At 42.4% G+C, this 143,613-nt stretch overlaps 4 protein-coding genes across 7 annotated transcripts; all 4 read left to right on the forward strand.

The window, feature by feature from the left end:
- The first annotated feature begins 7,655 nt into the window (after window positions 1–7,655).
- On the forward strand, window positions 7,656–54,880 carry RHBDL2 (rhomboid like 2). 3 transcript variants are annotated; one of them, XM_087446243.1, is made up of 9 exons: window positions 7,697–7,760; window positions 10,688–10,792; window positions 25,661–25,924; window positions 28,607–28,755; window positions 31,770–31,882; window positions 47,611–47,711; window positions 49,651–49,711; window positions 53,463–53,524; window positions 54,325–54,880. In XM_087446243.1, the coding sequence occupies exons 3-9, from the start codon at window positions 25,682–25,684 to the stop codon at window positions 54,502–54,504; spliced, it is 909 nt and encodes a 302-aa protein (XP_087302369.1). In that variant the 5' UTR covers window positions 7,697–7,760; window positions 10,688–10,792; window positions 25,661–25,681; the 3' UTR covers window positions 54,505–54,880. The 3 variants fall into 3 exon arrangements, with proteins under 3 accessions (XP_004426047.1, XP_087302369.1, XP_087302368.1); XM_087446242.1 differs by lacking the exon at window positions 7,697–7,760 and adding an exon at window positions 9,563–9,745; XM_004425990.3 differs by lacking the exon at window positions 10,688–10,792 and having other exon boundaries at window positions 7,656–7,760.
- Window positions 54,881–59,967: 5,087 nt separating this feature from the next.
- Window positions 59,968–61,532, forward strand: GJA9 (gap junction protein alpha 9). The gene has a single exon (XM_014784171.2). The coding sequence runs from the start codon at window positions 59,968–59,970 to the stop codon at window positions 61,513–61,515; it is 1,548 nt and encodes a 515-aa protein (XP_014639657.1). The 3' UTR covers window positions 61,516–61,532.
- A 1,128-nt stretch (window positions 61,533–62,660) lies between these two features.
- On the forward strand, window positions 62,661–69,479 carry MYCBP (MYC binding protein). Of its 2 annotated transcripts, none has more exons than XM_004425987.3 (5): window positions 62,661–62,744; window positions 62,940–63,012; window positions 66,562–66,610; window positions 66,856–66,985; window positions 68,254–69,479. In XM_004425987.3, exons 1-5 carry the CDS (start codon window positions 62,661–62,663, stop codon window positions 68,296–68,298), a joined length of 381 nt encoding a protein of 126 aa, XP_004426044.2. In that variant the 3' UTR covers window positions 68,299–69,479. The 2 variants fall into 2 exon arrangements, with proteins under 2 accessions (XP_004426044.2, XP_087302371.1); XM_087446245.1 differs by lacking the exon at window positions 68,254–69,479 and adding an exon at window positions 67,899–68,247.
- A 3,400-nt stretch (window positions 69,480–72,879) lies between these two features.
- RRAGC (Ras related GTP binding C) lies at window positions 72,880–87,695 on the forward strand. The gene is made up of 7 exons (XM_004425985.2): window positions 72,880–73,184; window positions 74,906–75,109; window positions 76,106–76,305; window positions 78,865–78,979; window positions 80,218–80,360; window positions 82,105–82,253; window positions 86,157–87,695. The coding sequence occupies exons 1-7, from the start codon at window positions 72,948–72,950 to the stop codon at window positions 86,306–86,308; spliced, it is 1,200 nt and encodes a 399-aa protein (XP_004426042.1). The 5' UTR covers window positions 72,880–72,947; the 3' UTR covers window positions 86,309–87,695.
- Window positions 87,696–143,613: the final 55,918 nt, after the last annotated feature.

The following is a 143,613-nucleotide window of genomic DNA, read 5'->3' on the forward strand; positions in this document are numbered from 1 at the left end:
TGTTTTGATGTCATATATCAGCGACTAAACGAACTCGGCATGGTTAAATAATAATATGTTTATGTTCCATCTGCTCAGTGACCCCTGGTCAGGCAATTTGATCGAGGACTCCACAGCAACAGGCTCTATCGCTGAGAGCTGCAAGATGAGATTTCCCTTCCCTTTTTTTAATAAAGCATTTCCCACAGAAATTGCAAACACTGGTCTGAGAATAGTCTTTACAGACAAATAAGAAATGCTGTCAATCTGATACACTAAAGTGAATAGTGGGGGGAAAATGTAAATAGCAGTGACAATAAGTCTAGGCAAATAACAAGGGATCCTATAAATCCTGGAGAATTTCCCTTGTTTAATTTCACTAGAGAAATTCATGAACCCTTGAAAGGCCAGAAAACCAACATCAGGGTAAATTGAAGGATTAGTATATGGCGAGTACTGCCTGGCTGAGGTCACAGTATTGAAGCTTACCATGCCACCAGTTACAGAGATTGCTTAAGGTTTTAATTTAGAATTGCTGACCTTTTGTAAGTTTCCCATAACCTTTTTTGTGATAAAATATACATAACATAAAATTTAGCATTTTAACCATTTTTAAGTGGAGTCTCATTGCTTTTTAAGTCTTCTTTGTTTTTGGTGTTTTAAAGTTTCACTGTTACGACTTTCTTTTTTTTTTTAATTTTTTGTTTATTGCGGTAACATTGGTTTATAACATTGTATAAATTTCAGGTGTACATCATTATACTTCTATTTCTGCATAGATTACATCATGTTCACCACCCAAATACTAATTACAACCCATCACCACACACATGTGCCGAATTATCCCTTTTGCCCTCCTCCCTCCCCCCTTCCCCTCGGGTAACCACCAATTCAATCTCTGTCTCTATGTGTTTGTTTATTGTTGTTATTATCTACTACTTAATGAAGGAAATCATACGGTATTTGACCTTCTCCCTCTGACTTATTTCACTTTGCATAATACCCTCAATGTCCATCCATGTTGCCACAAATGGCTGGATTTCATCGTTTCTTATGGCTGAGTAGTATTCCATTGTGTATATATACCACAACTTCTTTATCCATTCATCCCTTGATGGGCACTTAGGTTGCTTCCAAGTCTTGGCTATTGTGAATAACGCTGCAACAAACACATGGGTGCATGTATCTTTATGCATTCGTGTTTTCAAGTTCTTTGGATAAATACCCAGCAGTGGAATAGCTGGATCATATGGTAGTTCTATCCTTGATTTTTTGAGGAATCTCCATACTGTTTTCCATAGCAGCTGCACCAGTTTGCACTCCCACCAGCAGTGTATGAGAGTTCCCTTCTCTCCACATCCTCTCCAACCTACGTTGTTTCCTGTCTTGTTAATTATAGCCATTCTGATGGGCGTGAGGTGATATCTCATTGTAGTTTTGATTTGCATTTCCCTGATAGTTAACGATTTTGAACATCTTTTCATGTGTCTGTTGGCCATCTGTAGATCTTCTTTGGAAAAATGTCTGTTCAGGTCTTTTGCCCATTTTTTAATTGGATTGGTAGTTTTTTTGTTGTTGAGATGCATGAGTTCTTATATATTTTGGAGATTAAGCCCTTATCAGATGTATGGTTTGCAAATATCTTCTCCCAATTGTTAGGTTGTCTTTTCGTTTTGTTGATGGTTTCTTTTGCTGTGCAGAAGCTTTTTAGTTTGATGTAGTCCCATTTGTTTATTTTTTCTATTGTTTCTCTTGCCCGGTCAGACGTGGTGCTTGAAAATATGTTGCTAAGACCAATGTCGAAGAGCGTACTGCCTATGTTTTCTTCTAGAAGTTTCACAGTTTCAGGTCTTACATTCACGTCTTTAATCCATGGAGTTAATTTTTGTGTATGGTGTAAGGTAAGGGTCTACTTTCATTTTTTTGCCTGTGGCTATCCAGTTTTCCCAACACCATTTGTTGAAGAGTGTTATGACTTTCTTTTATTTATCCTACTTGTGTTCATTTGGATTCTTGATTATGAGTTGATGTCATTTATCAGTTCTGGAATACTCTTAGAATGATTATTTTGAATATTGTCTCTCTCCCATTCTCTCTGTTATCTTCTTCTGGAACTCTGATTAAATGTACATTGGACCTTCTTACTGTCCCCTCTTTGTCTTTAAACTTCTGTTTTATATTTTCCATCTCTTTGTTTCTGTATTGTATTCTATGGAACTTCTTCACACCTAGCTTCTAATACACTGATTCTTTCTTTAGTTTTCAATCTGTGCTTTAACCCATACAATGGATTTCTAATATCAGTTATTACATTTTTTTCTTTCTATAAATTTTATTGGATTCTTTTTCAAATCTGCTTGTTTAGTTTTGATAATGTTTTTTCTTGGTTGTACTTTTAATTCTCCCTTTATTTCAACATTTAAACATAATAAAATTGTATTTTATAGCTGGTCATAGCAATATCTCTGCTCTTTATGGGTATGATTCTGTAGTTTGTGTCCTTGTGTGGTTAGACTTTTTAAAACAATTGTGAGTCATGTTGAAACTTTGTGGCAAATCTTTGAGGCCTGGGTTTAATGGTATTCTTCAAGAGGGAGTTTGGGTTTGCTTTTTTCAGGTGCCTGTAGATCCTATCAACCCAGACACACTTTAAATTTTCATCCTGGAGTTTTTTGGTCCACACAGACAAGGTGAGTATGTCTCTGGGTAAATACATAGGAATGAGGTATGGGGTAGAGAATTCTCAGGAGTGACAGTTTTTTGTTTGTTTATTTTTTACTTTACTCTGATCCAAGACTCAGCCAGGCTTCCATCCCCACTGTCCCCCTAGTTTGGCAGTTTTCTTTTTTTTTTTCAAGTTTACCCACTGCCCCCTGAGAACATTAGTGGTTTGAGGGTTGGGGAGGCTCAGCTTGTCCTCTGATTTTACTTTCTGCTCTCTTCAGGCTCAGGCTCTCTCTCTTCCATGGCCCATGAAAACATAGACGCTAGGTCACTAGGAATGTGTATATGCTCCCGGGGCAAATAAGGCTCTCACAATTGCTTACTCCTGTTTTCTCCTAGGAATTCCTTACATGCCAGCCAAGGTCAATCGTGCATTAAAAAAGATTTTCTTTACGTTTCATCTAGTTTTTTTCAGTTCTGCTGTACTGGGTTTTCTATGAATGGTTAGTATGTTTTTTTTCACAAGGATAGTCTCTTTTAAAAAAACTCATGTTTCTTTCAGACATATAATGCTAAAACCCAGAAGGAAAGCTAATTTATTGGGATACTAACATTTGCAGTTCATCTAACACAGTTAGGCGAGAACTCAGCATTTGGGAAACATGCTCCAGGAAATCTGAAGAATATAATGAGTGACTTCATGCAGACTCATTCATATGCTTCCTATTGAGTGGCCTGACAGCCTGGGGCCTTGGAGCTGTCCAGGTGGTTACTCTGCACCGCTCCAGTGACTCCACTGTAGTTTTACCACCCACTATGATTCAGGATTCAGATAAGGAGTTTGGTGGCCAGAAGCCACAGAGACATATCCTGACACCTGCTGGTGGCTGAGGGAGCCTTCATCTGCTAAAGGTGGGAAACTTTATGCTTCCCAGTTCGAAAGTTCCACAAACATTTATTGTTTCACACTTTGGGTCAGATTTTGGGCACAATGGCATGGATACAAAGATGAAACAGAGAAGGTTACCACTCTTGAAGAACTCAGAATCTCAGGGCATGCCCTTTAGCAGGGAAAGAGAAAGATACATACACAGAGAATTTAAATACATTGTGGTAGGTGTTATGATGTGTGTGAGATAATAGAAAATGTGCATTGGTCTCTGCCCCTAGTTCCTGGCACAGAGCTCCTAAAACCCTGTAATTTCCTACATGATAACTGCACTAGGAGCATCTTTTGTTCTAATGAGGCAAGTCTGGGCAGGCTCCTGGATGGGGGCTGGTCACTAGAAAGACGAAGCCATGATTAGAAGCTTGGAATTTTCAGCCTTGCCCCCCTACCCCCACTTCTCTAAAGAGGGGAGAGGGGCTGGAAATGGAGTTAATTGACCACGCCTGTATGAAGAAGCCTCCATAAAATCCCAATAGTATGGGGTTTGGAGAGCTTCCAGGTTGAACACATCCACGTACTGGGAGGGTGACAGACCCCAACTCCAGGGGGACAGAAGCTCCTGCTTGGGACACTTCCAGACCTGGCCCTATGTAATTTCTTCATCTGTCTGTTCATCTGTATCCTTTATCATATCCTTTAATAAATTGGGAAACATGTTTTCCTGAGTTCTGTTAGCTGCTCTAGAAAATTAATTGAACCAGAAGAGGGGGACGTGGGAACCTCCAATTTGTAGCCAAGTGAGACAGAAGTTGTGGGTAATCTAAGGACCTACTACTTGCAACTGGCATCTGAAATGGGGGGCAGTCTTGTGGGACTGAGCCCTTACCTGTGGGATCTGACACTATCTCCAGGTAGATAGTGTCAGAATTGAGTTGAATTGTAGAACACCCAGTTGGTGTCACAGAGAATTGCTTGGTGGGAGAAAACCTCCACACATTTGGTAACAGGAATTGTGAGAAGTGAAGTGTTCCCTGTGAGTAGGAAAAGAGACAAAGGAGGGAAAGTCTGGGTATTTTTCTTGCACAATGTGGTAAGCTCAGAGTGGCATGGAGAAGACTGGTTTAACTGCCTCTCTACAAAAGGGACTCTCTGTGGATCCCAGATTTACTTCTTTTAGTTTCAGCTACAATCAGAGACAGAGTAGAGTCTTCCTGCTCCCACTGCAAATTTTTAGGAAAAGGAAATGAATCAGTCCAGCCTGAGTCAATGTCCTCCTTCTGTGGTCCAATCACTGCGACAGCCACAGTCCCAAGGGATGGTATGGGTAGGAGTGGTTCTCAGAGGGATGGGGTTGTGGTGAGCTGGAAAGATACCAGGCCTTTGTCTTTCTGTGGCACCCACACCCGAATCAATCTGGCCACCCTCCTTCTATGTTCTTTACCTGAGCAGCTAAGAGCCCCCTACCAGTAAGAGGGAAAGAAAAGCCACACAAACATTTGTAGAAATTTCAGATGGAAATCTAAATAGGAAAAGGTCCTCTAGGCCTCATGGTGGTGGCTGGGTGAGGAGGAATGGTGCTAGGTGGGGCAGCATTGCAAAGAAGACTGGTTCATTGGTCCCAAACCAGATCTTGATGAATTCGTCAGAGTCCAGGGTCAGGCTCTGAATTTTGTAAGCTTAAAAACATGAGCTTGTCAATATCTCAGAACTGATGTGATTTGTAGGTACTGATTCACATTAATGAGGTTCACAAGCAACTAATGTACAAATCTAAACGAGAATTTATTAATTTACAAAAAATATTTAAGGGAATATCAGCTCTCCCCAGATGTGCTTTGCAAATACCTTTTTGAACCTCATCTCAATGCCATGCCCTATGCTGGGTGCTGAGGACACAGAGATAAACAAGATACAGGCTTTGTTCTCTAAGAGCTCCCTAACTTATGTGTATGTTGGGTGTGGACAGAGCCTTCGCTCTCTGAAATTATACAGATTAAGAAGTCAAGTCATAATTAGGAAGCAGCTTGTTGAGGATGAAATAAGTAGAAGGGAGGTTGGCTGGAGGGTTGGAATGGTCAGTGGCATCTCTGACGGCTTGGGTCCAGCTTTATTCAATGGGGAGAACTAGATACTGGAGTTGACCCGGCACAGCCACCGTCCTCTGTGCAGTTCTATGATCAAACACTGCCAAGGTTTGCCTCATATGCTCTCTGCACTTCCAAGGCAGTCCATAGCCCTTTTAAGCAGTACCTTCTTTCAGTAGACAGTTCTCATCTTTTGGGAAAACTCAGTCTCCAGCCTTGGGAGTTGGACGGGGTTGGTGGCATTCACCATGGGTCTCATCCATTTTGCATTGAACTTACTGTCATGACATTCAGGACAGGACTTGCTTTTCTTGGTTTCTCACTTCCTGAGGGCCCCTCTCCCTTGCCTCCTTGTTAATCTGTGCCATTCTGGTTGGGTTCTCGACACCCCTCTGTGAGCCTCTACATTACTTTGGTCGTTTTTCTCTCCTCCCAGCTGTTTTTTCAAACATTTGACAATTTCCTTCAACCTTCCACTCAACCTCTATCCCTCTAACTCCCAGCAGATGACCTTGCCACCTGATTTAGCTGAAAACTAGGAGTGCGGTGCAACTCCCTCGTACGTAGGTATGAGATCCTGACAAAATGCCTCAGCTGCCCATCTCTAGTGCTCAAGGCATCTCCCAGCGCCCCCCCCGCCACTTCAGCCTACTTGCTCTGTCCCCTCCAGTTCTCATCTACTTTTATGGCATCTGAGTCTTGCTTCCCTGCTCAATCCCTATGGTGGACAGTAAGCTTGGTGTTATGGACTGAATTTTGTCCCTCCCAATTCATATTTTGAAGTCCTACTCCCCAGGGAGATGGCATTTGGATATGATGTCTTTGGGAGGTAATTAGCTCATGAGGGTGGAGCCTCTTCCCTTACTCATTGGGTCCCATCAGTGCTACCCCCTTAACTTCTCTTGAATCTGTCCCTCCTCTCTGCCCTCCTGCCCATGCCCTACTTTAGACCACGTTATCCATTGCTTTTTTAATCTTGCAGCAGCTTGACTGGTCTTCTTGCCTCAATTTTGTCTCCTTGAAACCATTCTTTACACAGCAGGCCCCAGTGATCTATTTAAGATGCAATCTGAAATTCTGTCTCCCTTGTTAAAAACCTTTCTGTGACCCCCCCCCCCCAGTACCTCTAGGATAAAGTTCAAGTCCTCTAGCAAGACACAAAACGCCCTTCCTGACCTGACACTCTTTGCTCACAATTCTGAATTCCAGTGGTATTGCCAGAGTCTTTCCCTTTGCCTGGCCTCTTCAGTCTGCTCCTGCTACTCTTCCTGCTTACGATTTTGGAGAACTCCCATTCATCTTTCAAAACCCACCGGTATGTCACCTCCTCTAAGGCTTTTCCAGAACCCTGCCACACAGCGTGAATCCTCCCCGGTCCCTGCTGCCTGAATCTTGGGCCTGCACCTACTGTAATACTTCATTCTTCTCTGTCTTTGTAGTAGAGCATGACGGCAGGGACCATGCTAATCCACCTCCTCATCTTCAGGACCCAGCACGAGGCGGGTTATTCTCAAAATGCATTGAATGAATAATGAGCAACTGGGAAACCTATTTCAACAGCGGCCGAGGTACAACCAGTTTGGGGAAGAGAACCAAAGAGGGAGGGTGGGGGGCCTGTGACTAAACCCCTGCTGAGGGACATCAAGTCACCTCACTTGGTGCTCAGTCCCAGGCCCAGCTTCCCATCAGAGCAAAACCAAATGCAGAGTGATAGAGACCACTCTGCTGAGGTCTTTCCCCAGAGAGCTTGAATGGAAGGCAGGAGACCCAGGCATCTAGCAGGACGGTAGGAGTTGGAGGAGGAATGGAGTTCAGTGACACAGCCACAGCGAAAGAGCACAGAGGCGGGCACAGGCTCCCTGGCTCAGACCCAGGCAGGCGGAGGGGGAGGACTCATTCATCCAGGGCCAACCCAGGAGTGAGACTACTGCTGGCGGCCCGGCCCAGGCCCTGTCTCGAGGCTGGGAGGGGATTTCCTCAGGCTCCCTCCCCTTGGGCTCGGCGGGTGGGAACCTGTCCAGACAATCTTAGTTCGGGGAGGGACCAAGGAGCGCCTGGCAGGGCGGGAGCTGCAGGGCCCCAGAGGCAGCCCCTTGGCCCAGGACGCCTGGAACACGGGGACGCCCCTGCCTCGGCCTCCCGAGGTAAACTGCAGGAGCTGGGAGCGGGTGGAGGGCGTCCCTCCGGGAGAGGAGAGGAGAGGGCGGAAGCGCCGGGGGATAAAAACGTCCCCGAGGCCCAGGGCTGGTGTGGGAAGGAGGCGGACCGTGGCAACTTCCCTCCCAGAGGAGCCTTCTGGAGTGGCAGCTTGGGATTCTGCAACTTTCATTTTAAAAGTTGGCAGCACGTTGGGCCAGGATTCCGGGGGCTGTCTCTGGCTTCTCCCCCAGGGACATGGTGGGGGACCGGATAATGCCATTTCCCTTCCCTGCCCTGGTCGATCACTGGCCTTCTCTCCATCACATTCTCCCAGCAACTTCCCCATCACTTCTGCTCCCCTATTTTTTCTGGCTCCGACTGAGCCAGTCCCCAGCCCTCTTGTGTTGCCCGAGCTCAGCCCCTGCGCTGGGCACTGGATACAACCGCCTGGGGAGGCAGTCTCTCCCTTCTTCCTGCCAGGCGCCTCCCCCACGGTTATTTGTTTCCTTCTTCCTGGTATGGGTATCTGAGAGATTTCATTCATTCATTCCTTTGTTAGTATTCATTTGTTTGTTCGTCAGTGTTTGAGCATGTACCTGGATTCTCTGGGAGGAGGACACACATAATTTCTGCTCTTCCTGGGAATAAGAAAACTGAAATTTATTTCACAAACGTTTAAAGATCAGCTATAAGCCGGTGGGCAGTGTGGCATAGTGGAAAGTTACTTTGGAGTCACAGAGAGACTTGGATTCATATCCCACCTCTTCTGTTCACTTTCTGAGCCTCAGTTTCCTCATCTGTAAAATGGTATCGTTATGAAGAGGACATGAGAGAACACATGTCAAGCACCGAATCGGGTGCCAGATACACAGTGGGGCCTCAATAAACATTTGTGCTCTTCCCTTCTTCTCTGGCCCCCTTCCTGCCCAGCCCCTCCCTAACTGCCACCTCTGCCTCTCTCTAGGCTTATAAAATTATAGAAGATAACACCTGACCTTGAGAGCAATTAGGCAGACTTGTAAACACAGAACTGGGCAGTGAAAGGGGAGGTGGTGGAGGCAGAGGGAGGCTGAGAAGGGGTGGGGCTGGGGCTGAATAGGGAAGGCCCTGCTGCTGGTTTGACATAAGAGGGGGCTGGGACCTTGGCTTCGAGGGAGATGATGTCCCCACCTGGCTCTCTTGCTGTGTTTCTGAGTTTGCACACTCACACCGAGCAAATGATGGGAGCTACCAATTCTTAAAACCAACTGTGCTTGGCCTCAGGCTAAGGGCTTTTAAATGCATTATCTCATAGGATCATAACCCCGTTATGATATTATTATTATTCCCATTTTACAGATGAGGAAATGAAGATACAAACAGGCTAAGGGATTTGCCTAAGGTCACCTGGCTAATAAGTAATGGGTCCAGAATTCAAATCCAAGTTAGACCTTAGACTCCATGCTCTTTGTTCAACTCCTTGCTGTCTTTCAAGTTTCTCCATATCAGATAGAACAAAAGGGCATCATTATTCCCCCAACTTTTTAGATACCGCTTCTCACTTCCTGTGCATCTTCTGCTCTGGGCTGCTTCATCCAACTGGGGAGGAGCACATGCCTTCCCTGATTCATTGATTCAATCACTTATTCATACATCCTTCACTTGATCAAGTGCTCTGTTGGTCCCAAGAGGGCAGGGACCATGTCTGTTGGTTCACAGTTGTATAACCAGCACCTAGTGTGTTCCTGGTATAGGAATATTCGATGAATCTTTTGTGAGTAAATGAGTCCAACAAACATTTATTGCTGCATTTCGTGAGCTCCATAATAGGGATTCAAAGATAAATAAAACATCCTCAGAGTTCTCATAGCCACGTGGAGGAGACGGTGATAATACAAAGACAATGGTACCCTAGACAGGAGCAGATGTTGCTGAAGGAACCAAGAGGAACATTTAATTCTACCGTGTCTGCTTTGTTCTCCACTGTACCCAGTGCCTGGCACAATGGCAGGTATGTAAGTAGATGCTCAACAAGGCCTTGTAGAGGATGTATTTAGGTCAGAGTCTTGAAGGATGTGTTAGGACTTCCCCAGGAGAACAAATTGGGGAGGGAAGATATTCTAGCAGAGGGAGATGCTCATGAAAAGGCCTAGTGGAGGGTGGGAGCTGGAATTGCCAGGGGCTCAATATGGCTGGAGTGTATGGTGTATATGGAGGAATGGCAAGAAATGAGAGTGAATACATAGGCAGGGCTCAGGTCATGAGGCCCTTGTGTGCCTTGTTAAGGAACCTAGATTTTACTCCAAGGGCATTGGGTAACTACTGAAGGGATTTAGCAAAGGGAGGCCATGATTTGATTTTTATTTCAGAAGTGTGGCTGATGCATGGGGGTCAAGGAGATGACATCATGTACTCTAGGCCTGACTGGTCCCTACCTGTTTGAGGGAATGAGCCTTCCTTTGTAGGACTTGGATTAGGACTTCCTTTTAGGGCTTCACGATCTTCACGAAGGGCCTCCTGAGCTGTCTGGTGTCCTGATCTACTGGTGCTCTGCCCTCAGCTGTATGCTGGGTTACAGCGAATCTATTCTTCCTTATAAAAGTACTGAAATTTACGGATCATTTACATTTGTAGAATCTGAAGCAAGTTCAGGATATACTGTTTCCTAACTTGCAACCCTTTGTGCTTTCTTATGTAAAAGGGAAAGAGATGGAATTGTAGATAGGGCACCAGGAATTACACCTAGCGAGCTCTGATTTTGCCCAGGGAGTGTGTCGAATATGCCAGTAGCCCTGGAACTAGGGGTACATGGATGTGGAGAGCTTTAGGGAATCAGTTTCCAGATCCTCAAATTCCACAGGTACTCTTTTTAAAAGCAAGCTGCTTGCCTGGATTCTTTTAAAGTCTCCTTTTCAACTCTGTTTTCATTGTTTCTGTTCCCTGGCTTTACTAGATCCACCCTGAATCTTTCTATGGTGCGTTGCTTGGGGATATAAAAACCAAAAGGACGGTTGGCGACTGCTTTGTTCCTGAGAGAGAGCAAGCACAGAGAAATTAGGTAAAATAAACTGAAGGGGCGGTGACTTATGACACTCTTAGTATTTATTTTTTAAAAAAATACCTGTTTAATGCTAATTATGTGCCAGATACTGTTCTAAGGGCTTTACAGATAATAAACTCATTTAATATTCATATCAGATCTATAAAGTAGATACTTATTATCTTCCTTTTACAGATGAGGTTCCCATGGCACCCAGAGGTTTAGTAAGTTGTCCAAGGTCACAGAGCTATTAAGTGGTGAAATCAGGATTTGAACTCCAGCACCATTCCTCTAGAATTTGTGTTCTTAACCATTATGGTACTCTACCTTAAACCCAAAGGCCTTAGCTCTTTAGCTCTGTATTGTCAAATTAGAATTGGGACCTGAGCTGGTTGTCATGGGGATGCAAATGAACTCATTTATAGAAATTTTTAAAACTGAAGGTGGATTTTCTTACAGACAGAAAATGATTCTGGTTTGGCTGATTGGTGTGACAGTGAGGACTGGCTTTGACAATTGCATTATATGGTAGACATTTTCCATAAACTGAATAAGTGAAATCTGTAGCTCCAAGGTTTGGGTGAAAATATACCTAAAGCATGTCTTGAATAAAGCCTATGCCAGAAAATTCTGTCTTGGAACCTATTTTAACTTGTGAAAAATAATTTTAGTTATTAACTTAAAAATGTGTCAAGGGGTCATAGTGTTACCGGCACTGGTCATATCGGTGCGGTAGGGTCCCAGGTTCTTGGTCCACAGACCCAAAAGAATTTGAGAGCGGACACACAGCAGAAGTTTTAACAGAGGAAGATTTATTAGCAAAGTGAAACTACACCCCCAAGGGGAGGGGCGGGCAGGCTCGAGGGAGCATCAATATCAAAGTTGTGGTGGTCAGTGGTTTTGGAATATTGGTCGGGGGGTGGGTGAGGGTCTTGCAACGTGTGCCAATCAGGGCATTGTCTCCACCTTCACGTCGGGAGGGGGAGATTTTTTCCTTACACAGGCATCTCTGGAACTGTCATGGCGGTGATCCCCCATGGGGGGGTCAAAACCACAATGCAAATGAGGGTATAATGAGGCTTGGGTCTACTCTCGGTCAGGGTTGGGGAAAGTCCTACACCTCAGAGAAGTCGTTGCCCAGCAATGAGGATGCTGCACCTGGTGGAGTGACCTTGCTCTCAGCTCATATCTAGCCTCCTGCCTTTCTCAATAGCTTTTTCAAAATTTTTATGGAGATTCATGAGCAAAAAATATGAAGACTTCTGGTGTGTGGCACACATAAACATCACGGGCCATGTGCACCATGGTGGGGACAAGGATCCTGATCAGGTGAGGTGAAAGGACTTGTCCATACGTCAGCAGGGGCAGAACTGGAGCAAAACCAGGGTTTTCTGACGGCTGTAATTTCAGTGATCTCTCTATTACTCCATACTTCCTCCTTCCTTCTTCATTTACTTGATGGTTTATTCAGCAGACACTTACTGAGCACCTACACATGGAGTAAAAAAGAAATATTTCCTACTTTTCTGAGGCTTATATTCTAGTAGAAAGAGATAGACAACAAATAAACAAAGCCAATATTTTTAGATAGCGATAAGTGCTGGGAGCAAATAAATAGGAGAATGCGATAGTGTATATGGGGTGTGAGGAGGGGTGGGCTGCCAGTTCAGATAGGTCAGGAAAGACTTCCTAGTGAGGTGCTCTTTGTTATGAAGGAGCTAGCCTTGTGTGTATGTGTTGGAGTATGTGCGTGTGGGAGGAGTGGAGGAGAAAGGGTTAGGTAGAGGGAACAGCAAGTGCAAAGACCCTGAGGCAGGAGGGAGCTTGGTGTGTTCCTGGGACAGAAAGAAGGCCCTGTGGTTGCAGCACAGAGATGGAGGAGAGTGGTAGGAGCTGAATTCCACAAAGAAGGCAGGAGCTAGGTCATGCAGGACCTTATCAGCCATGGTAAGGATCCTGTATTATCTCGAAGACAACGGGAAACCGTTGAAGGATTTTAAGCAGAGAGTTGATATACTCTGATTTATGGTTGTGTTTTGTTTTGTTTTGGAGGGGGGGCAGGAGTGGAAACAGAGATGGAGACTAATTGGGAGGCTATTTCAGGTGTGGCATCTGCAATCTACTCTATGGAGGGGTAAGAAAATGAACCATGTTAATGAGAAGGCAGAATGGTATGGGATGTCATTCTATCTTCTAGTTCTTTTTTTTTTTTTTTGTGAGGAAGATCAGCCCTGAGCTAACATCCATGCCAATCCTCCTGTTTTTTTGCTCAGGAAGACCGGCCCTGAGCTAACATCTATTGCCAATTCTCCTCCTTTTTGTCCCCCTTTTTCTCCCCAAAGCCCCAGTAGATAGTTGTATGTCATAGCTGCACATCCTTCTAGTTGCTGTAGGTGGGATGCCGCCTCAGCATGGCCAGACAAGTGGTGTGTTGGTGTGCGCATGGGATCTGAACCTGGGCCGCCAGCAGCGGAGCGCACGCACTTAACTGCTCAGCCACGGGGGCCAGCCCCTATCTTCTAGTTCTGATGGGGTATGTTGGTAGCTATTGCTATATACAACAACAATTGCTGTATAACAAATCACCCCAAAGCTTAGTAGCTTAAAAACAACAACCATTTATTTTGTCATGATTCTGTGGGTCTGGACTTGGGGCAGAATTCAGCCGAGCAGTTCCTCTGCTCCATGTGATATCAGCTAGGGTCAATCACTCGCCTATATTCAGTTGGTGGATGAGCTGGTCTGGAAGGTCGAAAAAGGCTTCACTCATAGGTCTGGAATCTTGATGCTCTTCTATGTGGCCTCTCTCCATGTGGGTAGCTCAGCCTTCCTCATAGCATGGTAGCCTCAGGGTAGTCAACCTTCTTATGGTGTCAGGCTTCAAAGAGGGAGCATTCCAAGAGGAACAAAAGTAGGGGCTGCAGATTTCTTAAGGCCTGGCCTTGGAAAGTACCCAATCCTACTTCTGCCATGTATTATTGGTCAAAATCAGTCACAGGGCTGGCCCAGATTCAAGGAGAGGGGAAACAAACCTTACCTCTTAGTGGGAGGAATAGCAAATAATAGGTTTTGCTTTTAATCTACCATACTACGTTTCTGGGAACTGAATAACCATAACCAACTCTGATGATGCTGACCCACTTTTTAATCTAAATCACAGTATACTGTGTTGGAACAATTTATAGGTCTTTATTCCCCATTGAATAGGGAGGGCCTGGAGACAGGAGGTAGTTGGTTTTTTGTTTTTCCCTTGTGTTTCCAGAGCCTAACATATGCAAGGCATTCAGGGAATGCTTTTCCAATGAATGCACATGTCATGTAAGAATTTATTGGTTATCAAACTATAGTGTTCATAAGAATCCCTTGGGGAGCTGTTAAAAAGGCATGCAGATTCCTGGGCAAGACTCGAGCCCAGACCCTCTGAATCTAGATCTCTAGGACAGGAGTTCTTAATCTTAGTTGCACTTTAAAAATACCAGAGCCCAGGCCCAGGGGCTCTGAGTTTATTGATTTGGGGTGAGCTCAGACATCAATACTTTTTTACAATCTCCTCAGACAGTTCTGATGTGTAGCCAAGGTTTAGAACCACTGCCCTAGAATTAGAACCAGCCATCTTCACCTAACTTCCCCCAGATAATTCTGATTTAGGTGGCCTATGATAGGGTAACCAACTGTCCTCTGTTTGCCCAGGACTGTCCTGATTTTAGAATCCCAAGTCCCACATCCCAAGAAATCCCTAGATCCATGCAAACCGGCATAGTTGGTCATTATCAATGGACCACTATTTAAGAATATTGTCAATGAGGCAATGAAAGCCTTTTTGAAAAATATCTACAAATATCTAATGAAAGCAATGATTCTGCCTCCTTTCTTAAGGGACTGCAGGAGTATCATAATGCTATCAGATAAAGCCGACTCCTTGCATTAAGGAGAGTCAGGGTTTCCTTCAGCCCTGTGCTCTGGTGTGCTCGGTCTATTAACCTAGTTAATAGTGTGTCCGTCTTTGGGAATTCTTCCAGACTGTATTCCTCAGTGTACATGAAGCAGTTTTGAAAGCCTGACCATAGTCAATAAGGATGATATGTTGAGGATAGTAAGAGATACAGAATGAAGTTCTTGTGTCTCTACTCCAGTATTATTATTACTGTTATTCATATTATAATAGGGTATAAAGCTATATGTAATATCTTAACAAGCTCTGTGGGGAAGCAGTGTGGCATAGTAGAGAGGCCCAAGATCTAGCCTCAGAAAAATGGGTTTGTGCCCCAGCTTTGCAGTGACTAGGTATGTAATCATGGGTGCCTCTTTTTGCCTTAGTTGTTCATCTGTAAAATGGGAATAATAACGATGACTTCTTCACAGGGCAGCTAGGAGGATCCATTGAAATTGTATAGGTGAAAGTGGTTCTGTAGACTGGGAAGGGGAGGTATCATGATTATCTTTGAATGGGAAAGACACAAGAAATTATTCTGATGAGAGGCCTTGCACACGACCAAGGCCCTAGATCCCCCACCCTGAACCACAGCCACAGTTGTGGGATTCCAGGGAAGGAGGTTTTAACACAGAGTGGGCATGCAGAGACCTCAGGAGGCAGCCTGTCCTTACCTTAGTTGCCCTCACAATTGAGGGCAAGTGTGCTTTGCTTCAGGAAGAAGGGAAACTTGGAAAAGGGGGTTTGTGAAGGCATTTTTTGTTTTTAAATCTTGTGCCTATTTGTTCCATGTGTATCCTCAGAGATGTAGCAAAAAGAAAACAACCACAACCACAAACCCATAATATCGAAAAGCAGTTCTTAATTTCTGTAGCTAAAAAAGCACTCTTTCAGGCTATAACCACAGAGAGATTGCTGCAGGCCTCTGGAACTGGGTGTAATGATGGTTTGCAGTGTGATGAAGGAGGCTGTTAATCTCTGTGGCCCAGAAGCCCAACCTGTGGTCTTTCCAATTACCCAGGTTGCCTAGCAATACCACCAAAAGCCTCCCCACCAGGCCCAGCTGGGCAGTAATTGGGTACACCCAGCACAGCCTGCTGCCCAGCCTCCTGGTTTCCCCTGCCACATCAAGGCTGAACTCAGCCTCTGCAAAGGCCCGCCTGGTACGGATGAATGGGTGGGGCCAGCTGTATAAAAAAACAATTCAGATATTTAAAATCTACTCACTTGAATGCAGCTAGGAAAGCAGCACAAGCTAATGATCAAAAGTCTCTTCTGCCAAAGAGGAGTTGTCCTAAGGTTGGTGGCCTTGGCAGTGCTCTCCTGGGTGAGGTGCGGAAGGGAAGGTGAGCCTGACCTAGTCCTTTGGGTTCTCAGAGAGGCAAATTCTTTTCCTTTCCTAGATGCCTGTCTCCATCTTGACACCCTGTGGCAGCAATAGGAGTGGTGGGGATTCCCAGCCCCATTCTCAGGGCTGGTGACCTGCCAATTCTTCTACAGCTATCATTTGGGAACTCCCAGGGTCTAGTCTGGGTCTGTTTGGGGAGCTGGAGGAAGAAGAGGGAGATTAGGGTAGAGGGAAGGATGGGATGAAAATAATCAAAATAAAGATGTACACTTCTTTAGCACTTGACCTAGAAATCACAGGGCAGAGGAAAATGTGGAGTCTTGTGGAGTCAGGCACCCTGGGCTCCTTTCTCAGCCCTCCCCTCACTGGCTGCACAACCTTGATCAAGTTACTCTGGAAGCCTGAGTTTCCTTATCCATAAAATGGGGATGTTATCCTGCCTTATAAGGTTGTTGTGAAAATTAATGAAAAGAATGTTCATAAAGTGTTTAGCATAGAACCTGGCACACAGTACGTGCTCACTATCATGACAACTTTTATTATTTCATTTGATTCATATAATAATTCTGTAAGATACTGAGGGGAGAGATGGGGCTCTATTTTACAGCTGAGGAAACTGAAGCCCAGTGAAATTAAGTGTGGATGCTGGGAGTAGAACTCGGGTCTTCACAGTGCCAAACACAAGGAATGGTGTTCCTCAAAGATAGGTGACAAGCCCTTTTGTAGTCATTATGGCATGTGGGCTCTGCAGGTCTCCTCTGACAGCTCAGTGATGGCAGAATGATAATGGGAGAGGTGTGCAGAGGAAAAGGGTGGTGGGAGGTGCTTTTCAACACAAAATGATACAAGACTCTTAGTTAATGTGGAGTGGATAGAATTCCGCCCTTCCTCCTTCCTGACAGTATTCTTTCAAATAAACTTTTTATTTTGGAATAGATTTACAGAAAAGTTGCAGAGAGTTTGTTTGTCCTTTACTTAGATACAAGTATCTTCTGAACACCTGCTGTGTGGCAGGAGCTTTCTGGGCACAAGGAATACAGCAGTAAAACTATCTTTGCCTTCCGTTAGAAGATCACAGAGTATGTGAGATGGAGTAGACCTCAGAGATCCTTAGTTTGTGGCTCTCAAGGGTGCTGCTGCCTCCACTTCACTGATATACTTGTCAGAAATCTACTAAGTCTGTTAAATTAGTTTCTTCAGTAGTGGAGCCCAGGAATCTGTATGAAAACAAATGTTGAAAAAACAAATGGCCTCAGGGGATTCTAAGGCAGAGCTGGTTTGGAGAACTAGTGGTCTAGTGCAGACTGTTCACTGTGCAGGTGAGAGAACGGTGGCTTGAACTGGGAAGGGACTTGCTGCAGGTCACATAGCCAAGAAGTGGCAGACTCTGGACCAGAAAACAGATCTCTTGCTTCTGTGCTCTCCTTACACAATGTCTCCCAAACACATAACGAGAAAGGAGTTTTCTTTGCAACAGGAAGACCCCAGATAGAGTTTAGAAGAGTTTCTTGGCTATTCAGATATATTAGTTAAGTTCTTGGTTGCAAGAGAGTGAAATTGATTCTGGCTGATTACACCAGTAAATGAATTTTATTGAAAGCACATTGGGTAGTAAAAGAAAAACTATTTTTCTGCTCCTACTCACATTTCTGACACCAAATGTGTGGGTTTTCCACACCAAGCAATTCTGACACTAACTACCCCACAGGTTAAAGACTAAGTCTCACAAGACTGCTCCCTACTTCAGAAGCAAATTGCAAATCTGGGCTTCCAGTACTTCTGACTGACCAGCTATAAATTGGGGGTTTCTCAACCACCTCCTTGGGTTCAATAATTTGCTAGAACAGCTCACAGAACTCAGGAGACAGCTTTACTTACTATTACCAGTTTATTATAAAGGATACAACTCAGGAACAGCCAAATGAAAAAGATGCACAGGGCGAGGTCTGTGGGAAGGCATGTGGAGCTTCCGTGCCCTCTCTGGGTGCATCACTCTCCCAGCATCTTGATGGGCTCACCAACCTGCAGGCTCTCCAAACCCCTTTGTTTAGTGTTTTTATGAAGGCTCCATTCCATAGGCATGATTGATTAAATTATTGGCCATTGGTGATTAAACTCAATCTCTAGCCATTGACCTCTTCTCAGAGGTGGGGGCTGAAAGTTCCAACCCTCTAATCACATGGTTGTTTCTGCTGGCAGCTAGCCCCCATCCTCCCAGAGTCACTTCATTAGCATAAACTCTGGTATGGTGAAAGGGGCTTATTATAAACAACAAAAGATGCTTCTCTCACCCCTATCATTCAAGAAATTCCAAGGGTCTTAGGAGCTCGGAACTGAGGACAAAGACTGAAAATGTATTTCTTAGCATATCACAATATCACAGGTAGGTTACAAAATCACTAGAAGGCTGCAGAAACAAAGGGAGACCAGGCACCTAGAACTACACCAAAATCACATCACAGAGCCAGGGAGGAGAAGACAGCCCCATTGCTGCTGTTGCATGCTCATTGCTGCAGCCTGTGTCAAAGATACAGCTGGCACTGGATGCCAGATGCCACACTGACCCCAATGGCAAGGCTGGATACCAGATACTGCTGCTGCTGTTACTGCACAAAATTGGGGTTCTCTTGCCCGATGTGCATCAATGGCCAATTAATTACAGCATCAACCTTTGGGAAAAGAGATGAGCTTTATTCTACGAGATTGACCTGCAGGGAGACAGCAGGTGTTTGCCCTCAGATTTGTCTCCCTGATTCAGGATTTGGGGCAAAATTTAAGAGGTTAGGGAGAACAGGCTGGCATGCAGAAATGCTGGCGGGACAGGTTTTGATTGGTGGGCTTCAAGCATTTATGGTAAGGTTTTAAACATATATGATAGGGTTATAAACATTTATGATGAAGTGGGGAAGGAATTTTAATACTGGATCTTTGTGAATGAGGGATCTCTTCCTTCTGATAAGAGTGCAACTTTCAAGTTCCAGTCGTGTCCCAATCTTTTGGTTCTAGATCTTTGGTTCTGCTGTCATTTCAGGTCAAGATTTCTTCTTCTGTGCATGCCCTGGCTATGCGACTTGGCACATTTTCTGAAAAAGAATTCTTAATCACTCTGTTGATAAGAGATGGGGTCAGTTGAACTGGTCCTGGAGGGCCCTCGGTTACACTACCGCTTTACAGTGCACCGTTTGTAAAGAATTTTCCCCATCCCCAGCTCCAGCCTCAAAAATCCTAAGCAGGGCCAGCCCGGTGGCTTAGCGTTAAGCGCAGGCGCTCCGCTACTGGTGGCCCGGGTTTGGATCCCGGGCGCGCACCGACGCACCACTTCTCTGGCCATGCTGAGGCCGCATCCCACATACAGCAACTAGAAGGATGTACAACTATGACATACAACTATCCACTGGGGCTTTGGGGAAGGAAAAAAAAAGGAGGAGGATTGGCAATAGATGTTACCTCAGAGCCGGTCTTCCTCAGCAAAAAGACGAGGATTAGCATGGATGTTAGCTCAGGGCTGATCTCCCTCACAAAAAAAAAAAAAAAAAAAAAAAAATCCTAAGCAAATGCAGCTGATTGGTTAAGTCTAGTTCACATACCTGAGCCCTAGCTGCTGCTTAGGGACCTGGAAAAGTGAGGATTGGGCATTTTTAGCCTCTGTAGTGGGAAGTGGTCCCTGCCACCCACCAACATTCATGAGATGAGAAATTCCCCAAGAAAACTGACAAATGACCACTATATAAGTGTTAGCAAAAGAACACTGTGGAAGTCCTTGACATTTGCAGATTCAACACTTACAGTTTTTGTATTTCATTAGCTACCCTCAAAGGCCCATTGTGAATGAATGTGAGTTGAATGACTGGCTTTGCCTATGCCAGTCATTTACTGGTTAGTGAGCCAGGCCTGCCCATCCACCTTGACATCTCATGTGACTTTACTATTTGCTGCTAGTTAAAGCCTTTGTGTAACCTGCACGCAGTGACTAAAACCTTTGTTTCTTGTTGGAGGAGTAGAAAAGACTCGAAAAAATAATTCCCTTGATAATGCCAGTGATAGAAATGAAAAGAAAGTGAAGAGGTCTGAGAAAGTGACCTTTTTTTCGCCACCAATAGAAATTTTGGATAAATTGGCATGGAATGTCAAGTTCAGTGGTGTCTAGGATCTCCAGTATCAAGAGATCCACATGTGTATGTCATAGATACAAGGAAAAGTGCCTTGGGACGTTGTTTTAATGAGTGCTTCAGCCAGTGCAGAAACTGCTCTTCAAGATAGAGATTGAACTTCACTAAAAGATGAAAAGAGGCACTACCAACCCAGTTTTCTTTTTCTTTTCTTCTTTGGGACCTTGGGTGCAAGTGTTGAACATGGTTAATACTCCTCACACAAATTTTACAAATAACTTTACTCTGCATTTATAGAATCACTTAGGGTCTGAAATGGAATCTCTTAAAATTTTCTGGCTATAATTTACAACGTAATTTTAGGAGACACTATGTGGTATATAGTGAATTAGGGCACCAGAAAGGTCTTTGGAAAAATCCCTTGCCAATGTCAAGGGTCTCCTGTGTAAATCTCCTTATGGAAATCTCTTTTTCTACAAAATTTTTTAAAAGGCAAATGACTGTTCTGGGTAAATGAGCACAGCTCTGCCCTTTCCAATCCTTGGCCAACACACTGGCTCCGTGATTCATAACATGAGCGATGCTTACACCAGATAAGGTCAGGAAGTAGGCAAGTTCTTTCTACTTTTCCTCTTAAGAATCCTTGCCAACCATGAAGGGAAGGACTTTGGTACTTGGTATGCAGGCGGACATCCCCATTTTTAACCAGAAGGCTATGAGTCTCTTCTACTTCTCCAATATTCTTTTTAACAATCTACTCCAGTTCTCTACTGGTAGGATGAGAACATTTCACAGCTGTGCCACTTAGTTTTGATCCGTGTGTGTGTGCGGGCACGTGCGTGATTTCAAGAGTTGGCAGCCACTTGCTGCAGATAAGAGGTAGGAGGTGAGGCATAACATCAAAGCCAACATTAAAGAAAGCTCAAGAAACCTGCATGATCTTTGCTTAGTGAGTAAGAAAGCAGTCAGTGCAGTAAAGAATTCCACTCAATGAGTAATACTGTGATGAGAGTGACCAAGTAAATAATTTGTTAGCCATGGACGCTTTTATATCTCTATGAGGCTATAATGTGTTGTAATCATTGCCAACTTGTTTTGAGACTCCTGTTCCATTCACTTGGGCCTCCAAAAATTCTGGTAATCTACAGTGTGCTTCCAGGGACTCTATCCCAGCTTTAACCTACAGAACCCGTGGAGTATACAGGCCACACCCATGCCAGGGCAAAATTAATGACAACATGATCTTAGATTAGAATTGCTTTGTGAGGCCCTAGGCAGGGAAACCTTCGACGCAGGAGCAGAGGTGCTGGTGAGCAGTTTTCAGCACAGTGTAAGGAAGAACTACCTAAGAATTAGAACTGTTGGAAAATGCAACGACCCTGTTGAAGTACATTTACATGCTTTGTAATTTTTCACCACAGTGAATCGTTCTGCACTGAACGTCTTTGAAATATAGCTTTGTGTACTTGCCCAAATGCATTTAAAGGATAGATTTCTAGGAGTAGGATGGTTCTGTGGAAAAGTATATGCTCTTCATATTTTACAGATGCTGCCCAATTGCCTTCCAAGGAGGCTGCATCAATTTACACCTCATAAACTGCGCCCATTTCCACGCAGCCTCATGAGTATGGATCAGTCTTTTTCATTGTTGCCAATCTGATCAGCAATCCCTTCCATCTATCCATCCATCCACATACCCACCCATCCTTCCATAGCCAACAATAACTAACAACTATAGAGTGTTTACTCCATGCCAGATACTATCCTAAATGCTTTACATGCATTATCTCAGGTAATCTTCCCAGCAATGCTATGAGGTAAGTGCTGTTATTATTCCCACTTTAAAATGGAGTCTAAGGGTTTCCCAATAAGTTAAACATAAGGTTACCATATGACCCAGCAATTCTGCTCCTGGGTATGTACCCCAAAAGAATTGAAAACAGGTGTTCAAACAAAACTTGTACAGGGATGTTCACAGTAGCTCTATTCACAGTAGTCAAAAGGAGGAAATAATCCAAATGTCCTTCAACAGATAAATAGATAAACACAATGTGGTATATCTATCTATACAACATAGTATTATTCAGCCATAAAACAAAGAATGAAGTATTGACACATGCTACAACACGGATGAACCTTGAAGACTTTTACTAAGTGAAAGAAGCCAGACCCAAAGGCCTGGATATTTGAAATATCCAGAATAGGTAAGTCCACAGAGACAGAAAGCAGATTAGTGGTTGCCAGGGGCTGGAGGGGGTGGGAGGATGGTGAATGACTGCTTAATGGGTATGGGGTTTTTCTTTGGGGTGATGAAAAAGTTCTGAAACTAAATAGTGGCGTTGGTTGCACAATATTGTAAACGCCACTGAATTGTTCACTTTAAAATGATTAAAATGGTAAATTTTGTTATGTGTATTTTACCGCAATTTTTTTTTTTTGAGGAAGCTTCGCCCTGCGCTAACATCTGTTGCCAAACTTCCTCTTTTTCTTTTTTCTCCCCAAAGCCCCAGTACATAGTTGTGTATCACAGTTGAATTGTAGCTCTTCTATGTGGGACGCCGCCTCAGCCTGGCTTGATGAGCAGTGAGTAGGTCTGTGCCCAGGATCCGAACCAGTGAACCTCCAGCAGCCAAAGCAGAATGCGCGACTTAACTGCTACACCACCGGGCTGGCCCCTTACCACAATTTTTTAAAAATGTAATTTGAAGCTCAGAGAATTGAAGTGTCTTATCTAAGGTTACTCACAGTTGAGGTGTGTTTTAATCTCAGTTATACGGCTCCATGGTTCATGCTTTAAAAAAAAATTTCAGTGAAAAACTTTACTTTGGATCATTTAGGAAATTTAGATACATTAGGCCAAGCTGAAAATATCAGTAGCGTTAGATACCACTTATTAAGCACATACTGGTGACAAACACTATATTCTATTTAGTCTTCACAATGACCTTGAAAGTTTAGTATTATTGCTTAGTTTTTGTGTGTGTGTGTGGTAAAATATATGTAACAAAATTTACCATTTTTACCATTTTTAAGTGTATAGTTCAGTGGCGTTAACTACATTTACATTGTTGTACATCACCACTCTCCATCTCCGGAACTTTTTTATCTTCCCAAACTAAAATTCTGTACCCATTAAACATTCTGTCCCCATTCCCATCTCCTGCCTGCCCCTGGCGACCACCATTCTAGGCTCATGGTACGAGGCCCAGGGCTATTGACTGGGGCTGCAAAGCAGAATAAGACGTGGCCGTTCTCCAGGTCTGTCTAGCATCAAAGCCTGTGTTCCTGTCCTCTAGTGACCTTTACACTATGCCCTTCTTCATCCAGTTAGAGAAGTCCAGTTGTAGGATGAGACCGTCGAGAGTGTCGTTGAAGCATGCGGAAAGGATGCCTGTGGCTGGGGAGTGGGAGAAGGAAGTCAGTGAATGCAATATGGTTGAGATGAAGGGATTGAGATGGGGACGAAGGGATTTCAGCAGGGAGGCCTGTTAGGAAGGTTGAAGACGAGGAGAAGTGGGAACATACTGCTTCTCTTCTCTTTACTTTCACGGATTGTTCTAGGAGTACATGAGATTTTGTGACGGGATGTGCTTTGAAATGCCAAGGTTGCTCTGCGTACATTGTTAGGACTCTTGCATCACTACTGAAGTGGATTTGTTTGAAGGATGTAACTCACGAGAGCAGTTTCACTGGGGGATGCAGATGACAAGATGGTTAGTGGATAGAAACCCCTCCTTTAAGACATTGGGCCACAAAGGGCAGGGGAGAAATAGTACAGTGGTTGAGACTTTAGGGTCAAGCAACGGTCTCATAAATATGACTTTCTCTGATTTTAAAATTAAAATAGTAATACTTAAAAAAAATCAAATATAAACACAAGTGGATTTCTCGTGAAACTAATAAAGTGTAAGCTTCAAGCCTCTTACTCACACAGGCTCCTTCCAAGGCCATGTATCTACTTATGTAATTTTTTATTTTGTAATTTTAATTTTATATTTTTTTCCAGAGAAAACCCCCCAAATTGTTTAAGCTTCAGGCTCCACAAAATATGGACCCACTCCCACATAGAGGGCAAAAATCTAGTGAAATCCCACCATGCGGATATAATCATGGGAATTTTAATTCTCCAGATTTCTTCCTGTGTGTGTTAGTACATTACTTTTTACAAAAGTTTGATTGTACTATTTTGCAACATTATTTTTTTCTCTTAATATATTCAAGCCACCCCCCCACCTTTTTTTTTGACCATGGAAACATTCGATTGAGTGCTTTAAGTAGTTTAACCAGGAGTAAAAAAATAACAGAACCAAACCAAAAGGAGAAGGACAGTACAGATAGCACCATGGCACAGGGAGAGAAAAGAGTATTTAAATCAGGCCTCACTGTGATAGATGTGCTGCCCCCATATCCTATGCACCTGCTTGGTATCTGTAATTACTATATAATTATTTGTGTAATTTTTATTAACCTCTGTCTCCTGCATTACATTGTAAACATTTTAGGATAGGGATGGTAGCGTGATACATAGTAGGTATCCAATAGGTATGTATTGAATAAACGCTTGAATGATTGAATGTTGAGGATTGAGTTCAAGGGAATACTGGGTCAGGAAATTAGTAGGAACTCAGCCAAGAGTTTCGGGTGTCAGAGAGTTGTTGGGAAGATGTGTTTTAACAAGGGTGTTGACGCTGTACCTAGAGAACCAGTAAGGAATGGCTTTCTTATCTCAAGTGTGCTACAGAAAGGGCAGTGGTGGTATTTTAGAAAGGATTCTGATAGTTTAGAAAGAGAAGATGTAGGTTTGAATCTTAAGAAAGTTATGTGGTTTTTTGGGAGGTGGGTGGGTGGGAAGCTCAGTCTTTTATCTGTAAATGGGGCCACAAATCCCTACCTCCTGGGGTTGTTAGAGTCCGGTTAGTCAATAGCTGTGACAGTCCCTAGCATAGTGCCTGGTATACAGTAGACGCTCAATAAATGATTTTTGATTCCAAATCAGAAATCAGAGACCTGGGAGTAGAAGCAAGATGAAACCAAGAAGGGAAAGGAGACTGCTCACTTAAACTAGAAAAACTGAGTTCAGTTATGCAGTGTGCATAGTTTGGGTTCTGAGATGCATCACCTCATGGCAAAGTCATCTCTTACACTAACGGTTGACTTGAAAGTTGGTGGCAGAGGGGAAGGAAGGGGTATATGAGATAGTGTTGCCATTCTAAGGCTCCAGTCCTTCCCCTTGGGTGGTGGCAGTAGAGGAAAGCAGAAGTGACCCCTGGGAACCCTCTCCCTCATTTGAGGAGTCCCTCGTACTTTGTCACAGTTACACACTGGTGATGAATATATGGATATTATGAGTATTTGGGCACCAGATCTTCAGTTCCCTTCTATTAATGCACAGTAAAGACCTTGGAAAACCAATGGCTGAACCAGAGAGCCTAGGAAAGAGCCATGGCCTGAAGACTATAGGGTCATCTGTTTTTCCCTGACATTCATGTATCTTTCAGGTGGAGACAGGACCCAGGACAATGGCTGCTGCTCATGACTTGGAAATGGAGGTTATGAATCTAAATATGGATAGAGCCATGAAAGAAGAGCTGGAGGAAGAGAAGATGAGAGAGGATGAGGGAGGTAAAGAGTCCTTCAAAAATAAAAAAGTCCACAGGATTGTCTCAAAATGGATGCTTCCTGAAGAGGTCCGAAGAACATACCTGGAGAGAGCTAACTGCCTCCCACCCCCGGTGTTCATCATCTCCATCAGCATTGCCGAGGTAAGTATGTTGGGTGGTGGGCACTAGTGCACGTACCACTGGGGATTTGCAAACAAACTGGGGGTTTAGATCAGATCTAGATAAGAGACTAGAAAACATATAAGAAGAGAGCTCACTGGTTGCAAGTAGGGCACACACAAAACTTAGCCTCACCCTCTCTGGAGCTCTCTTCCCAGGTTTTTCCTATGTTCCCAGTCACTTTCAGCCACAAGTTGAGTTTTATTTTTCAACCAAAACTCCGGCCCAGCAATGACTACAATTTCAGTGGCTTCATTTCATTTTAGTTGGTGGGGGATTTAGAAACCAATAATCTTGGAGTTTCAAATTCGTTTGATCTCGTGAACCAACTTGGATTGATTGATAAGGTCTGTCTGGAGGCATATGTTTAGAAGAGTTATAGCCTGCCTCCAAATTTCAGGAGGAAAAAAATGGGACCCTCTAACAATGTCTACTGTGGGCAGCATGCAGTGTGTTTTCAGACTCTCATCTAGTCAGCCCTCTTGTTTTCCAGAAAAGAATGCAAGGCCTAGAGAGGTGGAATAACTGGCCCAAAGTCACATACTTAGTGATTGGGCCAGGACTGGGCTTCTCCTGAGCCTCATCATACCTAGCTTTTCCCCCCACACCATGATGTCTCATAAAAGAATTGGCAGAGGATGGCTACCTGTGGGTTGTGACTTCAGGGACATTAGGAAGTCCCTAATGTAATCCTCTTAATTCCCACTGATGCCTCACCTTCCTTATCAGGGACTGTATTAGTCACGGTTCTTTAGAGAAACAGAGCCAGTAGGATGTGCCCCCCCACCCCCCCCCCACATACACACTCATACAATACACACACACACGCATTATCTATCTATCTATCTATCTATCTATCTATCTATCTATCTATCTATCTATCTATCTACACATGCATATTTATTGAGAGAGAGAGAGAGATTGATTTATTTTAAGGAATTGTCTCATGTGATTGTGGAGGCTTGGCAAGTTCAAAATCTATAGGGTAGGCCAGTAGACTGGAGACCTAGGGGGTAAGAGTTGCAGCTGCAGTCCGAAGGCAGTCTGCTGGTAGAATTCCCTTTTCCTCTGAGGAATTTCCTTTTCCTTTGTTCTATTAAGGCCTTCAACTGATTGGATGAGGCCCATCCACATTATAGAGGGTAATCTGCTTTACTCAAAGTCTACTGAGTTAAATGTTAAACTCATCTAAAAAATACCTTCACAGAAACATCTAGAACAATGTTTGACCAAATATCTGAGAACCACAGTCTAGCCAAGTTGACACATAAAATTAACTATCACAGGGATCTAGCCTCTTATGGCTCAAAGATGAGGCTAATGTGTAAACACTCCTGGGAGAAGCTTTTGTCAAGGCTGTTTTGGTTGGAGGGACGTAGCTCTGAATTTTTTTCAAGGGGTTTTATTGTGAGACAACCTGCTAGGAAGCCATCAGGATTCTTTCTGCTTCTCAGCACCCTACCCCATGTAGAGGATACCCCATGTTATCCTCCCAGCCTGTGGATTGGCTGGCCTGCCCATGGTCAGTCAGCGGTGTGTGGTGGAGCAGGGGATTGGAGAAGAATGGGATGAGGTCACATGATACAAACATGACTGCCAGAGTCGGTGCTGTGGAGAGGGCAGTTTTCCATAGAAGGGTCTTGGAGCAGGTGCTGAGATATCTGCCTCTCACAGAAAGATCAGTTTTTTTATTAAAAATTTTCTTAAATAAAATTTTTATTTTGGAATAATTTTAGCTTTATAAAAAAGTTGCAAAGATAGTATAGAGATTTCCTCTATACCCTTTACCCAATTTCTCCCATTGTTAATATCTTACATTTCCGTAGTATGTTTGTCAAAACTAAGAAACTAACAATGGTATATTATGTACTACGAACTAAAATCCAGACTTTATTTGGATTTTACCAGTTTTTACATTAATGTCCTCTTTCTGTCCATCTTGTACCCTCCACCCCAGGGTATCACACTGCATTTAGTTGTCATATCTCCCCAGTCTCCTCTGATCTGTGTCAGTTTCTCAGTCTTTGTTTTTCATGACTTTGGTAGTCTTGAGGAGTACTGGCCAGGTATCCTGCAGAATATCCCAGAGTCTGGGTTTGTCTGATGTTTTTCTCATGATTAGACTGGAGTTATGGGTTTTGGGGAAGAGCACCACAGAGGTGACGGGCCCTTCTCATCACATCACATCAGGGAATAAGGGACATCCTCATGACATCCCTGGTAACATGAACTTGCATCACTTGGTTAAGGTCGTGTTTGCCAGGTTTCTCCACTGCCAAGTTACTATTTTTCTCTTTTCCTATTCTAGTCTTTGGAAGCCAGCAGTGACTTAATTTTATATTAACTTGTAAATGAAAGACCAAATGGTGGGGGTAGGAAGACGAGGGCAGTGGGTATTTAAGTGGGGAAAGGAAGTTGAGAAGAGTCTTCTTTACAATTTGGTCTAGGGCTGCTCCTAACCACTGGAGGAAGTAGGATATGAGCATAGTTACATGGTCAGATATACGGCAGGGAAATGTAATTCCTGCCATCTTCTGAGCACATGCTAGGGAGTGGCTCACTTGAGAGCTAAGCATTTGAAACAAAGTTAGTGCCCGTGAGCTTTAATAGGGCCACTCTCTGCAGAAGGTGTGCTTAACATTCATGTCTGCCCCTCCCTGTCAGCTGGCAGTGTTTATTTACTATGCTGTGTGGAAGCCTCAGAAGCAGTGGATCACGTTGGACACAGGCATCTTGGAGAGTCCCTTTATCTACAGTCCTGAGAAGAGGGAGGAAGCCTGGAGGTTTATCTCATACATGCTGGTACATGCCGGGTAAGGAATGACCATTAAGTCACTGATGTCAGAGGTGACTATAAGTATTGTAACCCTTAACATTCGTTTGGTGCTTTATCATTGATAAGGTACTTTCACGTCCATCATCTTGTTTGATCCTCACAGCAACCCTAGGAGGCAGGTATTACTCCTGCCATTTTATGTCTGAGGCTTAGGGGATGTGGTCACTTTGCTCCGTGTCACACAGCTACGTTGTGGATCTAGGACCTCAACCCATTAGTGCTAACTCTATCTAGTGTACCTTATATTGCATTGTAACTGCCTAACATCAGTATTTATGTAGGAATCTTAATGAGAAGAGACCAAATCATTACCAAACCAAAAGTGTGTTCCCTAAGTTGTTCGATGTTGTTAAACGTTCCCTTGAGGATATGAATCATCAGTCCTCCCTCCCCACCTCTGCCACACACTTAAAAAAATTAAATCATGGGCATTTTGATGAGTGTTTGATACTGTTGTCCATCTGGAATAATACGAGCAATAGGCGGTGCAGTGCCTGCCTTTTAGTTTGCTTATAATTTCTTAAATGCTAATAGCCTTTTATGACCTCGCTCGGAATCCATGATTCACCATGCCCACTGCAGACCGTGAGTAGCTTGCTGCTGGTCCCACGTCTCTGGTGGACTCCTGGGGTTTCAGATGAGACCAGTTTTGTCTATGCGACCTACCCAGCCCTGGACCTTGAAGGACGACTCTGGCTGGTGGCTAAATAGGCATCATGGCAGGACACAGGGCCCAGAGGCTTGACAAGACAGGGACAAAATTGCTAATTGCCCAGTTTCTGTGGATATTTCCACAGTTTGGTTTTCCATTTAACAAGTATGCTCAGAGCAAATGTGGCTCCTGCACTCAAAGACTTCAAAATTACAAGGGGGAATAGTCAGTTAAATAGTAATGCAAGGCAGTAAACTATTATAGTACACAGTAGTTATTTAATCTCTTTGTGCCTCAGTTTCCACACCTGTAAAATGGGGTAATAGTACCTGCCTACTAAGGTTGCTGTGATTAAATGATATAATGTTTATAATATAATTTTTACAGTGCCTGACATATAGTAAGACACTCAAAAAGAATTTGCAAGGCTGTGTAAGACATGTGACATATGGGGTTGTATAAATTAGGATTGCTTTTGGATGCAAGTAACAAGAAATCTAGGGGCTAAAACAGATGGAGGTTAATTTTTTCCCATAAAAGAAGCCCAAAGCCCAAAGATAGGTGGTTGGTTCATCAGTTGAATGAAGCCAGGACTCTTGGTCCTGTGCTGACATCTCTGCTTTTCCCTTGGCCCTTCTGTCATGGTTGCAAGTTGGCTGCTGTAGCTCTGCATTCAAAGCGGGGAGGGGAAGAGGCAGTACCAGGTAGTGGTGACATCCATCCCTCTTGTCAGGACAGAGCTCTCTTAAAAGTCTCCTAGCAGCGCTGCTCTTGCTTGCTTCTCATTGGCCAGAGCTGTGTGACATGGCTACCCCAGGCTAAGAGAGGCTGGGGAGTCAACGTCAGCTCTTCCAGCCTCGCTGGAGGGGGTAGACAGGGCATGAGGAAGTGGACGTTGGATTACCTACAGTAACATAAACAGAAAGAGGGAAAGATGAGAATGGGGATGGCTTCACAGATGACATGGATTCAAGCTGGACCTTGAAGGGTGGATAACATTTGGATAAAAAAATTAGTATTTCTATTTCAGGTATATGACAGGGTCTCATCTTTATGCCACTTCTACTTTTGCTGTTGAGCAGCAGAAAGAGTGCTTGGGGTGATTCTTTAGGGTTTCTGTGCTATTGGTCACTTTGTCTTCAAGCTGTTCCGAGGACAGGATGTGATGGAGTTCTTTGACCTGCTTGTTCAGATTCACAAAGTACACGCTTCCAAATCCCCTTTACGTCTGCCATCTCCATAAGACTAGTATAATTGTCCTTGATAGACTATTCTGTGCTGAATTACATGTTACTTCTCATATGTCTTTGAAGATGGCTTGGACAGTGATAGTTGTGGCTGGGTGCACACGTGGCCATAAAGGTAAGTAACCTGTTCTGCAGGGTATGCCCAGAGAACCTCTTCGATGACCTGATGCATATTTGTTAAGTAAACTATAATGCAAAAACACAATCTCTAAAACTAAAACAAAAGCTGCTGCACTTTGTGGAGGATCCAACATCTATTTTGTTTTTTAACTTTTTGGTTTAACCTGAAACTTAAGAAAAAAAAAAAAAAAGCATTATGCTACATAGCAAATAAACTAAGAATTACTTTAATGTGGGAATTTGCCAAATTACATTCAGAGATTCTCCAGAGATGCTTCTGGGGTTTGACAAGCAAAATAATATGAATTTCATTTAAAAATATTTTGACCTATTTAAAAACTATAATAAAAAACGCCTGCACTCAAATATGTTATATGCCAAATCATAATACATGCGGGATACCAACTTTAGCTCATGTTACTAGGTAAACTTTCTTTTTTTCATTCTGGTAAACTGTTTGTTTTAAATTTTTAATGTCAAACTGGGAATGATTTTTCTCCTGCCATCTCTGTTTTATTAAAGAAGATCCTGAGATTGCAAGACAAGTTGTTAACAAGACCTATTGAAATTTAAACTCAATAGAAGTGAATTAGGGTTGTCTCAACACTGTGCAACTGAAACAAAATCAGATGCTGAGGCTGACATAAGATGGCAATTGTCATCTAAACCTAATTTCAATTTTCTATTCCTTAAACCAGCCTCATTGCTGTGTCTTTGATATTATCTGTAACTGTTATAAAACAGAACTTATAAAATAAATGTATACTTCTAAAATGTCCTTTTATCTGTTTTGCATATGGAAGCTCCACGTAAGATTTTATTTTTAAAAAAGTCATCCAAAGAAAATTAGAAGATGGAATTCAAGTTAAGCAAGTCCTTCACTAGAAACAACCCATCAACGCCTGTTAATCTCCCAAGGAAATAAGTGCCTGGGTTAGTCGTAATATTTGACAACTGTGTTTGTCTCTGCAGAGTTCAGCACATCTTGGGGAATCTCATTATGCAGCTCATTTTGGGGATTCCTTTGGAAATGGTCCACAAAGGCCTCCGAGTGGGGCTGGTGTACCTGGCAGGAGTGATTGCAGGTTAGTGTTCTGAGGGTAACACAGAATCAACACCTCTGGACCCTTAGGAGGTGATACACAAAGCAGAGGTAACAAACATTGATAATGGGCTTCTTATTTAAGTCAAGATTTATTCTACTCCTAATATGTGCTAGGGAATCTGGTAAGCATTAGAGATAAGATATTAGAGATAGGATAAGCATATAGAGATAAGTCATTGTGCCCATCCTCAGGTGTCTCACAGTCAGACAGGGTTTTGCACAATTGGAAACTGCGAGTAATTTGGTGCCCAGGTGCATATATCGAGTAAAGGCCTAAAGGCAGATCATGAAGGCCCTTATGTGTCAGACTAATAATTTGGGGAAGTAACATGATCAAATTTGCATTTAAGAAAGATAACTTCAAAAGAATGTAGAGAAAAGTGAAAGGGGCCCAAAGATTGAGAAAGGACTAGCAGCACATATATCTAGGTGTGCATAACATGATACATTATGGTGTGGGCAGAAAATATTAGAACTCCCATCCATCCATTTATTTATTTATTGGAAACATTTTTTAAAAATTAAAATTTTTAGTTTGAGATAATTATAGATTTATACTGCAGCTGTAATAAATAAATCCCTAGAGGTCCCATGTACCCTTTAACCAGTTACCCCCAATGGTAACAGCTTGCAAAACTATAGTACAGTACTACAACTGGGATATCCACATTGATATAGTCAAGGTACAAAACATTTGTAGCACCACAAGCTATCCTCTCTTCCCTCCCACCCCTACACCCTCCTTTACCCTTGGCAACCACTAATCTATTTTTTATTTGTATAGTTTTCTCACTTCAAGAATGTTATATAAATTGAATAATACATTACAGTCATGCACCGCAAAATGACGTTTCGATCAATGACGGACTGCATATAGGAAGTTGGTCCCATAAGAGTACCATATAGTCTAGGTGCGTAGTAGGCTATATCATCTGGGTTTGTGTAACTACACTATATAACGTTCGTACAATGATGAAATCGCCTAACGATGCATTTCTCAGAACATATCCCCATCGTTATGTGGTGCATGACTGTATATAGCCTTTTGGGATTGGCTTTCTTCACTCAGCATAATTCTCTGGAGATTCATCTAGGTTGTTGCATGTATCAATAGTTCACTCATTTTTATTGCTGAGAAGCATCCCATGGTATGGATGTACATTTGTTTAACCTTTTGTTTATTGGAGGATATTGGAATTGTTTCCAGCTTTTGGCTATTACAAATAAAGCTGCTATAAACATTTGTATACAGGTTTTTGTGAACATAAGTACAGAGATTTGTGAACATAGTTTTCATTTCTCTAGGATAAATGCTCAAGAGCACAGTTGCTGGGTTGTATGGTAGTTGCATATTTAGTTTTTTTCTGCTTGAGGAAGATTAGCCCTGAGCTAACATCTGTGCCAACCTTCCTCTATTTTGTATGTGGGATGCCTCCACAGCATGGCTGATGAGTGGAGTGAGTCTGTGCCCGGAATATGAACCCTTGAACCCCAGCTGCCGAAGCAGAGCATGCAGAACTTTAACCACTTGGCCATGGGGCTGGCCCCTATTAAGTTTTTTAAGAACCTGCCAAAATGTTTTCCAGGATGGCTGTTCCATTTTACATTCCTCTAGGCATTGTATAAGTGATTCAGTTTCTCCATGTCTTCACCAGCATTTGGTGTTGTCACTATTTTTTATTTTAGCTGTGCTCCTAAGTGTGTAGTGATATCTCATCATGGTCTTAACTTGCAGTTCTCTAATGACTAATGATGAACATCTTTTCATGTGCTTATGTGCCATCTGTATATTTTCTTTAGTGAAATGTCTGTTCATGTCTTTTGCTCATTTTCTAATTAGATTTTTTGTTTTTACTGTTGAATTTTGAGAGTTCTTTATATAGTCTAGATCCTAGTTCTTTATTGAATATGTAGTTTACACATATTTTCTCTCAGTCTGTAGCTTGTCTCATTGTCTTAACAGGGTCTTTCATAGAGCAATAGTTTTTATTTATTTTTTTGTGAGGAAGATTGGCCCTGAGCTAACATCTGCCAATCCTCCTCTTTTTTTTGCTGAGGACGACTGGCCCTGGGCTAACATCCATGCCCATCTTCCTCTACTTTATATGGGATGCCGCCACAGCATAGCTTGACAAGTGGTGTGTTGGTGGGTGCCCAGGATCTGAACTGGCGAACCCCGGGCCGCTGCAGCGGAGCATGTGCACTTAACCGCTTGTGCCACTGGGCCGGCCCCAATAGTTTTTAATTTTGATGAAGTCCAATTTATCAATTTTTCCTTATATGAATTGTGCTTTTGGTGTCATGTCTAAGAACTCTTTACTGAGCCCTAGGTCTTGAATATTTTCTCCCATATTGTCTTCTAAAGTTATAGTTTTATACTTTACATTTAAATATGTGATCCATTTTGAGTTGGTTAATTTTTGTATAAGCTGTGAGGTTTAGATTGAGGTTCTTTTTGTTTATTTGTCTGTGGATATCCAATCACTCCAGAATAACCTGTTGAAAGACTGTTCTTCCTTCATTGAACTGCTTTTGCAACTTTGACAAAAATCAGTTGGCTGTAGTTGTGTGGGACTATTTCTGGGTTCTCCTTTTTGTCCCATTGATCAATGTATCTATCCCTTCACCAATACCACATAGTCAATACTGCTGTAGCTATATAATAACTCTCGAGGTCAGTTAGAGTGATTCCTCTTTTTTTGCTCATTTTTAAGATTAGTTTATGCATTTTTCTTTCACAAAATGATTGGTGTCTAATTTGCTGGCTTTTTTTGTGATATCAAAAGGCTTTCAGTAGTAAGCTATCTAACAGATGTTGAAAAAACAAATACAAAATATGTTGCTTTCAGGACATAATAGCATTTTTCTCTCACGGAGTAAGAATGTAACTGCTTTTCCAAAAATTCTCATGCAATGAAAAGGGCATTTTGAAAACTGGTCATTGGAAATTATTCCATCATTATGCGATTTTGCTGCTTTGAAAATGATGCAACAACTCTTATAAGTTCACACTTAAAAAGTGGGGAAACAATTTCCTAATCTGTTTTAAAATTTCTCAGTGAAGAGTTTTAGTGGGTTTTAAACTTATTTATTGTAACACTTTCTGACTAGTTTGCAAGAACAAATGACTGACATTAGGGAAGGCGGTACATAGTAGCCAAATTACAACAAAATTTTTGCATAATTGGAGTTAAGCTCAGCCAGAGATGCAATTCTTCCATTTTAAACTACACATCAGTTTTTTTTTTTTTGTGAGGAAGATCGGCCCTGAGCTAACATCTGCCAACCCTCCTCTTTTTGCTGAGGGAGACTGGCCCTGGGCTAACATCCGTGCCCATCTTCCTCCACTTTATATGGGACGCTGCCACAGCATGGCTTGCCAAGCAGTGTGTCGGTGTGTGCCTGGGATCTGAACCGGCGAACCCCGGGCTGCCGCAGCGGAGCGCGCACTTAACCGCTCACCACTGGGCCGGCCCCAAACTACACATCACTTTTTAATTTTATATTTTGGCTATGACAGGGATTAAGAGAAAATTTCTATAGAAAAATAACTGAGCTTAGAAGTATATCTGCATTTCTGTGCCATGATATTTAACTAAGATTTTAAAAAATAATGGAGCTTATTTAATAACACTGCTCATTGAAAGAATTTTTTAAATTAAAGACATTGTTTTTTCAGAGCAGTTTTAGGTTCACAGCAAAATTGAGAGGAAGGTACAGAGATTTCCCATACACTCCTGTCCCTAAACAAGCTTAACCTCCTCCATTATTAACATCCCCCACCAGAGAGGTGCATTTGTTACAATTGATGAACCTACAGTGATACACCCAAGTTCATAAAAACTAGGGTTCACTCTTGGTGTTGTACATTCTATGGTTTTGGACAAATGTATAATGACATGTATCCATCATACTATCATACAGAGTATTTTCACTGCCCTAAAAATCTTCTGTGCTCTGCCTATTCATCCCTCTCCCTGACCCCTAATCCCTGGCAACCACTGATCTTTTTACTGTCTCCATAGTTTTGCCTTTTCCAGAATGTCATATAGTTGGAATCATATAGTATGTAGCCTTTTCAGATTGGCTTCTTTCACGTAGTAATATGTATTTCTTTCCTCCATGTCTTTTCATGGCTTGAAAAGATTTTTTTATACTACTAATAAAGTAAAAATGACTTTAAAATATTGTGTAATCAATATGTCTCATCCTTTAAAAATTCTATTTTTGTGTTTTTTTAAAAACATACTAGTGTCATAGTACATATGTCATTTATAAGTAAGTAAATGTACCTCTATTACAGCGGATGGTTGTATTAGTTTCCTAGGGCTGCCATAAGAAAGTACCGCAAAGTGGGTGGCTTAAAACAACAGAATTGCATTGTCTCACAATTTTGGAGGCTTGAAGTCTGAAATCAAGGTGTCAACAGGGCCAAGCTCCCTCCTCTGATACCTGAGGGGGAGAATCCTTCCTTGCTTCTGGTGGTGGCCATCAATCCTTGGCATTCCTTGGCTTGTAGCTGTGGCACTTCAATCTCTGCCTCCATTGTCACATGGCATTCTCCCTTTGTGTGTCCCTGTCTCCTCTTTTGATAAGGACACAGCCATATTGGTTTAGGGTCCCACTCTACTCCAATATGACCTCATCTTAACTAATCACATCTGCAACAATGCTATTTCCAAATTAGGTCATCTTTGGAGGAGCTGAGGATTAGGACTTCAACGTATCTTTTTGGGGGACACAATCCGACCCACTGCAGTGCTCAAATTTTTTTTACCAGTCAAAACTTTGCCAGCCTCCTCGAGCAGTGGGGATGGAGAGCAGGAAGCAGTCATGAGATAGAATGGGCAAGGCTTAGTGACATAGCACCCCATCCTACCTCCCTCCTGCATCTGTGGATCCTGTTTTTCCACTTTCTACGTCTGTTCCTGCACACACCTGTTTTTCCTGCCCTTGAAAGCCTTTTGTGATGGTCAGGCCCTTCCTGGCTTCAGCATCTACACCCCTGTTTCCCCCACAGCTTGATTTCAACCTGTGGACTCAACCCTGCCCCAGTTTCAGAGGAGAGAACGTGAATAACCTGTTCATATCCTTTGCCTGTTTTTGCAATAGCTTCTCGGCGGGTATCTATATGGATTCCTGTCTATCCTTCACACTGCTGCCTGGGTCACCTTCCTCAAACACAGGTCAGATCATACTGTACCCTTCCTAAAACATGACAATGGCCCAAAGAAAGTTGGAACATGCAAGATTGCCTTTCCTCACCCTCCACTGCTTGGCCCACTGCCTTTCTTTCTTTCTTTCTTTTTTTTTTTAGGAAGAATAAACTTTACTAATATTCAAAAAAGAAATTATACATGAAGAGGTTAGGGGGAGATTTGATGTAACATGTTTTTTTTCTTTAATCTCTTTTTTGAGCTATGACTGACATACAAAAATCTGAACATATTTAATGTATACAACTTGATGAGTTTGGAGATTGATTTACACCCGTGAAACCCTCACCACAATCTGTGCCATAAATATATCCATCACCTCCAAAAGTTTCCTCCCACCTACTGCCTTTCTTGCTCAGCTTTTTTTCAAGATTCCTTCATATGTAATATAATTCTAGTTTCTCTACCCTTGCTCTGGGCAAAGCGTGGTCCACAGACCATCAGCATTGGTATCTCCTGGGAGCTTGTTAAAATGCAGGATGTTGGGTCCCACCCCAGACCTGCTAATCAGAATCTGGGTGAACAAGTCCACAGGTGATTTGGATGCACATTCAAGACTGAGAAGCGCTGGTCTGCACTCGCACCCAGGGTCCCCCAATCTGACTGATCATCAGTATCACCTGGAGAGCTTGTTACAGCTGAAGGGATCCAGATCCCACCCACAGCTACTGAATCAGAATCTCGGGGATATGGCCCTGGGATCTGTGTCTTTTTTTCTTCTGTTTAGTGAGGTATATGTCAACATACAATAAATTGCACACATTTAAAGGGTACAATTTGATAAGTGTTGATACTGTATATAGCTATGAAACGATCACCACAATCAAGATAATGAACTTATCCATCACTCCCCCAAAAGTTTCCTTGTGACTCTTCAGAATCTCATCCTCCTGCTTCCCCCTGCCCCTCCCCCACCTTACCCTGGCAACCACTGATCATTATAGATGAATTTGTATTTTCTAGAATTTTCTATAAATGGAATCATAGAGTATGTACTCTTTTTTGGTCTGGCTTCTGTCACTCAGCATAATTATTATTTTTAAGAAGTCAGAGATTTAATTTGTTTTTAATTAGCAAGTCCATATTCCTTCCACTATACCATACAGGCTCTTGGGAAAACAATATTTGTAGCATAATACATAATCTTCCAAATGGCCAGAGGTGTGCAAACAGGAGCATTGTTTTCGAGTTTTTTTTTTTTTTGCTGACTTTATGATAAGATGGTCTTCTTTCTTCAGATCTTTTTTTCATTTATTTTATTGAGGTTGTATTGGTCTATGACATTGTGTAATTTCAGGTGTACATTATTATATATCAGTTTCTGTATAGACTGCATTGTGTTCACCACCAATAGACTAGTTTTTATCCGTTACCATACATATGTGCCCCTTTACCCCTTTCGCCCACCTCCCACCCCCTTCCCCTCTGGTAACCACTAATCTGTTCTGTTTATCCATGTGTTTGTTTATCTTCTACATATGAGTGAAATCATATGGTGTTTGTCTTTCTCTGTCCGGCTTATTTTGCTTAGCATATTACCCTCAAGGTCCACCCATGTTGTTGCAAATGGGACGACTTTGTCTTTTTTATGGCTGAGTGGTATTCCATTAGATAGATATACCATATCTTCCTTCTCCATTCACCTGTTGATGGGCACTTGGGTTGCTTCCACGTCTTGGCTATTGTGAGTAATGCTGTGATGAACATAGGGATGCATACATCTCTGAATTGTTGATTTCATGTTCTTTGGATAAATACCCGGTATTGAGATAGCTGGATCGTATGGTATTTCTATTTTTAATTTTTTGAGAAATCTCCATACTGTTTTCCATAGTGCCTGCACCAGTTTTCATTCCCACCAGCAGTGTATGAGGGTTCCCTTTTCTCCACATCCTCTGTAACACTTGTTATTTCTTGTCTTGTTAATTATAGCCATTCTGACGGGTGTAAGGTGATATCTCATTGTAGTTTTGATTTGCATTTCCCTTATAATTAGTGATATTGAACATCTTTTCATGTCCCTTGGAAGATATCTTCTTTGGAAAAACGTCTGTTCATATCCTCCGCCCATTTTTTGATCTGGTTGTTCATTTTTTTGTTGTTGAGTTGTTATGAGTTCTTTATATTTTGGAAATTAATCCCTTGCCAGATGTATGATTTACAAATATTTTCTCCCAGTTGGTCGGTTGTCTTTTCATTTTGTTCATGGTTTCCTTTGCCTTGCACAAGCTTTTTAGTCTGATGTAGTCCCATTTGTTTATTTTTTCTTTTGTTTCCCTTGCCTGAGTAGACATGGTATTCGAAAAGATACTGCTAAGACTGATGTCAAAGAGCGTACTGCCTGTTTTCTTCTAGGAATTTTATGGTTTCAGGTCTTACTTTCAAGTCTTTAATCCATTTTGAGTTAATTTTTGTGTATGGTGTAAGATAATGGTCTACTTTCATTCTTTTGTACGTGGCTGTCCAGTTTTCCTGACACCGTTTATTGAAGAGTCTTTCCTCTCTCCATTGTGTATTCTTGGCTCCGTAGTTGAAGATTAGCTGGCCACAGATGTGCGGTTTTATTTCTGGGCTCTCAATTCTGTTCCATTTATCTGTGTGTCTGTTTCCTGCCAGTGCCATGCTGTTTTGATTACTATAGCTTTGTAGTATATTTTGAAGTCAAGGATTGTGATACCTCCGGCTTTGTTCTATTTTCTCAGGGTTGCTTTGGCTATTCAGGGTCTTTTGTTGTTCTGTATAAATTTTAGGATGTTTTGTTCTATTTCTGTGATGATTGTCATTGGGATTCTGATTTGGATTGCATTGAATCTGTAGATTGTTTTAGGCAATAAGGACATTTTAACTATGTTTATTCTTCCAATCCATGAGCATGGAATATCTTTCCACTTCTTTCTGTCTTCTTTGATTTCTTTCAATAATGTCTTGTAGTTTTCAGTGCATAGGTCATTCACCTCCTTGGTTAAATTTATTCCTAGATATTCTATTCTTTTTGTTGCAATTGTAAATGGGATTGTATTCTTGAGTTCTCTTTCTGTTAGTTTGTTATTAGTGTATAGAAATGCAACTGACGTTTGTATGTTGATTTTGTACCTGGCAACTTTGCTATTGTTGTTTATTATTGCTAATAGTTTTCTGGTAGATGCTTTAGGGTTTTCTATAAATAGAATCATGTCATCCACAAACAGTGCGAGTTTTACTTCTTCCTTCCCAATTTGGATCCTTTTTATTTCTTTTCCTTGCCTGATTCCTCTGGCCAAAACTTCCAGTACTATGTTGAATAAGAGTGGTGAGAGTGGGCACCCTTGTCTTGTTCCTATTCTCAGAGGAATGGCTTTCAGTTTTTCACCATTAAGGATGATGTTGTCTGTGGGTTTGTCATATACGGCCTTTATTATGTTCCTTCTCTACCCATATTATTGAGAGTTTTTATCATAAATGGATGTTGGATCTTGTCAATTGCTTTCTCTGCATCTATTGAGATGATAATGTGATTTTTATTCCTTTTTTTTTTTTTTTTTTTTGCTGAGGAAGATTCACCCTGAGCTAACATCTGTTGCCAATCTTCCTCTTTTTGCTTGAGGAAGATTTGCCCTGAGCTAACATCTGTGCCAGTCTTCCTCTATTTTGTATGTGGGTTGCCGCCACAGCATGGCCACTGGTGAGTGGTATAGGTCCACACCTGGGAATTGAACCTGGGCCGCCGAAGTGGAGCATGCTGAACTTTTCCATTAGCCCACAGGGCTGGCCCCCCTACATTATTTTTTATCTGATTGTGTTCTTCATATCCAGAATTTCTGTTTGGTTTTTTTTTTCTTTTGAGCTTCAATCTCTTTAGTGAAGTATTCCTTCTGTTCATTAATTTTGTTCCTGAGCTCATTGAACTGTGTTTCTGAGTTTTCTTCTCATTGAGTTTCTTTATGATAGCTATTTTGAATTCTGTGTCAGTTAGATTGTAGTTTGCTGTGACTTCAGGTTTGGTTTCTGGAGAGTTGTCATTTTCCTCCTCTTCTGCAGCGTTACTGTAGTTCTTCACAGTGTTTGATAAATTAATCCTCTGCCAGCACATTTGCGATAGAAATCACCTTTTCTTATTTGGGTACAGCTTTGGTTACTTTGGTTCTGGTCACCTGGGTCTCGTGTTCCTCTCCTGGCTCTCCACAGGCTTGGATGCTGCTGTCCTGTGCACCACCTGTGCTGCTGTTCCCGGGTAGTCTTAGGGTTCTGGTTGCCCTGCTGCCAGAGGTGCTGGGTTCATGGGTCTCACTGTCACTGGCGGGGGCTTGGGGACTTGTATACAGCCCCTGCTGCTGGTGGAGCTGGTGTCAGAGTTGCCACCACCAGGGGCTGGGTCACCAGTTCTGCTGTGGTTCTTGTTCCTTCTACCTGCCACCATCTCGGGGGAGCAGGGGCAGGGTTTTCTTTTCCCGCCTTGTCTGCTTGTAGTTGTGCCCATCAGCTGCCCTGCATTCTGGGGGCCAGCCACAGCTGCTCAGCCAGATACCTTCAGGCAGGCTGGGCCGCTCTGCTCAGCAGGCAGGCTGTGCTTGCGTGGGTGGGGCGGCTGCGCTCTGTGGCAGGTTGCGCTTGCATGGGCAGGGCTGCTGCTCTGGTGGGGCGCCTCAGCACAAGCTGAGCCACTGCCATTTGGCAGGGAATGTTTGTACAGGCGGGGCTGCCACTGCACAGTGGGCACTCCTGCTGGCTGGGCCACCGCTGCTCTGCAAGCGTTTGTGCATGGACCGGGATGCCCCCACCTCTGCTCACAGTCACGCTGGCCACTGTGTTAGGATCCGTATCAGGATTGCTACTGCCAGGAAGCGAGAGGGGGCCGCTCCCGTAGTTCCACTGCTTCCCAGGGGTCTAGTCCTCCCACCTTCAGATGTATAGCTGCATGGATGTCCCAGGCATCCTGTTGTGCCATGTAGGGAATCCTCTGTTGGTTAATGGATGTCCATTTAGTTGTAACTTAGAGGGGAGAGACAAAAGGAATAACTTACTCCACCATGATGCTGACATCACCCTCTCAGCCTAATTGTTTTGAGATTTATCCATGTTGTTGTGTGTATTGATAGTTGATTCCTTTTTATTGCTGAGTAGTATTTCATTGTGGGGATATGCCACAATTTGTTTATCCATTCTCCTGTTGATGGACATTTGGGTTGTTTCCAGTTTGGGATATATATGAAGCTACCATGAACATTTGTGTACAAGTCTTTGTGTGGACAAATGTTTTCAGTTCTCTTGAGTAAATACCTAGGAATGGAATGGCTGGATCCTATCATAAGGCATGTTTAAGAAATGACCAAATTTTTAAAATAGCTTTACTGAGGTATAATTCATATATTACACAATTCACTCATTTAAAGTGCATAATTCAATGTTATTTACTTAATTCACAGGGTTATGCACCCATCATCACAATCTAGTTTTAGAACATTTTTGTCCCCCAAAGAAACCCTGTACCCATTAGCAGTCACTCCCCACTCCTCACCCCACACCCTCACTTCTCCAGCCTTCTGCAACCACTAATCTACTTCTTGTCTCTTTAGATTTGCCATTCTGGACATTTCATGTTAATGGAATCATACAATATGTGGTCTTTTGTGACTGGCTATTTTCACTTAGCATAACGTTTTCATCATTCATCCATGTTGTAGCATGTATTAATGCTTCATTCCTTCTTATTACTGGACAATATTCCACTGTATGGATATACCACATTTTCTTTATCCATTTATCAATTAGGGACATTTGGGTTGTTTTCACTTTTTGGCTATTATGAATAATACTGCTATGAACACTTGTGTACAAGTTTTTGTGTGGCTCTCTTGGGTACATACTTATGAGTGGAATTGTTAGGGTAATATGGTACAAAGAGGTGCCATTTTACATCTCCACCAGAAGTTCCAGTTCCTCCACATCCTCAGCAATACTTGGTATCATCAGTCTTTCTAAGTTTAGCCAATCTATTGGGTCTATAATGGTATCTCATTGGGTTTTAATTTGCATTTCCTAATGATTAATGATGGTGAACATCTTTTCATGTGCTCATTTGCAATCTATATATCTTCTTTGGTAAACTACCTTTAAATCTTTTGCCCATTTAAAAATTGGATTATATTCCTTATTATACATAATAATATATATTCTGATTACAAGTCCTTTATCAGATATATTACTTGCAAATATTTTCTCCTAGTCTCTTGCTTGTTTTTTCATTTTCTTAACAGTATCTTTTGAAGAGCAGAAGTTTGATTAAGTGTAATTTATCAGTTTTTAAATTTTAGAATTGTGCTTTTAGTGTTATATCTAAGAAATTTTGACTAGCCCAAGGTCACAAAGATTTTCTCTTATTTTTTTTCCAGAAGTTTTATAATTTTAGGCTTTACAAATAGGTCTATGGTCCATTTTTATACATTGTACAAGGTATGGATTGAAGTGGCACTTTTTTGCATGTGGATGTCTAATTGTTCCAGTATCATTTGTTGACAGGACAATCCTTTCTTCACTGAATTGCCTTTGCATCTTGTTGAACTCAGTTGTCCATATTTATCTGTGTGTCTATTTCTGGACTTCCTATATGTTCCACTCATATATTTGTATATCTTTACACCACTACCACTCTGTCTTGATTACTGTAGTTTCTAATAAGTCTTTTTTTTTTTTTTTTAAAGATTTTATTTATTTTATTTTTTCCCCCCCAAAGCCCCAGTGGATAGTTGTATGTCGTAGCTGCACATCCTTCTAGTTGCTGTATGCGGGACTCGGCCTCAGGATGAACGGAGAAGTGGTGCCTCGATGCGCACCCGGGATCCGAACCCGGGCCACCAGCATTGCAGCGCGTGCACTTAACCACCAAGCCACAGGGCCGGCCCTCTAATAAGTCTTGAAATCAGGAAGTGCTAGTGCTCCAACTTTGCTTTTTTTCAACGTTGTTTTGGCTATTTTAGGTCCTTTGCATTTCTATATGAATTTTAGCATCAGCTTGTCAATTTCTACAAAAAAAGTCTAATAGGATTTTCATTTGGATTGCATTGAATCTGTAGGTCAATTTGGGGAGTAATGACATTTTAATAATATTGAGTCTTCCAATCCATGAACAAGGTGTATACTTCCATTTATTTAGATCTTTCAAAATTCCTCTCAGCATCTTTTTTAGTTTTCAGTGTTCAGGTCTTGCACATTTTTGGGGGATCATATTTATCTCTGTATTTCATATTTTTGAAGTACTGTATATGGTACTGTTTTCAAAATTTCTATTTCTCATTCTTCATTGCTATTACATAGAAATATAGTTGATTTTTTTGTATATTGATCTTGTATCCTCCAACTTTGATAAATTCACTCATTATTTCTAGTAGTTAGTTTAATAGTTAGTTTAACTGTTAGTTTAAATAGTCAATTATCTTCTAAAGAGATTTAAATAATAAGATAAAAATCTGGTATATTTGCCCATGTTCTTACTATTTCCAGTGTTCTTCCTTCCTTAGTCTCTCTCCATATTTCCATCGGATATCTTTTGCCTTCTGCCTGAGGATTTCCTTTAACATTTCTTGTATGCTCATCAATTCTTTCATCTTTTGTTTGTCTGAAAAAAAACGTTATTTTGCCTTCATTTCTGAAATATATGTTTACTAGGTGTTGAATTCTAGCCTGACAGTATTTTTCTTTCAATACTTTAAAGGTGTTGCTCTACTGTTTTCTTATTTGCATTGTTTCTAATGAGAAATCTGTTAACATTCTTATCATTGTTCCTCAGTATGAAACATCTGTTTTTGACTCTGGCTGCTTTTAAGTTTTTCACTGGTTTTGAGCAATTTGATTTTTTTGTGCGTTTGTGTAGTTTTCTTCATGCTTCTTGTGCTTGGGGTTTGTTGAGATTCTTGGATCTGTGGGTTTATAGTTTTCATAAAACTTTGGAAAAAATTTGGCCATAATTTCTTCAAATATGTTTTCTGCATCTGTCTCCTCTTCTCTCCTTTTGGGACTCCAATTACATATTTATTAGGCTGCTTGAAATTAACCCACAGTTCATTGATGCTGTATTTACTTTTAAAAATATTCTTCTCTGTGTGTTTCATTTTGGATAGTTTTATTACCATGTCTTCATGTTCACTCATCTTTTCTATTGCAATGTCTAATCTGTAATTAAACTCAACCAGTTTATTTTTTCATCTTAGACATTGTAGTTTTCACCTTTAGAAGTTTGACTTGAGTCTGTTTTATATCTTATACAGCTCCACTTAACTTTTGAACATATAGAATACAGTTGTAATAATTATTTATTGCCCTTTTCTGCTAAATCTTACACTTGTGTCCGTTTTGGTAGGTTTTAATTCTTTCATTTTTCTCTTCATTATGGGTCATATTTTCCTGCTTCTTTTCATGTCTGACAATTTTTGTTTGGATGCTCGACTTTTTACCATTGGATGGTTGATATTGTATTCCTGTAAATATTCCTCAGATTTGTTGTGGAACTCAGTTACTTGGAAGGAGTTTGATCCTTTCTCGTAAGATTTCTAGGTGAAACTGTGTTTTTGAGTCACGTTTAGTGCTAATTATTCCCCACTACTTGTGCAGGCCCCTTCTGTGTCCTTTATCCAATGCCCTGTGAATTATAAAGTTTTCTAATTTGGCAAGTTACTTAGTCTGTCTGGTGCTGTGTGAACAATAGGTACTCTTCCCTCTGTTCCTTTCTGGTGGTTCTTTCCTTGGCTCAGGTAATTTCCTCTCATGCTACTCTCTGGAGTTCTCTCTCTGTGCAGCTCTATCCTCTCTGGTGCTCTGTCTTGCAAACTCGAGCTTCCTAGGTCTATCTGGACTGTAAACTCTATCTCAGCAAATTAAAGTTTACTGAAATCTTCCTGAGTTCCTCCTTCATGCACTGTAGCCTGTAATCTCTCTAAGGCAGTAAGCTGGACAATCAGACAACTCATCTAATTTATTTCTTGTCTCTCAGGGTTCACTCTTTTGTTATCTGACGCCCAGTATCTTAAAGACCATTGTTTCACCTATTTTGTCCAGTGCTTTAGCTGTTTCAGGAGGGAGAGAAAATTTTTATCCTTGTTACTCCTTCATGGCCAGAAGCGGACATTTGTATCGGTATTTTAAAAATAAATTTCTCATATGATTGTCTTAAACCCCAGCCCTAGTCTGTAGGTTAACATTTGAGAACCATTGCTGTAACCCTGTTGGACTACTTCTCACTGATCTTCAGTCATCCATATACCTTCATTTCTATGTCTTTGCTTTTCTACTTCCCTAAGTCCTAAATACCTTCTTCCCCTTTGTTTTCCCTAAATCTTAAAGATTCTTCAGAGTTTAATCAAAATGCTATTTCCCCCTTCTCAGAGTAGCAGAGCCTCAATCTCTCTGCTGAAAAAGTCATTCCTTCCTAAGTGCTTTCATAGCAAATTTATTATTTTTTTTATCACAGCAGTTGTTATATTCTCCATTTTATGATAATTGTTTGCTCATCCATTTGTAAGATTCCTAAGGTCAGATACTTTGTCTTTCTTGCACAAAGTAGGTATTATATTGTATCCTAAGGAATGAAGGAGGGCCTTGAAAGCAAGAGACTAAGTAATAGAACTAAGCAGTACAGAGAGAACATTTTAGAGTTTGCATAAGGTAGTTTTAAAGCCTTGTTTTAGTTCATGCAACCTAAGATTGGGTTAGCAAATAGGTTTCATCTTGCTTGGTGAATCTGATTGAAGGGTATGTTGAGAAGGATTGTGAAGCAACATCTTGACTCCATGAGAAAGCTAGTCTTTAAATAAATAAAATGTTGGAATGTCTCAGGTATTTTGATAGTTTTGGCTAAACATATGGGATATTTTGAAACAACAGCTAACAAGTACAGTTATGTGCCACATAATGACATTTCAGTCAATGATTGGCTGCATATATGACAGTGGTCTCGTAAGATTGGTATCATATTGCCTAGGTATGTAGTAGGCTATACCACCTAGGTATAAGTATTTGTGTAAGTACACTCTATGATGTTCACACAATGACAAAATTGCCTAACAATGCATTTCTCAGAATATATCCCCATCATTGAGTGACACACGACTGTATATCAAACATGTCAGGTAGTGTTCTAAGCATGATACACATATCAACTCATTTACTTCCCCTGACAACCCATTGAGGTAAGTTCTATTAATACCCGATTTCGTAGGTAGGGACTATAATGCACAGAGAGGTTAGGAAACTTGCTCAAGTCACTCAGCTGGTAATTCTGGCTCCAGAGTCTGTGCTCTTGTCACTATTATACTCTCTTCATATTGAACATTTAATGTTTCAGAAAAACTGAGTTATTTAGTCCACATAGCTGTACTTTTATAGTATGGAAGGGATAAAGTGAGCTTGTTGCTTGTTAATAGGATAATGGTCCAAACTTCCCCAACTTTTACCTTAGATTAGAAAGATTTATCTTCCATGATTGTTATAGTCATGTCTGATCCTTTGTGTTTTCTTTCTTTAGGATCTCTTGCCAGCTCCATCTTTGACCCACTCAGATCACTTGTGGGGGCTTCAGGAGGAGTCTATGCTCTGATGGGAGGCTATTTTATGAATGTTCTAGTGGTAAGAACTTTGGAAATGGAATCTATGGACCTTTTTTTTTTTAAACAATAACTGGTATTTGGTTCAAGGGATCTTCATTTATCAATATTCACTGAGAACTCACTCGCACCAGAGTTTTCCTTTCATATTTTATCTTCATTTTCTTTCCTTATCTCAAAAGTAATGAATACTAAATAAAACTTTAAATTAAAAAATAGAAAGTCAAAATCCCCAATATAGTATCTGTTAACAGTTTGATATACATCCTTTCAGACCTTTTTCTATATGTATTCAAAATCCTATCAATATGAATACTACAAAAATGGAACCACCCTTATAGATATTGTTCTGCATCTTAACATAGAATATCCTGACCACCTACATGTCAGTACACAGAAACCCACCTCAATCTTTTCAAGTGCTCCATAGCACCCTCTATATAGCTGTACCATGACTTATTTAATCCTTCCTTGAAAAAAATTTGGAGTGATTCCAGCTTTTCACAATTACAAATAATGCTGTAAGGAATGTTCTTTTGCATTTTTGTCATTTTTTTTGGTAGGATAAATTTCTGGAAGTGGATTTACTGGATGAAGGCTTTAAATTTTCATAGATAAATGCCAAATTGCCTCCAAAGTTAGCATACCATTTTACACTCCCATGATATAGTATGCGAGAATGCCAACCACTTTTTAAAACAGGCTAAAATCCTGACTAATTCTTAACCCTTTACCCATGTAGGTATACTTTAAAATTACTCTAGAAGGAGAAATATGAAGCAATTATAAAACTCCAAAAATAGAAGTCATTTAGAAAAATGTTTTTCAAACTCTGGATTGCAACCCATTAGTGGTTGTGAACTCAGTTTAAGAGATTGTGACCAAACATTAAACAAAAAGAAAAAAAATGAAAAAAATCTCAGTATGCATCACGTGTAAGAAGGGTAAGTACTATTTGATTTATGTGTGTGCTAGATTGTTATATAAATTATTTCTTACTGTAGGTTATGGTCACAACAGTTTGAAAATAATTGATTTAGAATAAACTTGGCTATTTCAGCATCTTTACTCCTTGAGAAGAGAGTTAATAACTTGAAAGGTAAGGGAGAAGTAACTCAATAAATTAAAGTGGAAATGTCTTTCTGACTCAGCAATTCTCTAGTAACACGGGAGGGTACTGCACGACGGACTAAGATTCTTTTTTTTTTTGGTGGGGAAGATTGGCCCTGAGCTAACATCTGTTGCCAATCTTTCTCTTTTGCTTGAGGAAGATTGTCTCTGAGCTAAAATCTGTGCCCATCTTCCTCCATTTTGTATATGGGATGCCACCACAGCATGGCTTGATAAGCTGTGTGTAGGTCTGCACCCGGGATCTGAACCTGTGAACCCCGGGCCACTGAAGTGGAGTGCACGAAATTAACCACTATGCCACCAGGCTGGCCCCTGGACTGAGATTTTTCAAAGCTAAAATCAAATTGGTTTTTTTTTGGCCAATACTTAAAAATTTTTTGAAATTATCTCAAAAAAATTAAGGTAATACTCAAATTTTATTTAAGTCTTTGCTAACTTCTACTCTTTGGAAGAGGATAAAGAGGTATCAAATGAATATTAACCAAAAAACTTGGAAATATTTCATCAGACTTATTTTGACAGCATCTATCTATGTATCTATGACACGTTGTATTGATTTTATTACTTATATTTAGATTATTTCCTGCTGATAAAATTATGTCTAGTTTATATCATGGAATTAAATATCATGTTTCATTTTGTTCCCCCAAGTGCACCAGCATTGTACTTCCCAAACACATTTGAAAACTGGGCTGTTACACCAACGCTTTGTTTTGCAAATATTTGACACTTGCACTTTTTTAAATGAAAAAGCAGATGAAGAGGGAGGACAGCTGAGGTTTCATTTGCCAATAGACAGCTTATATTATTATTATTTGTCTCTTTGCAAGAATTTTCGAGAAATGATTCCTGCCTTTGGAATTGTCAGACTACTGATCATCATCCTTATAAGTAAGTTTGTTTTGTCAACACTTCACACCTTCAATTTTATTGGTTCCACCTTCAGAAGACCTTCTCGTGTTTCCCAAACACCAACATGTAGGATGATTGCTAGTCTAGAGTCAAAAGACTTGTTGGCTCTATGGTCCTAAGCAGAAAGGTGTAAGTGGAGGAGTTTTCACTGACCCTTGTGGGTAATTCTTAGAGGGGCCTCAGTAACGTGTTTTTGCTTTGTGCTTCTTTCCGGAGAAGGAGAAGTCAAGAGAGTACAGTTCTAGGCACTGCTTCCACATCAGCCACAATAGCTTCATTTATGTTTCATAGAACTGGATTTTTCTCATTCATATGAGAAAGCTTGAAAGCTTGAAAACCACTGATAGAACCTATTTTCTTCCTCAATTTCTGACTTTTCAGATAAAAAAAAACTGATCTAGTATATGAGCATGGAGTGTGGCTGAGGATTGAAGATGGGAGCGGAGGTGAAGGAATTGAGAGGTCAGGGAACTGGGGGGATGACTAATGTGACTTTTGACATCGCCAGGAATTATGGTAGAGAATTCCTTGCTGAAGGAGTTGAGGAAGGCTGTTCAATTTGGAGAGGAGGTGGAATTTTAGCTGAGTCGGAAGGTCAGGGTAGATTTTGGATGGTGGCAGATCATACAGAGTAGAAAAAAACAGGAGCAAAGGCAGGGCTAGTAACCTGTGTTTCTAGACCTGTTCCAGCTGAAGCTGTGTCCACTCGGAGGGTGTCGGGAGAAGGACAGATGCTGGGGTCAGACTGTGGGGTCAGAATTGAGGACCAGGACAGAGGTTCCACTTGATAAAGCCTAAGATTTTGGCTGTCTACATGACAAGAAAAAATGATTGTGCTAATTGGTGTCAAGGGTTCAGTTATCCACACTGGTGGGAACAGGGATAACCACATGAGGACAGGGCCTAAATCTAGTTTATGAACAGATGAACTGTAAAAACAATTATTTCATCCTGAGAGAGAATAAGTGACTTGTTTCTAGTTTATACCAAACTGTATACAATGTTTTTCTCCATAGGAAATCCAAAAAGTGAGGGGAAGTTAGTGCAGAAAGGGGAGCAAGCGTCTGGGGTTAGTTAGGAGAGTTGCTGTGGGAGCAGAGCGGCCACCTGCGTTGTTACGAGTCACAGCCAGAACCAAGAGACAAGTCCTTAGACCAAAAAATGTTGTTACCCCAGTGACCTGGTCTTCAGTCAATCTGCTTCTTTTAGGTCATTATGAATGACTTTTGTAAAATAAGCCTCAGACCCTTGATGAGGAAATGGTTTTAATACTCTTCAATGTTGGAGTAAAAACCCTTTCCTCATGCCCAGGGAATCTCCAAAGATAGTTATGTAACATGATGTCATTCTTGAGGTAAGTAATGCAGTCACTGAGTGGTTAGATCCTACAAACATCTTACGGAGCAGGCGCGATATGCTAGCGTTAACCTTCCCCACTTCCTGGCATGCGTCATTTCTGAAAGTTCTTTGGCCTGTGTTTACCTACTATTGAAAATGAGAAAAGTTACACGCCAGATTAACAAAATACATTTGTATTTTAAATACACTTCCTTAGGAAAACGTATAGTTTTTTTTTTAATGGTAAATTTTATTCTTAAGTGTGAAGGACGATTGGCCTTCAGGACCTTCCTTCATTAAGCATTATTTGTTGGATGTGTTTTCTAATGAAGCAACTGAGCGTCCCTTTGGAAAAAGTTAGGGAAATTTCACATTTTCATCCCTCAAAAACATCCGTATAAAGGCAACCCTCTTAAAATGAGTGTCAAATTTTTAGTGAGGACAATGATTTGGTTTATTGGAATAAGGGCTTCTTTTCAGGTGGGAAGACATGTCTCAGTTTAGAGACTGTAGCAACTTAGAAGCAAACTCTCCTAGGACGCAGAAAGAGCCAGGCACAGATAAGTCAGGAGGAGGCAAGAGAAGAGAGAAATGGAATGGAGAAATTGACATGCTAAGGGTTACAGGGACTTTTTGAGAGGTGGCCTCCTACTGTGGAAGGCTAGACTGGAGTAACTGTTTCCAGGAAGTCAGCCTGTTCTCCTGCAGTGGTTTTCTTATACTTTCCTAGTCCTATCTTTGTGTGTTATTTACACTGGATTGGGAAATGCAAATGATGATTGAAAATACGATACAGCCACATTTATCCAGCATTTTGTGTAATAGTCATTTACAATTAAATTAATATTGAGTGTTTCCTCGACCTCAATTCCTGTCCAGTGGTTTCAACATCAATACAGTATTGAAAGGGAAACTAGCCAGAACACATGGTCCTGATGCTATTTTCCCTAAGGCAAGGACTAGGTCTTTCCATCTCCTAGGACACAGGGGCTCACTAAGTAGAGCACAGGGAATTGGGGCATGGGTGTGGAATGTGACAGCTACACGAGATGTTTCCGGGTGGAGTTCCTCTAGGCTAAGAAACCCCTGAAGCTCCTTTTGCATCACGGATCTGACTTATTTGAAAAATGTCTGAGTTCTGGCTCTCTCTGTTCCATTGGAGAATGTGGACTCATTTCCTTTCTTGGTCCATCTTCAGTAGTCCTGATGGAAATTCAAGGCAATTAGTGTGGTGGGTGTGAGTGGAGCCTCTGCAGCCAGACTGCTTAAGGTTCAAATCCTGCCCCTGCCTCTAAGCTGTGTGTCTTGGTATCTTTATGTATAAAATGCCACCATCCTTCTTCACTTGGATTGTGCAATAATAGTAATCTAGCTGGTATTCCTGCTCCTGTCCTCGCTCCCTTATAGTCTATTTCCTTTCATTTCCTAAAAATGATATTTTAAAAACAGATGTTAGATCATGTCACTCCTGTGCTCAGAAGTTTTCAAAGGCCTCCTATCACTCAGAGTAAGTCAAAGTCCTTACAGTGGCCCATAAAGCCCCTACATGTTCTGTCCGCTACTTATCACCTATCACTTTATCCCCAACTTTAGTCCAGAATCACCTGGAGGTGTTCTTAAACACAGACTGCTGAGCACCACCTTCAGAGTTTCTGGTTCAATAGGTCTGGGGTGGGGCTGAGAATTTTAATTTCTAAGTTCCCAGGTGCTGCTGCTGCTAGGGCTGTTGCAGCGGAACCACACTTTGAAAACCACCTAGCCACTCGGAAAGCCAGATCAACTGCGCTGGTATTCCTCAAACATACCAGGCAAATTCCTGCCTCAGGGACTTTGCACTTGCTCTTTCCTCTGCCTGGAAGACTCTTACTTCACATGTCAGCATGGCTTGCACCCTTAGCTCTGTCAAACGTCATATTCTCAGTGAGACCCTCCCTGGCTCTCCTATTAATAATCACACCCTCCTCACAGCATTTCCAATCCTCCTTCTTCTCTTTGTATTTTCTCCATAGCACTCAGCACCATCTGACATACTGTGTTTTACTCATTCTTCTGTTTGCCTCCCCCCACTAGACTGTCAGCCCCAGGAGGCAGGGCTGTCTGATGTGTTCACTGCAGTATTTCTACTGCCTAGAGTCGTGCCATGCACATAGAAGACAATCAATAAATACTTGTTGGATGAATAAATCTGTAAAATGGGATAATGATAGTACCTATTTCATAGGGTCTTTGTGAGGATTAATGAGTCAATACATGTAAGGCTCTTAGAGCAGCATCTGGCACAGAGTAAATCTCAATAAATCTGAGCTGCTACCATTATTAGAGGGGAGCCAAAACCATTTAGTGCACTGTTGGCAGAGATCCTGGCGCTTCATCAGGTTGTTTTTCCTTCTAGTTGGGTCGGACATGGGATTTGCTCTCTACAGAAGGTTCTTTGTCCCTGCGAATGGGTCACCGGTGAGTTCAGTTTATTATTTTCTTAATGGAAAATTTGTTTACCTATCATATCCATAGCTAAAAAGAGTCATCAAATGGCGGCAACAATTCTGTCATTTAGGGCAGCCAAATTTCCATTTGGAAGAAAATTCCTGAGGAAATTGGACTTTTGGATTGTCCTTTTCATTTAACTCTTTCATAGCCCTGATCACTGGCTCCACTTCTCTGCACCTGCCATACTGGTGGCTATTCCAAAACAGGAGAGAAGAGATTTCACTGTCCACTGAGAGTAAAAACCAGATTGGAAAACAGCAATGAAAATTTGGGTCCAGATGAACTCACAATATCAAGAAAACTGACAAACATTTCCAGTTTTGTTGGAATTAGTCTTTGAATTTGGTAGTTTCTGTTTGAGTGTGTGTATTACCTGTGTTTGAATTCTGACATTCCATTTATGTGGGGTCAGACTGGGCTCCTACAGTAATCCCTCACAGCAGCTCAACTCTTATTCTCTTGGTTGGCACTATATAGAACCATCCTAAATGCAATGATGATTAAGAAGAATGAGAAACAATGGGTTTGTCTTGTGTACTCAGAGAGTGGATGAAATGACATTTTTTAGCTTTGCATGTTTTAGAACATCTCCTTCTCTCTGTGCACATGGAATTTTGTGTCTCTTTTGCCTCACCTCCTTGCTCTTCAGACTTTTAAGACTCTTGTTTGTCTGTGACGGTATTTGTTTTTTAGTAAGAGAGATGCAACTGACACATGCAATCAGCATTTTCTTCACTTATTTCCATTTTTCCCCCTTTTCTCCCAAGGTGTCTTTTGCAGCTCACATTGCAGGTGGATTCGCTGGAATGTCCATAGGTTACACTGTGTTTAGCTGCTTTGATAAGGCGCTGCTGAAAGATCCAAGGTTTTGGATAGCAATTGCAGCTTATTTAGCTTGTGTCTTGTTTGCCGTGTTTTTCAACGTTTTCCTATCCCCAGCAAACTGACCTGCCTGTAATATAAACTAATTAATAAAAAGAGCCATCTGGGAAAAAACTGGAGAACTCTATGAAGAAACAGAGAAGTCCCAGCAACTGCCAACATTTTTATAAAGAGAGGGAACCACCACTGAAGTCATCAGCTGCAGAGCCTGCTTACAAAAGGAGTTATGGTTTAAGGAAAGGGCTTCTGAATGCAAAAGGAGGAAAGAAGAGGAGAGAGAACGGAAGGGAAGTAAAAACCAAGATTGGCTTTTTCCCAGGCATATGGTGTGTATGTATCCTGTAAAAGAGACTTGCTCTCCTTGGAGGACATATTGTAGAGATTGCTTGATAGAATCCACAAATACTGTGCTATGCTGATAATAAAAACTTTTCATATCTGTGTCAGACTATTGATAATCATTTTCTATCACTGTCTGAGTCGATAGATCACTGTTTGAGGTGCTTTATATACATTATTGCCAATCTTTTTTAACAGCCTAGAAAGGTGGCTATTACTCTGTATCTTAGAGAGGAGGACATGGAAATTGTAAAAAATCAAATAACTTGTCTAAGAGGGGGCAGGATTTAAAGGTTGGTGATGACTTGAAAGCCCACACTCTCCTCCCCTACTGGTCTAACAATGCAGTGTTCCCTAAAAACTGAAAATTAAGAGTGTCATGAGAGTATAGGAATAAACGTTTTTGTGTGTGCACCACGAATGGCAAATACCTTATAGAAAAAGACTGAGAATTCTCTGGACTGCTAGTTTAAGATTCTAATAGTGTGTCTAGGAACCTGGAACTAGCTTTCTGGTGCCCATTAGGTACCTGGACTCTGGATTCTCATCTATAAGATTCTCATCCTTCACATGGCTAGTGGCTGTCCTAGTAGGATTTACTTACAAAAGGTAAAATATATCTGAAACTGAGAAGCCTCTGTCCTTTTCCTGTATAGAACCAGATTGTTGGCCATTTTTTCCAAAATAGTAGTTTTAGATCATTTGAACACAGGAAATATAATTTTTTATTTTTTCATCATCAACATGTTTTATTTATAAACATCCATCTAAACATGTTGCTGTATTTGGAAAGGAGCATACACACTTACTGACAGTGAGAAAAGTTGTATTTTAGCATTTTGAGAAAAACTGATCTGGGATCTGTTAAAAATTTTTTTTTTAATTTGAGAATGAAAATATGAGTATGTTCTTGGTTAAGCAAAGATCTGAACAAGAAATTAAAAGATAAAAGCCCCCTTTACTTTCCCACTCAAACCTCTTTTTCTGGTGATGACTGCTGTCAGCAGCTGGGTGTGTATTCTTGAAGACCTTTCTCTATCCAGGATGAGCAGAAAGCAAAATGGATTTTAGCTGATGGCTGACTCACTTACTGCATTGAACTGCACTGAATCTGCTCTACACCCTCAAAGGGATAAATGCGGAGAACAAATTGAAGGAGGCTGTGGTATAACTTCTAAGCATGATTTGCCTCTCAGATTTACCTAAAAAGGTTTGGGTTAATCTGTTTTAGCTGATTAAATATACATATAAAATGTAGGTTTTAACAAGATAAATGAGATTATACTACATGTATTGTTCTGTAACTTGCTTTTTAATGACTTAGAGATCTTTCTCTGTTAGTTCTCTGAGTTGCTGAGTGATAAGATGTACTATAGTTCATTTAACCATTCCTCTATTGGAAGCTTAAGTTGTTGCTAATTTTGTACTGTTACCAACAGTGCTATGTGAACATCCTAGCATGTGTGCTGTGTCTTTGAGTATGTTTGCCGAGCGAATATTTCAAGCATCCAGAAGCAGAAATGCTATGTTAATTTTGATTTAAACTGCCATTTATTTATTTATTTATTTAGTGTGTGTGTGTGAGGAAGATCAGCCCTGAGCTAACATCCATGCCAATCTTCCTCTTTTTGCTGAGGAAGACCGGCCCTGGGCTAACATCCGTGCCCATCTTCCTCCACTTTATATGGGATGCCGCCATAGCATGGCCTGACAAGTGGTGTGTCGGTGCGCGCCCGGGACCCGAACCCGGGCCACCAGCAGCAGAGTGCGCGCACTTAACCGCTACGAGACAGGGCCGGCCCAAAACTGCCTTTTAAATAGCCGTACCCATTTATATTCTTACCGACAGTAAATGAAGAGTAACAGTTTCCTCACACTTTTGCCAAAGCAGGTATTAGAAATCTTTGAAAAATTTGCATTTTGATAGTTAAAAAATAATACTTCATTTTAATTTGTATTTCTCTGACTACTCATGAGGCTTAGTGCTTTTTAAGTTTAAGAATTTATGTATAGTTTATATATTACACATAATATGTAATTTATATAATACATAATATACAAATATGAACATATATATACATTTTTTTCCCAGATGAAATGCTTGCATTTAATCTGAAAAGTAGCTATTAGTTGGCAAAGAAGCCCAGGGAAGAAATATTCATCTGCCATGGACAATCCACCCATGATCACTAGCTCTGAAAAGAGACCTTTAATGACCTAAAGTGCAAGGTAATTGTTAATAACAGAAAACTAGATAGAGAAATAGGATTCATCTAATTATAAAATTGGACATGACCCATTGATTATTAAGACCGATGACTAAGAAGTTATTATCTAGTTAGGAAGACTTTTTGGTACTAGAAACATTGTTCACATTACCAAAAACAGTGATATCTTATGGGGTGCCGCAGGGGGCAAAATTACCATTAAAAAAAAACAAAACACAAACATCTGGTGTTTTAAATTTGACATCTCTGAATTATAGAGGGACCATTTATTCAGCTTAATTTGGGGCTCATAACTTAAACTGTGCTGTTCTTAGAAATACTGGAAATATTCTTTATCTGTGCTATCCAATAAAGTAGCCACTAGGCACATGTAACTCTTTAAACTTTAATTAAAATTAAATAAAATGAAAAATTCAGTTCCTCTGTTACTCAAGCTGCATGACAAGTGCTCAATAACTATATGTGGTGCGTGGCTACCTTACTGGACGGCGCGGATAGACTCTACTTCAACAGCGTTGCGGAAAGTGCTATTGGGCAGCGCTGTTTCAGAAGCAAGAATGAGCAGAAAGAAATGGATTTTAGCTGATGGCTGACTCATTCGCCGCATTGAACTGAACTAAATCTGCTCTACACCTGCAAAGGGATGAATTCAGGGAACAAGCTGAAGATGGCCATGGAGTAACTTCTCCTAAGCATGATTTGCTTCAGATTTACCTAAACTAAGAAAGGTTTGTGTTAATCTCTTTTAGCTAACTAAAAAAGGAGTCATCTGAAATGTTTTTTATCTTTTGCTTTAGAATTCTATATAGTACTGCATCTTTGTATACTAGTATTCATGTCGTTTGCTATGAAAGCTTTAGAGTCTAAGATTTGTAGCTAAAGCATACTGCTCCTTTCAGGAAATACTATGCTCTCGCCTTTTAAGGAAAAAAAAAACTTTTATTTTTGTGATTACAAAAGTTAAGTGCTCATGGTAACAAAAATTAAAATACATATAATTATAAAAAAAATTAAGTCAGTTGTAATCACACTACCCAGAGATAACCATAGCTAATATTTTGACGAATATCCTTCTAGGCTTTTTTCTATGCATCTTTACATATAAACACATTTACAATAATGGGGCCATACTATTCTATTTTAGAACCTGAATGTCACTGAAATAATACATCAAATATCTTTTTATATTAGTATATCAATTCTACAGGTTGCATAGTACCACACTGTGGTTGTACTGTAATTTATTATGTACAATACAGCCTTTCTTGTATTGATAATTATTTTGGATGTTTTCAAATTATTATTATTATAAACAACATGAATAATATCTTTGTTTACACTTTAAAGTCCTTTGAATTGTTGAGTCAACGAGTATACTATTATTAACATAATGAAGTCAAATAGAAATTTTCTCTATCTCAGGAATACAACTAAATTTTAGAAGGCTGATGCTTTTGTAAGTTTTTTTTTAACTATATAAAGCTTTAAAAAGGGAACTTAAGACTCCAGAACCAGTTATTTAAAAAGTCAAAACTATCACTATTTTACATGCCTAGTTTAAATAATTAAACTTTTAAGAGAAAGCAGATGATTTTTTAATGTTTTTTCATGCAAATTTCAAGTATGCTAAAGGGGAAAAATAACAATCTAGTAAAACAATTAAGAGCTGACCTTAGAGCCACGTTGACTGAGGTTGAATGCCAGTTCTAGGTGTGTGACTTTGGGTAATTTAAGGTGTGTGACTTTGGGTAATTTAAGGTGTGTCTCAGTTTCTTTATCTGTAAAACGGGGAAACAACATACCTACCTCATAGGATCTTTATGATGAACATATCTTGTAGCTATAGTATCCTAGTATGTTTGATAGTGTAACATTTCCCTTTCTATAAGGGGTATAGGACATACATTTATATTTTATTCACATGAAAGTAGATAAAAACATTCACTCTTTTTTTCTTTCCTTTGGGATATATTTACTCTTAGGTATCCTAGGATATCTTAATATGGAACCTACTGGTTGATAATCCAAGCATCTAAATTATAACTTGCCCCAGTGCTCCCTCCACAAAAGCAAGCTACATGTCTTAAATAGGTCAAATACTGTTACAATGAAAATTTCTATGATATCACCACCACCACAATGATCCATTTATTTCAAGTAATATCTAATAACAATCGGGTAGTACAAAATAGTTGAGAATTTTTGGAGTTCATTTTAAGATGATAAAGATTTACAAAATTTTTCATAGCAAAGTATAATAAGAAGTTTATGTGGATATAAATTTATATTTATATCCACAAATACATTAATGAAATGGCTTCTAAAAATGCCCAAAAACTGCCAGAAAGAAACCAGAATTTAGACGTTTAAATGTGGATTAAAGAACTAATCTAAATTCCTATAGCAAGAGCCAGATCTGTTTCTTCTGGTTTCATTAAATGCTGTTATCTTACCAAATTATCAAATGAAACACATTCATTTTCCTTCGTGCATAAATGAGATTTTAAAATCATTGACTTTGGTTGTAACTTTTATATAATCTTAATAAATAGGTTTGTAAGATTAAGTCAGTAGTTTTAGGAACCTCTCCAAAAGTTCTCAGTTTAAAAAAATAAAACAACAACAGCTAAGTAAGAAAACTCCTTATAGGGAATCCTACAGTTCTATTCTTCACAGAGAATATATACACCCCACCCCAGGTAATCATTTTTTTTTTTCATTGCATTATGAGGTCTAAACGTAAGTGATTTTAAATTCCTGACATCTTAAATATATTCTTGGTAACAGATTATCACAGCTCTCCAGGGGAAAAGGAAAACAACCAACACACTGAAAGAGTGATGCTTTGTTCATATTTTGGCCATAGGCTTGCTTCAAGAAATAGCACGCCCTTCAGAATGGAAGAATTTACCTGCGTCCTATTTGATGGGGTTCAGACCTAAGATGGCTGACTAAATAAACATGGGGGACTGGAATTTCCTTGGAGGCATTCTGGAGGAAGTTCACATCCACTCTACCATGATTGGAAAGATCTGGCTCACCATCCTGTTCGTATTTCGAATGCTTGTTCTGGGTGTAGCAGCTGAAGATGTCTGGAATGATGAGCAATCTGGCTTCGTCTGTAATACAGAACAACCCGGCTGCAGAAATGTATGCTATGACCAGGCCTTTCCTATCTCCCTCATTAGATACTGGGTTTTGCAGGTGCTGTTTGTGTCTTCACCATCCTTGGTCTACGTGGGCCATGCTTTGTACCGACTGAGAGTTCTGGAGAAAGAGAGACAGAGGAAGAAAGCTCAATTGAGAGGAGAACTGGAGGGGATCGAGTGTGAAATGCCTGGGGACCGGAGGAGACTGGAGCAAGAACTTTGTCAGCTGGAGCAAAGGAAACTAAACAAAGCTCCGCTTAGAGGAACGTTGCTTTGCACTTATGTGATACACATTTTCACTCGCTCTGTGGTTGAAGTCGGATTCATGATTGGACAGTATCTTTTATATGGATTTCATTTAGAGCCTCTGTTTAAATGCCATGGCCACCCATGTCCAAATATAATTGATTGTTTTGTCTCAAGACCCACAGAGAAGACAATATTCCTATTATTTATGCAATCCATAGCCACCGTTTCACTTTTCTTAAATGTTCTGGAAATTTTCCACCTAGGTTTTAAAAAGATTAAAAGAGGGCTTTTGGGACAATATAAATTGAAGGATGAGCATAACAAATTCTATGTGAACAAGTCAAAACAAAATCTTGCCAAATATCAAAATACATCTGCAAATTCACTGAAGAAACTCTCTTCTGCATCTGATTGTAATCTGCTAGTGGAAAAGCAAATGCACATAGCAGTGCACCCTAGTTTAAATGCATCTGCATTTCAAGCGGATCCTGACAATCACAGTGGAAATGATGAGAAATGCATTTTGGATGAACAGGAAACTGTATTTTCTAAAGATATGTGCACATTTAGTACTACCTGTAGTCATCTTCAACACATCGGCTCAAGTAATAAAGAAGACACTCATAAAATATTTGGAAAAGAAGTTAATGGTAACCAGTTAAGGGAAAAAAAAGAAATTGACGGCAAAGACAGCAAAAGAAACCACTACTCTAAAGGTCACTGTTCTATTCCAGGTGTTGCTATAGATCTGGACAACCACGTGGGGCAGTCATCCCAAACAGCTTTCTCTCCGCCACCTAACTGCACCTGGAAACCCAGGTGGCTTCGTGCTACATGGGGTCCCTCTACAGAAGATGAAAAACAGGTGTCACCTCCTAAAGGTAACCTCAGGGGCCAGTTCAGAGAGAGCACAATCAGAACCATTCCTCCTTCACAGGGTGACTTCCAACCACCTGACATTCCAGACACTCCTGATTCTTTGGGAGAGTTGTCCTTTGAATCCAAGTCCGTCAGAACCTGCAATAATCCTACTGCTTGTCCTCCAAATCATTTAGCGTTGCTGACAAACAACCTCAGTGGTAGGAGGGCTCCCACAGACCTTCAGATCTGAACAGCTGTTGGCTTTTAGTCTACATATTTATTACCATAGAAGTAGCCTAGTAGTGGTGGAGCATAGACAAAACAAATAATGGCAGCTCTAAAGACCAGCTGTTTACAGACAACTGCAAACTCATTTCAAAAACGGAAAACGGCTCTAACTCTGAATTGTGAAGGGGTAGTTTTAAATTAAAAGACATAGAGTTACCAAATCAGGATTACTTTTTCAGAGGCTCCCTTCAGAATTCCTGAAAACTGATTTTGGGAAAATCACATGTTCGGAATTGAGGCTAAATGGTTTGGAACTAGTTTTTTCCTTGAAAGGAGCACAGCATTAGGAAGATTGTTCTTGATCTATATATAATTCCCTCTTTTAGGTACTAATCTTTTATTTCTGGACACTGATTAAATTTTGTTTGCCCAGGGACTTAGTTTCCTTATAGATTGCAACCTGATGTGTCTTGAATATAGTCATAATGTTGCTGTCTAGTAAATAAAATCTAAGATTGGTGACTTTCTTTCACCTCTTTATAGCATCGTGATCCAGTGCCCAGATCGGAGTCTTGGCTCTACTACTCACTAGTTATCTAACCTTGCCACTTTACTAACAGTACCTACCTTTCAGGGAGGGTCTGAGGATTAAAATAAGAAACATATGTGTTTAACACAGTGCCTGGCAAACAGTAAGCGCTCATAGTGCTATCATTACCACGGTGCCACTCACCCTCCCGAGCCCACATCGAGTCGGCCAAATCGCCCTGCGTCGGTTGTGGGCACCTTTTCAGGGTGAGAGCCAAGAAGACCACGGCTTCCGAGGTTCCCATTGAGACGGGTCCGCCCACTACTACTGTCCGGAGATCCTCCCCGCCTGCAATAGTCCTCATGCTCCTGGGCTCCATGCCCATCTTTGACCCCGCCTGGACTCTTGTCCCGAGTTACCCAAACCTCGCCTCTCGCTAAGCAACCGAGCCGCCGCCGGGACCGGAAAAGGAAGGAGAGGTGCTGCTCCGGTAGCTAGAGGGGCGGGCGTACGCAGCCTCCCTCGGCTCAGCCCACCATGGGGCATTCAGAGCGTCCTGGTCGCCATGAAAACAGGCCACACCCCTGCCACCCCCTCCCAAGGTTCCCAAGTGCGCAGGCGCGCGCGCCTTTCCGCGCATGAGCAGTGCTGCTCAGAGCCCGCCAGCCACGGTCCCGGGCGCCAGCTACGCCGCTGCCGCTGTCACTATGGCCCATTACAAAGTGAGGGGGGCGCGGCGTGGCTGGGGGCGTGCGGGCGGTAGCCAGCCGCTGGTCGGCTCTGGGTGGGCGTGGGGGCGCGCGCGCAGCTTTTGGGGGCCCGAGGTAGCGAGGCGGAGGCGGGGTTGCCGGACTCCCAGCGCCTTCTTCCTGCTCCGGCCCCCGAGCTTCGGCCGCTGACCCGCCGTGTCTCCTCAGGCCGCCGACTCGAAGCGCGAGCAGTTCCGGAGGTATTTGGAGAAGTCGGGGGTGCTGGACACGCTGACCAACGGTGAGCATGGGCTAGGAGAGGGCTCCTCTTGCCCTCGTCGTGCTCCTCGGCGCTGCGCCCTACAGGGCGGTGGCGTGGGGAAGGAGGGGCAACAGGTAGGACCCGTCCGGGGTCCAGCAAGGTGGGCCTCGGGGTTCAGCGGGGCCCGGCGCACGCCTGGCGGCCGGACGCCGCCTGGGTGGGGTAGCCTCGCTCACGCTACCAATCTCCCGGCCAGGAGTGAAACTCTTGCAGCTGTTGCAAAGTCTCTAACTTCCGTTGCTTTGCCTCGAGCAGCCGCAGTGAACGTGTTTGCTAAAGACCTGGAGATCCCAATTCCTTCCTCCTCACAATTTTCGAAGTCCTCAAAATCCTGTAAAGAAACAGTTTCTCTGGAACAAAGGGCAAGTGGGAAAATTACCAGATTCGAAAGTGGGCCATGAAGTAGCTAAGTAAGCCTAATCCCCAAAGTAGGCGATTCATAGTCAATTTGGCTGTGGCTGTTCAACTCCCGTTTCCTAGTCTGTATCAATTCCTGTTTTGTGCAGACTTCAAAATTAAAGTGGAATTACAGTTTAAAGAGTTTAAGGGCACATCAACATGGTTATATTGTTTTCACTTTTTAAAATGGAAGCTTACTGTTACACTGTATCTCTTCCTCCACGGTTCAAGATCTAAGTAGATGAGTAAGGTTCTTGAAACAGGAGGGTTCCAAGAGACGGTTGGGGTACTGCTTATTTCATTAGCTCAGCAGTAATTTGAATGCCTGCTATGTATCACTCATTGGCTGAGACTTTCAATGGTGCAGAACAGAAGAGCTGGCAGGGATGATGATCTGGGACCATATGAGAATAGTAAGTGTCTGGGAAATAATTTGGTTAACTGCTCTTTCGCCAGAAGCAAAGGTTAGGAGAACATTCTGGGAGAGGAATAACTCTGAGTCTTGGCAGAAAGCAGGGCTTTCACTTCCTAAGCATCAGCTGGTAATTTTGAATTGCTACCTACCTTGGGTTCAGGTACTAGTTTCCCTATCTCTTTGCAAATTTTACCAAACATTAAGGGACTACTCTATGAAAGCCTCGTGCTCTGTTGTCTCTGGAAGTGTCACTGATGCTTGGAATTGCATCAATCCACTCCCTTCAAAAAACTTCACAAGTTCATTTATTTAGCCATTTTATTCAGGTCTCTGTTCTAGGCACTGGGGATACAGCAGTGGAAAAAAAAGGCCAAGCTCTGAATGAATTTTTTTATATCCTAGTTGGAGAGACAAATAAATAAACTCATAGTGTCAGCTGGTGGTGTTATGAATAAAAGCATAGCAAAGTAAGGGGATAAAGAGAGATGGGGTGGGATGTGTGTCCCATTTTATATAGGGCAGTGGGGGAAGGCCTCTCTTAAGTAACATCTAAGCAGAGACCTGAATGAAATAGTATGTGATGTCAAGAGTTCCTGGATGTTTAAGGAGGCCAGAGTGGCTAGATGGAGTGAGTGAAAGATAGAAATGGTAAAGGGCAGAGAAGTGACCATTGTGGGAGGTAACTGAAGATGTACAGCCTTGTGGTCATACACGGATTTTTCTTTATGAGAGACTGGAAACCACGGGTGGCTTCTTTTACCTTGCTCACATCCACTGGTATGTAATCCCTGAATCTCCCTAGATTTCCAGTCTCCTAAATAACATCAGATAACATAGTGTCTATTGATAAAATTTAAAATTTGATTTTCAGCTTCAAACATAAGTACTTTACACAGATTTAATTTATAATTTTTATCCAGCTTATTTCCAAGAGGATTTGAAACTACTTCTAACATTGAAACAGTAAAAGACAGGATGGATAAAGATAAGTCACTGAAAGAAGAGGCATTTTAGTTATTTTGAGCACTATATTAACCTGTAAAAATTGTGGCTATTAAGGCAAAAAGGGGAATACTGGGTATAGAGTTCTTATCTGATTAAAAGAAAGTATATTTTATCTATAGAAAAGCACAGGAAACTTGACATTTACATTATGTTCTGTAATTATCAACCTTGTAAGTACCACTGACAGAAATTTAGAAGCTGAAAGAAATGAGGTGGGGGAAGAAGAGGAAGAAAGGGTAAGAGTATTCATGTCTTATAAAATTAGTATTCAGTAGAGATCAGTAGAAATTAATCAAAGAAAAAACAGGTTTGAGTATATAATTTAAAGAAAAAAGTAGAAAGCAAAGGAATTAAAGAGTACTGTAACATATTAAAAGGAGAGAGGGGAGGAGACGAGAGGGTAGTGGTGATGCAGATATACCAGTTTCTCAAAAAATAGTGCTGGCAGTGTATTTAGAGAGATGAAGAGTATCAAAACTCAATGTAAGATGTTAAAAGTACTTGCCCGTTTGAGTTTTTCATACTGTCTGTATTTTGATGAGTTATTAAAATTCTAAAAAATAAAAGGGAAGCATGTAAGTTGGTTTACAACAAGAGTTCTTAACTTGGGGTCTAGATATGCACAATTTTTGGTGTGTAGTTAACATTTTTTGGCTTTTATCAGATTTTTCAAAGGGTTCCATGTACAAAAAAATTAACCTCTGTTTTAGAGAGATTTTTATCTGAGTAGTAAATTCCAGGAGGATTTGTTCAGTAGAAGATGAGCAAGGTAGTGCTGACATGAGCTACTGGATATGAAGCTACTGAACATAAAGTATATATTTTAATGCTGATTTGAGCATGTGAATTACTGATAAGGTTTTTGGTTGGTGGTTATTGAGCATGTTGTGTAACTTCATTCTTGAAGAACATTTTGAATTCAAAGCTTCTTCCAGTAATTACCATAGCCCTCTTGATTCTCTCCAAAATTTTTCTTCAATTTATCAACCTTGTTTTTACCCTTCTATCACTCTAGTGCAGGTCAGTATCTTTTTCAACTGGATTACCACATCAGCCTCTTAACTGCTCTTCCTGCCTTTATCCTTGTCCCACTCATCCATCTTCCACACAGCAGTCAGGTGATCCTGTCACTCTCCTGCTTAAAACTGTTTAATTACATGCCTGTTGTTCTTAGGATCCAAGTCCACTGAATTTGCAGGATCCTCCATAGTCTGCCCCTGACCACCTTTCCAGCTTCCTTTCCTGCCACATTGTTCACAACTAGCCATACCTGAATTTTCAATTCCTCAATATGTTGTTTTCGTGTCCCCAGGCCTTCCTATTTTATCTGAAATCCTCATCACCTAGGTCTCAGGTCTTATTTCCCTTCCTTTAGGAAGCCTTCCCTGGTGCCCTAGGCCAAGTTAGGTGTTCTTCCAATGTGCCCTAGGCTGAGTTAGGTGTTCTTCCAATGTGCTTCCATAACTCATTATCCTGTGTGGCTGCTTGATAGACTCTCTTTTGGTCTAGGTCCTTACTTATGTTTTGCATTAGACACTAAATTCACGGAAAGCAGGGACCTTGTCTGTCTTGTTCACTGTGGTATGGACAGTCCTATCAACGTTCTTGGTGTATAACAGGCACTTAATATTTACTGGGTTATGGAATATAATTTCAGCCATTCAAATTTAAGACTTTAACTGTTGCTTTTTCTGCTTTTTAATTTGCAGTATTGGTAGCCTTATATGAAGAACCAGAGAAACCTAATAGTGCTTTGGAGTATCCTTTTCATCTTTCAAGTCAGAAAAAGGCCTTATTTTTGGAACTCTTATTTTTTCATATAGTAATAACCTTTAAAATACTTGTGATTATTGAAAAAGTTACTTTCCTTTGAGTTACTGGATGATGATCTCTGGGTAAATACTGGCATTGGGTGGGGCGACTCTGATCAGAGATATTGACGCTACTCTGGGCTATTTCACTAGTTTCATTCAGCTCAAGTAAATTCTTAACTTTGATATTAGTTTTTTAAAGCATCACTTAGGAGCTGCTACCCCAGAAAATCCAGAAATAGAGCTGCTTCGCCTAGAATTGGCAGAAATGAAAGAGAAATATGAAGCTATTTTAGAAGAAAATAAAAAACTGAAAACAAAGGTAAATTTTTTAAAAGAATTCATGTTCAAAATAACTTCACTTTAATGATCACATAATCAAAATCTCACTAAAATGGATAGCAGGGGAGGGAGGAGGCTGAATATCCATTTCAAATAATTGCAAGGCTGAACTGATGCCCTGTCTGCAAAATGACAGACAAACTAAATAGAACAAGCAAAGTGTGGTCAAGAAGAGGTTCTTGGGAACCTGCATCGACAAAAAGATGAAAATACTGGTTAATGCTGCTTATAAGTAGATGGAGATTTCAGAGTTGTAAGCAGTTGATTTAAGGTCAGTACAGGGCCATTGCTTTGAGTATGGCACCTCTTAGAGCTGTGCAGTGCACAATCTGCACAGTCATCTGTGGTGGCCCTGTAACGTGTTAACGTACCTCTGGAAGTTTGCGCTTAATTTTGTCTAGTGCTGAAGTTTTTTCTTTGTTTAAACTTCTGTGGGAATTTTCATAAACTTCAAATTAGTCAACTCTAAGTCTGAAGTTTTACCACAATGCATTTTACATTCCTCTAGGCATTTCTCATAATGTGTTTCATCTTCTCAACAACTTTGCGAGATAAGTGAAACAGGTACACAGACGAGTTTATAGACTAAAGCACAGTTTAAAGACTAAAGTGCGACAGGTTTATAGACAGTTTATTGACTAAAGCACAGTCAAGTCTCATTAGCTTCTCAAGTCCGACAGCTAACTGGAACAACTAAAATCATAGCCTAGTGTTCTCGCAGGGAGCCACAACTTAACATAAAAGAAAATGCAGTATCTCAAGTTATCCGAGATTCTACAACGTGCAAATGCCAGTTAACTCTTTGGCACCTTTTAAGTCAAAGATCAGCTGCTCTTCGTTGACTGGCTAGATTAATGTATGTCACATAATTCTTTTTTTTTTCTACTTTTTAGAAGAAAGTCCAGTAAACTCTTGGTGGAGCAGAAGAAAGTACCTTATTATAAGCCACAACAACTTTAGGAAGATACAGATTATTGCATATCAAGTATTTGAGCAGTGCATTCATGAATTGGAATTAAATTTTAGTTTTCCAGTAATTTTAAAGGTGTATATGAAAAGAGCTTTCATTAGGTTTGATTGTATTAAATCTTAAATCATTGAATGGTTTCAAAAGGATAGGATATTAATATAAACTTACTGATTCAATAATTAAATTGAAAATAATAGTTAACTCGTTTTGTTACTGTTAAGTTTTTTTACCCAATTTAGAACAAGATTCACCTAAACTCCTCTGTCTTTGCCCTATAGCTTGCTCAGTATGAACCACCTCAGGAGGAGAAGCGTGCTGAATAGGATTCTTCTCAGTTGAAAAGACACTGAAAAATGGTTTTGTATGACTTGAATAGTTTGTATAGTATATAATCTTTTCTGAACAGATGCTACAGAACTCTTTTAATATGTTAAAAATCACCTATCACACTTTAACTGTTATAAACACATATACTTAGAATCACCAATAAAAACTCAAATAACTTTCTTTGGGTCTTAAAAGCAGGAGAATCCAAAGTGAATCCTGAAAAAATCTAAACACAGCCATCTAATTCATTACCTTAAAAGACATTCTGTTTATTAGTCTGACTAGGAATGATGGTACTGGTTGTATTTTAGCCAAGGAAGTTTAGCAGGGAGCTATTCCTTGGTTTAGTTCAGGATATGAGCACAGGTACAGTCATTCTTTAAAATGAAGATGACACTGTTGTTTATATTCTCTGTAGGCAGCTGGAGAGATCTGTGTGACATAAGATGCTTTTGCACGGGTTCCCATGAATCTTCTGCTCTTGTTTATATAATGCAGAACAAATAACCCTTCTTTGCCACCACTTTGCCTTAGATAACCGTGTGTGTGCCAGTTTGAACTCTTGACACCACGTTTCCTTCTATGCAATCGTGCCCTGATAATGTTGCCTTGCTTTGCTCTGTGCTTCAGTGGGTCCTAGCTGCACACTGGCCTGTGTTTTCCATTTGCTGTAATAGCAGTCACCCTGATTGTAATTTATATAACTTTAAACAGGATCGCACTGTTCCCTTGCCTTACTTATTTGCTTAGTTGAGTACAGAACAGAGGCAATATGAAATTCTGGGTTCATGCACAAGCTGGGATGAGAAGGGGGAATGAGCCATATACTGTGGAAAATTATAGTTTGCGGGTATAATTATATAGTGCTTTTTTTCCCTCAAAGTATTTTTATAGCCTTGAATTCATTTTATCTTCATTATCCCTGTGAAGTAGGTAGGGCAAGTATGAGGGGAGGCTGGGTGCTGAATTTTTAGGCCAAAGACTGATATTAATACAAATTATTTACTAACTGTAGAACCTTGGGCACATCAGTTAACTGCTCTGAGATTCACTTTCCTCATCTGTTACATGAGAAGAATAATATCTGTGCTGCCTACCTCACAGGGTTGTTGTGAGGGTCAAATGGAATGTATGTGAAAGATGTGTAAATGGTAAAGCACTATATTCTTGTTTGTTAGTCCTTTTTCCTTTTTTTTGGAAGACCTACAGACAGATGTTTTGTTTTACTGATCACTTATTTTCCTTATTGATTGACTCATGTTATTAAGTAGTAGTCCTAGTTCATGTATGCTATCCCTATTGTTAGAGAACCTGTCTTTATTTTTTGGCCAAAACACACAGAGAAAACAAAATGATCCGATGAAAGCTGGTTTAACTAGCAAAAGCCTCAGCACCTGCTGGAAACTGTTACCAAGCCAATTATAACGGTATTTTAATCAGTCCTGTTGGCAGGAATGTGGCAGTGGTCTGTGCCTCTTCTAGTCACAAGTTTGTTTTTGGAGGGGGGCCAGATACTGTTGGAAGAACATTCACTTGAATCAGTTTATCTTTTAGCAATTTGAGTTCCTCGTACATGGATAGCAGTCGGCTGACTGCTGGGTGTTATAAAGATGAATGACTTAAAGTTAGTTATAAGACGTATATAAGCAATTACAGTGTGGGATAGGATGTGCTAAGAACCATAAGAATAATAAACATGATCCCATGGGGGTGGAAGAGAGGGAGACCTGGCTTCTTTAAGCAGTTGGTATGACAGTCCCTTTGTGGATACAGACAAGTAGAAATTTTTTTCTGGCAGCAAACCCTCATTTGCTTTTTTCCCATGGGACTAGTATTAATATTAATGTAAGTCATGTGTCTGTCTCTTGTACCATCCTTTTGGACAGAAGGGCAAGCTGTGGGTTGGATAATCACACTTTTTGGTGGAGCTGACCTGCTTAAACTGCTGTACCAGTAAGGGCTACTGAAGAATTCAGGGTCGGGGGCCTGCCCGGTGGTGTAGCAGTTAAGTGCATGCGCTCTGCTGCGGCAGTCTGGGGTTTGGATCCTGGGTGCGCACCGACGCGCTGTTTGTCAAGCCATGCTGTGGCAGCATCCCAGATAAAGTGGAGGAAGATGGGCATGGACGTTAGCCCTGGGCCAGTCTTCCTCAGCAAAAAGAAGAGGATTGGCTAACATGTTAGCTCAGGGCTAATCTTCCTCACAAAAACAAAACAAAAAAAAAAGAATTCAGGGTCAGCCTGGCCTCTGGAGGTCCTCTTCAACATTGCTATCAATGATTTGGATGATGATAGTATACAAGATACTCAATGCAGTAGAAAAAGGATCCCATTCATTCAGTTCCTGCTATGCTTCAAATGTAGATTTCATATCTTGCCTATCTCACAAGGTTGTTGTAAGGATCAAATTAATGGATGTAAAAGTACCTTGCATATTGTAAAGGACTACATATGGGTCCGATGATAGTAATGCCAAATCTGTAAGTGCCACAAAGTTGGAAGGGCTGGTTGGTAGACTATATTGAAACAGGCTTGAAAATGATTAGCAGCTTGGAGTACCCAAACTTCTGGGCCTAAACTGAAAAGTTGAAATATCAAGTCTTACATTTAGGTTAAAAAAATGCAGTTATACAAGTCTAGGCACTAGGATTGCTGACAAAATACTACTTCCAGTGATTATCAGTGTGAACCACTTATACTCTATAGATATTTAAAAAAAAATTGTATTCTGGAAAGCATTAATAGAAATATTGTCCAGGTGCTAAACAGTCATCCTGAAGGCTGTATTGGTCATTATTCTGTTGTGGGTGCCAGACATTTGATGAATGTTGACAAGCTCAAATGCATATAAAGGAGAGCTGACCAGTAGGAAAAGGGCATTTGAAAATACAAGGTAATTAAAATAAAATTAAAAATTCAGTTCTTCAGTCACACTAGCAACATTTCAAGTGCTCAACCCACATTTGCTACTATATTGAACAGTACAGGTGTAGAACATTTCTGTCATGACAGAAAGTTCTATCGGACATCACCATAGACCGAATGGTTGAAGGAACTGATTATGATTAATGTGGAAGAGAGAAGACTTATGGGTAATGAAGACTGCAATCTAATATTTGAAGGGCTGTCAGGAAAAAGATGAAGACCACTCCTGTGTTGTTCCATTATAAGCTCCAGTGAGTGTGATTTTTGGTCTGAATAGGAGACTTGTACACAAAGTTTTACCACAGTGGAATTGGCTGCCTTTTGAGATAGTGAACTCTCTTCTCTTAGAACTATTAAAGTGTATGCTGCCTATCAGAGACGCTGTAAAGTGCATTTACACTTTAGGTGAAAGGTTGGACTAGACCTCTAAGGATGTCTTACCTTTAACGTCTAGATTCCAACATAACCAAGCCCCACACCTGCATGATCATGCTTTCCCTTCATAATCAAGAAGTTACTTTCCTTGGAAGACCAGTACCACCACTCCCGCTTTAAGAGGATCCTCTTTTGTCAAATTTCCAGTTCTAAAGCCTGACTATCAAAGGTGAAAATTCCTCTAGCTTTCTGAAAGGTATTTGGTGACAAGCGTTTGCTTTGGTTTGTTTTCATTATTCATTCCTTTGGTCCCTGATCTGAAGGAGGTCACAGAAGCAGCAATGTTCTACGGGGGAGAGGGGACGATGGAATTACTGGAGAAGCAGACTTTTGCCTGGTGGGAAGGAGGGGAAATTGAGTCATGTTGAAGTGGCAGCAGTATCCACTGTCAGCGATCTGCTGAAGGAAGAGGCTAAGGTGTTCTGGTCTGGTTGCATTTGCCTTCCTATCAGGGCCCAGCTACCCTGCTAAAACGAACTGTATCACTCACACCCAGGACTCTGCGTTGGTTGAGGCTTTGCCCTCACTCTGGCTGGCTCCTCCTCCAGACCTTGGCATAGCCCAACCATATCCATCCATCTAGACCTGCTCAGACGCCAGCTCCTTAGAGACTTTCTCATTCCCCCAACTCCCGAGCATTTTTCTATATACCTTTGACCTTCCCACTTAGTATCTTGTACTGAAGCTACTTACGCAGAGGTTCGATCTCTATTAATCTTCGAGCAACTTGAGGGCAGGCAGGGTCCGAGTTGGTTCCAGTTTTGTTCCAGTTTTGTGCCTCTTGTGCCCCCAGGACATCGCGGGCATCAATAAATATTGGTTGGACGACTACAATTGTAGTAGAACAATTCTCCCACATGGCCGGAGAGCATCTCCCATTGCGATGGCCTCTGCCGCTCCAAAGAAGACAGGGGACCGGTGAAGAGCGAGGCGCGTGGCTGAGTAGGACCGAGGTGCGGGCTGGGGCTGAGAGCAGAAGGCTCCGCCGGGCCGGGCCACCCTCCTCGTGACTCCTCCTCCCCCCTCCACGGCTCGGAGTCAGGTGATTCTGGGCACGTGACGGGCACCACCTACCCTGCTGCTTCCGAGTGGCAGCTCGGGCGGCCAATGAGCGGCCGGGCCTCGGCGCGGAGCCTATGAGAGCCGGGCTCCGGGGGGCGGGCCCACGGCGGTGGCGGCTGCCGGGGGGGGGCGGCGGCGGCGGCGGCGGACTGGGGAGGCGGCGGCCTGGCTTGGCCTGGCCTGGCCTGGCCTGTCAGGGCGCGGGCGGCGGCGGCTCCAGCACCATGTCCCTGCAGTACGGGGCGGAGGAGACGCCCCTCGCCGGCAGTTACGGCGCGGCGGATTCGTTCCCCAAGGACTTCGGCTACGGCGTGGAGGAGGAGGAAGAGGAGGCGGCAGCCGCAGGCGGCGGGGTTGGGGCGGGGGCCGGCGGAGGCTGTGGCCCGGGGGGCGCTGACAGCTCCAAGCCGAGGATTCTGCTCATGGGGCTCCGGCGCAGCGGCAAGTCCTCCATCCAGAAGGTGAGTGGGGCCGGGCCGGGTCCCTCCGCCCCTCCCCCGCGCTCCCCGGGGGCTCGGGTGGCCGCCGGGCGGGGGAGGCCCCGAGGAGGGCGGCGGCTGGGGCTGGCCGGCAAGGCTGACCCCCCGCGCTTTCTCCTCTCCGCTGGGGAGCAGAGCCCCGGGCGCGGCCCGCGCGAGGACCCCAGCTCTGAGTCCACGCCCAAGTCAGCCAAGGCCGTGGGTCCCCGAAGGCGAAACCGGCTGGAGGGAGGCAGGTGCCGTGGCGCCGCCCGGGACCTCCGCCTCCTGGGACCCAGCCCCTGTGCCATTTCCGAAACTGAGACATCCTCCCCAATTCTCACTTGGAGCACTTCATGGACTCCCTCCCCTGCTGCGCCCTTCTTGTCTGTTCCTCTCACTTCAGGTGACCTGAGTTTGCAGGGCTTCCCAGGTGAGCCCCGGGGAGCAGCGTCAGGAAGGGTTGTGACTAAGTCACTAACCATTTTACTGCTCGCTCTTGTTACTTGTACGAAGGAGACTTTACCACTGTTGGGAATTGGGGGCTATTAGTCCACCTATTTTGGTACTTGTGGCCTGGTGAGTATAATTACTGGTGATATGCCCCCTGCACGTGTGTGGTTAGAGAATCTTCTGAGACCTGGAGAATATTTGCAGACCTAGGTCAGTCCAGTTGTTTTCACTTGGGGTCTGTCAGGAACGAGTGGAGGGCTATACACTTTCTAGTAAGGGGGAAATGGAGGCAAGGTTCACCTCCTCCGTCAGCCACCCCCGTTACACACTCTGTGAGCTGGTACTAAAATGCCAGATATCCAGTCTTTCGCCGTTTCTACTCTGTTGCAAAAGTCTGTCCAAAATAAATCTCGGTGTGATGTTTTGTAGACTTGATGTTTTTAAAAGCAGCCTTCTTCCGAATTTATAGGATTAGTGTGTTTTATCTTACTTTTCACCTGTACAGCAAAATTTGAGTACATTTATGGTAGGTTTTTAGCAAACGAATTTTAATTCTCGCTTGTTACTCACTGATTAAACCTTGGGAGTAACTATCCATGTTTCTCTTCTAGAAAGTAACAGTGAGAGGCAAATTAGTTTTATGTTACAGTTGTATGGACTGTGATTGCTGTGATTCTTAACAATTGCTTTTACCATTTCTTTTCTCATGGGAGCTGTCTTTTCTCTGTGAACTCCCATTCTCCCCTCCACCCCTATATTTCACTTTCTACCTGGTACACATAATTTCTATCTTTGTTTTATTTCTTCCACAAGACTGCAAACTCAGTGAGTCGGGGTCCAGTCAGTTTCATTTCTAATTATTCCTCAGAACCTGATGTAGGCATTCCAATAAGTTTTCAATGAACAAAACTTCTTAAACTTTAGCTATAAGCTTTCATAATCTTAAAGCAGGTTTTTGCAGAATTAATACAATGGAGCAGAAAAAAAATCGAGCTGAGAGTGTGTGCTCCTGCTAGTATTGAGTGTGGTACAGAGAAAATAGCAGAAAAGTTTCAGTTCCAAAATAGGCTTAATGGAAAGTAATTTGGTGTCTTCTGTTTTGTCAGAAGTAAAAGGATAGCGAGTATCAATGGATACACCATTCACTTTTTGCCTCTTTTAAAATTTTTGCTATAAGATCAAATTCTTTAAATTATGTTAATGTAAGGCGGAATTTTGAATTTTAAATACAAAGTGAAATAGTCATAGAATTGTATTCTTTCTTTTAACAGGTGGTGTTTCATAAAATGTCACCCAACGAGACCCTCTTTTTGGAAAGTACCAACAAGATTTATAAAGATGACATTTCCAATAGCTCCTTTGTGAATTTCCAGATTTGGGATTTTCCTGGGCAAATGGACTTTTTTGACCCAACTTTTGACTACGAGATGATCTTCAGGGGAACAGGAGCATTGATATATGTCATTGATGCACAGGTAGTTAGGAATAATGGTGTTTACTTCTCTGGTGGCTAAAGATGTAGAAATGAAGGAAAGTTGTTTATCGTCTTTTGTCATGTGCTTCTCGCAGCTTATTTCTTTGCCAGTAGATTCCCTACCAGTATAAGAGATGCAACTGCAGAGGTGCTTTGGGAGCAGGCATGCATGCCATTGTGCAAGTACACAGTATCAGATGGTCAGGAGATAGAGTTTATATCCTTGAGTTCTAGTTAATGAGCAGCTTTCCACTTTTATTTGCTTATAGTAGATATTGCTGTACTTAACTATTATAATAGTGATGTCGCTCACTGAAAAGATCTCATCAGTGCCCATAATATAAGGAGGAATATGAGAATTGAGTCAATAGATACTAAAGTGAATCGTTTCCTTAATTGTCTAAATTGAGTTTAGCCCAGTGAGCATTTATTGAGGGCCTGGCATGTGGCAGGCACTCAGATGAATGGAACATGTTCCTTTCCTGAAGCAGCTTACTTTTTCTAAGCTTAAACATTAGTTAGGAATGCTTTCTGAGTGACAGGCTCTGTAATGGGTGCTTTCATATACATGGTGTGATTTAATTTATTCTTCACAATACTGTGAGGGTAGGTACTGTAATTCCAATTTTTTGGATGAGTAAATTGAGATCACAGGGTTTAAGTAACCTGCTTAAAGTCACACATCTAATAAATGGCAGAGCTGGGATTACTTTAAAAAAATTCTATTGGGAAGAAATGTCCATTTCATTTTTCCTTTCCTTATATTATCAGTATTAAAAATTATAAGTATTAACTTGGTAATTGAATTTTTTTATCTTGAGAGATTGAAGATCTAGTTAGTGGTATAAATTAATGTATTTGAATGTTTGAATATTTATGAATAATTAGGATAATATATTTTCTGTGGTTGGGGAAAGAGGTGGTTTGAGGCTTTCTTAATTCATTACTTGACTTTTGTAAGATTTCTCTTTAAAAAATATTTTGTTCTGACTTACAGGATGACTACATGGAGGCTTTAACAAGACTTCACATTACTGTTTCTAAAGCCTACAAAGTTAACCCAGACATGAATTTTGAGGTTTTTATTCACAAAGTTGATGGTCTGTCTGATGATCACAAAATAGAAACACAGAGGGACATTCATCAAAGGGCCAATGATGACCTTGCAGATGCTGGGCTAGAAAAACTCCACCTTAGGTAACAACATGTGTGTTTGGTATGAGAGCCCTGAAAAATGTGTAAATGTATTCCCATCTCTGTCATTACAAACACGTAGCTTTCTGTTACCCTTCCCAAATCTATAATGTTTTTGATCTCCTCTGTTGAATTCAAGCAGTTTTGGGAGCCTGATGTTATTGAGAAGTTACTTTCCCCTTTTTTTGTGTTTTCCTGGAGGTTGAAGTCATGTGAAGTGTTTCCGTTGGTGCGTTTACAAATTCATCTTGAGAGACTGAAGTCAGGCTGTTTCCTCATGGCATAAATCTGCTTTGAGACTCCCCTCTCTTGGTTTCATCATTATTTTTCTTCTTCTTGCCTCAGTTCAAGGAATCTCTGTCACATTTGTTGTAGAACTCTATAGCTTGAGTCTTCACAGTATCTCTCTTAGTAGGAACAGCCTTTTAAAGAGGGTACACTTTCAAGTCTGGACTCTATTCTTGTTTGTGTTTTCTAAAACACTTTATACTTTTATGAATCTAAAGTTTGAGTTAGGTGAGTTTATCCTATAAATCTGCTTAGGGCTGCTATTGAGTTTAAAGAAGTGCTGATTCATAGTTAAATATTAAGAAATGATTATTAGAGAACACCTACTAGATAGGATTGATGATTTGTGTGCTTGTGTTCTAAAAGTGTGTGAGGAATATTTCCTGCATCTTAGGTTTTTCTGGTGGTATAGGTAATGAGTAATAAAAAGTACCCAAGAAAGTGTTCTCTTGCTGATATAAACAGCTTAAAGGGGAAGCAGGGGAGAGACAAAGCGTAGCTATTTCCTTATCCCTGGTCTGTTACAGTGACTTCCCTATAGGCTCAAGCCAACCCTTGTCCTTACCCCTATTAGGCCCTAGGGCCTCAGGCTTCAAGATCTTTCAATTATGCTGCTAGGAAACTATTTCGAAAAGTCTCATTGACTCTAGGTTGCCTGGATTAAAAATTGTAAGTGTTCATAAGTAATTCGTGCTTAAAAAATTTCAGCAATATTTGTAAGAAAAAGTGAAAGTGCCTCCCCATAAAATTCCTCAATCTTATTTTTTGGGAAGCCACTATGAATAATGGCTTTTAAGCCATGATTGTCCTGTGTTTCCCGGTGCCCATGGGAATCCTCCTGATCCTCTTTGTCTGTGTCCCTTTCCAGGGCATCTCGCCCCAGGGGTGCACACCGTTCCTTTCCCCAGTTCCCTCAGGGGCCCTAGGCCTTGTTAACCTCAGCAGAATTTTGCATCAAAGCTGTTATTAATTACTGGCAGGCCTATGGATGAGGCTCTACTTTATTTCCAGTTTCCAGAAACTTAGCTTACTAAAATGCCCTGTGCCTTGGAAGTTGTCCCTGTCCCCATCCACCTCCAAGTCTCACATTCCCTGCAGGACTTTCTTACATTGCTAACCTTTTGCCTTTTAGAGGAAACATGAAAATAACCCTTTGTCCTTAGTGCCTGTGGGGGAGTCATCTTGGCCTCACCTGTTCCATTGCTCTAACATCTAGGTTAGAGCCCCATCTTGCGTAGGGTTAGGTTCTTGGGTCAGCTCTTTGAAAGTATCTTTAAATTACTTCTAAAGTGTGATATACACAGTTCCATGTCTCTGACTTTGTAATAGATACTTATAAGTGTATCATGGACACAACTATATAATGAAGGGTATACTTCTTGAGCGAAAAAGCACGTAGAATTGTCCACACTGTTTAAATTGTTAAAGGCCTGTCTCTCTCTCAAATATGTGTTTTGTTAAATCTAGATATTTTGCTTCTCCACTGTATATCCTTTTAGGCCTGTAGATTCCTGTTTCATTCTCTATAAGGCCCCAGCTCCCACCCTCCTTAATATGCTATTTACATAAATTCTAAGCACCACTTTTATTCATTTGTTTATTCAAAAAATATTTATGAGGTCTGTTCAGGACAGTGGGATTGCAGCTATAAGCAAGACTGACGAAGTCTCTGTCCTCATAGAGCTTACATTCTGATGAATGAGACAGCTCAAAAGCACTTATAAATAAATGTATAGTGTAATTTTAAGTACTTACCACTGCTGTGAAAAAGAACAAATTAGGGGAAAGGGGTATAAAGCAACGGGTACAGGAGTATTATTTTAGGTAGGAGGGTCAGGAAGGAACTTTTTGAGGAGGTGACATTTTAATAGAGACCTGAATTATATTCTTATTTAATAAATGTCAGCTATCTCCTTTGAGCTTTCTCTTGGCCTTTATTTTGGTTTTTGTCAGTTATGGGCTTAAGAAACCAAGCTTTTGGATCAGATTACAAAGACTTAGGTGAATATTCAAGTTTCTGCGTCTGAAAATACTTTCCTAGCTACCACCTCAATTGCCCTCTGTGTAAATGCAATAAAGGGATAGATAACTACAAGCCAGGTGGGGAAACTGCGTTTGTCATCTTAAACGATGGGGATGGTGGAGAAGATAAAGAGGCTTCATTTGAATTTACTGAAATCAAATGTTAAGAAACTTAAAATTTTATGTATTATGATAATTGTCATCCAGCTTAAGATATTTTTCAAATTAATCAAACTGTGTTGTGTTTTTCAGCTTTTATTTGACTAGTATCTATGACCATTCAATATTTGAAGCCTTTAGTAAGGTGGTGCAGAAACTCATTCCACAACTGCCGACCTTGGAAAACCTATTAAATATCTTTATATCAGTAAGTGAGCTAGTTAATTCACTATAGTTTCTGATTCCATTTTCGTTGAATGTATGTGTTACCAGATTCTCCAAAAAATGACTTGAATTAGTCTGAATCAAGCTGAAAGACTGATGATACACATAACATGTAAAATAAATAGTAAGAACAATAAAAAAACAGCTTGAGTTATTTTCTGAATTCTTTCCTTAGTACTCACCCTTTTTGTCTTAAAATGAACTGATGAAAAATTTCCTCATGCTTTTTTTTTTTTTTTTTTTTGGTGAGGAAGATTGGCCATGAGCTAACATCCGCTGCCAGTCTTCCTCTTTTTGCATGAGGAAGATTAGCCCTGAGCTAACATCTATGCCCATCTTTTTCTATTTTCTGTGTGGGACACTGCCACAGCATGGCTTGATGAGTGGTGCGTAGGTGCACACCTGGGATCTGAATCCTCGAACCCTGGGCTATCGAAGCAGAGTGCACGAACTTATCCACCACGCCACTGGGCTGGCCCCCTCTCATGCTTTTTTAATTAAAAAATATCTTCATGATGTCTGTTTCCTGAAGGAAGAGTAGTAACTGGAAAAGACTGGGTTTTGGGAATTTGACTCAGTTTAATCTCCGCCTTATTGGAGATCACATTGAAAAATTGACCTTTTCCTTTCCTTGCTAACTGTAATCTTAGTATTATATTTCCTATTCTGATTTTGAGGATTCAACTTAATAAAAAAGGATATCTTTCCAATAAATTTAGCATTCAGCCATTATATTTTCCAAACATTATTTTGAAGGACTCAGTGTGTAGTGATCCCCAATTCTTTTGGGCTTTTGGGTTCTGCTAAATGTTGACATCAAATAAATTCATGTTTTGCTAATTGCCATGTAAAGCCTTTCTGGTAGCAAGCTCATTTAAATCAGAGATTGATTATTTTAACAAGGAAGGATTATTGAAAATGTAGCGTGGCTTGACTTTTGAAGGGTTTTTTTGTTAATTTTTTTTGGTGGTATCTTAGAAAATAATTTAAGAAGGAGGAGGAAGGAAAAAACACATTTGACTGTGCAATTATGTCAGTAAATCAGAGCAGAAAAATTATTCTACTTTTATTCTTCGTCTCAGTCAAGTACTGTGTGCTTTTTTGGTATTGGGTTGTGTAATTAAAAATGTCCTTTAATGTTAATAATTCAATTCTTTGATAAGTTTACAAATTGTGATTCTTAAAAAAAACTGAACACTTCCCCCGTTTTGTTTTTCCAAGAATTCAGGTATTGAAAAAGCTTTTCTCTTCGATGTTGTCAGCAAAATCTACATTGCAACAGACAGTTCTCCTGTGGATATGCAGTCTTATGAACTTTGCTGTGACATGATTGATGTTGTAATTGATGTGTCTTGTATATATGGGTAAGTTATATACATATTTCTGCAAGATCTCAGACAGGTGGAAAAGTACCAGTTCGATTTGTCAGGGGGATTAATTCCTGAGACCTCTAGCAAGTACTGGGTGAAGTGGAATTGTTCTGACCATAGTACTTCACTTTGGAGTGTGATTTCCTCGGTAGGTGGGCTGCTGGGTCTTATGCCTCAGAGAGGATGGGTAAGAGTAGTTGAAAAAGTGTGACTAATGCCAGGCTTATTTATCACTGAAAGTTTCTCCTGCCATTATTTGGGGGGTTTGCACTGTGTCTTCTCAGTACTGGGACTTAGCTAGATCAAAACACTAGATTAATTTGTTTAAAACATTCTGAATACAACAAAGTAAGTACTGGTTCCTAATTTAACTTCAGGCTTTGTGGAATGAGGGATCCTTAGTCTTTCAGAGAGCTAAGAAAAAGAGAAATCAGAATTTTGGATGTCAGAAGGGTTTATACATTTAAAAATTTTACCCCTATGTCTAAGTTTCCAAAATTAATCTCTAAAATGTAAACTCTTCCATTATGTAAATTCATCAGACTCTATACAGAAATTTATAAAAGCCAGCAAAGAAGTGATTTTGTAGAATAGTCTAGAGGACGACGAGTGAAAACTTGGGAGAATTACTGGTATTTCAAAAGCCAATAACCTCTGTTGCCTCTAATAGCCCTGAGTCCCCTCGTATATTAACATCAGCATTCCCAAGGCACTTTCTGAGGCGGTGATGTTACCTTTGCTTTCTGATACCTGTGTCCTTGCTCTCTTGTTCCTCTCGGCTCCACCTGGTCTAAACTCCTCTTCCGTCTCTTTGTCCCCACCCTTCGCCTTGGTCTCTCCAGCAGTCTCTGGGGAGAATGCGTTTGTCTCACTTGTTCTTTACTGGTCTTCCATTTCTATTTTTTACTCTTGTGATTACATGCTCTCCTTTGCTTTAATTCTTTCCATAATGAAATGAGATGTTGTCTGTTATATTATTGAGTAAAGTTTCGTGTTCCCATTCCTAATTTTAAAAATGGGTGAATAGAACATTTGCTTTTTCTTTAAAACAAATCAAAATTTTATGAACCAATTTTTTTGTAATTTAAAAAATCAAATTTAGTGATAAAGTTTATTTTCAGTATAAGGTACATTGTAAAATACATTATAAAGTACATTATAAAAAAGAAGAAAAAATGTCCACCATCTCATTATTCTTAGCACAATCTATGTGTGCAATTTGGTGTGCTTTATTATAGTTTAAATTGCTTCTCACTTGACTCGATTTACATTTTTTTGACAGAGGACTACTTAATTCTGACAATCTAGTTGAATAAACGAAATAGCTTTCAGACTCTTTAGGGCTGACTTTGCAAGCATCAGGATTCCACAGTATCTTTGATAGACCATATTTATTTTAGTTTTTATAGTTACTCCTTTTTCACTAATGGCAGATTTTAGGTTCTTCTTTATTTGCAGACTGTGTCAGTGTAGTTTAGTATGATGGAATATTTGAAGTCTCCTGTATTCCCTGCATCCTCGGTAAACAAGATGGAGGTGTGAATGCGTGGAATACTGCCTCAAAGTCTGGGAACCTTGGGCCTAAGTGACAACTTCTGTTCCAATATATTGAAGCCAGTATTCTTTCTCAAGAGACATTTCAGGAAACTGGGTGGAAAGACTTGTCATTGTGCAAATTAAATGTGACAAAATACCTAGTTGGGGAACGTATAATGAACAGTACTTTCTTTTAAAACAGGTTAAAAGAAGATGGAAGTGGAAGTGCTTATGACAAAGAATCTATGGCAATTATCAAGCTGAATAATACGACTGTCCTCTATTTAAAGGAAGTGACTAAATTTTTGGCACTGGTGTGCATTCTTAGGGAAGAAAGTTTTGAACGAAAAGGTAATGGCATTTTAAAAATCTGTTTTTATGTTAAATTCTTTGTCATAATTTCTTAGCTTCTTGAAAATAATATTGCAATGTTAGACGATTATCAGCTCAAACTACTTTTGTGCCTTCGCTTCCATAGATAGTCAAGACTTTATCCTTCCTTCTTTTGATCTTTTATTTTAAATCAAGTTTTTAATTCCAGTCTTGCTTATTTCGGATCCTTTTGTTACCTGTCTAACTGCCTGCACTTTGCCTTCCACCTGAGTCAGTCTACTGAGATTATACTTGAGAGGTTACCAGGTTGCCTTCTTGCTGCGTTCAGGGCCTTTTCTCATTCTTTAGCCTTTTCAGCCTTCTGAAGCGTGTGACCCTGTCACTCCCTCCTTGTCTTGAAGCTTTCTTCTGTCTCTGTTTCCCTAAAGCAGAACCCTCTGGGTTATTTTATGTATCTGTTTCTCTGACCCCCTGTCCTGTTTCTTTTCATTTTCTCAGTTCTGAGTGTTCTTCTGAGCCAAGTCTTGCTCCTTGCTTCCTCACTTATCCTCCTGGTCAGCTCATTCAATCCATGGCCTCAGTTAATCTTCTCTATGTGGTCAACTGAAAGATTCACATCTCCAGCTCTGACTTGGGTTGTATTTTAATCCCATGTTTGGTGCTATTAGTAAGACATCTTCACTTAAATTTTTGGTTGTTATCTTGTCCATGGTGTCAAAAAACGATGAATATTTTTCTCTTTTTTTCATGACCCTCCTGCTACCCTCCTTCTGTTTCTAGTTATGCCATCTTTCTGGTGTCAAAGCTTAGATATCTTGTCGTCAGGTAATCGTGTGGTGTTATTGCTGAAGGGGGCCCTTGCAGATCATTTCACAGAAGGCATTCTGTGTTCTCCTTTTTCCATCCTTTTCCTGAGTTGTTTACATTGAATTTTCACCAAATCTTGTTTCTTTGAACTGTTTCCTGGGTTTCCTTTCTGTTTGCACTGTCAGTGACTCCAGTCCAGGTCCTGGTCCCTCCAGGCCTGTGATGCTGCAGTAACCTCCTACTTGAGGCTGTGCATTCAATGTATATATTGTGGGCTTAATATGTATCATTTTTTATTCCAGAGCAGATTAGTCTTGAGAAAATTAGTTTTATCATATTATTTAACTGTTCAAGGATCTGTAATACTCTCTGTTATTCACTGCAACAAGTCCCCACTCTTCTGCCTGAGTTTTTAATATTAATATTGAATGCATTAATATTGTTTAATTAATGTTGTTAATGAAATATTTCAGATATACAAAATTTTTTGGATAAAACAAAAATGTATGTATTCACCTTTGAGCTTAAGAACTGAAACGTGGCAAATACATATTTGTCTTCTGTGTCTTTTGTGTGTTTCTCAAATGAAACCCTCTCTTTTGCACTATGTTGAATGTATATAGTTTTATTTTTCATATGCATGATTTATTCTTCATCTCTATCCTTAAACAATATAGAGTATTGTGTATCTCTGTAAATGACTTCAAAATGTAAATAGTCTTCTGCAACTTGCTTGTTTCTCTTCATTCAAGATTGTTTTTGAGATTTATCCATATTGATAACTTATAGCTGTAGTTCATTCATTTTCCACAATTTATTTTCTTGTTGCTGGACATTTAGATTATTTTTAAGATTATAAATAGTTTTGCAACAAAAGCTCATGAATAAGTTTGCCTTTGCATATACAGAGAATTTCTCTAGAGTATGTATTTAGGAGTGGAATTTATAGAGGACATACATCTTCAGCTTTATTAGACATTACCAAATTGCTCTTCAAAGTAGCTTTACCATTTTCACCTCTGGCAGTACTGTGTGGGAGTTCTTCTTACTTCATGTCCTTGATAACGCTTGAAATTGTTACTGTTTAATTATTGTCAATCTGGTAGGTGTGAAATGGTATCTCATTAGGTTCTAATTTTTACTTCTTTAATTACTAGTTAGGGCAAGCATCTTTTTCATGGCAAGTACCTTTTTATGCTGCTCAGGTTTCTTCTTTGGTAATTTAGTTGTTCCTATACCTGTATCATTTTTGTACTTCTTAGGAGTTCTTTATTTTTCTCCATCCTAATCTTTAAAATTAAAAAAAAATTTAGGTTATGGAAATTTTCAAATATACACAAAAGTAGACCATCACAGTGACTGTCTGTGTACCCGTCTCTCTGCTTCAACAGTCATCTACAGATGGTCAGTCTTGTTTCCTGTATATCCTCCCCCCAACTAAATTATCATTTCCTTTTTAAAACCTTTTGTTGTAGAAACTGTCAGACATAAAAAAGAGAAAGTAATATAATGAACCCCTTTTTATCTGTCTCCCAGATTCAACAATTATCAAAATCATAGCCAGTCTTATTTAATCTGTGTACCTCTTGCCCTACTGGATTATTTTGAAGCAAATCCCTGATATCAAATCATTTTGTCTATACACTTCAGTAGGTATTTCTAGGAGGTAGTGCTCATTATAAAACATAACAATAGTACCATTAATAAAAGTTAAAAAATTAACAATGGTTTTATAATATCAAGTATCTGGCCAGTGTTCAGGTTTCCCTTATTGTCAATTTTATTTTACCGTTTGCACAGAAGTCAATTTTAATGTAGTTGAACTTATCAAAACTTTTCTTGTATTGCTTTTTTTCCCCCCGAGTCTGAAGGACTTTCTTAATTTGGCTCTAACTTACTTAGACTTGATTCCCAGTACTTCCTACCAAGAATTCTCTGCCCCTGTCTCTAGTCAGACCAGTTTCTTTCCTGTCTTCCACCTGTGCTGTGTTCTCATTGCCAGCTCCCTGCTGCTGTTTTGTAATTTTGTTCCTTTTTCCTGCCTAATTAAATCTTGCCGGTACCCCCAGAGTTCTACCTCGTCCCTAAAGCTTTTTTGGCCGCTTTTGCCCTGCACTTGCCTCTCCTCCTTTGGACTTGTTCACATTTGTAGTCAATTTGACACCAGATTGTTTTGATTTGTTTCTTGTGTGTTGTCTTTATGTTCTAGTATCCTGAAGGGCATAGGTGCTTCTCTTTCTGCTCTGCTATTCTTAGCACTAGCTTCTTTTCTCAAGGTCACCTCATGGTCCAGAATGGCTCCTGGAGCTCCATCCATTCTATCCATATTCCAGACATTAAGGAGGAACAGGGGTGGTGAGGCAAGAATATATCCTCTTCATTTTAAGAAGACTTCACACAAGTCCCACACACTGCCACTTACCTCAGTGGCCAGAATTGGTCATTTGGCCATACATAACTGCAAGGAAGACTGGGAAAAAGTAATGTTGTAGCTGAGCACCAATGTGCTCATCCAAAATTGGGGTTCTGTTTCTTGGGAAAAATGGATATTTGGTAGGCAACTATCCATTTCTGTCACAAAGCAGAACCGTTTGTTTGACCACAATCTTATATGGAAGCCAGTTTGTGAAACAGATGAATGAGGAGCTGCCCTGCCTGAGAGAGAGAGGGGCGCAGGCTGCCTGAGGCTCTGCCTGAGGCTCTGCCTGATGCGCCTTGCTGGTACCTTGCAACCCTAGGGCTCTGCTGAGCAGTGTGCCAAACTCTTAGTGTAGCTGTTCCCTTCAGCTCTTCATTGGCCGCCCCAAAGACTTGTAAAAGGAAAAGCTTGATAATTCGGAAAGTATTTTGCTTTTACTTTAGATTTCATTGTAAATTTTCTTAGCAAATTTACCTTCCTGATTGCTTTATTTATTTACCCTGTCAACTCCCAGGCCCCAGAGGTAACCAGTGTTAACAATTTGGGCATATGCTGTATCCTGCCTAGAGAATTCCTCAACTGGATGTATGTTTTTTAATACATATCAATTATTTTTTTCTGTCACCAAATGTTTTCTAGTAGATAATTTCACAGATGACATTCAGGAGGCCTGATCTTCTTTTTCTCTCTTGCAGGTTTAATAGACTACAACTTCCACTGTTTTCGAAAAGCTATTCATGAGGTTTTTGAGGTGGGTGTGACTTCTCACAGGAGCTGTGGTCATCAGACCAGTGCCCCCAGCCTGAAAGCGTTGACACACAACGGCACGCCGCGGAACGCCATCTAGCCTGAACTCCAGCGGTCGGGGCTCTGTGCCAGCTTACTCTTCACTCCAGGGTCAGATGCCACGTGCTACAGGACATGGGAGTTGCCGCTTGTGGGAATCTGGTGCCTGTCCCACGAGAGACCAGGGGTAGAGTTTCTCATTTGGATGAAAACCCCTTCAACCAGTGGTGTGCAACTGAAGCTACTATTTCTTTTTTAAAAAAATGGCAAAAAAGAATTCTAGAGACCACAGAACTCAAGTGTGTCTTTCTCCTCGTGGGGTCCTACTTTAAGTAGTTGGGCTGTTTTGGACCTGGAGATAACGTCACATACCCATCCTTACCAGGGAATGTTGCTGTCAATTACCAGTTGAAAATACTAGAAAGAACTGAATTTTTATATGCTTCACTTAGGTTTTCATTTGGGTAGTCTCTAAAAGTCCTGCCTTGCTTAAGTTCTAACACTGCCTCTCAGATTTCAATTTTGGACATTGCACACCTAAGACCTTTTAAATGCGTTTGCTTGCTAACTCAGAAGACACATGGTCTGACTGCAGCAAAGGACATTCCTGTATTTGTTACTGAAGAAATGAGGAAATTTTATGCTGCATCAGGTCGAGAGCAAGGCTCAACAGTGGCTGCTGCATTAGTTCCCTTGGAAGTGTTGAGGGAAAAACTTTAAAACAGAAGAAAATTTTTGCACCTGTGTTTTGGGTACCAGATATCTGGGTTCTTTCTCCTACATTAGATAAATGATCATGATCGGTGTAACAAAGGGAATTAAAAAAAATTTTTTTCCCCACAAGCTCCTCCTCCTAGGGGAGAAACTCATTATGTCATTGAAATATTTACTTCCCTTTTCTTTCAACTTGATGCCAGCTGCTACATGCCTTTTATTCTAAGCTCTAGATTCTTTAAGAATTGCGGTTTTGTTGACCATGAATGACCCTAAGGCACTGGTGGACTGTCCACTGGGAGTGGGAGAGAGAGCACATGGTGCCACAACATGTGTTGTTAAACATACTTGGTCTCCAGTAGTCTGACACCAAGTGTCAACTGTGGTACTTTTCTTTGCCCAGGATATTAATTCATAATTGTTTCTTTTTGTTGATGGTTGATACCCTTTCCATTGATTTAAACTTACACATCATTTTTACTTCACATGCCCAGTAGTCATATATTCCAAAGCCACTGGACCACTTGAGTACATAAGTGCCACTGTTTAATGAAATATGTATATTCAGGTCTGTAAACCTAACAGTGTGACTTGGAGTGCTTCCTGCAGATGATTCTGACTGTTGAGTATTTACATGGACCATGGTGATATCCAAAAGAAAAATGCTTTTATATTTATAGATTATTTCATTGAACTATATAAAATGGGTATCAATAAATGTATTTACTCCAAAATTAGTTTTTTATTTGCCTAAGATGTGAGAGGGTGGGATGGTGGAACATTGGGTTGTCCCCGTCTGTCCTTTTATCATCCATTTCCTTTTCTTTTGCTGCCTCATATGGTTAACGTGCCTTATGTTTCAGGACTTCAAGTTCTGTCCTGATGCAGGGATTTCATGCCGTGTGTCCAGATGTCTCTCCTGGCCCGTTTCTGCTTAGGGTGGGAGATCTAGGCTCAGGTGAACATGGTTTTTTGATTGTAGTGTTTCATGCCAACGAATCTCACTCATCGTGGGGAATATCCAGGACCTGACATAATTGATATATCCACGCTAGGAAGGAGTAAGGAGATGAAATAAGTAGAACACCATATAAAAAATTTTGTACCCATTCCAGCTTGTTGTTCCCTTTTTCCAGTTCCTTATTGACCCTTAAATGTCAGTTATGCTTATATAGTTAGGTTGGGTCTGAACTGGTTGTAGTAAAGAATACATTAGTTTATGGAGGGGATGGAGGGAGGTAGAGGTTGAAAGATCTTTAATTTCATGATTGGAATACTTTAGAAGTTCAGTTTTAAAACTTTGAAATGGAAATCACAGAAACAGATTAAAAAAAAAACTTAAAATACTATCTAATTCGTTATCCTTTCTCAAATTATGGAAACTGAGGTCTAGAGGAGTAAAGAACCTTACCTAGGGTGGTAGATGGGTTGACCGTATAACTTAAACTCCAAATCAGGATACCATTGAGAGTGGAAGGGATGCCATTATTAGTTATGCCAGAGCAGTCGGTGTAAACTGGCACTGTCCTGGGTCAACCGAGGGCGGCCAACCTAGTCTCAGGTCTGGTTAGTGGCGAAGTAGGGCCTGTGCTCCAGATCTGGCAGTCCGGTGCTGCCTGCCTTGATCTCCAGCCTCAGGCTCCCTTTGGTTAAATGGAGACAACACCTTAAGATGAGTGTACCCTGGCACATAGGTGCCCAAGAAATATTATTTCTTCCTACTACTATGGAAAATTATAACTTCAGGGAGTGGTTAAGGAGAAAAGGTGAAAAATGGCAAAATAGAAATAAAGTGAATGAGGAAAGGAGACAACTCAGGAAAAAGGAAATGGAAGAACCATAAAACGATTGAGAAGAGTTTGCCTGAAATGTTTTGCATCTGGATGGATGTTTATCTGTACCAGGCTACCTCAGGGAAAACCGGGACAGGTGGTTAAATAAAACCTTTAAAGTCTTTTGCAGCAAGGTGTTTTAGCTGTTTCACATACCACTACCTTTCCCATTCACTTACACATATTCTTACATACACACATGTATATGCACAGTTATATACAATATGTCCCAGTATAGAATGCCGAAGGTTTTTGTGAATTGCGTTAATTAACCTACGTTTTGAGTTCTGTGCCTATACAGACAGACAAATGATTTTCAAGATAAATTTATGATAGTTACAAGCTTTGCAGTTGGGGAAAGCAATATATGTGATTTGTGGACTTTGTTAAGGTTCTCTATTTGTCTTGTTTTGCAAATGCTGATAGCTCTTCCAATTATATCCCAAAGAGATTGTTAGTGAATATCATTGCTGTTTTCCATGTAAGCTAGTAAAGTAACTTAAACACTCCCTTATGTTCTCCCAGAGACCCCAAAGGAACATAGCCTCTAAAGGGAAGGTGGGCGGCGGGTGGGCATAGCTGGAGTGTGTTTCTGTTAATGGCATCTTCCCTGAACTCCTATACAGTTGGGAGACTGTGGATATAAAGAGCATCCAGGAGGATCATGAAGGGATAGCAACTACTACTGATTGTTTTGGTTGGTATGTATTACCTCGTGTAATCTTCATAATACCTTGTGAGGTAGGTACTGTATTCCTGTTTTGAAGATGGGGAAACTGAGGCATAAAGAGACTCAATTGTGAGTGGCAGAGTTAGAATTGGAATTCATGCAGTTTGATTCTAGAACCTGCATCCTTTAAACCACCACTTGACCTTGCTTCCCTAGTAGGGAGGGAGGGTTTGTTCATGGGGTGTTTTCCAGAAGAAGAATTCTACAGTTAAATTTTGGAAACAGCATTCTGGAGTCTCTTGGAGATTTACTTTGTACTGTCAAATATTAAAGGCTCTGAGAAGGCTGCAATGGAGAAGCCTGTCTACCTTGGTTTATATTCCATGTTCCTAAGTTTATATGACCCTTTAAGAAATGCCTATTCAAGCAGTGTTTAATAAATACACTGAAGAACACTTCACTGAATCATTTTCAGTGGGACTGAAAGTATGATTTTTATTCCATCTTCCAGTGTCTTAATACAACCTTCAGCAAACTGTTGTAAAATAAAGTTTGTGCATTTTCACAATGGAGCTTGGTAGCTCATGCTGTTCCTTCAACCTGGAATCTGCTTCCCTTGGCCTGTCGAAATTCTGTTCTTCTAAGCTCAGCTTCAATGCCATCTCCTACACAACAGCCCTGTGACCATTCCCTTTTCCTGCCTCTGTTCCCCTCCCCTGCACCTGCTGTAAGTGGGTCTGTTCTCTGCCGCTTTCTTGGTAACTTACTCAGCATCTGTCCTTGTAGGTAGTGATGCGGGAAGCGTATTTTGCTAGTTTGTAGCATTTCCTCAATATCTCATATACTGAGGAAAACCCATGCTCATTTAAGTTGTATCTCTTGGCAGCTTTATTTTTTTATTGAGGTAATGTTGGTTTATAACGTGGATTTCAGGTGTACATCATTCTAATTTGACTTCTGTATACACTACATCATGTTCACCGCCAAAAATTTAATTTCCATCTGTCACCATTCAAATGTCCCCCTTTACACATTTCACTCTCCTCCCACACCCCTTCCTCTCTGGTAGCCACCAATCTATTCTCTGTCTCTGTGTGTTTGTTGTTGTTTTATCTTCCACATATGAGTGAAATCACACAGTATTTGGCTTTCTCCGTCTGACTTATTTTACTTAGCATAATACCCTCAAGGTCCATCCATGTTGTTGCAAATGGCATGATTTCATCTCTTTTATGGCTGAGTAGTATTCCATTGTATATATATACCAGATCGTCTTTCTCCATTCATCCGTCAATGGGCACTTAGGTTGTTTCCATGTCTTGGCTTTGTAAATAATGCTGCAATGAACATAGGGGTGCACGTATCTTTTCAGATTAGTGTTTTTGTATTCTTTAGATAAAATATCCAGAAGTGGAACAACTAGATCATATGGTGGTTCTATCCTTAATTTTTTGAGGAATCTCCATACTGTTTTTCATAGTGGCAGCATGAATTTACATTCCCACCAGCAGTGTACAAGTGTTGCCTTTTCTCCACATCCTCTCCAACACCTGTTATTTCTTGTCATTTTAATAATACTCATTCTGATGGGCATGAGGTGATATCTCCTTGTGGTTTTGATTTGCATTTCACTAATAATTAGTGATGTTGAATATCTTTTCATGTGCCTGTTGGCTACCTGTATATCTTCTTTGGAAAAATGTTCAGATCCTCTGCCCATTTTTTATTTGGGTTTTTTTTGTTGTTGTTGAGTTATATGAGTTCTTTATATATTTTGGATAGTAACCCCTTATTGGATGTATGGTTTGCAAATATCTTCTCCCATTCAGTAGGTTGTCTTTTTGTTTTGTTGATGGTTTCCTTGTGCTGTGCAGAAGCTTTTTAGTTTGATGTAGTCCCATTTGTTCATTTTTGCTTTTGTTTCCCTTACCAGAAGAGACATACTCAAAAAGATACTGCTAAGACCGATGTCAAAGAGTGTACTGCCTATGTTTTCTTCTAGGAGTTTTATGGTTTTGGGTCTTACTTTCAAACCTTTAATCCATTTTGAGTTAATTTTTGTGTATGGTGTAAGATAGTAGTCTAGTTTCATTCTTTTGCATGTGGCTGTCCAGTTTTCCCAACACCATTTATGGAAGAGACTTTCTGAAACTTCTCTATTGTATGTTTTTGGCTCCTTTGTCAAAAATTAGCTGTCCGTAGATGTGTGGGTTTATTTCTGGGCTCTCAGTTCCTTGTCTGTTTTTCTGCCATACTGTTTTGATTACTTATAGTAAACTTTGAAATCAGGGAACATGATACCTCTGGCTTTGTTCTTTTCTCTCAGTATTGCTTTGGCTATTCAGGGTGTATGGTTGCTCCATATAAATTTTAAAATTGTTCTATTTTTGTGAAAAGTGTCATTAGGATTTAGAGATTGCATTGAATCTGTAGGTTGCATGAGGTAATACGGACATTTTAACTACATTGATTCTTCCAACCTGTGAGCATGGTATGTTTTTCCATTTCTTTGTGTAGTCTGCAATTTCTTTCAGTAATGTATTATAGTTTTCCATGTACAAGTCTTTCATCTCCTTGGTTAAATTTATTCCTAGGTATTTTATTCTTTTTGTTGTGATTGTAAATGGGATTATTCTTATTAATATTATCTTTTTTTTTTTTTTGCTGGGGAAGATTCGCCCTGAGCTAACATTCGTTGCCGATCTTCCTCTTTTCTTCTTTTTTATGTGAGCCACCACCACAGCGTGACTGCTAATAGATGAGTGGTGTAGGTCTGCGCCCAGGATCTGAACCCCGGCCACCGAAGCAGAGCACACTGAACTTAACCACTAGGCTACCGGGGCTGGCCTGGGATTGTTTTCTTGATTTCTCTTTCTGCTAGTTCATTGTTAGTGTATAGAAACACAACTGATTTTTGTATATTGATATTGTACCCTGCAACTTCACTGTATTCGTTAATTATTTCTAATAGTTTTTGGGTGTATTCTTTGGGATTTTCTATATATAAAATCATGTCATCTGCAAATAGTGACAATTTTATTTCTTCTTTTCCCATTTGGATGCCTTCTTTGCAGCTTTGTTGTAAAGGCAGGGGTGCCTTTCTGGTCTGGGCAGTAGCTTGTCCACGGTATCCTGTCACCCAGTTTGGCTGCAGTGTCCAGTTCCTCAGTGTTTGCCCTCTAGGTGGCGGTGTTGTATTATTTAAACGCGGCTTCTCGCTTTCCCCTTTCTGCATATTTTGTCTCTTCCGAAAGTTTATATTGCCTGTATCACCCAAGTGTATACCTAACTTAGAGATCCAAGGAATTGCTGAAGTTATTTCCCCCGAAATAACATTCAGGACTGATTTGAGACATTTTATTGGAAGTGGTGCAGTTTGCAATTATCACTTTTTGTTTCTGTTATCAGCTTTTTAACAAGGGGTTGGATAGGATGAAGGTCATAACATCATTTGCTTCACGGATTATGGGTTACAAAGGGACCTTAAGAAGACCGCTCTATCCACATTCCTGTAGCAGGCAGAATTGCTTGCTCCATAAGCCATCTGTTGTAGATGTGTGTGCTCTTAAAGATTCCCATGGAAGGAAATGCCACATATTTGAATGAAAATATCTACTTCATCACTTTCCTTTGCCTCAAATGAGGTTTCTTGCAATTATTTCACACTTGAGAGCTAAAATACTGCAAAGGAAAATACTGCTACAGCACATTATCATTCCGTGGACACTTGTTTCTCTTTCTTCTGGAGCCACATCATCTCTCCACAATCCCCAGCTGTGACTTTGTTCTGCAAAGACAAATTTTAATGTAAAAAGAGCTAGATACATCAATGCATTTTCAGAACCATTTAAAATATAATTGAGAAAATTTCAAAAGAACGGTTATAATGAGGAACTGAGTGGAAGGAAACTAGTTGTCCTCCCAACCCCCTCCCCCACCAAAGTGCCTATTACTACCAATGCGTTGCCCTAAAAATGCTAGAACCTCCATTTTAGGATCCTTACACTTTAAAAAGCATCTTTTGAGCTAAAGCGATCAAATATCGGAAGGCACGTGGCAGACGATTAATTTGGTTTAATACAACATAACCTGCAGAACAGACAGAAACTTGGGCTATGAAAATGGAATATAAATCTTCTACAATGTTCTTTTTGCTGTTTGTTTAAAGAGAGGAGCTGGTACACTCATTTTGGTAAATTGTAAGTATTTCTTCCTTTCTTTCCCTGTCCTCTCTCCTATCTATATTCACATAGGCATGCAAACTTTGTGTCCCAGATAATGAGTCAGCTAAGAAGGGAATGTTGATTTTTTTGAGCAGACCGGGCCTATCTTATTCTGAAATGCAGTGTTGGAACTCTCTGTACTGGGGCTGTGTCCCAGAAAAGACATTGTCTTTACAGCTTTGGAAGATAAACTGAGAAGTAAACTTGTAGCCTTGCCCACCATTTCCCTAAAACCCGTCTTGACTTTGGAAACGGAGCTCTTAGCATTTCCATGCTTGGAGGAGGCTTTTTTGCTGTGCGGTAGCTCTTCCTGTCTGTGTCTAAGACTGAAGGTTCCCTGGGCTCTGTCTCCTTATTACGTGACCCCTGGGGCCATCTATTGATGGAAATAGGATAATTGAGAAAAACAGGCTATTTGGCAAAAAGGAACTCATTTGGGTATCAGAGGTCAAAGGATCTCAGTGGAAATGTTCTCTGGACAACTAGAGCGATGAGGCTGGGTAGAGGGGAAGAAGGCTGAGCTGACGTTGGAGCTGGCACACCGAGGAGGTGGGGGGCAAAACCTAAGGAAGGCCATGGTCATCAGTGCAAGGAGGATAGTTGGGAAGGAAGTCAGAATGATCCTTGCAGTGAGAAGAAGACCAGGTAGCCTGTGAGATGTGAAATACAGCACAGAGGCCTGAAGGATGAGAACAAACAAGAGAACTTGATTTTGCCTAGGAGTATTGGTGACTTTGAAAGACCTCCAAACTGGAGATCTGGGCCACTTAATACTTCTGCAGATTCTTGACTCTTCTCTTCCAATGTATTATTAAATCCTTAAATTATTTATCCTTGATTTCTTTCAGATCCAAGATAACGGTTATAAAAGCATATGTTTAACTGGTATTATTTTCCATTTTATCCCAGGCTGGACCCTTACCATATTTTATCTCAATTCTTACAGGAGCCTCAATGCTTGTCTTATAGGCTCTTGTCTTCATTTTCAAAATCTGGACCAGACTATAGTAATAATAGTACATTTTTGTTTTAATTATTCTTAGCAGTAGCATTGGTATTAATATTTGAGTGCTTACAACTTGCCAGCCATTGTGATACGAGCATTACTTGTGCTTTCTCATATACTCCACACAATGTCTTGAGGTTGGACCTATTGCTGTGGTCCATTTTACAGATGAGAAAACTGAGGCACAGAGAGGCTAAGGAACTTGCAAGAACATATTGCTAGTTATTGGCAGAGTTTGGACTTGAAGTCCTATCTGTCTGATATCAGAGCAAAGGCCAGTATTCTTGGTAGTAGCAGAGCTCCTTAGAGGCTGAGTCTGTGAAAAGAGGAAGGAAAATGGCTACAAGGAGACTCTGAATAGCTTGCGCCAGAGCTCTGAGAGTAGCTGCAGATGCCCATTGTGGCACAGGCAGGATACCTGTTCGCCAAACAAGCTTTTTCTTCTTCTTGGGCACAGGGAGAACACTTCCAGTCTCCCATGCAATTAGGGATGTTTATGTTTTGAGTTCTAGCCCATAGAATGTGAGTGGAGGTGATGTACACCACTTCCAGGCCTAGCGCATGAAGTCCTCTCATGCATGATCCTCCAGGCTCTCTCTCCTTCTGCTAGGTTGCTGCCGATGAGCAGAGTGACACTGTTGAAAATGCAGAGCCTTGACATTGAAGGAACCTACATTCCTGGATCACATTGTGGAAGGCTCATCTGCTGACCAGAAACACTTGCATCAGACTATTACATAAGCCGTGAATAAATGTCTCTGACGTGAAGTCTTTGAGATTATGGGCTTTATTTGTTACAGCAGCTGGTGTTATCCTGATGTATACACCTACACACTATGTGGATCACGATTCTTGGCTAGGAGCTAAGGCAGGTAGTGAGTGAGAAAGGAAATAATCTCTGGAAAGAAGTGAACCAAAAGATCCTGTTTTTTGTGGCCAGTTTCTAAACGCCAAAAATAATGTTTTTCGGGCCCAGGGTATTATAATGATTACAGAATTTGAAGTCTGGGGTTTGCTGGGTACTCTTTAGGGCAAACTTCTAATGCAAGGAATTCACTATATGACCCTAGGAGTCAATGGATGGGCTATAGGGGTTCTGAGAACGCCTGAATTTGTGTGCAAAACTATGTGTACCAACTGGACAGAGGGAACCTGGCCTTTCACCACATTATCCAAGGAGTCTGCACTCAAAACGATGAAGAACCACCTGTGAATTGCAACACAAACCACTTAGGAGGCTTGTTTAGAATAGAAATGAAAAACTTGACTTGGCTGAATGTTCTAGATTTCACATTTTTTTCCTGGGGTTTCCAGTTCTCCCTCTTTGTACGTAAGAACTACACAAGGAGAGCTTTTCTTGAAACCAATACATTAACAAATGCTTCAAGTGTCAATGAGCAAGTGAAATAGCCTGGGTGAGGGAAATTATGAATATAAAGCGTAATTGTCTTGTTGTCAAGTGGTACATTAGGCTGATAGTCTTAGGAACAAAAGTAAGCCTAGATCCTGGTTTCCTCTTGGCCTGCCAGCTTCTCTTCTCTGTGTGTCTGAAGTGTCCTCATCCTTCAAATCCCTTGGGAGGGGCCCTCCTCCTTTAAAAGACCTTCCCTGATCCTGCTTTTCCTTCCTTCCTTCCTTACTTCCTTCCTTCCTTCCTTCCTTCCTTCCTTCCTCCCTTCCCTTCCCTTCCCTTCCCTTCCCTTCCCTTCCCTTCCCTCCCCTCCCCTCCCCTCCCCTCCCCTCCTTTCCTGAGGAAGATTAGCCCTGAGCTAACATCTGTGCCAATCTTCCTCTATTTTGTATATGCATTACCACTACAGCATGGCTGACGAGTGGTGTAGGTCTGGACCCAGGATCTGAATCCACAACTCCGGGAAAGCGCAGAACTTTAATGACTTGGCTGCGGGGCAGGCCCCTGCTTTTCCCTTCTTGATCTCACTTCTCAGTAAGACTCCTGGCCCACATTCTGGCCCACATGCTGGGCCATCTCCTCTCCTCTTTTAATTATTCTGCATGTATAATGAAATCCTGCAAGGCCATCTCTGGGATGAAGGCAGGGTCTATGTGTTAGCCCTCTCTTGTGTCACCAGGGGTGCTCAGAACCAGGCCTGGGCCTCATACTACACACTTAGAACATACTTTACTGTGCTGGGGAATAATGGGAAAATGTAAACAGCAGGGCTTGGAGATACAACTTCTGACCTGGTAAAGACTTAGGTACAGTGATGTCTGGGCTTGCTGTGGGTGACCAGTATTTACTGATTGCCTGCTCTGGTCTATGGTCCAAGTCAGATATTATTCATTCATTCGACAAATATTTATTGAGTGCCTCCTGTGTTCTAGGTTCTGGGGCTATATCAGTCAATAAGATAGCCAAGTTCTTGCTATTATAGTGGTGCTGAATTTCATCCTGACAAAAGTTAGAATGTGGATGGAGGAAAATGGAGGCTCAGAGAAGTGAAGTGGTGTACCCTAAATTATGTAGCTGGTGCGTGTCGATCTTTTGACTCCAAGTCCCAGGGGCTTGTCAACACACAGAGAGGGTAGGGAGGAGAGATATGAAAGATATTAGAGGCAATTTAACAAAGAGATATGTTTATTTTATTTTGTTACATAGAATGAAAAGCTTCATGTCAAAGTGTACTATAAACAAAATGAGAATCTAGGAAAAATGTTTGCTAATGTATAAAAGACAAAGTTAATATTCTTGGGGCCAGCCCAGTGGTGTAGCAGTTAAGTTCACATGTGTTCCACTTCGGTGGCCTGGGGTTCGCTGATTTGGATCCTGTGTGCAGACCTACTCACCACTCATCAAGCCATGCTGAGGTGGTGTCCCACATAGAGCAACTAGAAGAATGTACAACTATGACATACAACTATGTACTGGGGCTTTGGGGGGAAAAAAGGAAAAGAGGAAGATTTGCAACAGATGTTAGCACATGGCCAACCTTCCTCAAAAAAAAAAAAAGTTAATATTCTTAATACAATTTTACAAATCAGTAAGAAACACATTTCAAAATAAAACAAGGAAAAGATATTAGTGTGTGACACACCCACACAGTAGAAGAGGCCAAAAACAAACAAAAAACCCCATAAAACCTCACTAGTAGTAGAAGAAATGCAAATTAAAATAACAATGGATATCCCTTTCTCCTTATCAAATGGGCATTTTTTCAAAGGATGATACTCAGTGATGATGATAATACTGGAACAGGATCTTTCGTACCTGCTTTAGCAATCAATTTTGGGATGTTTTAAAATTGATTGATTCTTGTATCTCTTTCAAATAAGAGAGATTTGGAAATCTCTTACTTTTTTTTTAACCTTATTAATAGTGTTTTCCAGTTTTTCTACAGTGAATATGTATCCTTTTTTATAATTAACAACATACACAAATGCATTTTTTAAAATCCTATAAAAATTGAAGGGAAGATGACGAGGAGCTCTTTATTGGTTTTTAACATGCAGTTGAGCATGGTCCTAGACTCAGAATATGGGACTGAATTTATTGTCTGCAGTTTCCAATGTGTCAAATTGCCCTTCTTTTGTGCATCCTCACCTGGCTCATCTGTGGCTGTCTTCCTTTCAGCCCCTGGTCAGAGCCTGATCATCCCGTTCTCTAATTATCCGAGCATGGTCCGTGCAGTTTCTATTGTTGTTATGTTGTATGCCTTTATAGCAGTGGTTCTCAACCCTAGCTGCACTCTAGAATCACTTAGGGTGATTTTAAAAAGTACTGATACCGGGCCAGTCCCAAACCAATTAAATAAGGCTGTCCCCGTGTGACTTCATGTCAGTTAGTGTTGTGGAGAACCACTGGCGTGTAGGCTGGATCCAACTACATCTAGTTACGTTGTATGCCCAGGCCTAGGTCATGTCACATAAAACAGCCTTGTTGAATTGAGTTAAAAAGGTTTGGTCTCCCAGCTCCTCAACCATGAAGATTTCTGATTTTGCCATTCCTTTTTTTTTTTTTCCTGTTTATTCTAACCCAAAGTGTCAAAACAGAGACACAGAAGAGGTGTCAGATATATATCTGTTCGTCAGTACACTGTTCTTTTTTCTTCTAAATTCCCTGGTTGTGATAGCTCATAGTATCTGCAGGTAGTCTCAGGTTTATTGTGAAAATTTCAAAGCAAGATGAATTTTGATTCACTTGGTTAAACAAAGAAATATGTGCATTGCACTATTTGACAGAAGCAACAGCTAGCCGCCATAGGGTAGTTACTGTATTTATCCGTCCCTGGCACTTGGTAGGTGCCAAATAGATATGGGATGAATGAATGAATGAGTGAATGAATGAATGACAAAAATAGAAACCAGGGCAGTACAGTGTCTCTAACTTTGTACTTGTCTCTTGTGACGGTCTCTAGCCCCTTCAACTACTACCCATTCTACATTTCACCACCACTAAATTTTTATTTGGGACTTAAGGTGAATATCACTGTTTTGGTCTTGTTTTACCCACAACAATTTGCAAGCACTAAATAATCTTCAAAGCAAACCAATTTATGGGCAAGGACAATGTTCAAGAACATTCTCTCCAGAACTTGGGCACCTGTAGACAGTCTGTCATTTTCTCAAATGCCAGCATTTGCTCTCATACAAAATTCCCCCTTCCTCTCTCCTCTGACTGAAGACTCTAAAACACAGGTATAAGCCTCACCAAACTTCTCTTGTTACATCTGCTCTGTCGGCAGGCATGGTACTGTGAAAGCAAATGTCACTACAGCAGCCATAATTTAAGACGTCCTTTTAAAAAATTCCAATTTCATCATTTCACAGAAGAATAGATCAATATTTCTACAGTTAAGAGTTTAGTTAAAAACCCTGCTGTGCAATGAAATAATGCATCTGCTATTGGCGTAGAGCGACTGGGATGTTAATTCCCTGGTTTTGTGTCAGTTAAGGGCAAATTAGCCTTCCAGCACCAGTCATGACTCATTATGTCATTATGTAGAAGGCACTTACTGTACCTCCACTACTATGCAATTTAGATCCAATAAAAATTGTGACAGCGTTTTTATCCACTTCATTAAGCTACTAATTTCTTGTAAAAAAATGTACATTAATCTTTTTATAGCTTCATGTAGAGTGGCATATTTTTAGACTCTAACATTGATTAGGTCCTGGTTAAGAATAATTTTCACAGTACTTTTAAGAAATGTAAATAAAGTTACAATAATTTAATTTTTCAACATAGTTATGACAGTATTGATCTTAAAATGAACATGTTGGCTGAATTAAATGTGTAGCCCAAATGAAATACAGGCTGAATATTTAAACATGCAACAAATTACAAAGCATGGTTTAACAATACCCTGCAAACAGAATGAAGAGAGGGAGCATGAACCTCCGTGGAAAATAGTAATTGCTCATATTTTAAAAGATGTAAATGGGGATTTTTTTTTTTTTGACATCTGACTTTTCTTACCCAAATGTTTAAAAAATACAGTAAAAAATTGTCTTCCTCCTTTGATTTTTCATTCCTTGTGAAGTATTAATGACTCTTCTGCCTGAACGCATTAGGGAAAAGGAGCAAAGGAAAAAGTTCCCTCTGCCAGGGTTGCGATATCAGTAGGCTGAGGCAGAGAAGATGCGCCCAAGGTTTTCAGAGGGTACTGTGGACGATCGAGGGCAGGGTGTTGGCATCTGGGTACTTAGGTGGCAGGAGCTGCTCCTATTCATTCCAAGCACCCACCCTACCCAGAGGTTTTTTGGACAGGGCTGACCAAGCCAGGAATCACGTCCTCATTGGCCGTAAAGCTGAGCTCTAAGTGCTGGCTGGCATTTGACGCAATTATGCAGATTTCCCATTAGATCCTGACCTGCCTTGCTGGACCTTGTTTCCTTGCTCTGGACTCTGAGCAGCATTCTGACTTTCCTCCCCTCTGGCAGTGGCGTCTTCTGCTTTCCCAGGCCAGGGAACCCCAGCTCCGTCCTGGCCTCCAAACTTACTCTATTCTAGCCCTTGGCAAGTGTCCACCATGCCAGCCCCCAGAGGCATGCAGAGCATGAGAGTGGGTGTGGGATGATTCGACTTTATCATAGGAGACACAGAGAGTGAACAGTACTGTATTGGAGTCAAAGACTTAGATTCTCCCAGAAAATAGCTATGTCCTCTCTCCAAGCCGGTCTCTGTCTTCTAGAAGGTGGCTTTGTGCTGGTGATTACAAATGGCTGCTATAGAACTGAAGTTCTAGGACTGAAGACCTCCCTCTCAATGTAGGAATTCATCCCTGGGCCATTCCTGGCGGGCTGTGTGTGGATGCTTCCAATGTTGGGAAGCTCACTTCATTTGTTTTATTTTTTAAATTTATTGAGTCTTGTATCTTTCCCAAAAGGATTTGAAGTGGGGCTAGAGAAGAGCTTCCTGCCTTATAACATCTTCTTCATGTTCGCCAAGACGGTACAAGTCAGAGCAGTTCTAAGTGCTGCTACCAGCCAGTCATGTCTCAGGCTGAAAGATGTTGCAGCTGCTGCAAAGGGCAATTATGATTCCGTTACTATTGTCCAGATCCCTGGTACTGGGAGTGTGGTTGTCCCCAAGTAGGCTTGTGTGGGACCAAAGACCTGTCCTTAGGCCATAGCCCAAGCAGCATCTCCTGGCCCTCGGTTGCTCTCTAGAGAGCCCACAGTGGCTGGAAGTGTGCGTTCTGTTTTTTTGGCTGCTCCACATGCTGGGCTCAGAGCCTCCTTCCCTGGTGCTTCCTCCCCTAAAGCCACTCCTCTTAGCAATCACTGCTGCCACTTCCTAGCTATTTACTGCTGGTCCATGCTGTTGCTAATAGCGAAGCTCATTGTGGTTGCTCTTTTCATCTGTGCAGTGCTTTACCCATTAGGAAGAGGAATCAGTCTCAGCCCTCATCTCATAAGAGCATCACCAGGCAGATAAACTAAAACCCAGAGAGGCAAAGTGACTAACCCAGGTCGTGCAGCTAGGAAGTGGTGGAGCCAGGCCTAGAACCCTGGCCTTCTAACTCAAGGTCCTGTGCTCAGTATATCAGAGCTTACGAAATGCTTTTGGTAGTGGGGCAGAATAGTGGTCAAGAGCTTGGGCCCTAGAAGGTGGGTAGATTTGGGCTCAAATTCCAGCTCTTCTGCTGACTAGTTTACTTAGCTTGGGTAGATTACCTAACTTATCCAAACCTCTGTTTCATCTTGTATAAAATGGGGATAAATACTTTTTAATCTCAGATGGTTGTGGTAAGGATTAAAGGAGATTAAATGTGAAGCCCTCAGCCCCATACCTGACATAGTAAACTCAATAAATGGTGGCTATTATTATTATTATCATTACTACTTTGACTCTCACCATAACCCTGTGTGGCAGGTATTCATTTATTCATTTATAGATATTTGTAATCATAACAGCTAAAAGTGACAGAGGGAAAGACGGGGCTCAGCATGGTCTGTTAGGATCTCCTTGAAGCCTGCTCCTGTATTTCTTTCTGCACTGTGCCCAGAACCACTTTGTCAAGCCCCCGCCTACAAGGCTCCTGCCTTCTTCCTTCCTTTCACACACCCAGGCTCAGGGATTCGGGGCCTCAGGGCCGGGTGACCTCTAGTTCTCAGGAGGCCACCGGAGTGACACTGATGCAGTGGCTGGGGAAGCAGGATCTAGCCCCGAGGAGGAGCTGAGCTGTGCCCCAAGCACCCAGCCTCTCTCTCCAGGAAGAACTAGTGTTCTGGGGTCACGTAATTACTCCCTGCAGAAAGCTCTTCCAACTTAAGTATAGGGTTCTGTATGTGACGCTGTCTGCAAGGCAGCCTTGAGGACCGGCGGGAGGTTAACTTCTGTTTCTCTTCAAAACAATCATTCTTCTGAGGTTTTATATAAATACTCAATCGGTTTCCTATGATGACAATGTGAAGGAGCAGTTCGTTGCATCTTCATAATTAAGACTTGAAGTAAAGTCAATGACAGTGAATAAGTTAGACGCTGATGTTTTTCACCCTCCTATTCCTTTATTCCCTGAATTCCTTGGTACCCTCCCAGGATCAACCTGCTGGCCTGGCCCTGGATTCCCAGGAAGGCCTGGCCCCTCGTGCTCTAAGCATCAGGCCGAGATAGGAGGAGGGCTGTGGCCGTTCTCTCCCCAGCAGGCTGTGGAGTCCCAGAGTAGGAGGGGTTTAGGGTTGCAGGTTCCTTTGCCAGATGGCATTTGATACGAGTATTGATGTTAATGGCGTTTGGATAATGACGCTGTCTGTGGCAGGGGCTTTATTACTGTTATGAACAGTGTGGTCCTGGAGGGAACCATTCCGTTTAGTTACCTTTGTGTGTGAGTTGCAAATGTTTAACAGATAATTATCAGGAGACGGTGTTCTAGGGGATTCGGGTTTTTCCTGGATTCCCAGGCAGGTGCTGAAATCAGTCCGCAGTGCAGAGCTCACGTGCCTTGGGAAAGGCTGCCTGAGGTGGTTCACTTTCCTGCAGAGGCTGGTCCCCCCAGTCTGTCCCGTGTGTCCTCTGACAAGGCTCTCCCATTCTCGGGGGGTGTGCTTTGTTGCAACCTCTCCCCACCAGATACATCAAATCCCTACCTTTTACACTTCCTGGGGGAGTTTGAGCTTCTCCCTATTAAAAATGAATAATAAAATCCTCCACTTTCATCCTAATGGGGTTAGTAGGAGGTGTTTAGCTTTTTATAGCTACGGAGATGATCGAAGGAGGCAGATGGAAGCCATCACAAAATTAAGGAAGAGGTCATCATGAGAGGGCCAGGACCGAAGTCTTTTAAAAGCGTTTCTGGTCTTAATTCAAAGCGCCTCTCTGGAGAGCTTCAGTGAGCAGAGGCCGTGGGTTTCCTCTGTTGGAACTGAAGCTTTGGCAAGGTGAGGACTGTGTGTAGTGGGTTTCTCTACAAGTCCTGTGGAAGGACCAGTCCCTTCTGAGCAAATATGACGCTTTCAGGATGGATTATCTGGCGGGTAGGTAGGCCTGTTTCCTTACATCAGGCAACAGCCTCTGCCCTTGTGAGAAATGGATGAATGAATGAATGGGACCTCAGGTGTTTTTGGGGTCCTGGAAAATGGCTTCAGAGGCTGGACTGGCCGTTGCTAAGGACCAAATGCTCCTGGGATCTTAGATATCAGGCAAAATGGGAAATCAGGAGGCTGAACTGAACTTCTGGAAACAGCATAAAAATGGATTGTTGTGTGTGCTCCCAGCGCAGCTCTAAATCTGAATACAAAATAGAGAAGATGCTCTTTTGCTCCTTTCAGACTAATGATTTTGTCCTTTTTCCCTCTCCTCCTCGTTTTATTTCTTCATCTATAACATCTGCAAGAGGGCAGCCAGACTAATAAAACTGTGCTAAGCTTGCCTTAATGCCAGCCATTGATCCAAGGGTGGGACCAGATTAATCAATGGGATTTTAGCAGTGTTCACGTCCCCAAGGGACACCAGGCCCAAAGACACTCTTGCTTCTGCACAGGGGAGGAATCTGAGAGCTGATGGAGCTGTGATTCTGTGTATGTGGATTCTGGGAGGTGGGGAGAGGCCGAGTGCCCACCCCCCAGGAACAGGCAGTTTCTGACAGCCACCTGGGGTGTTCAGGGGCCTTGCTTTTGAGATGCTTTCTTCCTCTGCAGTGTGACATTGCTCCAGGATTTGCTGGGCTCCAGGGGTGGGTCTTGTGGGAGATGGAAGAGGGTTTCTAGAACAGAGAAAACCTCCCCTAACATACAAGGTGCCTCTCACATAACTACATGCCTGGAGAATCATCTCCTTTAACCCCCTCATTGTGCAGTAGAGGAAACAGGCCTTGAGAGGGAAGGGACCTGCCCAAAGTCATACAGTGAATTAGGAATGCTGCAGAACTAGAATTTGCGTCTCCTGGGCCAAGCTCTTCACCGTCCCTGTGTCTATAAGGCTGGGTCCGGATTAGAACCTGTTGCAGCCACATGAGAGAATCAAATGAAGGGTTGATACAAGCAGTTATAGAGAATTCAGGCAGGGTAGAGACCACAAACTGAAGAATTCACTTTGAAAACATTATAATACATTTTAAAAATCGGCTGAATATTCCTTTTCTTCCTTTTTCTTGAACATATTTTTTATTGTGCGCTATCACATATATGTAGAAAGACACATAAAACAGATACAATTTGACAAATAATTTATAAAGTAAATACCTTTGCAACCACCACCCAGGTCAAGAGAGTATTACCAGCCCCCCAAAAGCCCACTGTATGTCCGTTCCTTATCTCAACCCCCTCCCTATAGTAATCCCCAGCTGGAATTTTGTGATGACCATTTCCTTGCCTTTCTTCATAATTTTCCCACCCAAATAGCTTATTGCTGCCTGCTTTTAAACTTTGTATAAATGGAATCATCTTGTATGTATATGTTCTTTTGTGACTTCTTTCTTTGATCCAACATTGCAAGATTCATCCATGTTGTTGCCTGTAGCTGAATGTCATTCATTTTCATTAGTAGTATTTTTTTGCATGAAAATTCTCTTAAAGAAACCACTGGAACCCGGCCCTGTGAAATAAAATGCGATCCCTGACGTAGCTCAGCCTAAGGGGGTGGGTGTTGGAATAAGGGTGCCCTAAAGAGGTCGTTTTTGGGATTTTGGTTCTGGCCGCCCTGATCAAATACCATCCTCTTTTTATAGCTTTAGGGACCTGATCGTTTTATGAATTCCCTCAAAACATACACTAATTTAAGGGACACAGGATTGTGCTGGATCTAGATCTCCATCCAGCCGTGTGGGGTTTGGAGTAGGGGAATGGAGTGGGGGGGGAATCCCAGAATTCCTTGCTTTGCAAATGGGGTGCCTGACCTAGACTGTGAGCCCCCTGGGGTCATGAGCTGTTTTATCTGTCTTATATCCCCAAGACCCGGGACAGAGTCAGTCCATAGCAGGAGAGCAATAAAAATTTGTCCACTGAAGGACAGAGTAAAAGTCATTCATACAGCCCTCTGCAGGATGCCTAAATTTCCTCAACAATATGGTCTCAGTGACCAGCGACTGAGGAACTGTTTCCTTGGCGGGCTGATGGAGGCCCCGCAAATGCAAAACACCAGCTTAGTGGTGGAGGCAGGAATCTTGATCATCTTGCGTACATTTGTCTTACATTCAAAAGGAGCTTAGAAAGGTCAGCATTAACCAGAGACTCACCATTTCTCAAGAAATAACATAAAAGGGAGTGTAAGGATGAGAAGCTCTTGTTAAAAACAAACAAAGCCTGCAATCTGCTTTTGCAGGAAGCTGCTGGAGAGCTGGGTGGGGCTGCTCCAGGTCTCGTGCTTTGAGGCGTACGTTTGTGGCCACTGAAGCTTCTCCAGGTGGCTCTGAGCCAGGGTCGGCTCGCCTCTCGCTTAGTCAGGAGAGGAAGCCGAACGCGAGGCTGTCTCTGCTGCTTCCGTGGGCCGGGTCTGGCTGGACAGCAGTCTGATGGGCTCTCTGTGCTCTCCATCTCCACGTGCCAGTGCCCAGTGCTCCTCCCCTTACCCAGCCCCTTACCCATACACATGCATATTGCTTGAGTTATTTTTAAGTTTTTTTAAAGCTCATCCTCTACAGAAATACCTTAAAATATTTAGGACACTCAAGGCTTATTGAGAAGGCGGGATCAACCGTGCTGAGGGCCCCTGAAGGCTCCCAGAGCTTCCGTGGAATCCGTCCTGGAAGTTAAACATCTATACTTTTTTTTTTTTTTGAGGCACTCACTGTAATTTGCGTGTATTTATTTGTGGGATTGTTTAAATCGCCTTCTCCACCAGAGGTGAATCCCACGTCTGTTTTGATCACCAATCTTTAGCTAAGGGCTTAGTAGGTATCTGGCGAGGGGTAAATATTTGTTGAATGAATGAATGATAGGTGAATGCTGAGGGGTCTGACTCAGCTGTGGATTGAAGGAAAGAGAACGGTCCTCCTCCATCCAGGTCTCGGTGAAGCGCCGTTCAGAGCTCGCCGCGGAGAACCACCGCCTGTAAGCCCCTGGAGAGCCCTGGAAGGCGCCGCGGGGAGGCCCGCCTTCCTGGAAAGCCTTGTTTGGAATTGTCTTCAAAAGCTGCGACGCAGCCCCCGGAGTTTGAGCACGAATAAATCATTAGCATTTTATTTACAATTCTGGGTTTACAGTTCCTAGAAAAGGATCCTGCTGTTCAGTGCGGATTCCTGCTTTGCTGGCTTTCCGCAGCGCCTCCTTCTTTTCCCGTCTTTGGGGAACAGGGTTAGCTCAAGTCTCGGTTGGACAAGAGTGGGGTGTGGAGGGGACGCGCGGAGGGGGCGGCCTCGAGCAAAGAGGGTGCGCCAGTCCCCGAGTCTCGAATTTCCCGACGACCCTGGGAGGAGGACACATATCCTCTCTATTTTACCAGGAAAAAAGGATTGATTCAAAGAGGGCCCGGGACTTGTCTAAGGTCACACAGCTCCTGCTTGTTTGCACCCGAGTGCTCGGCCTCCGAACCCAGCCGAGCTGCTGCAGACCCCGAGAGCACTCACCGCCGCGGCCCGGCTCCGGTCACCGACGGCGCCTGCCCGCCGCGCCCGCTAGATGGCAGCCTTGGTCTCCGCGGCGCAACGCGGGCGAGCGGGGGCTCGGCGGGCGCAGCGGCCACGCTCCGGAGGGTCTGGCTGGAGGCCCCGCGGGCTGCTCCGCGAGAGGCGCTGCCGTTGGCACCCAAGCCCGGGGTTACAGGGTCCAAGTGACCAAAGGAAGAGAGTTGCTGGAAGCAGTCCAGGCTCCCCTGCCTGGAATGGAGTGGGGGCTTCTTCCAGGCTCTCCTGGCGCCGGGTCCGAGGGCGCGGCGGCTCCAGCGCGGGAGAGCTATGCGGGGTGGCGGGCACTTTCAGCCCTGGGCAATCCAGGATGCACGCGCAGGGCCCGAGGGGGCGGCGTGGGGCGGGCCGGCGAGGCCTCGCGGGGTGAAATCCGTGGCGAGGGGCCATCTGGCCTATCCTGATCCGGTCCCTTTAGACGTGGTTAAGCTGTCTCCCTTCCCTCTCCCCCAGACTTGGACATTCTGAGCCTCGCACTAGCTGCGTGGTGACCCAGTATCAGTCACCGCCGGCGCCTCTTAGCCGCAGCGACGTGCCCCCCACTGGAGACCCACAGGGGCAGGCAGAGTCACCCCCGCCCATCCCACGGCCTCACCATTGGGGAGCCGCGATTGGCGCGTCTCTGAGGCTGGCACACCTCCGGACCTGGCCCAGCCACTGGAGAGAGATGTGTCCGTGTAGAGAAGGTGGCCATGGTGGTGGTGGGGAAACGCTGCCTTTCCCAGAGTAGAGGGGAGGTGCGACCCAGAGGGCTGGGGTCAGTCCTGTTTGATTCGAATGTATGGAGTGTCTGATTTGAATTCATGGATTGTTTCATTGCCCCTTTCTGTTGGGCTCCAAGTTTTAAGGTCTCTGCCTTCAAGAGCCCTATATTACTCTGCTAGGGGCTGCCTCCTGGGCAGGTGAGGTCTACAAGCACCCCCTCCCTTCCCATCTCCAGTCAAGTTCCTTCTCTGGAGGTGGCTTCTCTGCTCTGGAGGAGGAAAGGGGCTCCACCTGAATTTGTCTTGGCCTATGCACTGGTCAGGGACAGACCTGCACTGCTTCAGGTCCTGAGAAATTAGGCCTTGTATGTCACCTGGAGGAGGGGACATTGAGGCTCAGAGGGGGAAGGCCTTTGTCAAGGTCACTCTGGATCATCCAGTTTTCCCACTCCAGGTCTCTTGCTGCTGCAAGCCCTGCTCAAAAGACTTCTCTACTTCAGATCCAAAAGTCCTTGCAGAGTTCTGCAGTTTGCATTCATTTTGAGAAGCATCTGAGGCTCTGTCCCAGAGTGTGTGGACCATTAGGCGCTAGGAGTGAGGTCAGGCATTGAATGGGCATGTTCTCCCTGGGTCTCCAGGGCATGCCTTTCCCAATCTGGGCTCCGTAGGTCATGCCTGATGAGGGCAGGCCTGTGGAATAAGGGGGTGGTGGTGTGAACATCCAATGATCCTATCAGTACCCCCCCACCCCTCCCCTCGGGAAAAGGGCCGGCCAGGTGGTGTAGGGAGGTTCGAGTAACTGGTATCCACCACATACCCCTCTGTTCAGATCACAATTTCCACGACAGAGCCACTCTCTAATGGGGCCTGTCAACTCAGTTTAGGCAGCAGTGGGTCAGAGCACACCCGCCTGAGAGCCCTTGGAAAGTGGGATCCCAGACGTTAACTGTGCCTTGCGGTAGGAGGACTGAGAAGGCGGCGGAATTCGATTTCCAAGGGGCCTTGGACCTGGCACCTATCAGGCTCGCCATCAAATTACTCGGTAATTATGCCGCAGAGCCGTGCAATCGGCCGGGGGTGCCGGCGAGTCCGCCAGCATACGGAGGGGGAAGGTAGGGTCCCCAGAGGCCCCAGCGCGCGCTCTGGGCAGACAGGGCCTCTCTGAACCCGCTGGATAAGGCCCCCTTTGACCGCGTGCAAGGGCCTAGAGCAGCCGTCTTGATTGGCAGCAGGATAGGCTGTTTGGGGAAATGGAAAAACTTGTGTCGGCGGCGTCAGTCTTGCCAAGGAGTAGCCAAGCAGCTTGCAGCGCGTTCTGTTCCTCGCGCTGCCGCCACCGCCTCGGCTCCGGAGCCTGCCGGGGAGGGGAGAGGAGGAGGAGGTGACCGAGTTCACGTCCCACCGCCGCCTCTCCTGGAGTGATGGATGGCTGTCTTCTCAGGCGGGGGAGCGCCTGCACAGCTCCCTCTGCGGGGAGCGGTGCTCAGCCTCCCACACCCGGCGCTGCGGCTTCCTCAAACTCCCTTTCCCAAAATGCTCCGGGAATATGGGCTCTGGGTCAGTTAACTTCGCCGGCTATTTTGCGTTAATGAGACCATCCTTTGCGGTTTCATCCTGATCTGTGGCAATCTTGTGCAAACGTCCATCTCCTGCTCCGGACTCCACTGGCCCAACCTTTTACCACAAACCCACGTGGGTCTTCCTTCCTCAGATGCCTGAGGCTCAGGAGGTGCCAGGACTCACCTGAGTGTTCCTTGGGTGGCACTTTGCGTTTGGGTTAGGGAACAATTTACCTCTGGGAAGACAGATAGAGAGGGTGGGTATCCGTTCATCTCTTCTTTAATAGTACATTAAAACATTCCATTAGTGAGGGCTTGAGTTAATCAGTTAATTACAGGAATTAGATTCTATTCTTTCTTCTCTCCTTACCCCAAAATGTCCTTAGTAAATCTTCTGTAGCTGGGAATTCTGAAATCAAAACCTGGGGTGGCAGTGAGGGTTGGGGAGGGGGAGATTGCGGAGCAGAAGCTCCTCCTATTGGAAGGGGCCTTTATTTTGCTCTTTGCCACATGTCAGGGGATCCTTGGATCTGGTTCATGATGCAAAACCAAATCCCAACTGTGGCTTCAGAGCAGTTTGTGTGGATGCCACTGCACTAGGGGGTCAAGGTGCTTAGAAAACGACCTCACCAATGATGAAATAATGATGATGAAAATAATAATGTACGGCAGCTAACATTTCTTGGGCACCTAGCATGTGCCAGATACTGTGAACTTTATCTCCATTATCTTATTTAATCTTCAGAGCAGACCTATAAAGTAGGAGCTATTATTATTCCCATTTGGCAGGAGAGGAAACTGAAGCTCAGAGAATTAACTTGCTTAAGGTGACACAGCTGCAAAGGGACAGAGGCAGAACTCAGCCTACGTCCTTCTGATTTCAAAGCGCTGGACTTAATCACTCCGCTCTTTTGTTACAGAAACTTGCAGTTATCTTGCTACAAAGCACATTTGTATGTTGGGAAATACCCTTTAAAATTATTTCACAGTTTTGCAATGAGTGGAGGTTTGGTTTTGCTGCTTCTCTTTCTTTATTTCAAAAAAAAAGGGAAAAACAAAAAACCCAACTCTCACTTTCCAGTGGGTCAGCCAGATCAGAGGAAGAAGAAACTGCTGAGTTTCATTGCTGGCTTATATAGAAGAGAAGTTGCCTTAGAATTATTTGTCTTTTAAAAAAGTTCCATTAATTTAACTACTATTTAGTGCACTTACTGTGAAGTCATCTGGAGTGTCTCCCTTTGCCACTGTGCTCTCTTCCCAGTGTGACCCAGAGCCCAGCTGGAGCTGGACAAATCAGTCTCCCTTTGGTACCCCACCTACTTGCCTTTCACCTTCTGTGAGGATGGAGAGGACCACCCAATGAGAAACCTTCGCACAGACTGCTCAGCTGACTTGGCTGTGAGTTGGCCCAGAGCCATGGAGAGTGAGAAACTTTCAAATTTCAAAACTGCCCTGGGCCAATTTAATAAACTTATGCCACCTCCATCCTTTCCACATTTTTGAATTCTCAAAAATTCACTCCCATCTAAGGCACGTACAAGAGTGGAAGGATTTTGGAATGTTAATAACGCAGAATTTTACAGCATAGCAAGGTGAATTCTCAAGGGGTAATGGTTAACATCTGCTTTCTCTTTTCCCAAGATAACAATGGGGGAAACCTGTGCTCTGCAAGCACACACACCAAGCCAATATTGTGCGAGCTGAGTTTCTCTGTCTCTCTGCAAAGAGGTAAATTGTCCCCAGATCTGGCACTAGGAACAATAACCAGAAAACTTGGATGTAGCAAGAGTGACAGTGATAGAAAGAAAACAAAGCCAAATCTCTCAGGGGGCACTTTCTGGGCTGTGAACAAGACCCTTTCTTCCAGGGGGTCTGGAAGATGGCAAGAAGCTCTCTGCTTCCTCCCAGCAGGGCAATTCTTAGCAATCAGCATCAGAGCTCTAGCCCTGACATGTCCCCTGGGAAGCAGCAGGATTCTTTGTATCAGAGGAAATAAACTGAAAGAGCTCGGTCTCTGGTTCTAGTTACAGGTTCTGGAGCATTCTGGGGGCTCTGGTGCTTCTGCCGCCATATCTGCCCTCCGTGGTAAAGGGTAGCGACTACCAGTAAGCTCTGGAAGCAGAGGAATCTGGGTCCCAGTCCCAGATCTGCCCCTGTGAACCTGAACAAGTGAACTCTCTGAGCCTCAGTCTTCTCATTTGTAAAATGGAGACAATAATACTCATGGTCTCATGGGTTGCAGGTTGCTTAGCACAGGGTCTGGCTCAATACGCAGTAAATATTTTGAAAAACCACACATAAATAGCTATCATCCATATTGTTTTCTAAGACCCATTTCACACCCTTTGAGCTGCTCATTTTAGGGAATAAAATGGTCTGTAACTTGGAACCAGGTGACCCAGAATATAATTTCTGATCTAGCCTTGCCCTATCGATTCACTCGAATAGTTCTATGGAAATGATCCAGATTCAAATCTAGGAGCACTGCAGACATCCTTTTTAAGGGAATCTCTTGGTTAGTTTCATCAGTAAAAAAATGACCCAGAAGTTATTTTTAAAAATGAAGGGTGCCAACCTTGTGCTTGCAGCTACCTAGGGATTTTTATCACAGGATTTTTGAGCTGAAACAAATACTTCTATATGTTGCAGCAACATCTTGCAGCTCAGAGAAATACGAAGAAACGGCCGGGCCTCATTGTACAGATGCCATCCTAGCCGAATATTGGAAGCCCTGAACTGGTGCACTGGCTTCTCTCTTTCGCTTGCATAATGCAATTTAAATCCCTTGTTAATTTCCAGGTCGAGTTTCATTCATGAGGATAATCTTTAATTGATGTTAAATATAGGGATCAAGTTAAGTGCATTATTTCTTTTTTACAAAGTGCTAATTGTTCATGTTCTCATAAATTATTTTCTCTTCTCATGTAGCAGGTTTTATGAAAGAACTTTTCAGCCAGTGCTTTTAACCTCATTGTATGAATATTATCCTGTAATCAGCAGGTTGTTCAGATTCTTCCTGTGCTGATGATCTCTATGTCACCCTTCAGAGCAGAAAGAAGAAGAAAAATGAGCTCGTTTTGAGCGTGTGTCTATATGGGTGGCTCACAGATATTTTAAAAAATATTTATACCCTAACATTTTAAACTTTAAGTGCATCTTTTCAGCTGCTCTCTTCCTACTGAGAACCTTGAGGGATTCAGCCTAAATCGACTCTTTTTTTTTTAAAAGATCCGAACAAGTTATTGATTTTATTTTAGTTTAGTTTTAATTGTGGAAAGATATACATCACCTAAAATTTACCATCCTAACCATTTTTAAGTATACAAGTCAGTAGTGTTAAGTATATTCACAATGTTGTGCAACAAATCTCCAGAATACTTTTCATCTTGCAAAACTGAAACTCCCTACTCATTAAACGTCTCTCCATCACCGCTCCCCCAGCACCTGGAAACCACCGTTTCACCTTCTGTTTCTATGAATTTGACTATTCTAGGTACCTCATTTAAGTGGAATCATACAGTATTTGTCTTGTTGTGACTGGCTTCTTTCGCTTAGCATAATGTCCTCAAGGTTCATCCACCCATATGTCAGAATTTCCTTCCTTTTTAAGGTTGAAAAATACTCTATTTATGTATATACCACCTTTTGTTTATCTGTTTATCTGTTGGTGGACACCTGGGTTGCTTCCACCTTTTGGCTGTTGTGAACAATGCTTCTATGAACATAGGTGTATGGCCTGAAACTACTTCTTTTTTTTTGGTGAGGAAGATCAGCCCTGAGCTAACATCCATTGCCAATCTTCCTCTTTTTGCTGAGGAAGATTAGCACTGAGCTAACATTTGTGCCCATCTTCCTCTATTTTGTATATGGGATGTCGCCACAGCATGGCTTGATAAGCGGTATGTAGGTCTGCACCTGGGATCCGAACCTTCGAACCCTGGGCTGCGAAAGCGGAGCGCTCAAACTTCACCACTACGCCACCAGGCTGGCCCCCTAAAACTACTTCTGATTGTTTCATTTATTCTAAAAATGTTTAACCATGTTCAGGAAGGACCCTGTGCTGAGCTTCTGTAAGGAGATGAGAAAGATGGTTTGTCTGCCCTCAAGGAGCTTGCATGAAAAGAAAGAGAAAACAATAGTAATACTCACTATTTATTGAGCTCTTACATGCATTGTCGTGTTTAATCTTCACTACGACCCTTGGAGGGAGATGCTGTGTTATTCCTATTTTACATGTAAGGAAAGTGAATAAGAACTGTTAAGTCACTTGCCCAAAATCATGGCAGTCAGGGGAGCTGGGATTTGAATCTAGGTCTGTTTGACTCAAAACCTGTGCCCTTAACCCAAACAATATTGTGCTTCTTGCAAGGGCATAAAACCACATAAAAAGAGGGTGAGGGAGCCATGCCCCTCTGGAGACCACAGACATTGTGCTAGGAGAGTTCAGAGGGGATGAAATGGCTTTCTCTTGGAATCAGAGCAGGCTTCTTGGAGGAAGTGATGTTTGGGCAGGAGCTGGGAGGACGAGGAGGATTTGGCTGGGCAGAGATGGGAGGGAAGAATATTTTGCAGGAAGGGGCATCATGAACAAAGGCCCAGGAGAGAGAAGGCTTGAGGAGTCCAGGGCAAGGCAAGCAGTTTGGGTGGAGTGTGAAGGGACACACTGGGAGATGAGGCTGCAGAGATGCGGAGTGAAGCCATCTGAGCTGGAAGGGAATCAGAAACGGCCCAGGGATTTGGTTGTGGGGGTGATGGGCAAGCACTGAAGATTTTTGAGCAGAGGTATGACATGGTTTGGACTACCTGGGTATTTTAATGTTGTGTTCTGAGCCCCAGACCCGCAGGGCAGGCCTAGGAGTGAGGGAGGTGTCAGGGACAGTATCACACACGAGGGCTGTTGGGACCCAGGAGCCTTACTGGTTTTGGCTGCGGACCTGTGCTGAGTGGACAGGGCAGCCCCTCCCCACTAGTTCTTGCTAGAAGCCAGTGATTGTCTCCCTGCAAAGCTACTGAGTTTATTCTTCCATCATGGATAAATTTCCAGACTTTTTTTTTTTTTTTTAAACAACTGGAGGAAGTACGTGCAAGGGTGGTTAAGAACACAGGCTCCGGAGTCAGATACATGTAGGTTGGAACCCACCTCTCTGTGCTATGGTTTTCTCAGTGTGAAAGAGGAACACAATAGGACTCTCGTGCAGATTAAATGAGACACTGCATGGAAGAGAGGGGGTGCCTGGCATTGGGGAGCAGTAGTTCAATGTTAGGACTACTGTGGGTATTCCCAGGATGGCTCAGGAAGATGTTTTCTCCTAAGTAGCAGCCCAGTCGCAGATCCTGCCCTTGATCTAGCACAACGGAGAAACCAAAGAGGAGCCAAAGGCCAATGTCAGGTGTCAAGCATCTGATATTTGGATTTTTCTTTTTTCCTGAGGAAGATTCGTCCTGAGCTAACATCCACTGCCAATCCTCCTCGTTTTTTGCTTGAGGAAGATTAGCCATGAGCAAACATCTGTGCCAATCTTCCTCCACTATGTACATGGGACACCACCACAGCACGGCTGGTCAGTGGAGTAGGTCGGCACCTAGGATCTGAACCCGCGAACCTGGGCCGAAGAACCGGAGCACGTGAAACTTGAATCACTTGGCCATGGGGCCGGGCCCTGATTTTTGGATTTTGGCGGCCCTAAGTCAGAAAACCTTGCTGCTTGAGACAGAAGAATTCAGATCGTTCTGTTCTTTTATCCATTCCACAAATTATTATTTGTTAATGGCCTACTATGGCAGGCATTTCCCAAATGACATTGTCCGCACGTGGAGGTAACTGAAGCCCCACACGGGTTGGGCTTGGCATTGTGTGACTCCTCCCCAAGACACGGCCCTTCACAATCTATTAGACCATTTTGGTGCATGCTTGTGGCAGGATCTACTTTTGATGTAAGAAGGTGTTTTGCTTTTTTACTGTTCCTCAATCCCTATGCTCCAAGCCAATAGCCTGGCCCTTCAAATTTCTCTGCCTCGGAGAATCTTGTACGGGGCAAAGCAGGAGTTGATTGAAGAGAGGGGCTCTTGTTCTGTGGAAGTGAAAGCTCCTTGAATACATGATACTGGGTGTCTTAGAGAGTGGGGTTGCCTTGGAAAGCATTGAGAGAGAAGACAGAGCCTTCATGAACCCGGAATGGTAGAGGGTAGTGGGTCCCTCCAAGGGAGTTTCAGGGACCCATTTCCAGGAAAGAGAACATGACCTCAGAAGGCTGGCTGCGGGGAATGGAGGTAGCATGTTGTCTGGCCAGAGGGGCTGTGAGGCTGGGTCTCCTGGGCATGTCCTCAGGAAGGAGTAGGACAGATGACTGCTGGTGACCAGAGAGCCTCTCTGAGGCTCGGTGCTGCCCAAGACCCCAGGATCCCAGAGCAACCCTGGGGCAGATAACAGCCCCAATAACGGCTGATTAAATTTCCATGTTTTAGAGGGCTGGGGCTTCAGAGCTGGACTTAAACTTATTTAAAGAAAATAAAAGTATTCCTTGAACACTTGAGTTTGAAGATTGCACTTAACACCTACCACACTCTCTCCATTTAGCCACCTAGCCCTGGGAGGGAAATCGGGCGGGCATTGAGGACCGCTTGACAGGTGAGTCAGCATCCTCACACAGCAGGAGACGGCGGAGCAGGGTTTCTTCTGCAGTGACTCTGCTGTTTCATTGTAGGGGTTTGCTTGTGCCCAGAGATGGGATCCAGGGACCCAGGAGAACGTGGGTGGATGTCACAGCTGGGAAGGGCTGACAGATCAGGACAAAGGCCAAAGCTGTGGTTGAGACACCCTGTGAGGAGCCGACTTCCAGCTGCATTCTTTTACTTTTCCATTCAGTCACCTGTCCCACACAGATACAGAGCCCTGACTACACATGGGGACAGTGCTGGTTCTCAGTACTGAACACGATGGCATGGCCCCGTGTGGCTCACAGTTCACAGTCCAGCATGAGAAACCCCAGGACAGAGGGGTGCTCCGGACACTCTGGGAAGAGGGAAGAGGTGGAGTTTTCCGAGGTTGGAGGAGGGTGGGAGCAGGCAGTGGGAGGTTGGATGGTGGTTTCCAGAGGCTGTGGCAACTGAGCTGCATCTTGAAGGACAGGTAAGTATTAACCCAGTGGATGAAAGGATGATGGGAGTTCCAGGCAGAAGGATAAACACGTGTAGAGGTAGGAGAGGTTGGTGTGTTGAGGGATCTGAGGGGAGACCAGGGTAAGGGCAGCCTAATAGGATGGGACACAGTATGGGAGAGTGTGAGTCTGGATGTGTGCAAGTGTGTGTCATTGAGAGGGACAACTTGGTGGCCCATTGTCCTTGGGAGAAAGCCTCAATTCCTTACTGTGGCGCACTAGAAGACCCTTCCTGATCTGGACCCCGTAATCTGCCCTCTGCCCATCGCATGCCTCTTCCCCCTCATGCTCTATTCTCCAGCCTTCTGACTTCCTCCAGTTTCCCCATCAGGACTCTTCTCTTGCTATCAGATTCACACATGCTGTTCCCTTTGCCTGGAACTCACTTCCTCCTTGCCCCTCAATCTGCCTTTCTTTTAAAATGATTTATACTTGCACAAGAAATGCATGAACTCCTTCTCTTTTTTAAAAGTTTTATTTAGATATAGTTCACATACCATAAAATTCACTTTTTAAAAGTGTACAACTCAGTGGTTTTTATACATTCACAAAGTCGTGCAACTATCACCACTATCTAATTCCAGAATAATTTCATCACCCCAAAAGGAAATTTTGTACCTGTTAGCAGTTACTCCCTGTTATCTGTTCTTGTCCTCATCTAAGCATCATCCCCCCAACTCCATTATAGTAACCAATAATCTATTTTCTGTCTTTATGTATTTGCCTGTTCTGAACATTTCATATAAATGGAATGATACACTATGTGGCCTTTTATGACTGGCTTCTTTCACTTAGCATAGTGTTTTCAAGGTTCTTCCATGTTGTAGCATGGATCAGTACTTTATTCTTTTTTATGGCTGAATAATATTCCATTGTGCAGATATCCATATTTTATTTATTCATTTATCAGTTGATGGACATTTGGGTTTTTCTACACTTTGGCTATTATGAATAATGCTGCTATGAACATACAAGTTTTTGTGTGGACATATGTTTTCAATTCTCTTGGGTATATACCTAGGAGTAGAACTGCTCCTATGGTTGAATGTATGTTTGATTGTTCTATTGAATCTATGTTTGATGGTTTTCCAGGGGCTGCACCGTTTCACATTCCCACCAGCAATGTATGAGGGCTCCAATTTCTCCACATCCTGTCAGTCTGGTCAGTTATAGCCATCCTAGTGGGTATGAAGTGGGATCTCATTGTGGTTTTGATTTGCATTTCCCTAATGACTAATGATGTTGAGTATCTTTTCATCTGCTTATTGGCCATTTGTACATCTCTTTTGGAGAAATGTCTATTCAAATTCTTTCCTCATTTTTTAAATTCATGTGTTTGTCCTTTTATTATTGAGTTGTAAGAGTTCTTCATGTATTCTAGATACAAGTCCCTTATTAGATATATGATTTGCAAATATTTTCTCCTATTTTGGGAATTGCCTTTTCACTTTTGTTTTTGTTTGCAGCTCAAAGGTTTTTAATTTTGATGTAGTTCAACTTATCTTTGTGTGTGTGTGTGCTTTTGGTGTTATATCTAAGAAACCATTACCTAACCCAAGGCCATGAAGATTTACTCCTGTTTACTTCTAAGAGTTCTTACAGTTTTAGCTCTTATATTTAGGTCTATGATCCATTTCAGCAAATTTTCGTATATGATGATGTGACTATCCAGTTGTACCAGCACCATTTGTTGAAAGGACTAGTCTTTGCCCATTGAATTATCTTGATACTTTTGTCAAAACTCAATTGACCGTAAATGTAAAGGTTTATTTCTGGGCTTTCAATTCTATTCCATTACATCTATAAGGTCTATCCTTATGCCGGTGCCACACTCTCTTGATTACTGTAGCTTTGTACTAGGTTTTAACACCCCTCCCAGCAATTGTAGGTGCTGGGCACATACTTGGTGCGGGAGTGGTGGAAAGAGGCAGCCACTCCCTTTGACTGATACTGGGGCAGCAGGCACATGGCGCACATACCCCTGAACCTCCGGGCTTCTTAGCTCTTTCTTAGAAGGTGCCCCCTCACGCACAGGCTAATTCTCCAGCCTCCTCTTTTGAACTCATTTGTTCCTGAGATCCTTCCCAGATCAGAAAACTTTAGTCACATACAAAGTGCCTGCCTCAGTCTACCTTAGAAACAAACAATTCTGCTCTTGGCTGCTTCCCAGAGATGCAGTAGCTTCCGAGCTGTCAAGACCTCTGCACATCACCCCTCTGAGCCCCATTTACTTTGACAGTATTAATACCCACCTCTCAGGATTGCTGAAGAATAAATTAGATAATACGTCAAGCACTAAGATTAGTGCTTTACAAGCATTTATTCCCATGAGATATGTGCTCAGCTTCATTTATGAAGGTGGGGAAACTGAGGCACACACAGGAGAGGGTGTAGACCAGGGCCCCATATCATTCCGTGGCAGAGCCAGGACTCAAGCCCAGGCCAGTCTGGCTGCAGAGCTGGAAGATCCTGCTCAGGGAAAATTCTGGGGCAAGCCTGCCCCTGCCCCGCTCCCTACCCAGCCTCTCCTTCTCCGGCATGCCGTCCCAAAGGAGGTCTGCCTGGGCAGGGCGGGAGGCAGGGGTCCCCCAGAGGTAGCCGGCCAGGCTTCTCAAACCGGGGCAGCTGCGCTCTGCCTCGGCGGCCCCGCTGCTAAGGACGCGGCCTGGGATGTGCCGAGCATTCGGGCTGGAAAATGAGCACAAAAGAACAAACAGGAAGGCCTCTAACATGCTAATGCGGCGCCCGCGCGGCTGGCGGCGGCGCAGCCCGGGGCCGCGGTCACGGCGCTGTGCCTCATTATTGCTGCCGGGGGCCCGCGGCCGCGAGCAGCGGGGCGCGGGGCCGCACGCGGCGCGGCTGATGGCGGCGCTGATGGCGCGGCGGCGGGGCTCGCGGGCTCAGCGGGCGCCGGCCCGGGGGCTGCGCGCTCCGGGGGCCCCGCGCCCCGCGGCCGGAGCGGGAGGCCGGGTGCCAGCGCCGAGAGCCGGGCGTGCGCGCCGTGTCTCCCGGCCGGGCCGCGGCGGAGGCCTGCACCTGACTCCTAATTCCCATGAATTTTCTAATTAAAAAGTATTCTTTTAAAATCAAAAAAGTGATCAATGCTAGTCGTCAAAGCTGAAACAATACAGCGATGCACGCAGCACAAAGCGAAAGTCCTTGCAACCCTTTCATCGCCCCCAAAAAGTCCCCTCCAGAGTTAACCACCGTTTACAGACCATGTAGCCTTTCAGACTTTTTAATACTCACAGCAATTTGATTTTTAAATTCAAAATCGAAACATAATGTAGTTTTTTTCCCCCACCCCCAGTCGCAATCCTGTTATACATTCTGGTCTCTCGCTTGCTTTTTTCGCGTAAGAATGTGCCTGGAGATCTTTCCACGTTATCAGGCGTAGCCCTATCTAATTCTTTCCAAATCCGTATAACAATATTCCAGAGTACCAGGGTACAATAATGAGTTTAACCTTTTCTCCTGTTACTTCTAATTAAATGCTTACTACATGCCAGGCCTTTAACTAAGCACTGTACTTGTATCTTGTCATTTAATCATCATAACAGAAGGCATGTGTAATAATTCCCTTTTTCAGGAAGGAAGAAACAGGCACAGAGAGGTAAGGGAACTTGCCTGAGGTCACACAGCTACTAAGTAGCAAAGGCAGGACACAAGCCCACGTGGACTCGGAAGTCTTGCTCTTCTCCCATGGCTCAGTGCCCTGGCAAGTGTATCATTCAGGTCACCGAGTATTGGCAGGGGGGCTCTTTCCCTACCCTGCTAGTTCTTTATCCCACAAACAAGCTCGACATTTGTGTTTCTGTGGGATTCTGCTGATTTCATCCTGGTGATTCTATCCCAATGATTTTGATCTAGGGATTAAAGAATTGAAATTGTATTGTATTTACTTGGTAAAAAACAAGCGCTAGTGGGTGTGAAATGAAAACTGATTCTTCCACTCCAGATTTCCAGTTTCCTCTTCAGAGGAAACCCCTCTTAGCAGTTTCTTATGTATCTTTCTAGACAATTTCAATGCATGTACTTTCCCATATACGTGGCAGCATACTAGACAGGTTTCTGCACCTGGCTTTTTTCAATTAACGTTGTATTTGGAGATCATTTTGTATTGGCAGATATAGATGGATCTCATTCTTTCTCTTCTTGTTACTGTTTTTCAAATTCAATTTTGTTTTTGGAATAGGTAATACATTCAAAAGATTCAAAAATCAAAATAGGAGAAACAAGAACACATTGAGAAGTCTTACTCCTCTCCCTGACTCCCCTTTGGGTGTTTCTCTCCCATCCTGGGCAGCTGCTTTTGTTAGTGTATCTTTCCAAGGTCTCTCTATGCAACATTCACTATACTGCTTATGTATTTAACTGTCCTATTGATGCATGTTTAGGTTTTTCAGAGTTTTTTTTTTGGTGATCACATAAAAAAGCTGCAATGAACATTCTTGTACATATTTTTTGTACATGTATATCTGTAGGAAAAATTCTTAGGGTCAAAGGACATGTAAGTTGAAAATTTGAAACAGTGCCAATTGCAACAGTTTGTACTCCTATCGACAGTACGGGAGCATGCTGGTATCTCCCTATCTTCACCTACACTAAGTATTATTACATTTTTTATCTTTGCCAATCTGATAGATGAAAAATAATAATTCATTGTTTTAATGATGACTGAGGCTGAACATCTTTTCAAATATTTAAAGTCATTTGTATTCTTTTTTTTTGGTCTGTCACCATTTTTCCATTGGGTTGTTGGATTTTTTTTCTTGATTTCTGAAAGTTCTTACATGATATTATGGAAGTTAATCTTTTCCCAGTTTGCCATTGTCTTTTGATTTTGTTTTTGTTTTGTCTGGCAGACATTTTCAAATTTTTGTGTAGTTAAATTTGTTCACTTTAAAATAATCCATGGGATGTGTGTCTTAGAAAGATCTTAAAAATATTTTTTAAATGTCAAAAAATATTTTTTATGTTTTAGTTGTGTTTTTAGAATTTTATTTTATTTTTTTATGAAGATATTTGTATTTTATTATCTCTCAAAGCTGCTTCTTATGAATTTTTTTTTTTTTACTGCGGTAACATTGGTTTATAACATTGGATAAATTTCATCTGTACATCATTATACTTCTATTTCTGCATAGATTACATCATGTTCACCACCCAAATACTAATTACAATCCATCACCACACACGTGCCTAATCATACCTTTTGCCCTCCTCCCCATAATTTTATTTTTTTAATGTTTGAATCTTTCATCTATCCAGAATATGTTTTAGTAGAAGTGAGGTAAGGATTTACCTTTTCTCTCCAAAATGGCTAGCCAGTTGTCTTTACACCATTTATTAAATAATCAAAATTTTCATTGTTTTTGAAATGCTGTCTTTATTATATACCAAATTGTGATATATGTTTGCATCTATTTCTAGACCCTCTATTTTTTCCATTGATTGGTCTGTCTATTCATGTTTCCACACTCAATTGTTTTAATTACTGATGAGTTGTAATATGTTTTAATATGTGAAAGGGCTAGTCCCCAAACCATTACACTTATTTTATTTTTTCCTGAATTTTTCTGGCTATACTTACATATAAACTTAAGATTTACTTGTCTCGTTCCAAGAAATATCCTGTTGGTACTTTAATTGGGATTATATTACATTTATAGCATAATTTAGGGAGAATTGATATCTTTATTGAGTCTTTATAATCAAGATCACAATATGACTTTCATTTATTCTGGAGTAGAAGCAGTAAATGCTCACCAACTATTAAATTTGTTCTCCTACGTTTTGCAGCTTCTTGCAGATTGCAGGGCTACGTAACTGGTTCTGGCCAGTGAAATATGAGCAAAAGTGACATGGGACACTTTGGTGCCGAAGTGATGACAAACCCATGTGTAATTCTCTACGTTCTCTTCCCTTTGGTGATCATGGAAGCATGAGGTATTACAGGATCAGAACAAACCTATTGCTGAACCATACATGGAGGAAGCTGTCTTAAACACTTGCCCAGATACACAACTGACTTCAGGTGAGAAAAAGAAGCTTGTGTTGTGGTAAGCCACTGAGATTTTGGTGCATGTTGTTTCTGCAGCCTCACTGAGCCTATACTGCCTAATACACCCTCAGCAGAGTTTTAAAGTTTTACTCTTATAGATCCTACACATTTCTTATTAAGTATATTTCTTTTTGTTGCTATTACAAATGGGATTTTTTTCCCTTCCTGTGTATGTTCTAATGGTTTGTGTGATTTATATACAAGAGAGCTATCAATTTTATATATTAAAACTGTAATCAGTCATCTTACTGAAACTCTTAGATTTTCTAATAGATTTTCAGTCAATTATCTTGGGTTTATCTTTCCATTTTTTCTTTTTTTTCTTATCTATTTGCTACTATGGAGATTGAGAACTAACTGCTCTAGGGCCCCCAGGTGTATTTTCTGTCTTTGCAAAACAATTAAACCTTAAAAAAAAATTATCTTTAAAAAAAAAAAGATCAAGAGTTTTTGCACATATACCAAAGCTGGAATTGTAGCTTCACCTGAAATTTTAGGTGACTAGACAACACTGAGCTGGTGGTCCTGCAGGAGAAAATACATGGGAGCTCGTGAGCTTCTGCTGCCCTAAGATGCGTCAGGACTCTAGAGTTTAACCAGTCCTTATTTTTTTAAACCTAGTTCTCTTCACTTTTTCACATTACTTAAATGGCCCTCGAAGGCATTTGAGTTTGCATCCTCGCTGGTACTTTCAGAAAGAAATTAAATAGTATTGGTGATAGTGGTTATCCTTGACTTATTTCTGACTTTAATGGAAATGCTTCCAGTATTCTACTGTTAAATATGAAGCTGGCTCTTTCCTCTAACATTGTATTATGAAAAATTTCAAACATACAGAAAAGTTGCAAAAATTGTGCAGTGAACACTCATATACCCAGCGTTTTGCTACAATTAACATTTTACTATACTTGTTTTATTACATATCTATCCATCTACCCTTCCCTTCATCCATCCATCAATCCATCTTAATTTTTTTGAGGCATTTCGATGTAAATTGAAGACATCAGTACACTTTACCTCCAAAATTTCAGCATTCATATCATTAATCAGAGTTCAATATTTGCTTATTGTTCCTTTTTTCTTGTGAGGTAAAATTTACATACAATTCAATGTACAAATCTTAAGTATACCATTCTATGTGTTTTGACAAATTCATACACTTGTGTAACCCAAACTCCTATCAGAATATAGACTATTACTATCATTCCAGAATGGTCTATTGTACTCCTTTCCACTTCAGTCCCCAGCCCCCCACCCCAGGCAACCACAGTTCTGATTTTTTTCCACCATAGATTAGTTTGATTCTAGAACTTCATCTAAAAGGAATTATACTCTTGTGTAAGGTTTCTTTTGCAAAGCATGTTTTGGAGATTCATCCATGTTGCTACAGGTATGGGCAGCTCCTTTTTATTGCTGAGTATTGTTTCATTGTTACGGACTGAATGTTTGTGTCCTCTCAAAATTCATATGTTGAAGTCTGAACCCCCAATGTGATGGTATTTGGAGATGGGGCCTTGGGTAGGCAATTAGGGATAGATAAGGCCATCAGGGTGGAGCCCTGGTCTGAAGGGATTAGTGCCCTTATTAGAAGAGACACCAGAGAGCTTGCTCTCTCTCTCGTCTATGTGAGGGCACAGTGAGAAGGCAGCCCAATGACAGAGCTCTCACCAGAACCTGACCATGCTGGCACCTTCATCTTGGACTTCTCAGCCTCCAGAACTATGAGAAAATAAATTTCGGTTGTTTAAGCCCCTCAGTCAGTATATTGTTACAGCAGCCTGAGCAGACTAAAACATTTGTTATATGAAAATACCACAGTTGAATTATCCTGTTATTGGATACCTGGATCCTTTCTGGCTTTTGGCTAATATGAATAAAGGTGTAATGAACATTTATGCACAAGTCTTTTTGGGGACATTTGCTTTCATATCTCTTGGGAAAATACTTAAGAGTAGAATTGTTGGGTTGCAGGGTCGGTGTGTATTTAATTTTATTAGAAAGCACCAGACATTTTTTCAAAGTGTGTTGCATGTCCACCAACAATATGTGAGAGTTCTGGTTGCTCTGCGTCCTTGCCAACACTCAATGTTGTCTAGATTTTGTTTTGATGCCTAAGATGTATAAATCATGTGAACGAAATATCCATGTGTTCTTATTTTATTAAGAGTTTTTCTTTCTATTTTTAAAATTTGGAATGAATGTTGAAATTTATAATTCTTTTCCAGCATCTGTAAGATGATCATATGGTCCTTATTTTTTGATTTGTTATTATAGTGAATTATAGTAATATATTTTCTAAAACTGAACCAGTCTTGCATTCCTGGGATGAACTCCATTTAGTCTTGGTATGTTAGTCTTTTAATATAGATTAAAAGATTAAAAGTGGCAGGATTCTGGTTGCTAATAATCTATTTAGATTATTATTCACTATTCATAAGTAACACAAGAGATTTTCGCTTTGGGTTCTTCGTTTGTAAGGTATTAATGTAATACTGGCTTTGAAAAATGGATTCAGAAGATTTTTAGAGTCCTCTGCTCTGACCTAGTGATTTTGGACTTGTGGTTTCTGTATGATTTTTTCAGTTTGTTGGTTGGTTGATTTTGGCCTCATAAAAGTTATGGGCAGACCCACGCTGCTTGTTGTTGTGTGAGCATCATGCCTGAACCCACAATACACTGAGGCAGTATAGCTAGTGGTTAAGAGTACAGGGTCTGAAACCCAATGGGGACAAATTCCTGCTCTGCCACTTGCTAGCACCATGGGGCAACTGAGGCTCAGAGGGGCAAATGACTGGGTCAGAGCACAGCCATAAAGAAGCCTTCCAAATCCTCACCTATAAAACAAAGACAATAACGGTATCCGCCTCCCAGGGTAGTTAGGAGATGCAGTGCCGGGTAAAGATACTAGCAGACAGCCTGGTACTTCATGAGCATTTGGGAGACATTACAGCAAAGCTGATTCCAAACCCTTAGTCAAGTCAAATTAGTCAAACTGTTGCAGTTCTCTGCCAGTCCATAAAATGTGTGTCCTTTCCCTGGTGGCAACATTTTTTTTTCGTAGACACAGTGTAAGGATGTGAGAAAAACCAACCCAAGTTTCCCTGGAAGTTCAGCTGGGGTGGTGATAGGAGTCATCTCCCAGATGGGTCCAGCCGGGCTCACTCAGACCCACGGAGATTGGGTACCAGGAGTGATGTCTTCTCCATCACCCATTCTTTCACCTGCTCCTGTATTCCTTAAAGAAGTGAAATTGACAAGTGCTTTGGAGCAGGCTGGGTTCCTTGCTATTACTGTATTTTCTGTCTGTTTTTTTCTCCTTGTGTTGAATTATTCTTTCTAATTTTAATTTTTTTAGAAGCTAGCTCTAAGGCTTCCCTCTTGTCATCCTACCTCAGTGGGGCTGGAAGGCTTCCTGGCTCTCCCAGTGAACAGGCAAGAAAGAGTAGGGGTGCCGATGGGTGACAGGGGCTGCTTTAGAAGGGAGTGAGCCCCCTATCCCAGCAGGTGTTTGAGCAGAGGCAGGATGGCCACTAGATATGGAGGCTGCAGTAGGGATTCAGGCATTGAATGATGGGGGTGGGCATGGGGAGTGGGGTGGGGATGGGGGGACTATAAATAACTATTAGGAAGAGCTTTAAAAGTGGACTGTTCCCACCTCTACAACTCCCTCATAGTTTGATCTCTGGCAAGTAACTGCTTTTCAGAGCCTCAGTTTCCCCATCTATGAAATGAGCACAATAATACCTACCTCACAGGAGGTCATGAAGAGCAAATGAGATAACGGGAATAAAGTGCTGTTTCTTTTCACCCAGAGATTTTGTGAAGCAGGGAGGATTTTCCTAATGTTCAGTGAGATGAACGCTGTTGTTTTTAGCATCTGCCCCTCTTTGCACCTTCCCCCATCTTTCCCACAAAGCACAGGGTGTGCTTGGGTTTAGAGGTTTCCACATTAGAGGGTTTGGATTATCTGGGAGCTGTGGCTACAGGGCCCGGGACAGATGTCACTATGAGTGGGTACTGCTGTGTACTTGGGAGGTTTCTGTTATATTTGGTCTCATTGGCTGCTTTTCCCAAATTTTGTAAATTAGATATGTAGGCATCATTGGGGAAATGATTTGGCAAAATGACCTTCCTTAGGCAAGAAATGCAGCTGCCTGGTGACTTCCCATGGGCCTGAGGAACATCAGGTTTGAGTGTTCATTCCATTGTGCTGAAAAAGAAAAAAAAAAAAAATAGAGGTGAATACCAGTGCAAACCATTACATTTTTGGGTGTTCAGCTAACAATTTATGATGCAGAAATTTCCAAGAAAGGAAAGATTTGGAGCTTGAAGTACAAGCCTGTCTTGAGGTTTGATGGTTAAACATTACATTCTAGAACTGCAAGATGTAATAATAAAAAAATTTGGGAAAATTTCCCTATAATGGCAGATGGAGATTAAAATGCATTTGGGGACATTTCCAATATACATGAACATAGTGGATGAAAGCAAGTCCTAAACGAGCTAACCTGTGAGCCAAGCTCTGCCCTCACACCTCCAAGGGAGGGGGGCATTCAACAGACTGAAGGGTCTTCAGGTAATTAAAGGGAGAGGTAAGAATTAAACAGCCGTAGCACTAGGTTGGTGAGATAAAGTGATTCTGGAACAGGAAAGTAGTCTTGGTTTGGAGTTTCAGATTATAAAAGATGCCAGCACCAGCAAAGAGCTAACCAGTGTCAATATGGACACAGAATGATGCCCATTCTGCAGTAGGGGTAAACTGAGGCTCAGAAACACAAAAATTTCTGAAGGCTACCCAAGGAGTCAGGTGTACTTGAGACAATAATGCACATCTCCTTGTCCCAGCCTTCCACACAAATCCTCTCCATCTGGATCTAAACACCCTGTTGTTTAGGCTGGGCTGGCATGAACACCACCAGGATGACAGATTCATTTTCTGCAGGTGCTAATTAGCAATGTGGAGGAGAGAAACCTTTAAATCCTAGCCAAAGGCTGTATCCCATGAGCTGCCTGTGAGGGGGATCTGGCTGCATCATCTGCCCCAGTCCCTGCAGCTGGTCCTCCCAGGAGGCTGAGAGTGTGGATGACTCAGGGTGCTTCGTCCTCCATTGCGGAAACAATTCAAAGACATGGGATCCTGGTAGAGGAAGAGTTGCTAGGGTGGTGGGATTGCTACTTATCCGCTGTGGGATCCTCAGTAAGCTGGGACTGAGGGATGGGTTGGTGGCATACTTTGTACTGTCCGATGCGGCCCCTCTCTCTCCCCTCTCCCCACTCCCCCTGCCACTCCCAAATCTTCGTAAATTCTACTGGAACTTACCAAACGCTCAGTGTGAATGGATTTCCAGTGGACACTGATCAAGGGGCTGAGCATTGCATCTGGGGTGATGGGTAGAATGGAGACACTGTGTAGGAGCAGAATCTAGACCACAGGTGTGTGAGTCTTGGGACTCAACCTACATCCTGGGAAGGTTTGAAAAGCCCTTCTGTAGGTCTTCCAGGCTGGGGTTACATCTGGGTTACATTGTCAATACTCCCTATCGACAGTGGAGGAATCCAAGCCTTGAGAGGTTATTAGATGGCTGGCCAAGGGCTCGGTTCTTTTCCCATCTGGAGCTTTTGATGCTGACAGCATCTAGCCTGCTTCTCCCGAAATGTCTCATGCCTGGAGAGAGAACTGGTCTGCTGTTGGGGGCCAGGTGGAGACCCATTGAGGGATGACTTCTGAAAGCAGGGACCAAGGCAGTCCAGGAAGCAAGACTTTGCTATGGGTCAAGGCTACTCAACCCATGATCCATGAGGATTTTGGAAGCTGCTTTCTGGAAGCCTGAAACACCCAAGGACCTTTTTGTTCCTGGCTGGCCAAAGGCCAGACCACTCCCTGCAGCAGCTCCTGGCTCCTCTCCATCGCTTTGTACCCTGAGTCCCGGGCCCAGAGGTCAGCTTCCCATCCCAGCGTCCTCACCAGCCTTACCTGCTTACATTTCAGTGCTAACAACAAAAGCACTAGAAAAAAGGGGACTCTTTTCTCTAGAACATTTATTATTAGGGGCCAATGGTACCCAGAGAAAAAAACACCGACTTCCAAATTCTGCTCTGGAAACCAAACCTAATTTAGGGAAGTACAATGTGCTGAAGAAAGATTGCCTCTTAATTTTAGATTCATGTGGAATGCAGGCAGGAAAGCAGAATCCCTTAACATAACAGAGGCTTTCTGGTGGTGTAACAGAATAATAAATCCTTGAGGAATTCCCCAAGCAAGGTAAAGCAGGGTAATATACATTTCTTAATATTGCAGAAGTTTCCTTAATCTTATTGTTTAAACTTTTCAATAAACCGTAATGTTTATTAGTAGTTTTTCATTTCCAACTGTCAGATAATTCCTTTTGCTAAGTTGGGATAAACAGGGTCCCCCAGTGCCTCTGGTTTCTGTTTCTTGTGATATATATCTGACCAGACACTTGATGTAATAGAGAAGTATTGTGTTTCCCACTGTGTTGAACTTGGAGGTTCAAATGTGTTAATGCAATTGAATTGATTGTAATATTTTATAAAAGTTTCTCCAACGGAAATATGGTTAGTGATTTGAGCTGTCAGAGGTTATGAGAGCACGTAGAGAGGCTTGCTTGCAGTGCCGGAAGCTTCTGGCCAAGTACTGGAGGGCAGGCTAGGAGCTTGGTATTGGGGAGTTTATTCTCTGTTTTCTAGGAAGAGATTCATCCGAAGGAATGACAGCCAGGTTTTCCCCAGAAAGGTCTACAGGAGGAACAAAATGCGTTTGTGTTTTGTAAGAGTATGCATTTGTCCACAGGGAGCATGGCACGTCTGGTTCCACATAGGACCTCCTTCGCTGAGCACCCTGAATTTGAGTGGATCGGGAAGTCGAGGAGACTATGCCAAGCTGGAGATTGAACAGAGGAATTCCGAGCCCCTTTTGCAGGAAACGGTGGGAAATGGCAACGTTACTCACCACTGAGAGAGAACTGTTTCTTTATCAAATGCCCTAGAAGTACTGTTATTCTTCGCTGTCTCCCCACAGGGGAAAAGCCTATCTTAAATGATCAGCACGACTGATGAAGAAATTCATTTTTACCCTCTCCCTGACTTTTTTTTTAATTGATTTTTTTCCCCCTCTTGGAATCGGCAAATAATTTAACATTGTTACAAAATTCCTTCCGCTCAATAGCAGAGGGGGGAAAAACCACAATCACAGTAAGGAAAAGGGTAAAATCCCACTCGGCTAATGAGGTCTATAACTGAGCCGTTAGTTCGCTTGAAGCCCCTGTCAGGCCCAGATGAAGCTGATGGCTGGTCCTGGTGTTCTCAGGTTCCCTCCGAAGCACATCCTGCATACCCTTTAACCACCTGCAGGGTGGCTCCCGCATTCTGGTCTCTCAGAATTAAAAGACAAAAATTGGCCGGGGATGTTTTCTGTTTTCTGTACAGGTGCCAGGATGATGGAGAGGATGCTCAGGGCAGAAGACTGTTGGTTTTCTGATGCTGACTTCCACCTCCCTGGCCTTCTAATATTTAGCAAGAAAAGCATATCATTTTTCTGAATATAATTTTCAGAAAAGACTGGATCGAATGGAGCAATCAGTTGAGAAGGGTTCTGAACTCACCTTTTGCAATTTCTTCTTTCCTCTTCTTTAAATGATGCTCCCAGCTAGTCGGGACCCACGGGGGCTGGAGCACAGAGGTGAGCCTTTCGTCCTTGAGCCTTGAATCTCTTTTCTGCCTGAGGATTTAGACGTGCTCTGAGGCCTAGAATGGAATCTGTGCTGTCCGATATGGTGGCAACTAGCTACGTGCGACTACTTAATTTTAAATTGAAGTTAATTAAATAAAACTAAAATTAAAATTTAGTTTCTCAGTTGCACTAGCTAAATTTTAAGTGCTCACTAGCTACATGTGTCTAATGGCTACTGAATTGATAGCGCAGACATGGAACATTTCCATCATCATAGAAAGTTCTCTTGGGCAGTGTCTGCATGAGGCCCTGGGTCTAGTTACCCAAGCTGGAGGGCTTGAATATACTTGGAGCATGAAACTGGAAAGCCCACAAAATTTTATGTTGTTTAGACATCAAGACTTACTGTTCATTGGCAGAGAGCAGGAAGGAGCCATATACAGCCTGTAGAGGAACGAATGTATATACCTGGGCTCTCTTTGAGCAAGGCTGCTGGCAGCCACAGGCTGGGGTGAAGTGGGGCCCTGCCACGTGACTCTTCCTGGTGACCGTGATATGGTACTGTGATTTGTTTCATCCCAGCTGCCCCTGAGGATTCCCAGCAGAGGAATGGAATATGCCAAGGCCCCAAGGAAGGAGGAGAATTACCCATTCCAGGAATTGGAGGGCATCATTCAATCTAAGGAATTGGCAGGGTAAATGCTAGGCAAAGGCCTTGGCTGTGATTGAACCCACTGTGTGCAGAGGCTGAGTGTGATGTCAAGTTAGCGCCCTCGAGACCTCTTCCCACTCAGAGTTTCAGAGGGTCTGTCCTATGTGGACCTTCACTTGAGGCCCCAGGTTTCTCATGCTCTCCCAGAGCTGGAGCCATGAGCCTTCCCTGGAGATGGTGTCAGTCTGGCTTCCAGCCTCCAAGAGAGTGCTCACGGAGGGTGTAACAGATTGTAATTTCCAAAGATGGCAGCTTCCATGTAAATCCCATTTGTGCTCTTCTTACAATGTGGGGTTGACTCTCCCCTTGAACCTGAGTGGACCTTTGTAACTGCCTTGACCAAGAGAGCATGGAGGAAGTGAGGCTACATGACTTTGGAGGTTAGGTCATAGAAGGTGATAGGCAGCTTCTCTTCCCTCTCTCCTCCCCTCCCTTCTCCTCCCCTCCCTCTCCACTCCGTGCCCCTTGGGAGCCCTGGGCTGCCATGTAAGCAGTCTGACTACCTTGAAGCTGATGTGCTGGAGAGATTATGTGAAGAGGCTACATGGAGAAAGAGAGAGATGCCTGAGGAGCTGCAATTGGTCCAGCCTCTAGCTGGGGCCCCAGAGACCATGGAGCAGAGACTAGCCATCCCTGTTGTGCCCTGTCTGCATTCCTGACCTCAGAACCCATGAGCATAATGAATGAACGTTTTATGCCACTTAGTTTGGGGATAATTTGTTATGCAGCCATCGTAACTGGAATAGTAGGTCTGGTGGGATCCTTGGGGCTTGGGAAAAGTACTAGTTTTCTATCTTGGGTGGCCCAGAGCATCCCTGGCAAGTACCAGAAGCAGGAGAGTGCTTTTGCAAATGCAGTCAGACCTTGTGAATTTAGAATTTGGAATTTGGTTTTGTTTCTAATCAGGGTCGGGCTAGAACTCCCCAGAGCACCTTCCATCAAGAAAGGGTTTGCAAAAGCAAACAGGAATGGTAAGCAAGTGAGGGGAGCGCTTTAGTTACCGAGAGGACAACTGATTTTGAAGAGCCCCAGCCAAGTGTGCATTACTATTTACACATAAACGATTGATATGCTTACCACAAATCCTTGTCAGCCCACCAAAGAGGGCCCCTAAGGACCTAGTTATGGGAACTACAACTAGATTTGTTAGACTTAGAGCTTGGCTAACGTCAATCTAGTCACTTGCACTTAAAAAAATAATAATTGGTGAGCATTTCCCAATGGTTCTTAAAATCTAATTTTTACTTTTTGAGATTAGATTGCACTGGTCTGGTGTGGACAGTCGTTGCTACTATTTATTGAGAGCTTCAAATATGCCAGGCAGACACTGTGCTGGGTACTTTTACCTGAAATATTCTCATTTAACTCTTGCAGCATGCCTTTGAGGGAAGTTCTAGAATTATCCTTGTTTTGCAGATGAGGAAATCATGGCTCAGAGAGGTAAAGCGACTTATCCAAGGTCACTCAGCAGTCTGACTCCAGAGCAGGAGTGGGTGACCACCATGCTGATTTAGCCTGTCTAAGGGAGCCTTGTCCATCTTCCCGAAAGGTCTGGTGAAGGGCAGATGGCCTGGCGCCCAGGAGCTCCTGAGCTCCATGTATGTACATGGGTGAGAGGTCCAGAGTCAATGCCAGTGCAGTGGGCTGTGTGACCTTGGACAAGTCATGTCCCACTCTGGGGGACGTTTGCCTTGAAGATCTGGAAGCCCCTCTCCCAGTCATGTCACGGAGAGGCTCTCTGAGCCCAGGGTAGCAAATAACCCCTTAGGTTGCAGCTCCTGTTTGCAAAGCCTGCTGCAGATGCCTTAATTAATTATTCAGGCTGACATCTCCAGCTCCAAAATCGGAGTGTTGAGAGAAGATCATAGGAGTATAATCAATGTGAACTCAGCTGATAATCGCTGGTCCCAGGGTGGTGTGAAGAGAAGAAAACCCTCCAAATTGGTCTTCCCTTACACTTTGGCCCTGGTTCTGCCAGCGGCCAAGATAAAACTATCCTTCCTCAATAATTAATGAGCAGGAGCGCCCCCAGCCTAGGCCCCTCACGGTGGCTGCGCCTCCAGAAGCAGGCGTGCGCGTGCACACCCACATGTACCAGCCGGTCTGGGGGCGCGAAGACTGAGTCACCGCGGCTGACCCAGCAAAGTGCTGGGAGTGTGACCGGAATGAAGGGTTGCTCTGTCTGTCTCCGAGGTGGCGTGGCAGATCAAATCACAGCGGATCAGGCGCCGAGATGTTGCCTTGCTCTGAGTGACAGAAGTTAATAATTAGTGACAATGATTGACAGATACACTCCATCTGCTGCTCCGACGCCTAGGAGCAGTTATTCCACAACTGTCTGCGGGCACAATGAACTCCCCCGGGAGCGCGGGCTGGCCCGTGATTGACAGCTGCCTCCAAGAGAGACAGGCCGCTGACGGGAAAGTCGCTGTCAGCAGAAGCGCTCCGGTCCCCCCGCGTTCCCGAGGAGGCTCACTCGCTGTATACATTTATTCTGTTTCATTTATCATGTCAGCCGCGGTTTTAAATAGATTACTAGCTAGCCTGTTTTTTAACTGGAGAGTTTTCTATCGGTAAATTAGAAATATCCACGTAGTCGACTACTCCTGGGATGCAGGTCTTCCTCTAGTTTGTTCCCTGGATAGATGGAGGAGAGGTAGAAGAAGCTTGCCTGGGTTGTGGATTTAATCGATCTTTCTATTAAAATCAAAATGGAATCTTTAACCAGAAGCTCTACTATAAAGTGGTGCTGGGCATTACTTCATAAACTCAGGCTCAAGAGTCCAAAGTAAAGCAGAAAAGTTCCCGATTTTTTTCCTAAGAAATAAACACGTCTCTGAGGGTGACTTTAGAAGATATCATTTGTAACAATTGCTCCTTAAACGATATTTGCATTTTTAGATGATGAGAAGAATTCCTTGAAACTTCAGAACCCCAGCTTTCTCCAGATGAACTGTTTATTCCCTTGTGGTTTCATGGTCAAAATCTGGAACTAACTAGCTGGGTAATCTTAAGTGTGGGTTACAGTTCTATCCAGACCCAAGTCCCCGCCCCCATTTCTTCCCTGAGTGTTTTTATCCTAAATTTAAAGCTCTGCTTCAAACCAGCCCTCCTGTAAGCGGAGGAATCTGACACATCCTAGCTCTATTATAAATAGGAAAACAGAAATATATATATTTTTTACTAGAGGAATTGTCGTCACCTAATTGTTCCTACTTATAATTTGTTTGGCTTTCTGAAAAAAATGCATTCTAATTTTCTTCATTGAGGATCCCGCAGAAAGGCTTTCGGGGCCGTCACTTACTCCTCTCTCTCCTTTTGTCCCCCTGATGCTTCAGCATAATTTAAAGGACTGTCCATTGCCGTTATGAATAAAAGCCTACTTAAATCCTGCTATTTAAAATACAATGAACCCTGTTTATATTGATCTCATTCAGAATGTTTTCCCGCATATGATGTCCATCTTTTAAAGTATGGGTCATGTTTCCTCTTAAGATGTTTTCTTATCTTATTCCCCTAAAATGATATAAACAGTTTCAGTATTCTTGATAATTAGGTATGCGGGTAAAAAAAAGACATCCTGTTCTTTTTCAAGTTTTTAAATGATCGGGATACCAGAAAATGAAGTCATAGGGAGTACAAATGTTTGCCTCTCATCCAGGGATCTGTTTTTTCTCCCTGCTTCTATAGAAAGGAAATTTACTAGGACACAAGATGGTAGGGGCCCCTTACCTACCCTTAGGGGTGCATGAGCTCCCTCAGTCTGGCCCCAGATGGCCCCACTGTCCTGCCCCAAAGGCTCGGAGTGGGAGTGGGGTGGGTGGCGGCTGAATATTGGAGAGGAAATATGTAAGTATGATTGTCCCTCTAACCCCCACCATCCCCAAGTTCAATGTGTACCTGCGTATCCTGCAGTAAATAAGAGTGCATAAAATGTGTGTGCAAGTTGGTGTGGTTGATGCCCCTCACATCTTTTCTAGAGAGACTTTGAAGAAGGGGTGTTGTTGGAGCTCATTTGTCTATTTATTTTTGGTCCATCGGTTGGAAGGTCACCATCTCCATTTTCCTACTTAGAACCCACCCCAGTTAGAGCTAAATGGCCTTCAATAGCCAGGCACTGTGCCAGTCCCAGGACTGCAGTGGGGAGCAGAGAGACACCTTCGACAGCTTGCCACCTATTGAGGGGTTAGACCAGCGAACAGGAATGATACCATTTCATGATTAATGCTGTGATGGAGGAGAACAAGGGCCAAGGGAGCCCAGAGGAGAGGCACTTCTCTGCGTCTCAGGTTGTCAAGGAAGCTTTCCAGGAAGAGACCTACTGACCGGGAAAGGGGTTTGGGTAAGATCGAGGGTGTTTCAAGCAACAAGAATGGCACGTGGGAAGGATCTAAACAAAGTTCAGGGGAGTTGCCGTGTAAACTGAAGGAGGAAGCGGAAGTCACATCACTAGGGCCTTATCTCCACACTGAAGAGTCTGGACTTTATGTTAAGGATTTGCATTTTAGGAAGATCACTCTGTGGTGATCTGCAGAACGGCTTGGTGTGGGTGTGAGACGGGAGGTAGGGTGTGGCTATGAGGCTGTTACAGGAAGGACTTTGGCCTGGGTTAGGGGAGCAACAGAGAGAAAGGAGAGGTGTAGATAGATGGCAGAGGTATCTGGGAAGTAGACTCAATAGGCTTCAGCGATTGGGAAGGGTGAAGTGCTGCCCTCCTACTTGAGTGACTGAGTGGAAGGAGGGGCTGTTCTTTGAGATGAGGAACGGAGGAGGAGGAGCATGTTGGGGTGAGAGAAAGATGATGAGTTAAAGCTTGGACATGTTGAGTTTGAAATGTCTGCAGTCAAGGCTGGCTTCGTGGGTGTGCAACCTGGGAGTCGCCCTGCACTCAGAAGGGTTCTGTGCTTGGTTTAATGCTCTGCTGTCACTGTCTTGAAATTCATAGGACATTTTGAACAAGGCGCATCATATTTTCATTTTGTACTGGTCCTGTGCACAATTCATCCAAGTGAAAACCTCAGGTAAGCAGCTTAAACTCTGGCTCTGGAAGTCAGGGCTGGAAAAAGAGGTCTGGGATGCTTCAGCATAGAGAGAGGTATTTCACACCCTGGGAGAGGATGGGCTCATGAGGGCGAACATGAGGAATGAGAAGAGAAGAGAGTCAAGGATAGGACCCCGAGATACACAGCATTTTAGGGACAGGCTCGAAGGAGGAAGAACCTCCACATGCAAAGACCCTGTTATCCGTTGCCATGTTTTGCCTTTAAGATGAAGCCCTGAAGGTTAGCAATAGCAATAGTCTTAGGTCTGAGGAGTGTCTGGCTCCATCTCAGGTTATCAGCTAAATGGCAAACTCAGCCAGCAAATGAAATAAAAATCTGATGAGCAACTATTTATAGTTATTATTATAGACATTTGCAACATTTCCCAGATGTCAGAGTGCCTTCATTCATTCATTCATTCATTCAACAGATGTTTATTGAATACCCACTGTGTGCCAGGCAGTGTGCTGGGTGCTGCTGATGTATCAGTGAACAAAGAGACAAAACCCCACCCTCGTGGAGCTGTCATTCTAGTGAGGAGTGACAGACAGTAAGCAATAAACGCATATATTATATGTTAGAAGGTGATCACTGCTTTGGAGAAAAGAAGAGCTCGTTTCATTTTTCTTTTTAAACAAAAAATGGCATTTTGCCTTATGTAACATGGAGCATCATGGATGGGCATTGGGGCTCCAGTGTCGTCCTCAGGTCTGGTTTCCTTCTCCACTTCCTCTGTGTTGAGTATCGTCAAGAGGACTCCACCCTCGTGGGCGGTCAGAGATGCCACCAGCAAACATGAGGGTGCAAACCCATGAGAAGAGAGTGAGTGTCTGCTCCCACCTTGCTGCCAACAGTCCCGAGACTGTCCGCATGGACTGGCTTGAATCCTTTGCCCTCCTCTGAACCATTCCTCTCCCTGTCATCTCTGCAATGGTCCAGTGTGGAAGTTGTCCTTATTCTCATTTCACAGCTGAGGAAGACTGAGGCCAGGAGCGGCGAATGATCTTCCCAGCGCCCATGCTTAGAAAGTGGCAGCAGACCTGAGAGCTAGGCCCAGGCTGTCTGACCCTAAAAACTTGTCCCATGGCAGAGTAGCAATAAATTTAAAGACATCATCTCTCCCCAAATCTTCTCTAAGGCTTAAAACTGACAAATTTAAATAGCTATGAAAGACTTAATTAGGGACATGATTAGGCAACTAGATGAATGTGCAAATGGCGATTGCTTAGGAATTCAGCACAATCCTTAAATTATGTGGATTTAGACATTTGAAGACCCTCCGGTCCAATCCTCACCTCTGATAGGCGATGAAACTGGTGTCCATAGAAGGGAAGGAATTTGCCTGGTCACCTAGCAAGTAGAGAAAGGGCGGGGCTAGGAGGGAGGGTAGGGCTCTGTGTTAATCTGGACCAATCTGAGTGACTGGGTCAAACCTCTCTGTAGTGTAGCCGTTCAGTAGCCACTTATGTTGTCTAAGCTTGGCTAATGTCTACCAGCTGGCTAAACACCACCACTGGTGGGTCACCTAGTGAAAATTCACAGCCTCTTAACAACCTTATCGTTTGATAATTTAACCTCCCACTAGTTTTTCTTGGTGATGATAGTCATATCACACTCTTACCAAGTACTTACCTGCATGATCACATTTGATCCCACCAGCAGCCCCAAGAGGTAGGTTCTATTTCTAATACCCTTTTTACAAATGAGACAGCTGAGCCTTAGAGGGGTGAAGGAACTTGCCCTTGATCATGGACAGTAAGTGGTAGAGCCTGGATTTCAGTCCAAGTCTGTCTGATTCTCCAGCCCAGATTTTTAACTACTGGCAGAGCAAAAGTTTTTCTTTTTCCTTTTAAAAAAGAACATTAACTAGTAATGGATACAAAGTACATCTTGTCACTTTCCCAAACCCTACAAGCACTTTTATTTTCTTTTTGAGGTGGAGTCAGTCCCTGCTGGGAATAGAAGCCATCAGTTATGTAGCAGAGTGCACTGACGTCTGATGTGACTGAGGCTCAGAGCCAAAGACCTTGATAAGGTGCTTGACTGGTTCAAAGGGACTTTGAGGCCGAATGAAGCAGAAAGCTACAAAGCCCTGGGGCAGAGCCCTCACCATCCTCCGGACTGTGATGTCCCCCTTGGGAGGGGATTTATGCATCTTTGTCAAATGCACGAAATCTGCGAGGTTTTCCCAGGTTTCACTGTCATCAAAAGTGCCAAGGGAATTACCAACTCGAAATAATCATAACAGCTACCACTTACTGAGTGCTTATATGCCGGGACTGGCTAAGAGCTTTATGTAATTACCTCCTTTAATCCCCATAAGAGCTGGTAGGAGAACAGAAGTAGGTAGGTCCTGTGAAGTAGGTAAAATTATAATCCCCAATTCACATAAAACAAGCTCCAGACTTCCTTACAGGAGTTGGTTGACTTGCTGAGGGTTACAGTTTCTAAGCGGTGGGGCTGGAATTTGAACCCAGTAAAGGCTGCCATCTTAGCCTCCATCCTATAAAAGCACAGAACTCAGAGGTGCTTTTGAGGTCGCTGACGCTGACTGAGGCTGGAGTAGGGCAGGCACCTGTTCAAGGTCCGGAAGCAAGCTGTTGCCAGAACCGGGACAAGAATCGAAGTGTCCTGACTCCTCGTCTAGGACCCTTACAACATACTGTCGAGTTTTTGAGCAACTTATTCTGCAGGGTTCCTAAAACTGTCCTAGAGGAAAAATTGATGAAAGTTCTATTCCTAAAACACTTCCCCAAGTCAGTATGCAATTAGCCATTATTACTCAGAGAGCTTGGCTTCAACCCTGCCCACCGTCCTGCATTTTTCAGCTGCTGTCGATGACCTCATCTCTATCTTCATGAGTTCATCTTCGTTGAGGGACAGTAGCATGCTCAGCCAATGAACCTTCCACCCTTAGCCCATCATGCCATCCCCCACAGCAAGCCTCTTTGGGGCTCCAGAGACTAAGCCAGACATACAGTTATAAAACAGGTCACCAGTTCTGCCCTGCATTGTCACTGTGAATGTGCACATGGCGAAGAGGAGCCAGTGTTTTTTGGGGACTTACTATGTGCCTGGCTCTCTATAGTACTGTCTTATTTAATCTTCAACTGCCCTTTGGAGGAAGTACTGCTTTTAACCCCATTTTACAGATGAAGAAAATAAGGCACAGAGAGATGATGAGATGCCCAAAAACATGGCCAGGAAGCAACAGAGTCAGGACTTGAGCCTCTCGGGTTTGTGTGACTCAAGCTTCTGTGCTTTGCTCCATGACTGTTGATTACAGTTTGGGGAAGGTTATTCCAGATTGTTGGGGAAAACCCTAGGTGACATTTTCCCTACACGTGGCTCACTTTGGTCTTTGGACAAGGAGCCAAGGCTCCCTCATGCCCCTGAACAAGGACAAGCTGATTACAGTATTGTGGGATGAGTACAACAGTGGGGCAAGTACAGAGTACTCAGAGGCACACAGCAAGGGCACTGAACCCAGCCTGGGGTGTGCCATCAGGGAAGGCTTCCTAGAGGAGGTGAGGTTGAAGCTGATTCCTAAAGAAAGAACAGGTGTGTGTTAGGCAAAGAAGAGGAGGAAGAAAGTTATAGTCAAAAACCTGAGGTGAAAGAGAGAAGATGGGGAGATCCTTTCAAGACAGCCCATTCCATTTTTGCTCCATCTTTGCGTACTCCTACCTTGCCTATGGCCATACACCTAGGAAGTAAAGCTGTTTAGCTCCAGAGACAATGCTCTTAGCCTCCACTCCATGTTCCCTTTCCTCCTCTGGACATCGTTGTGTCTGGGTGTGAATGGCTGGAATTGTTGCTGCTGTCTTGGCACCATGAGAGGAGCCAGCGGAGGGCAGAGCTGATTCACTGAGGATGCGCAGTGGAGAGCTGTAAAGAACTTGAGTCCTTGAAGACATCATGCAACTTCTGAACCAGCCAGCCTTGGAGTCCAGCTCAACTCTGCTGCTCTCAAGTGAAATAATATAGTGTTTGAGAACATAGTGTTGAATCCCAGCTCTGCCACTAACCAGTCATGTGACTTCAGGCAAAGTAACTTTTCTGAATCTCGGCTTCCTTATCTATAGAACAGGGATAATAAAAATTGATCACAGTTGTACTTACCCAGTGAGTGAGGTTGTGAGGATTACAAGTGTTAATGCATGGCACGAGCGTGCGATAATGCCTGGCCTTAGGAAGTGCCAACAGATGGAAGCTATTAGTATTGCCAACACACATTTCCGTAGTCGGCTCACACTCCCAGCCTTTTTGAAGTTCTTAATTAATAACAGAGAGACTTGGGCTAATCACAGTGCAGTTCGATCAGCACTGTGATAGAGCCCAGGGCAGGGAGCAGTTACCTTTTGCAGGAAGGAGGAGGTGAAGGTCCACAGAGTCCACGTGTTTGAGCAAGGGCTCAAAACATCAGTAGAAATTTAAGGGTGAAGAGGAGGAGGGAAGGCATTCCTGGCAGTAAGAGCAGCCTGAGCAAGGCATGAAAGTGTTTTAAGTGCTTGGTAAAGGGCAAGTAGCTGGTGTGGTTAGAAGTTCAGGTGTGGGTGCGTATATGTGGAAGGAAGGCGATGAGGCTGGAAATATGGGTGGGGCTGGGTGTGGAAGGCTTTGAGAGCCAGACTAAGGGGTTTGCTGTCAGTCCCAAAGGTGTTCCACGGAACCATAGTCCTGAAGGATGCTACTTGAAACAAGGATTCCATGGTGGTCAAGTCAGGGATAGAGATGCTGCACACACTGTGGTCCTGGTAATGACCAATGCACATTAGCATAATAAGGGCTCTGACAAGTCCTGTAGTAACAAAACCTGTTTAACTTGGTTTAACCCAGTGTTTTACAAACTTACTCAACCCCAAGGAGCCCTTAATTCACCCAACATCCGTGACTGCAGGTCACGCTTCGGGGGTTGCAGTTCCCCGCATCAGGGAGCTGCCAAAAGGTTTGAAATATGGGAGTGAGGGGTCAGTTCTGTTTTCCAAAGATTCTTTCTAATTATTTCAACAATAAGGGATCAAATTAAGTTGCAAATAAGCTATTTCAAGGGATTGGCTTGGGGCCGGCTCCGTGGCTTAGCGGTTAAGGGCGTGTGCTCTGATGCTGGCGGCCCGGGTTCGGATCCCAGGCACGCCCCAAGGCACCACTTCTCCGTCCAACGCGAGGCCGAGTCCCACGTACAGCAACTAGAAGGATGTGAACCTATGACATACAACTATCTACTGGGGCTTTGGGGGGAAAAAAATGAATAAATAAAATCTTTAAAAAAAAAAAAAAAGGGATTGGCTTGCTCAGCTGAGGATCTTGTATTTTAAACGGGTGACTTCTCTCGGCTGTGTCCCTCTCTGAAAGTCTTCTACCTTTCAAGTATCCGAAGCAGAGAAACTTCCTGCCTCATATTGTAGCTTTCCTTCTGACCTTTTTGCTGTGGTTCTTTAAAGTTGAAGGTTAGATACTTCAGGCTCAGCGCTTGGATTGACACTTGAAAGCTACGATGGGGCTTTTTGGGGGTTAAAGGTTATAGTCACTGGAGCCACAGTTTGACTTGAAAAATTTTTTGAAGTTTTTTCTTTTCATTCCTTTCTCTTTCTTTCCTTTTCTTTTCTCTTCTCTTTCTCTTCTCTCTCTCTTTTTTAACAGAAGGGCCAGTTTAAAATGACGCTTTCCAACTTGGCACATCCTGCTGAAGGTGGCACCTGTGATAAGCATGCCCCTTTGGAAGATTTTTGGCAAAGGCTGGGATTTCTCAATCATCTGGAAGTGGGAGGGGGAGGGGGCATATGAAAAATACAGATTCCAGGGAATCGCTTCTTGGGTGATTAGGATGGACAGGAAAGTGTGGAAATTACAGGCCTGGGAACCTACAGATTTTAGACATTCAGCTTATCGCTACTCTGCAGGTGGGAACATCTTTTCTTTATCCATCTCCCCTCAGTGCTGCTCAGCCCTGCCCAGCCCCAACCCCAGGCAGATCCTCTAGGATTCGGAGCAGGCCCTACCCCACTCCACACAGACTCTGGCCCCACCACCTGGACCTCTACTGCCTTTCCTACTTTCACTCCCCTGCCGGAGGCTATCGCGAGGCTATTGGGGTGCTCCTAGACTAGATGGGAGCTGGAGACCACGCCTGGAAAAGAGATGGGAACTTTGCAGCAGGAACCACATGAAGGTCAGGCCTCAGGGAGAGTCTCATCCCCACACACCTTGGCCACCACCGTGACTCTGATCTTTGAACACGCCCTCCATCTTTGAGGCACTTGCTCAAGCTTCAAAGCATCTATGACGGTCTGATAGGCCCAACTTAAATCGTATGCCTGCCTCTGGAAGTGAGTGGAGAAGATGCAAAGGCCTTCAGTGACTCCCACCTCCTCCCCCAGCTCAGCTCTCTGGTCAGAGGTGCAGCGGACAGGGAATTATGTCATGCCTACAGGAAAATTCTATTAAAAGGGAGATCTGGATACTTTTGGGGAAGAATGTGGGTAGTTGGATTTCAAGCCACAAAGCAGGTAATATGCATTACACTATTAGTTTGCAGAAGGCTCTAGATTTATACCTTTAGGTCTGACTCCTCTCTGAGCCCTGGTCTTGTCCAACTGCCTACTTGACAGTGCCACCAGGATGTCTAATAAGCATCTCAAACTTAACACATCCAAAATAAAACACTTGATTTTTTTCTTGCTCTTGCCAAATCAGCTGTACCTGCCTCCTCCATCTTCTCTACCTAAGTAAACAGCTCCACCGTTCATGCAATTTCTCAGACCAGAAAATGAGGAGTCAACTCTGACTCCTTTCTTTCTCTTGGTCCCTACATCTGTCCATCGGCAGGTTCTGTAGGCTCTCCCCAAACTATAGCCCTGTATTTTCCACTTATTGTCATCTCCATTGTTACTACCCGCATCCAAACCTCCATCATCTCTACTGGACTATCTCAACAGCCTCCAAATTGGTCTTCTTCCTTCTTTTGTCCTCTTGCTTCCCTATAATCCATCCACTCTCTACAGTGGCTTTCTAAAGCGTGAATCGTATCATGACTGTCTCTCATTAGAACCTTAGAGCCTTCTAAGAGTTTCCCTTTTTACGGGGAGTAAACGCCAAACTCTTTGCCATGGCTTCAAGGGCCTCTACCTGATCTGACACTTTTCTGTTTCTACAACTTCTCATACCACCTCCCTCCACCTCCCCTCGTGTTTGTTGACCTCCACACATGCTGGTCTTCTTTCCTTTCCTGTAACTTCTGGTCTCTGCCTGGCTCAGGCCTTGACTTCCACTGTTGTCTCTGTTGGAATGCGCTTCTCCCAGATCTTGGCAGGGCTCCTTTTCAGCATGCAGATCTAGAATCAAATGTTCCCTCCTCCGAAAGTCTTTCTCTGACCACCCAACCAAAGGTGCTCCCCAGCTGTACTCTCTATCATATTACTGTGTTATTGCTTTTATAACACATCGTTATCTGAGATTATCTAGTTTATTTAGAG

The sequence above is a fragment of the Ceratotherium simum genome, chromosome 22, assembly GCF_057802395.1.
Source record: "Ceratotherium simum simum isolate JZ-2026a chromosome 22, ASM5780239v1, whole genome shotgun sequence".
NCBI lineage: Eukaryota > Metazoa > Chordata > Mammalia > Perissodactyla > Rhinocerotidae > Ceratotherium > Ceratotherium simum.

What these genes read in the sequence shown, in the direction of transcription:
- RHBDL2 (XM_004425990.3), top strand. Translation starts at nt 25,682, where the DNA reads ATGGCTGCTGCTCATGACTTGGAAATGGAGGTTATGAATCTAAATATG. An exon ending in CCTGGCAGGAGTGATTGCAG is followed by an intron (nt 31,883 to 47,610) that starts GTTAGTGTTCTG and finishes TTCTTTCTTTAG; the next exon opens with GATCTCTTGCCAGCTCCATC. An exon ending in ACTGATCATCATCCTTATAA is followed by an intron (nt 49,712 to 53,462) that starts GTAAGTTTGTTT and finishes TTTTCCTTCTAG; the next exon opens with TTGGGTCGGACATGGGATTT.
- RRAGC (XM_004425985.2), top strand. Translation starts at nt 72,948, where the DNA reads ATGTCCCTGCAGTACGGGGCGGAGGAGACGCCCCTCGCCGGCAGTTAC. An exon ending in TATATGTCATTGATGCACAG is followed by an intron (nt 75,110 to 76,105) that starts GTAGTTAGGAAT and finishes TCTGACTTACAG; the next exon opens with GATGACTACATGGAGGCTTT. An exon ending in CTAGAAAAACTCCACCTTAG is followed by an intron (nt 76,306 to 78,864) that starts GTAACAACATGT and finishes TGTGTTTTTCAG; the next exon opens with CTTTTATTTGACTAGTATCT.
- GJA9 (XM_014784171.2), top strand. Translation starts at nt 59,968, where the DNA reads ATGGGGGACTGGAATTTCCTTGGAGGCATTCTGGAGGAAGTTCACATC.
- MYCBP (XM_004425987.3), top strand. Translation starts at nt 62,661, where the DNA reads ATGAGCAGTGCTGCTCAGAGCCCGCCAGCCACGGTCCCGGGCGCCAGC. An exon ending in GCTGGACACGCTGACCAACG is followed by an intron (nt 63,013 to 66,561) that starts GTGAGCATGGGC and finishes TTTAATTTGCAG; the next exon opens with TATTGGTAGCCTTATATGAA. An exon ending in ATAAAAAACTGAAAACAAAG is followed by an intron (nt 66,986 to 68,253) that starts GTAAATTTTTTA and finishes TTTGCCCTATAG; the next exon opens with CTTGCTCAGTATGAACCACC.